Source organism: Rissa tridactyla, chromosome W (genome assembly GCF_028500815.1).
Source record: "Rissa tridactyla isolate bRisTri1 chromosome W, bRisTri1.patW.cur.20221130, whole genome shotgun sequence".
NCBI lineage: Eukaryota > Metazoa > Chordata > Aves > Charadriiformes > Laridae > Rissa > Rissa tridactyla.
In genome coordinates, this window is record NC_071496.1 from 26,083,785 (window position 1) to 26,227,963 (window position 144,179).

The 144,179-nt window shown below is 44.6% G+C and overlaps 1 protein-coding gene across 1 annotated transcript; it reads left to right on the forward strand.

Moving 5' to 3' along the window:
• Positions 1 to 42,809: 42,809 nt before the first annotated feature.
• Positions 42,810 to 106,109, forward strand: LOC128902113 (geranylgeranyl transferase type-1 subunit beta-like). Its single transcript, XM_054184503.1, is given in 10 exon segments — positions 42,810 to 42,942; positions 66,829 to 66,947; positions 85,566 to 85,633; positions 93,823 to 93,974; positions 95,379 to 95,508; positions 96,766 to 96,811; positions 101,226 to 101,410; positions 101,677 to 101,785; positions 105,718 to 105,849; positions 105,852 to 106,109. Coding segments are annotated over 9 exon segments (951 nt in total). The 5' UTR covers positions 42,810 to 42,942; positions 66,829 to 66,865; the 3' UTR covers positions 105,899 to 106,109.
• The last annotated feature ends 38,070 nt before the right edge of the window (positions 106,110 to 144,179 follow it).

A 144,179-nucleotide genomic window follows, 5' to 3' on the forward strand; every position in this document is an offset into this window, starting at 1 on the left:
CGCAGCCGGGGACAATGGGCCTACCTGGAGCCTCTGGCAGAAAGCACCAGGGGAGACTCGAGGTCGACCCCTAGGATTCTGGAGTGGAGGCTATAAAGGCTCTGAGGCCAACTGTACTCCAACTGAGAAAGACATCTTGGCAGCATATGAAGGAGGTAGAGCTGCTTCAGAGGTAATTGGTACTGAAACACAGCTCCTCTTACCATCTTGATTACCATTGTTCAAGGGTAAAGTTCCTTCTACTCATCATGTCACTGATGTTACCTGGAGTAAGTGGGTTGCCTTAATCACGCAGCGAGCTTGAATTGGAAACCCAAATCATCCAGGAATCGTAGAAGTGATCACAAACTGGCCCGAAGGCAAAGACTTCACAATGCCACCTGAGGAGGTGGTAACATGTGCTGAGGAGGCCCCACCATATAATGAACTCTCAGACAATGAGAAACAATATGTTCTGTTCACTGATGGATCTTCTTGTATTGTAGGGAAACACCAAAGGTGGAAAGCTGCTGTATGGAGTCCTAAACAAAGAGTTGGAGAAGCAACTGAAGGACAAGGCGAATAGAGTCATTTTGCAGAGGTAAAAGCTATCCAGCTGGCCTTAGACATTGCTGAATGAGAAAAGTCCATGGGACCGGATGAAATCCATCCACGGGTCCTGAGGGAGCTGGCAGATGAAGTCACCAAGCCGCTTTCCATTATATTTGAAAAGTCGTGGCAGTCCGGTGAAGTTCCAACCAACTGGAAAAGAGGAAACATAACCCCCATTTTCAAAAAGGGAAAAACGGATCACCCAGGGAACTACAGACCGGTCAGTCTCACCTCTGTGCCTGGCAAGATCATGGAGCAGATCCTCCTGGAATCTCTGCTAAGGCACATGGAAAATAAGGAGGTGACTGGTGATAGCCAACATGGCTTCACCAAAGACAAATCGTGCCTGACAAATTTGGTGGCCTTCTATGATGTTGCCACAGCATTGGGAGATAAGGGGAGAGCAACCGATGTCATCTACCTGGACTTATGCGGGACCGTGTCAAACGCTTTGCATGACATCCTTGTCTCTAAATTGGAAAAGCATGGATTTGATGGATGGACCACTCGGTGGATAAGGAACTGGCTAGATGGCCGCACTCAAAGGGTTGCAGTCAATGGTTCAATGTCCACATGGAAACCAGTGACGAGTGGCGTTCCTCAGGGGTCAGTACTGGGACCGATGCTGTTTAACATCTTTGTCGGTGACATGGACAGTGAGATTGAGTGCATCCTCAGCAAGTTTGCCAACGACACCAAGCTGCGTGTCGCGGTTGACACGCTGGAGGGAAGGGATGCCATCCAGAGGGACCTGGACAGGCTTGAGAGGTGGGCCTGCGGGAACCTCATGAAGTTCAACCAGGCCAAGTGCAAGGTCCTGCACCTGGGTCATGGCAATCCCAGGCACAAATAAAGGTTGAGCAGAGAATGGCTTGAGAGCAGCCCTGAGGAGAAGGACTTGGGGGTGCTGGTGGATGAGAAGCTCAACATGAGCTGGCAATGCACACTTGCAGCCCAGAAAGCCAACTGCATCCTGGGCTGCATCAAGAGAAGTGTGGCCAGCAGGTTGAGGGAGGGGATTCTGCCCCTCTACTCTGCTCTGGTGAGACCCCACCTGGAGTACTGTGTCCAGCTCTGGAGTCCTCAGCACAAGAAGGACATGGAGCTGTTGGAACGGGTCCAGCGGAGGGCCACGAAGATGATCAGAGGGCTGGAACACCTATGCTATGAGGACAGGCTGAGAGAGTTGGGATTGTTCAGCCTGGAGAAGAGAAAGCTCTGGGGAGACCTTATAGCAGCCTTCCAGTACCTAAAGGGGGCCTACAGGTAGGATGGGAAGGGACTCTTTGTCAGGGAATGTAATGATAGGATGAGGGGTAACGGCTTCAAACTGAAAGAGGGTAGATTTAGATTGGATATCAGGAAGAAATTCTTTACTGTAAGGGTGGTGAAACACTGGAACAGGTTGCCCAGGGAGGTTGTGGATGCCCCATCCCTGGAAGTGTTCAAGGCCAGGCTGGATGAGGCTTTGAGCAGCCTGGTCTAGTGGGAGGTGTCCCTGGCCATGGCAGGGGGGTTGAAACTAGATGATCTTTAAGGTCCCTTCCAACCAGAACCATTCTGTGATTCTGTGAAAAGTGGCCAATACTCTATCTCTATACTGACTCATGGATGGTGGCAAATGCTCTGTGGGGGTGGTTAAAGCAGTGGAAGCAGAGCAACTGGCAGCACAGAGGTAAACCCATCTGGGCTGCTGAATTATGGCAAGATATTGCTGACCAGCTAGGGAAACTAGTTGTAAAGGTACATCATGTAGATGCCCACATACCCATGGGTCGAGCCACTGAGGAACATCAAAACAATCAGGAAGTGGATAAGGCTGCTAAGATTTTAAAGACAGATTTGGACTGGGAACATAGAGGTGAACTATTTTTAGCTCAGTGGGCCCATGACACTTCAGGTCATTGAGGAAGGGATGCAACATACAAATGGGCTCGTGACTGAGGGGTGGATTTAACCATGGATGCTACTGCACAGGTTATCCACAACTGTGAAACATGTGCCGAAATCAAGCAAGCTAAAAGGTTAAAACCTTTGTGGTATGGGGGACGATGGCTGAAATATAAATATGGGGAGGCCTGGCAAATTGACTGCATCACACTCCCTCAAACCCGCCAGGGTAAGCGCTATGTGCTGACAATGGTGGAAGGAAGCACCGAGTGGTTGGAAACCTATGCCGTACCCCATGCCACTGCCCAGAATTCCATCCTGGGCCTTGAAAGGCAAGTCTTGTGGTGACATGGTACTCCAGAAAGAATTGAGTCAGACAATGGGACTCATTTCAAAAACAGTCTTAAAGTACTTGGGCAAAAGAACATGGTATTGAGTGGGTATATCATATCCCCTATCATGCACCGGCTTCTGGGAAAATTGAGCGATACAATGGACTGTTAAAAACTGCCCTGAAATCAATGGGTGGTGGAACCTTTAAAAATTAGGACAAGCATTTAGCACAAGCTACCTGGTTAGTTAACACCAGGGGATCCATCAATTGAGCTGGTCCAGCTCAATCAGAGCTTTTACATACTGTACAAGGGGATAAAGTCCCTGTGGTGCATGAAAGGAATATGCTGGGGAAAACTGTTTGGGTTTTTCCTACTTCAGGCAAAGGCAAACCCATTTGTGGGACTGTTTTTGCTCAAGGACCTGGATGTACTTGGTGGGTGATGATGGAGAAAGGAGAAATTCAGTATGTACCCCAAGGAAATTTGACCCTGGGTGAGAATACTCAATTCTGAGCTGTCTGATGTTAATTGTTATATAATACCAACAGTGTTTTATATGTGTTTTTCAGGATAACGCAGTGGTGATTAAACCTGAGCTAGCCTGAAGTGGCGCCCAGCAAACTCTTTAAGATGGACATGCTACCCGTGGACATGGACCACAATGAATTTCATATCATCTTTTCTGCCCTGAGAGTCTGCTATGATAGATGAAATCCTTCAATTTATGAACTAAATGAAGTTTGGTGTATAAAGATAAAATCATAAGTGAGAGATCTATGTGTATATATTTGATGGATAAGAAGTGACAGTAATCTGAGCATGATGCAAACGGTATGGAATAAGGGGTGGAATGTCCTGGTTTGAGGTAAAACAGAACCAGCTTTCTGTTTTGTAATTTTACTTTTTAGCTGGGCCTCTTCCAACTGACTAAAGTCTGAAATTAACAGCATATTGTTCAGAAACTGTTCACTCTCAGAGTGATAAGACCTGATTATACCAAGGAATGGTACGCACAGAGGCTCTTGCTTAGACTTATTGCTATAACAACCAAGGTCAGCTAATTTTGTTATTTGCCCCATTGGAGGGTCAGAAGCGGAAAAGTGTAGAGGGGTCACATCTGCAGGGAGGAGCGGACAGGACAGGTGACCCAAAACTGACCAACAGTATAAAAGCCCTGGTTGGCCATGTAGAAATGCATGTATCCTGTGAGATCTAATATCAACAACCTTGCTACCCACCACAATGAGTCCAACTTTAACTCCACTAAAAGGAGAGGAGTTGAACCTACAAGTATCTGAAATAGAGCCTTATGCCATTAAACATACAGGACAACAACAAGTGGTATTTAACCCTTCATGGTCACTAAAACAGGTAGAACTGATGCTACAAATCAATGTTTTTATATAATTAAACTGACCTGCTCACCATTTTTAAGCATGTTTTATGCTGGTTGATTTGCATGGTTACATAAGCGAACCTTTACTATTTCAAGGTGAACAAAAAGAGATGCAACTGGTATCACAGAGACAGGATTGGGAGTCTTAAATAGCATAAATGCTGAAGTGCTTGTAAATGAATTAGAGTGCAACTGCAGATGACTTAAGCAAATTAGAACACCCATTGCACTCCTCCCTATTCGCATTAGGGACTAGCCAGCAACTTGTGTCTGATATACTACCTCAATGGGAAGAACTGATGAAAAAGATCACCAGTTAATTGTAGAAGCTCTTAGAACAGTCCAGGGCAATGTTTCACTGGCACTTAGCTGTATCCAAGCTCAACTGTGGATGCGATCTACAATAGCAGCAATTATAAGAGAAAGTGAGGAAGGCATTTTACCTACAGAAATTCAAAAAGTAATTTGGGACAATGCAACTAAATTCAAAAGAGAGTTCCAAGCCTGGTGGCATTTAGTCAGTTTTACTTATGACCCCTTCATCAATATGGTCACTGCTTTTGTGTTAACAATACGCAATGCTTCAGTGTACACCATATACCAAATCATTGCATTGGGGTGAAACCACACTGGAACTGTACTCTATCTGTTAGAACATAGAGTATGGGCAAATACTCAAATATATGGGCAAATATACAAATTGAGAGTAAGTGGCAAACTGTAGATATAGATGTATGTGTAGCATGAGACCAATGAGGCTTTGTCTGTGAAAGTAACCCCATCAAGGCCCAAGACATTTGTCTCGACACTGAACAAAAAATCTGTCGTTATGAGGTAAGTCCTGATGCAAACCCTGAAACTGTAGTTGTATATACTGGTAAAGGTTGTGTTTGTATGAGAACACTTTGTAGCACTGTATTTGTACATAACTCCATAGTAAATGTAAGTAGTCACTCAAATATTTGTATTTGTAACTTTACCAAGATTATAGAGTGTGACTTTCCTCATCCTCAAAGGATGAGGAGAAGGCTAAGGTATTTAATGCCTTCTTTGCCTCAGTCTTTAGTAGCAGAATCAGTTGTTCCCTGAGTACCTAGACCCCTGAGCTAGTAGATAGGGGCGGGGAGCAGAATGAAGGTGAGTGACCTGCTCCAACACCTGGATGTACACAAGTCTATGGGGCCGGATGGGATCCACCCGAGGGTACCGAGAGAGCTGGTGGAAGTGCTCACCAAGCCACTTTCCATCATTTATCAGCAGTCCTGGTTAACCAGGGAGGTCCCAGTTGACTGGAGGCTAGCAAATGTGATGCCCATCCACAAGATGGGCCAGAAGGAGGATCCAGGGAACTACAGGCCTGTCAGTCTGACCTCAGTGCCTGGGAAGGTTATGGAACAGATCATCCTGAGTGCCATCACGTGGCACATGAAGGACAATCAGGCAATCAGGTCCAGTCAGCATGGGTTCATGAAAGGCAGGTCCTGCTTGACTAACCTGATCTCCTTCTATGACAGTGACCCACTTGGTGGATGAAGGAAAGGCTGTGGATGTTGTTTACCTGGACTTTAGTAAGGCCTTTGTCACCATTTCCCACAGCAACCTCCTGGAGAAACTAGCTGCCCATGGCTTGGACGGGAGTACTCTTCGCTGGATTAAAATCTAGCTGGAGGGCTGGGCCCAGAGAGTAGCGGTGAATGTAGTTAAATCCAGTTGGTGGCCGGTCACAAGTGGTGTTCCCCAGGTGTTGGAGTGGGAGACGGACCCAGAGTAACGACGGAGTCTCAATATGAGTATGATCGTTCTCCCTTTATTCAAGCTTTCACAGCATATTTATAGACAGGCAATAAAAGCACGCGCTAGCAACAGGTATGTGATTGGTTTACAACCTATGTTTACGTGATTAAAGCAATTAATTCATTGGTACACGTCTTGTGTCCACCCATCGCTACGCAACACAACTTCTTCCTCTATTCACGGATGTAGTTCCGCTTATCTTGTTTACCGTCTTGTTACTTCTGCTTCTTGAAGAGTTTCAAGGAGAGTTCACGGTCACATTCGGGCCTGTAGCTAAGGCTTCTCCTCGAGGCTCATGTTAAAGGCTGGATTGTTCATCGCAATCAGATCATGTCCCTTCTCACTCAGTCATTCCTCCACACCCAGGGCTTGGTATTGGGGCCAGTTCTCTTTAATCCCATAGACTTGTGTACATCCAGTGCAAGTAAGTCTGTACTGGGGAAGGGAATCGCGGCAAAAAAGGCCGGCAAAGGGGCTCATTTTTGAGGCTTTTCAAGCCAGGAAAAGCGGACAGCCCGAGCCGGTACCCGGCACTTCCGGGGAGTGGAGACAGCTGAGGAGGAGTGGGGCGGAGCCAGCACCCCCGGCGGCAGGTCTGAACGAGGAGGGGGTGGGACCACTCCCCGGGTGGGACCACTCCCCCCTCATAAAAGAAGCCTTTCAGGAGCGCACTGAGCAAACAAGCGGCGAGTGGGCGTTTCCTGGGTGTCACCCGCGGAACCACCTGGGAGCACCAGAGGAGGGTGTACGTCAGCGAGGCGACGGGCAGCCACCGCAGAGTGCGGCGCGGGACGGGTGACTGCGAGGGGAGGAACGAGAGGAGAGCAGGCAGGCTAGGTCGACTGCGAAGAAAACATGCTCTCCGCTTGGTCTGTAGCCAAAGCCAGAAGGAATAAAGCGACCTAAACGGACCTGACGGAGAGACATGCAGCTGTCCAGGCGACGGGCTGCATGGAATGTCTGTCACTCTGGCAGGAGGACAGCAGAGAGACAGTACCTGTGTGTGCTGTGACCAGATAAATGATCTGCTCAGCCTGGTGGCTCAGCTTAAGGAGGAAGTGGAAAGACTGAGGAGCATTTGGGAGTGTGAAAGGGAGATTGACTGGTGGAGCCACACCCTGCCATCCTTAGGGAAAAAGCAGCAGGAGGAGGTTCCATGAGAGGCAGAGGATCCCCTGCCCTCTTGTCACCAGGCAGAAGGAGGGGAACTAGGAGAGGATGGGGGGGAATGGAAGCAGGTACCTGCTCGCGGCAGCAGGAGAGCCCCCTCCAGACCCCCCAGACCCTCCCAGGTGCCCATACAGAACAGATATGGGCCTCTGGAGACAGATGATGAGGGAACTAAGGATGATGACAAAGCCCCATCCAGGGAGTTGTCAAAGCAGCCAGCTCCACGCATTAAGACTGCTTCTGTGAAGAGCAGGAGGAGGGCAATAGTCATAGGGGGTTCCATTCTGAGGGGAGCTGAGGGTCCCATATGCAGGCCAGACCCTTCCCACAGGGAGGTCTGTTGCCTGCCTAGGGCCCGTGTTAAGGATATAGCCAGGAAGCTTCCTGGCCTGATACGGCCCTCAGATTATTACCCTCTTTTGATCTTACAGGCAGACAGTGAGGAGCTGGAGAGTAAAAGTCTGAGGACAACGAAGAAAGATTTTGGGGCCTTGGGACGGCTTGTCAAGGGTTTGGGAGCACAAATTGTGTTCTCCTCTGCCCTTCCAGCTTTGGGGACTGACGAATGGGTAAACAAGAAAATTGGACAGATCAACACCTGGCTCTGAAACTGGTGCTACGAGCAGGGCTTTGGGTTCTGTGATCATAGTTTGATCTGCAGGACACCAGGCCTGCTTGCTAAGAATGGGGAAACCCTATCCCAAAAGGGGAAAAGGGTACTAGGCCAAGAGTTCGCAAGGCTCATGGACAGGGCTTTAAACTAGTATCGAAGGGGGAAGGGGATAAAACCAGGCCCACTAGTAATGAGCCTAGGGATCAAGGGCCAAGGATGGGGGTGAAATCGGTAGCCCAGCTCAAGTGCATCTACACGAATGCACGCAGCATGGGCAACAAACAGGAGGAGCTGGAAGCCATTGTGCAGCAGAACAGCTATGATGTAGTTGCCATCACAGAAACGTGGTGGGATGACTGTCACGACTGGAATGCTGCGATGAATGGCTATAAGCTCTTCAGAAGGGACAGGCAAGGAAGGAGAGGTGGGGGTGTGGCTCTGTACATTAGGGAATGTTTTGATGTTATAGAGCTAGATTCCAGTGATGATAAAGTCGAGTGTTTATGGGTAAGGATGAAGGGGAAGGCAAATAAGGGAGATCTTGTGCTGGGAGTATGCTATAGACCACCCGACCAGGATGAGGAGACAGATGAAGTATTCTATAAGCGGCTGGTTGAAGTCTCGCAATCGCCAGCCCTTGTTCTGGTTGGGGACTTCAACCTGCCGGGTATCTGCTGGAAATACAACACAGCAGAGAGCAGGCAGGCTAGGAGGTTCCTCGAGTGCATGGAAAATAACTTCCTGACACAACCTACCAGGGGAGGTGCCTCGCTAGACCTACTGTTCACAAATGGTGAAGGACTAGTGGGAGATGTGGTGGTCAGAGGTCGTCTTGGGTTTAGTGATCATGAAATGGTCAAGTTTTCAATTGGTAGTGATGTAAGGAGGGGGGTTAGCAAAACCTCCACCTTGGACTTCCGGAGGGCAGACTTTGGCCTGTTCAGAACACTGGTTGAGAGAGTCCCTTGGGAGATAGTCCTGAAGGGCAAAGGGGTCCAGGAAGGCCAGATGCTCTTCAAGAAGGAAATCTTAAAGGCCCAGGAGCAGGCTGTCCCCAAGTGTCACAAGATTAAAGGGCAGGGAAAATGGCCAGTCTGGATGAATAAGGAGCTCAACTTGGCCACTAACATTAAGGACAACAAAAAAAGCTTTTATAAATACATCAACAAAAAGAAAGCCAGGGAGAATCTCCATCCCTTACTGGATGCGGGGGGGAAAGTTGCAACCAAGGACGAGGAGAAGGCTGAGATACTTAATGCCTTCTTTGCCTCCGTCTTCAACAGTCAGACCAGCTATCCCCAGGGTGTTCAGCCTCCTGAGCTGGAAGATAAGGATGGAGAGCAGAACAACCCGCCCATAATCCAGGAGGAAGTAGTCAATGATCTGCTTCTGCACCTAGATGCACATAAGTCTATGGGGCCAGATGGGATTCACCCAAGAGTACTCGGGGAGCTGGCGGGAGAGCTCACCAAGCCTCTCTCCATCATTTATCAACAGTCTTGGTCAACAGGGGAGGTACCAGATGACTGGAGGGTGGCTAATGTGACACCCATCTACAAGAAGGGTCGGAAAGAGGATCCGGGGAACTACAGGCCTGTCAGCCTGACCTCGGTACCAGGAAAGATCATGGAGAGGATCATCTTGAGTGAGCTCTCACAGCAAGTGCAGGGCAGCCACGGGATCAGGGCCGGCCAGCATGGGTTTAGGAAAGGGAGGTCCCACTTAACCAACCTGATCTCTTTCTACGACCATGTGACCCGCCTTCTGGATGCGGGGAAGGCTGTGGACGTTGTCTATCTGGACTTTGGTGAGGCCTTTGACAGCGTCCCCCACAGCATTCTCCTGGAGAAGCTGGCGAATCATGGCATAGACAAGTGTACTCTTTGCTGGCTTAAAAACTGGCTGGATGGCCATGCCCAGAGAGTTGTGATTAGTGGGGTGAAATCCTCTTGGCGGCCGGTCACCAGTGGTGTCCCTCAGGGCTCAGTTTTGGGGCCAGTTTTGTTTAATATCTTTATCAATGAGCTGGATGAGGGGATTGAGTGCACCCTCAGTAAGTTGGCAGAGGACACCAAACTAGGTGGGAGTGTTGATCTGCTTGAGGGTAGGAAGGCTCTACAGAGGGACCTGGACAGGCTGGATTGATGGGCCAAGGCCAACTGTATGAGGTTTAATAAGGCCAAGTGCCAGGTCCTGCATTTCGGTCACGACAACCCCAAGCAACACTACAGGCTTGGGGAAGAGTGGCTGGAAAGCTGCCCAGCAGAAAAGGACCTGGGGGTGCTGGTGGATGGCCAGCTTAACATGAGCCAGCAGTGTTCCCAGGGGGCCAAGAAGGCCAACAGCATTCTGGCTTGCATCAGGAATAGCGTGGCCAGCAGGAGTAGGGAAGTGATCGTGCCTCTGTACTCAGCACTGGTGAGGCCTCACCTCGAGTGCTGTGTTCAGTTCTGGGCCCCCCTGTACAAGAGGGACATGGAAGTGCTGGAGCATGTCCAGAGGAGAGCTACCAGGCTGGTGAGGGGTCTGGAGACCAAGTCATATGAGGAGAGGCTGAGGGAGCTGGGCATGTTTAGCTTGGAGAAGAGGAGGCTGAGGGGAGACCTCATTGCCCTCTACAACTACCTGAAAGGAGGTTGGAGAGAGGTGGGTGTTGGCCTCTTCTCCCAGGTGAATAATGACAGGACCAGAGGAAATGGTCTGAAGTTGCAGCAGGGGAGGTTTAGGTTAGATATTAGGAGGAATTACTTTACTGAAAGAGTGGTCAGGCACTGGAACAGCCTGCCCAGGGAGGTGGTTGAGTCACCGTCCCTAGAGTTATTTAAGAAACGTCTAGATGTGGCACTTCAGGGCATGCTCTAGTGGCAGAGATTGTAGGTTGTTTGGGTTTTTTGTTCGTTTGTTTGGGGGTTTTTATTGTGTGTGTGTATGGTTGGACTCGATGATCTCAAAGGTCCTTTCCAACCATGAAGATTCTATGATTCTAATGTCTTTATCAATGACCTGGATGAGGGGATTGATTGCACCCTCAGGAAGCTTGCAGATGACACCAAGTTGGGCAGGAGTGTTGATCTGCTTGAGGTTAGAAAGGCTCTGCAGAGGGATCTGGACAGGCTGGATCGATGGGCTGTGGCCGATGGTATGAGGTTTAACAAGGCCAAGTGCCAGGTCCTGCGCTTGAGTCGCAACAACCCCATGCAGCGCTACAGGCTTGGGGAAGAGTGGCTGTAGAGCTGCCCAGCAGAAAAGGACCTGGGGGTGTTGGTCAATAGCCAGCTGAATAGCATCCTGGCCTGTATCAGGAACAGTGTGGTGAGTAGGACTAGGGAAGTGATCGTCCCCCTGTACTCAGCACTGGTGAGGCCCCTCACCACAAAAAACATTGAGGTGCTGGAGTGGGTCCAGAGAAGAGCAACGAAGCTGGTGAGGGGTCTGGAGAACAAGTCTTATGAGGAACAGTTGAGGGACCTGGGGTTGTTTATCCTAGAGAAAAGGAGGCTGAGGGGAGACCTTATCATTCTCTAAAACTACCTGAAAGGAGGTTGTAGTGATGTGGGGGTTGGCCTCTTGTCCTAAGTAACAGGCAATAGGACAAGAGGAAATGGCCTCAAGTTGCACTAGGGGAGGTTTAGACTGGATATAAGGAAAAATTTTTACACTGAAAGGGTTATTAATCATTGGAACAGGCTGCCCATGGAAGTGGTTGAGGCACCATCCCTGGAGGTATTTAAAAGACAGGTAGACGTAGTGCTTAGTTTAGTGATGGTTTTTGTCAGAGCTAGGTTGATGGTTGGACTAGATGATCTGAAAGGTCCCTTCCAACCAAAACAATTCTATGATTCAGCTCTATCACGTCCCATCAATTGCTCCAGTATAATTATACATTATACCAAAATTTGTTGCCTACTCCTTTAGGAATGAATTTGACACTAGTACAAAAACTACTTGTGGAATAAATACTAAATTGGCTAAGGAATACAAAAGTACAGCATTGTTCACACATTAAGGAAAAGTATAAAATCAAGAGGCTTCTGAGGTAGAAAATAGCTGCAGCTGGCATGAAGGACACATCATCTGTGGTTCCCTGATAAGCTACATGAGGTACAGGATGGGATGCAATTATTCCCCGGCTTTACCTTATGATGTATAGCAGATACAGGAATGGGATGATACCATGACACAGATAAGCTGCCAATTAGCTGCCCGCTCGATACTCGGAGCCAACATTTTGTCAAATTTTGATGAAATGCTGTCCTTTGTGCGAACTTTGCTCATTATAATGTCATTATAATACCAAAACACACCTCCATCCCAAAGGCTACCCGCCTCCAAGGTGCAACCACTCCTTCTTGAGTCTGCGCCCTGAATTTCTCGTAAACTATACCTTTAATTGTGAAGCGAGAGAAATTTACACCAATCATGATAAAAGTATGTATGACTAAAGTCACTCAAACTCCACCTTGAAGATAACAAATAGTATAAAATAGCCCGAGAGAGGGGGGATACCCAGGGAAGACACCATCGCAAAGAATTCCATCACTGACTTCTGGGATCAGTCGACGGGCTGAGCCTCTCTTCCCCGCTCCATAGGGACGCCTTTGGGTAAGACTTAGATTATACCAAGTGCTTCCTCGGGAAACTTAGAAATTTCTCTAGAGACTCTCTTTTCTACATTTAGAGCCAGGCTGTATCGTTTATAACTTTGTCGCTCGTTTTGTATATGTAGCAATACTTTCATTTGCACGTGCTTTGCAGACAGTGTATTTATCACCGGCAATCCTAAGAACCTATATATCTGTTGTTTAAATAAACTGCACTTTTTTTAAGTAGCTAGTCGTTTTGGTTTCTCACTGAACGCGACCAAAGACTCGAGGGTGGCCGTGCTAGTTCATGAGCACGACTAGACTGAAGGTGCAGTCCACTATTAGTGAATCCAAATCGTCATAGTTTAATACATATTAAACGCGATTGGACTGATAGTGCTGAATTGGGCATCACTCAGAATTTAAACCTAGCCGCACCTAGCCTCCCACCTTGGTGAGGAGTGTTACAACGCAAGGGGGTTTATTTTCTGCCAAAACCACTTTGCCCCTTTTCACGCAACACTACTGCAGCATGACGAATTACAATGAGTATTAAAACCCATGAGAGATGATGGACAAAGGGTTCTAGTCACTGTATACCACAATGCAGAAGATCCATACCTCTCCAATTTATAGAGAAGGATGTTGTGGGGGACTGTGTCAAAGGCCTTACAGAAGTCCAGCTAGATGACATCCTGTTGCAGATGGAAATATTTGACACGGTTATGATTCAGCAATGATTCAAAATTTATTAATGATTTGAGGTAGATCAAGAGGTTGAATTTTAGCAGCACTTAATCATTAACCAATTTAAAGGTTTACAAAGTGATTTAACAAAATAACTGAACAGTGACTTAATTACGGATTTGAAGATGGCAAGATCCATACTGACTTACTATAAAGTATCCCAAATCAATACATACACATATGAGCAAAAGCATAAATCTCAGATTAATACATATATGCATATAAGCATGTGCACACACACACACGTGGGTCTCCAATTACTTAGGATTGGGAATTTCTTAATAGTGGGTGTCTCTAGTGAGCTGAAAGGTACTGCTTTTAGGTCCTACACGGATGGACAGAAGAACATCCATAAAGCTAATGTGTATCTCCCAACATATAGGTGGAGAGGTGGATAGAAGAGAGGCTAGCCTATAGTTAAAATTTCCCTTTCTTGGATTTAGGGTAAATGCTCACAATGCATTGGCGTTCCTCAACAGGTGTTAGTCAAGGCTTGAGAAGGGTTTTCTCATCCTGGCCTCAAGGTGTCAGCCTGAGAGGTATCTCAACTCAGGGGAGATACTGGCCACAGCCAGCTGTGATCTAGAAGAGCTTAAAGGGTTTTTACTAGAATCACTACTTATAAGATCTGAGATAATTGACTTTCATCAGGTACTTTTCCACTCCGGCCCAGCTCGGACAATGGAATATTCTGGTACTTTCCATCAGTTATGCAAGCCCAAGACTTGTTAGGACTTGGGGTCCTGGTATCCCACCCACTCTGTGGCCACGATCCATATGTTGTCAGGAGTGATCGATTATAGTTATTTTCAAACAGTAGGAGCCATGGGAACCAAGTACACTAAGGGGTTGCTGTAGTGTTCTAGTCCGTTGCTCTCCACCCTTTCTTTCTTTTATGTTAGACCATTATGTATGGTTCTGATCCATTGTATTATTACATGGCCCAGGTGGGGAGGAAATCGCGCCAAGTACCGAGAGGCCTTAAGGGGGGGTGTGTGTGTGTGTGTGTGGTTGCATCACCACACATCCCTTGTCCACTGATGCAGTCACTCCATTGTAGAAAGCCACCAGGCTGGTCAGGCAGGACTTGCCCTCGGTGAAGCCATGCTGGCTGTCTCGAATCACCTCCCTGTCCTCCATGTGCCTTAGCATAGCTTCTTGGAGGATCTGTTCCATGATCTTCCCAGGCACAGAGGTGAGGCTGACAGGTCAGTAGTTCCCAGGATCCTCCTTTCTACCCTTTTTAAAAATGGGTGCAATGTTTCCCTTTTTCCAGTCACCAGGGACTTTACCTCACTGCCATGACTTTTCAGATATCATGGAGAGTGGCTTGGCAACTCCATCAGCCAATTCCCTCAGGACCCTGGGGTGCATCTCATCAGGTCCCATAGCTTTCTGTATCTTCATGTTCCTCAGGTGGTTATGAACCTGATCTTCTCTTACAGTGGGAGGGACTTTGCTCCCCCAGTCCCTGCCTTGTGGTCCATCCACTTGAGAGGTGGGGGGAGAGAGGTTGTCAGTGAAGACCGAGGCAAAAAGACTGTTGAGTACCTCAGCCTTCTCCTTGTCTGTTGTTACCAGTTTGCCAGTCTTGGTCATCAGGGAGGGTACGCTTTCTTTGTCCTTCCTTTTCTGGCTGACACACCTGTAGAAGCCCTTCTTGTTATTCTTTGTGTCTCTTGCCAAGTTCAGCTCCAGCTGTGCCTTGGCCTTCCTGACCTCATCCCTACACAACTGGGCAGCATCCCTATAGTCTTCCCAGGATACCTGTCCCTGCTTCCACTGCCTGTGCATTTCCTTCTTGCCCTTTAGTTGGACCAGCAGGTCTCAACTCACCCATGCTGATCTCTTGCCTTCCTCTCCTGATGTCTTACACCTGGGGATCGAGAGTTCTTGTCCTTTATGGAAAGCATCCTTAAAGATCTGCCAGCTCTGTTCTGCTCCCTTGTCCCTGAGGGCAGTTTCCCAGGGGATCCTATTGACTAACTCCTTGAAGAGCTGGAAGTTTGCTTTCCTAAAATTCAGGGTCCTGACTTCACTCTTCATCTGTCCCATATCCCTCAGGACTGCGAACTCCACCAGTGCATGATCACTGCAGCCCAGGCTGCCTCCAATCTTGATGTCACCAATTAGCTCACTTGTGTTGGTGACCATCAGGTCCAGTATCACATTCCCTCTGGTGGGGCTGTCTATTACCTGGCTTAAGAAGTTCTCTTCGATGCACTCCAGTAGTCTCCTGGATTGCCTACAGCTCACCATGCTACTTTTCCAACAGATGTTGGGGTGGTTGAAGTCCCCCAGCAGGATGAGAGCCTGTGAGCGCAATGCCTCCTGTGGCTGGAGTAAGAAGGCTTCATCAACAGGCTCCCCTTGATGGGGTGGCCTGTAGTAGACACCAACCACAAGGTTCTCTTTGTTGCCTCAGTCTCTGATTCTTACCCATAGGCTTTCAACCTGCTCATGGCTATTCTTCAGAGACAGCTCTTCACACTCTAGCCATTTCTTGATGTAGAAAGCAATGCCTCCATCCCTCCTTCCTCGCCTGTCCCTTCTGAACAGCCTGTGGCCATCGATAGCTGCACTCCAGTCATGGGATTCGTCCCACCAAGTTTCAGTAATGGCAACTAGGTTGTAGCTTTCTAGCAGCATGGTGGTTTCCAACTCCTCCTGTTTGTTGCCCATGCTGTATGCATTGGTGTAGAGGCACTTCAGCTGGGTTGTTGGCCATGTCACCTTCTTAGAGGAATAACCCTTAATTCCTTTGAGGTATTTCACTGGTGTTTCCCTCTTGGCTCCTATGACCTCAGGAGCCCCTGGCTCATCTCTGTAAGACTTCGTGTGCTGCAGTGTACCCAGTACATCTCAGAGCAACAGGCTGCAGGCCCTTGCTAGCACCCTGTCCCTCTAACTGTTGCCTGTCCTGCCACAGCTTGTCACTGGCCAGCCTGATATTGCCCCCCCTCAAGCCTAGTTTAAAGCTCTGTCAATGAGCCCCGCTAGCTTGTGAACAAAGACCCTCTTGCCCCTTTGAGAAAGGTGAATCCCATCTGACACCAGCAAGCTTGGTGCCATGTAGGCCATCTCATTCTTGAAAAACCCAAAATTGTGGCAGTGACACCAGCCACAGAGTCACATATTAATAGACTGGGCCCACTTGTTTCTTCCAACATTGTTGCCCACAACTGGAAGGAGAGAGGAAAAAATAACCTGTGCTCCAGATTCCCTTCCCAGCCCTGAAGTCTCTTTTGATCACCCTTGGGCTATGTGTTACCACTTCATTGCCACCCACATGGAAGAGCAGCAATGGGTAATAGTCCAAGGGCCACACCAGGCTAGGAAGTTTCCTGGTGATGTCCTTAACCCAGGCTGGCAGCATATTTCCCTAAGAGGAGGGTCTGCCTGGCATATTGGACCCTCTGTTCCCCTCAGAAGGGAGCTGCCTACATACATAACCTGTCTTTTCTTCCTCATGGAGGTGGTTGTTAAACAGGGGGTAGGCCTTTACAGTCCTGTCAAATCATCATCCACATCAGCCATTGCCTGGCCTACCTCATCCAGAGCCTCATACCTATTGTACAGAGGCACCTGGGCAGGGAAAGGGGGCAAGGAAGGGGTTCACTTGCTGCCCCTAGTACAGACTTGCCTCCATTCACAGCTCTCCATTTGGCCACTGCCTTCAGCCTGGTAGGGGGAGGATACAGAATCCCTGTGATCTTGTTTGGTTTTTTTTTTCTCTGGTGTCTGTCCCTGTTTCTCTCTCAGAGAGGTCAGAACATGATTCCACCAAGTGCTCCCCAGGCTGCTTTTTATAGGTGGGTGGGGTGGGGTGGGGTGGGGGGAGTGGGTGGGTTGCAGTTGCTCTGGCAACCAGTTGCCCAGTCCAGATTCACCTGTGCCACTTCAATTCTAGCAGCTTGTCAATTCCACCTGCTTGTTTTGATGTTCTTCAGCAGCATGACCCTTGGTTATGCAACCATCTACATGATGTACTTTTACAACCAGATTCTCTACCCAGGCAGCAATATCTTGCCACAGTGGTGCAGCCCAGATGGGTTTCCCTCTGTGCCGCCAGTTGGTCTGCTTCCATTGGTGTAGCTACCCCCACAGAGCATTTGCCACCATCTATGAGTCAGTACAGAGTACTGACTGTTTTTTTCATTCAGCAATATCTAAAGCCAGCTGGATGGCTTTCACCTCTGCAAACTGACTCGATTCATCTCTTCCTTCAGCAGTTTCTGCAACATCACCCACACAGCAGCTTCCCACCTTTGATATTTTCCCACAATATGACAGGATCCATCTGTAAACAGAGCTTATTGCTTCTCATTTTCTGGTAATTTATTATACAGTAGGGTCTCTTCAGCATGAGTCGCCTCCTCTGGCGACACTCTGAAGTTTCTGCCTTCTGGCCAGTCCATGATCACTTCCAGGATTCCTGGGTGGTCAAGGTTTCCTGTTTGAGCCCATTGCGTTATCAGTGCAACCCACTTACTCCATGTAGCATCAGTTGCATGATGTGTGGAGGGGCCCCTCCCTTTGAACATCCAGCCCGGCTGTGGTGGGTTGACCTTGGCTAGCTGCCAGGTGCCAACCAAGCTGCTCTGTCATTCCCCCTTCTCAGCAGGACAGGGAAGAGAAAATATGACTAATGGCTCATGGGTCAAAATAAGGACAGGGAGAACACTCATTACCATCATGGGCAAAACAGACTCAATTTGGGAAAATTTAATTTATTACCAATCAAATCAGAGTAGGATAATGAGAAATAATAACAAATCTTAAAAGGCCTTCCCCCCCACCCCTCCCTTCTTCATGGGCTCAACTTCACTCCTGGCTTCTCTACCTCTTTCCCCCTGAGCGGCACAGGGGGACAGGGAATGGGGTTTGCAGTCAGTTCATTATGCTTCGCTTCTGCCGCTCCTTCCTCCTCATGCTCTTCCCCTGCTCCAGCGTGGTGTCCCACCTACGGGAGACAGTTCTCCACAAACTTCTCCATGAGTCCTTTCCATGGGCTGCAGTCCTTCAGGAACAGACTGCTCCATTGTGAGTCCCCCGCAAAGCCACAGGTCCTGCCAGAAAACCTGCTCCTCTCTATGGGTCCACAGGTCCTGCTAGTAGTCTGCTCCAGCGCAGTCTTCCCATGAGGTCACAACCTCCTTTGGGCACATCCACCTGCTCTGGCATGAGGTCCTCCATGGGCTGCAGGGTGGATATCTGCTCCACTGTGGACCTCCATGAGCTGCAGGAGGACAGCCTGCTTCACCATGGTCTTTACCACAGGCTGCAGAGGAATCTCTCCTCCAGCGCCTGGAGCACCTTCTCCCCCTCCTTCTTCACTGACCTTGGTGTCTACATAGTTGTTGCTCTTAAACATTCTTGCTCCTCTCTCCTGGCTCCAGCATTTTTTTACCCTTTCTTAAATATGTTATCACAGAGGCGCTACCAACGTCTCTGACTGGCTCAGCTTTGGCCAGGGGCTAGTCCATCTTGGAGCTGTCTGAAACCAGCTCCATCTGACATGGGGGCAGCTTCTGGCATCTTCTCACAGAAGCCATCCCTGCAGCCCCTCTGCTACCAAAACCTTGCCATGTAAACCAAATACATTCCACCCCTCACCTCTGTTAATCACATATTTAAGAATTATCATTAAAAATACATGCATTGCACAATCTACAGTCTTCACAAACTTCACTTACATCAACAAAAAGAATTTCCCACACCAAAATCAAAATAGCATCATCACAGCATTGACAAAAGTGGACAATTTACATGTACTCCACCCCTCGTCCCTTCACCTCAACTATAACAATAAAGCTTCCCCACGATTATTCCCCTCTCTAGCAATGTTCAGTCCATGTTTGGCCGTTACCACTCCCAATTACTATCCTTATCTTGAATTCCTCATGCCCCGCTTTGGGCAACAAAAAGGAGTGTGGTGGGTTGACCTTGGCTGAATGCCAGGTGCTCACCAAGCTGCTCTCTTACTCCCCCTCCTCTGCAGGATAGGGGGAGAGAAAATAAGACAAAAAAGAACTTGTGGGTTGAGATAAAGGTAGTTTAATAATGAAAAAGCAAAGGCCGCGTGCAGAAGCGAAGGAAAACAAAAAGATTTATTCTCTACTTCCCATCAGCAGGCAATATCTAGCCACTTCCCAGGAAGTAGGGCCCCAGTATGTGTAGTGGTTGCTCGGGAAGACAAATGCCTTTATAATGAATGCACCTCCCCCCCCCCCCCCCTTTCTCTTAGCTTTTATTGCTGAGTATGACATCCATCATATGGTATGGAATATCCCTTTGGTCAGTTTGGGTCAGCTGTCCTGGCTATGTCCCCTCCCAATCTCTTGCCCACCCCCAGCCTAATGGCCTTTGGGAGCAGGGAGGGTTGGAGAGGCAGCCTTGATGCTGTGGGAGCACTGCTCAGCAGTAGCCAAAACACTGGTGTGTTATCAACACCTTTCTAGCTACAAATAAAAACACAGCATGATGAGGGATGCTAAGGGGAACATTAACTCCATCCCAGCCAGATCAAATACACCAGCACAGGCAAATGAGGTGCCAAGAGGAGCTGTGCTTCAGTACCAACTACTTCTGAAGTGGATTAAACCCCTTCATATGCTGCTAGTATTTCTTTTTCAGTGTGAGTGTAGCGGGCCTCAGATCCTCTATATCCCAGGCTCCAAAACCCTAGAGGTCAAACTTGAGTTTCTCCAGGTGCTTTCTGCCAGAAGCTCCAGGTGAGACCATGGTCCTGTCTGCAGTGTAAAGTATGTTTCACAAATCTTGTCCTCTCTGGACAGGCCCAAGGGCTACCACACAAACTGTCTCCCATTTGATCTGCTCAAAGGCTTGTTGTTGCTCAGGGCCCCATTCAAAACCATTCTTCTTCTCGGTCACTCAATAGAAAGGGCTTACAATCAGACTGTAACCTGGAATATGCATTTTCCAAAAACCCACAACACCTAAGAAAGCTTGTGTTTCTTTTTTGCTAGTTGGTGGAAACATAGCTGTTATATTCATCACATCCATTGGGACATGATGATGCCCATTTTATTCCTAAAAACTGGATCTCCTGTGCAGGTCCTTTGACCTTGCTTCCTTTTATGGCAAAACCAGCTTTCAAAATTCAAAAGAATCTGAACTACTCTTTTTCCCTTCTCCAACCTTTCCCTTCTGCTTTGTTGCCCCATATGATTATGTCATCAATGTATTGCAGGTGTTCTGGAGCTCCACCCTTCTCCAGTGCAGTCTGGATCAGTCCATGGCAAATAGTAGGGCTGTGTTTCCACCCCTGGGGCAGTCGATTCCAGGTGTATTGGACCTCCCTCCAGGGGAAAGCAAACTGTGGCCTGCACTCTGCTGCTAAAGGAATAGAGAAGAATGCATTAGCAATGTCAATTGCAGCACACCACTTGGCTGCCTTGGACTCCAGTTCATACTGCAGTTCTAGCATGTCTGGCACAGCAGCACTCAGTGGTGGTGTGTCACATCCCACTCCCAGTAAAGAGGCAGGGTAAGTGACTTCAGGTTCGTAAATTCTCAACGGTGCAGACTAAGGTGAGATAAATCTCAAGGTCCATATGGAAACATTTATTAGCTTCCCAAAATGGTTAGCATAGGTCTTAACAAGTCCACAATAATTGGTTAGGTATATAACAAATTATGGCAAATGGTGAGGTATGCATTGTGTTACTTAACAGGTATAGGGCAACTTATTGTAAGCAGTACTTAAGGTCATACTTAAGGTCGTTACTTAACAACTCTAACTGTTACTTAACAATTCTAAGAGAAAAGAGAAACCGAGGGATAGAGAAAGGAAAAGACAGAGAAAAAAGACAGAGATAAAGAGATCACCGGTCCTGGTTCCAGCGTCTTTTTCAGGGAATCTTCCCAGGCATAATCTTCTTCTTTCTTGGAAAAATCTTCCCAGGCACAGTCTTCTTTCTTGGGAAGAATCTTCCCAGGCACAATCTTCTTCTATTGTTCCTTCTTTGTTCCCCCCTCCAGGGGCACTTATTTTCCCCTTTTATGTTTGCTGAATTAGCATGGTCCACCCCCCTTGCTGAGGACAGCCTTGTCTCAGGTTTCTCCCTTCTCCCAGGTGATGTGTAGCATGATTTGGGTGGAGAGACGAGTGCCATAGTCATACATGTTTAGCATGATCTCTATAATCTTCATTAGCATATGCAGGGGTGTGCGCTTTCATATGCATTTCCTGGATAATGAAGCAAAGGTCACTCATTGGACACAATGGCCTTGAGAACTGAGAACTAGCAAGCTCACCACACAAGTGGCAGAACTATCCTGTCTTCACAAGACAGTTCTCCCACACTTTCAGGCGCCAGAAGTGTGAGCCTTACCAGTTCTTTGAAGGCCAGGCCTGCATTATTTATTTCCTTGCGAGTGTTTGAGGCATTCCATTGAAGGCTTGGAGGGCCTTCTGCCCCTCATCAGGGAATTTACAGTCCGTCCCTTACATGGTGTGACTTCATTCAGGCCACGAAGGTCTACTGTTAGCCGCCAGTCTCCATCAGACTTTCACACTGGCCATATGGGACTGTTAAAGGGTGAGCGAGTCTTGCTGATCACTCCTTGGGTCTCCAGCCGACGAATCAGGTTCTGGATGGGAATCAGGGAGTCTCGGTTGGTGCGATACTATCATTGATGCACTGTGTCAGAAGCTATTGGCACCTGCTGTTCTTTAACCCTCAGCAGTCCCACCACAGAAGGGTCATCTGAAAGGCCAGGTAAGGTAGACAGCTGTGTAATGTCCTCAGTCTCTACAGCTGCTATACCTAAAGCCCTCTGATACCCTTTTGGGTCTTTGAAATACCCTCTCTTGAGGTAGTCTATGCCAAGGATACATGGAGCATCTGGGCCAGTGACAATGGGGTGCTTCTCCTATTTATTCCCAGTTAGGGTCACTTCAGCCTCCAACACAGTCAGTTCTTGAGACCCACCTGTCACTCCAGAAATACAGACAGATTCTGTCCCTTTATGATTCGATGGCAATAGGGTACACTGTGCACCAGCGTCCACCAGGGCTTTACACTTCTGTGGCTCTAATGTGCCAGGCCATTGAATCCACACAGTCCAATAAACTCTGTTGTCCCTCTCCTCCTCCTGGCTGGAGGCAGGGCACCTCTAATGTTGAAAACAACATCTACAATTAGCAGATGAGTTCCTGCAAGGACTGGAGCATCGCTTACCATGGACTGGAGCAGTCATCCTCCTGCAGAAATTCTTTCTTCCATCTGCTTTACCTTGCAACTCAAGCCTGCAGGGCCAGAGTAGATTTTTTTTATCCCACTTACTCACGTCCTCTCCATTGTTGCAGAGGCAAAGCCATAGGAAATCTGAGAGTGGATCCTGTCTCCCTTGAGTTGTTTTTGTAGGAGGGCATTTTTTCTTAATGACTGCAACCTGCATCTGTTCAGGGGAAGAGTGGGATTCTTTCCCCTTCTTAGACAGGTTTTCAAGCAGCTCATGCAAAAGTTTATCAGTTTTCTCATTTTGCTCAGCTATTGTCTTAGTCATTTTCTCCACTGTCTCAGCAATGGTCTTAGTTTGCTCAGCCATTTTCTCCACAGCTGCTACATGAAGGGGATGGGAGAGACTGTCTTCATACTGTCGCACCTTGTTATCCACCTCATTTACAGTTGTAAAATCATTCAGTATCAGATCCTCCCCAGACCATTGCTGACAATGTGTGGGAATAATTTGATGGTGCACTCTGCACAAACTTTCTCAACAAAGATAATTTGCACGGCATTTCATCAGGGTCTACATTGGCGCCCACATTGGGCGCCAATAAGTCTGTCGTGATTTTGGCCAAATTGGCCAATGGCCAGTGACAGATGCTCCCCCCCCCCAGCCTCTCATGCACAGAGAGGAGGAGGAAAGATAAAGAGAGATTTGCGAGTTTAGAAGAAACTAAACTGCTTTAATGAAATATTAATAATAAGATAAAAAGGAAAATAATGAAATAGATACAGTACCATATTAAGCTCCCAGGATGATGTCACCGTCAGGCACTGGGGAAGTCCCAGACTGGACTCAGTGATGGGTGTGAACCAGGTTCCGGAGTTGGAGTCAGGAACACACGGATCGGGATCAAAGGCAGACGAACAGACAGGGTCCTCCTCGGATGTCAGCCATTGAAGGAAGAATGTTGACCCTTTGATCCCTCAGCTTTTATACTGAGCATGGAGCAGATGGGATGGAATACCACTGTTGATCAATTTTGGGTCACCTGTCCTGTCCACTCCTCCCTGCAGGTGGGACCCCTCCACGCTTTTCCACTTCTGACCCTCCAATGGGGCAAATAAAATTAGCTGACCTTGGTTGTTATAGCAATAAGTATAAGCAAGAGCCTCTCTGCGTACCATTCCTTGGCACAAACTGTCTTATCACTCTGAACAAACCTCTTTAGACACAATATGCTGTTAATTTCAGAGAGTTAGAAGAGGCCTAGCTAAGAAATAAAATTACTGAACAGAAAGTTGGTTCTGTTTTACCTCAAACCAGGATAGTCATGCTGATCACTCCTTAGCTCTCCAAGTGATGAATCAGCTCATAGATGGGAACCAGGTTGGTGCGATATTGCCACCAGTGCACCGTCATGGTAGCAATCGGCACCTGCTATTCTTTGACACACAGAAAGCCTACCGTGAAAGGATCTTCCAAGAGACCAGGCAAGCTAGACAACTGTTTAATCTTCTCCATACTCAAGGCAGCGATTGGTAAAAGCCCATCGGTACCCTTTTGGGTCCTTGAAGTACCTTTTCCTGAGGTAGCATACTGGTTTTGGCTGAGATAGAGTTAAATTTCTTCATAGTAGCTTGTATGGGGCTATGTTTTGGAATTGTTTTAAAAATTGATTGATACCACACTGATGTTTTAGATACTGCTGAGCAGTGCTTCCACAGCATCAAGGCCTTTTCTGCTCCTCACACTGCCCCTTGCCAGCGAATAGGTTGGAGGTGCACAAAAAGTTGGGAGGGGGCACAGGATAGCTGACCCCAACTGACCAAAGGGATATTCCATACCATATGACATTATGCTCAGCAATAAAGCTGGGGGGTAGAGGTTGGCAGGGGGGACGCTGTTTGGGGACTGGCTGGGCATCGGGCGGTTGGTGGTAAGCATTCATTTGCATCGCTTGTTTTTCTTGGGTTTCATTTTCCTCTCTCTCTGTTGTTTTTTTTCTTACAATTTTTTTAAATTTCTTTTTAATTATTAAACTGTCATTATCTCAACCCACGAGTTTTCTCACTTTTACCATTCCGATTCTCCCCCACCACCACCATCCCACTGGCAGAGAGTGAATGAGTGGCTGTGCGATACTTGGTTGCTGGCTGGGGTTAAGCCGCAACAGGTGGTCTATGCCAAGGATACATGGGGCCTCTGGGCTGGTCACAATGGGGTGCTTTTGCCACTTGTCCCCTGTTAAGCTCACCTCCACCTCCAATACAGACAATTCTTGGCATCCCCATGTCACTCCAGAGATCAAGATGGGCTCCATGCCCCTATACTCTGATGGCACCAGCATACACTGTGCACCAGTGTCTACCAAAGCCATATACTTCTGTGGGTCTGATGTGCCAGGTCATTGAATCCACACAGTCCAGTATACCCAGTCATCCATTTCCTCCTCCTCGCCAGAGGCAGGGACCCTCTATTCCTATTCCTGGTTAGAGTATTCACTGTCTGGCCTTTGCAGTGCCAAACCAGAAGTCCCCTAACAAGGATCAAGGGAGGTGATCTTAGTCCTTCTGTGTCTGGGAGATCGCAGATTGCCTTTTACCTTCTCAACAGCAATTGAACTGACAGCCTTTTTGGATGACCCCTTCTTAGCAGCTGTCTTTCCCCTCAGTTGGTGTACATGGGCTTCCAACTTAAAGGTGAGCTCACCATCCCACTTCCTCATATCCTCTCCCTGGTCACACAGGAAGAACCAGTGTCACGTGGCATATGCCTGGGGCTCCCTTTCCCTCTGACCGGGGCAGGAGGGGACTGGCTCCATGGGGCACCCCTGACAGCTGAGGTGCCGGTGCATGGGGAAAAGGAGGGACAGAGATTTTCTTCAAAATTTTGGAGCCAGGAATATGCTCTCTCCACAGTTGCTGTATCCAAGTCTGGACAATACATTGTTGCCAAGCTGCTGGAATATGATTCTGGGGCATTTTGGACCACCTTCCTCCATGTCGCCTGTATACACAGGATGTCATCTGGATCTTTGGAGACCTTGTCGTTGTCTAGGTCACTGTAGATGACTTCCAGCACTGCTAATTCTCTCGAGCACTGGATGCCTTCATCTGTGGTAGTCCACTTCCCTTGGTAGTTCACAAGATCTTCCTTGAATGGATATCTTGCCCTCACACTTGACAGGAGACACCTCCAGATACTGCAAATTGTTATCTCTTTTCCAATTCCTCTCTCAATTCCCTGGTTTCGAGCAAGGGCTCCCAGTTGTTGGGTTTCCTTACCTTCTAATTGCTGACTGTTGGCCCCGCTATCCCCAGCATCGGAGCAGCCAGGCAGCAATTCGCTCACCTGGCTGGCAGCTGTAATCTTTTCGCATGTCTCAAAGTTGTCTTGAGGTCAGGGACTGGGTAGTTTCCACCTCTTGTGTGATTTCTCTCACTTCTTCCTCCCGTTTCTTTGCTGAAGGACCTCCCTTACTAATCAGTGGCATGGACCCATTGACCTCCTCATTCAGTGTTTCTTTTTCGCTACTGGAGTGATTACTGTAGTTAGGGTTTGGGTCCCTATCTCAACCATGGTGTCCTCAGATGTGGTTTGTGTCCCTGTATCAGCTATCATATTCTTAGATGTAGTTTGGATCCCAGCCTCAATGATGGCATTCTCAGAGGTGGTTTGGGTCCCTGTCTTAACCACGGTCCTCTGATAATACTGAATCATGGTTTGATAGGCACAGGCCAAGCCCCAGTACAGTGCTAGGAGCAGCTGGGTGTCATTGGGGTAGGGAAAGCACCCTTCTATCAGGTGGCATATCAGTTTACCAAGATTACTTGCCTGATCAGGTGTAAAATCCCAGGCTATGGGAGGTGATAACCATGTCTGGATGGCTGCCAGGTACCCACCAAGCCACTCTCTCACTCCCCCTCCTCAGCGGGACAGGTGGGTAAAGATAAAGGCAGTTTAGTGAAGAAAAGCAAAGGCTGCATGTGGAAGCAAAGGAAAACAAAAAGATCTATTCTCTACTTCCCATCAGCAGGTGATGTCTGGCCACTTCCTGGGAAGTAGGGCCTCAGTACGTGTAGCAGTTGCTCCAGAAAACAAATGCCTGAATAATGAGTGTCGTGTGTCCCCCCCCCCCCACCTTTCTCTTAGCTTTTATTGCTGAGCATGACATCATATGGTATGGAATAATCCTTTGGTCAGTTTGGGTCAGCTGTCCTACAATCACATTGCAAATTGATGTCCAAATTTCTGTCCATTAACTCTCATGGGTCTTTTCTGAGTTTGTTTCTGTATATTGACACCTGTCCTTTCTGATGCTTGTAGATTTTAGTTATCTTATCTGGGACTGTGTTCACCACTGCATCTCCCTGGATTGGATATCTGAAGCATGAGCAATCACATCAAGTCCAAATCCTGAGAGGTGCAAGACTCCTCATAATGTTTGTCATGACCAAGTCCATAATAAGCCATTTGCAATGTCAAACAGTAAAGATTATGCCAAACAGCGATGTTGTCTAGAGCCAGAGCTTCCTGTATTCTACAAGAATCAGATATTTCTCCCAAAATACGTTTATCAATAAGACAAACCCAGTATTTTTTGATTACTTTAAAGCCATTCAGTACAGTAAAATATACATCTGGAAAATAAAAGATGCATTTCATATGTCACTGATTTCCCAGTTATTGTAGAAATACATGGAAAGAGTTAACTCAGTTTGAAAGTCATGGCCATAACAGTCAAGATGCTGTAGATACTGTGCAGGCTGTAGCTGAAACTCAGTATTTTGTGGTTTTTGACAAAATGTTAAAATAGCCCAACTGAAATGACCTGCACTGAATAGGACTGAAATATTCTACTGAATTATTCAAATGTTTATTTACAATACTGTCAATAGAAAAACAAACACAAGGAGTTGAAATATCAAGTGAAAAGTAAAGAGAAATGTTTGTTTAACAGAGAAAAGCATCAATATGAAGCCTAATCAAGCTGGAAGGAAAATGTCCAGCATAATCATGCATTGACACAGGCTTAGGAAGACAGCTGTCATCACCTGTCACACTAGGAGTGGCACCAGCTGGCCCTTCCCCTGACTCAGCAGAAACCCTAGGACTAAACCTGCAAAGGCAGGTTTGAAATGCCAGTTTGGCTCCTTGTATTGGGAGCCTTGCAGAAGACATTGTATTCAAGGAATCGGTGATCTTGAACAGGCCATGTCTGCTCTATTTGGCTACGTACTTAGGGCCCTATGTTATTAATATCATCTGTAACTTATAATATCTTTGGGAAAGGGAAACTGTTTGTACAAGTTTCACAACTGAATGTAGTGATCCTGACCAGGAGACCGTGGCATGTTTAGGAGTTAGTCATCTACGTAACAGTTAACCTGAGTAAGCCCAGGACCGTGCTGTGCTGCATGTACAACTTGCCCTTCAGGCCTGTGCTGTGTTGCACAAATCCCTTGGCCACAGGACAAACTCAGCCAGCTTATTGTAACAGAGGAGCCCGCAGACAGCTCCACTTGGTACTGGTGATTACGCCACGTGCGTGGCCTTCCCTTTATCTAAAAGTATGCGCAGTATGCTGTGGGAAAATCTATTCGGGCTCTATCCGATGCTGCACAAACGCGGGCTGCCTGGCGTCTGAGGGGATGCAAGATTTACTTATATCTATATTACTCTCCTTATTCTGTCTTATTAAAGTAGTTATCTAATTAAGCCATTTTTTGCCAGCCCTTTCTTACTGAGATCCAGAAAGAATCCTGCACTATTTCTCTCTCACTCACCCCCCTGACGTCAATAGAATATGGTTAAAAAGTTACATAAGCGCTTTGTATTAAATTGTAATAGAACTTTGATGGAACTTTAGCTGAACTCCTAAAATTAAAACTTAATTGGGCCTTTTGCACCTGGACTAGATGTAGAAACTGATGCAGTGAAATGCCGAAGTTAAGACTCAATAGCCTTGGTGACTGTAATAAATAGAATCATGTTTGTTAATCAAATCAGGCTTTCTTAAAGGCTGGTGAAAACTTACACTGTTTCGACTCTTCACATACCTAAATCACAGGCATCCGGTGTGCTGCCTGGGGCACTTTGACACCTCAAGGCCTAAATCACAGGCATCTGGTGTGTTTTAACACTTCAAAGGGAAGAGCTAATTTGTGAGATAAGCTGAAAAGAGTCTCCCCAAGGACACTGATAAAGATGAGGAGCCTTCAGCCTCACGACCACCAGGAGGCGGGACAAGACCGACCCCCTAGCAACACGTCGCTCAGACACAGAATATACCAGGATTGACACATATACGGGAACCAGAAGAGTATATAATCAACTACTTTCGGGGAGTGGGTGTGCGCCGTTGGCGGAGCAAAGACTCCCCGGCCGCCCAGCGCTGTTTTGCTTGCTGCTGCTTGCTTAATAAACTAATTTGATTAATTGGACTGGTTCCTGTCAATTATTGGGCCTCAATCTATAACAGTTTACTTCCTCCACTCCTCTTCATCGTTGTGACCTTCTGGTGAACTGTAGGCCTCTACTCCTTTATTCTTGCTGGGGCATCAGAAGTGTTAATTTTGACTAGTCTCTGCATTCCTCAGTAATCCTGGGCCCCTTGTTTTGAGAGATAAGCTTCTACTACAAGGTTATATTGTCCTAAAGCATTCTGTCTTAAAAAATAGGAGATAAGTTCTGACATTTAGTACTACAACTGTTGCATCTGCTCTTTGTACAGCCTTAAGGCTAGTCTCCTAAATTAAGCTCCTACTCTAATTTACAGTTCTAATATATTAAGCCCCTACTTCAATTAGTTTACAGCTTTAATATATCAAACCCTACTTCAAAACAATTAAACTTAATTATGTCCTTGCACATCCACCTGGACTAGATGTAGAAACAATTAACCAAAACTTAGATCAAAGAAATTGAATTGTTGAAGGATTACTGTATTGAGAGTTTACTGAAGGTGAACAAAGCCCATGGAGGGAGTCTAAGGGAAGAGTGGCTGGAAAGCTGCCCAGCAGAAAAGGACCTGGGGGTGCTGGTGGATGGCCAGCTTAACATGAGCCAGCAGTGTGCCCAGGTGACCAAGAAGGCCAACAGCATTCTGGCTTGTATCAGGAATAGCGTGGCCAGCAGGAGTAGGGAAGTGATCGTGCCTCTGTACTCAGCACTGGTGAGGCCTCACCTCGAGTGCTGTGTTCAGTTCTGGGCCCCCCTGTACAAGAGGGACCTTGAAGTGCTGGAGCGTGTCCAGAGGAGAGCTACCAGGCTGGTGAGGGGTCTGGAGACCAGGTCATATGAGGAGAGGCTGAGGGAGCTGGGCATGTTTAGCTTGGAGAAGAGGAGGCTGAGGGGAGACCTCATTGCCCTCTACAACTACCTGAAAGGAGGTTGTAGAGAGGTGGGTGTTGGCCTCTTCTCCCAGGTGAATAATGACAGGACCAGAGGAAATGGTCTGAAGTTGTGGCAGGGGAGGTTTAGGTTAGATATTAGGAGGAATTACTTTACTGAAAGAGTGGTCAGGCACTGGAACAGCCTGCCCAGGGAGGTGGTTGAGTCACCGTCCCTAGAGGTATTTAAGAAACGTCTAGATGTGGCACTTCAGGGCATGCTCTAGCGGCAGAGATTGTAGGGGCGTTTTTTTGTGTGTGTGTGTATGGTTGGACTCGATGATCTCAAAGGTCCTTTCCAACCATGAAGATTCTATGATTCTAAGTATAGGATGATAAGACATATAGTCCTTGGAATGGAGTCTAGATAAGAGTGTGTCCGAGAGGAGCCTTAGGAGATTATAATACTACAACGCACATCCTCTTGTAAATAATGAGAACGCTAATTAAGGGGATCTCTCAAAATGTTTAAAACATTAACTTGAATGCATATGTATGATGAGGGATGATAAAGGAACTGTAGCTCACCAATCAGCTGTATCTTATCACTATAAATATTGGACTGTCAGAAATGTGTGTGTGCTGGCTGTTGTTGAATACTTAGCACCCGATTATGCCGAATTGAAATAAAGACAAATATCTTGACTGGTTTTTGCACACCGAGTGAAGAACCATTATTTAGGGACAACAATATCCAACATAAGTCAAGAAACTTAAAAGTCAGCAGTCTTGTAGTTCAGGTATTTTTCTTGCATTTCATTTCCATTCAGAAAAAAAAGTGCACTTTTGTACTTGAAAACATTTTATTGGGGGGAAATGAGATTATTTTTACCTTAAACGTTCACTTATGTAGTCTCAAGGGTACAAAAGTAGAATTTTGCAATTGGAATGTTCTATGTTTCTACAGTCAGCGAGGAAGGCAGCAACGACAACGGTAAGTGCTGCAGCTGAGCGCTAGATTGAGGTGGACAGGAGGAGTTCCCGGAGCCAGGGAAACCCGAGGAAGAGCGAAGAGCCCTACCAGGAGCCCTCAGCTCTCATGAGGGAGGCCTGAGCATTACCCGGAGCAACCGTGAGATATTTAAAGGGCCATAGGGAGCACTAGCGGCCAGGGCGTGGTGTGGCAGTTTGTGTGCAGGAAGGGTGCTGAAAGTTCTGCTAGCTTGACCAGGGAGCGATGGTATCCACTCGGCAGAAAGCCATGGCTTCTCTTAAGCTCTGCACCCACCATGACTGATGCATCTTCCCAGACAGAGCTCCGGTGGGAACATGGTGCCACCCAGGTGTCAGGCTGCAAGGTGTGCCCTGCTCTTACACTGGTACAGGATGATAGCAGTGAGCACACCTGTGGGAGGTGCACCCAGGTAGAGGATCTCCTCTGCTTAGTAACAGAGCTCTGGGAGGAGGTGACTAGGTTGAGGAGCATCAGGGAGTCTGAGAGAGAGATCAACCACTGGGATCAGATCCTACCTTCCCTGAGAGAGGCCCAAAAGGAAAACAAGATAGATAATATGGAGGGTTCCCTACCCTCTTTCCACCTGACTGAACATAGCAATCTGAAGGATAGGGGGCAATAGTGACAAGTTTCTGCCCAGTGCAGCAGGTGTGTCTCCTCAGCAATATCACCACCTTCCCAGGTGCCCTTGCATAACAGGTACAAGGCCCTGCAAGGGGAATAGAACAGTAATGAGGACAATGGTTCATCTAGCTTGGAAGTGTTGCTGAGGTTAAGTCAGCCTATGCCCTGCATCAAAACTGCTTCCATAAAGAAAAAGAGATGGGTCATTGTCATAGGTGACTCCCTCCTGAAGGGAACAGAAGGCCCAATATGCAGACCAGACCCACTCCTTAGGGACGTCTGCTGCCTCCCTTGGGTCTGGGTTAAAGATGTGGTGAGAAAACTTCCCACCCTGGTAAGGCCCTCAGATTACTATCCATTATTGATTTTTCAGGTAGGGAGCAATGAAGCTGCAACAAGAAGTCCGAGGGTAATCAAGAGAGACTTCAGAGCCTTGGGATGACTGGTTAAGGGACAAGTAGTGTTCTCCTCAGTCCCTCCAGTTGCAGGGAATGATGAGGGAAGAAACAGGAGGACCCAACAGATGAATACCTGCCTCTGAGCCTGGTGTCACCGGCAGGACTTTGGGTTTTTTGGTCGTGGGTCAGTTTACATGACACCAGGCCTGCATGTGACAGACGGGGTACACCTGTCTCAAAGGGAAAAAGGATCTTTGCACAGGAGTTGACAGGGCTCATTGAAAGGGCTTTAAACTAGATTTGAAGGGGTAAAGGGATAAAACCAGGCTCGCTAGAGACAAGCCTGGGGGCAGCACATCAATGTTTGTGGGATGGTGTGCTAGCGAGGTTGTTCAGTCTGCCAGCCCCAGTGGAGGTAGTGGATGGAGTGCCATGTGATAGCAAAGACACAAGGGATATTGATGGGCTAGAAATCACGGAAGCACCTGGGAATTAGGGCTTCTCCCCCCCAAAAGGTGATGGGATCAGAAGCCCAGCTGAAGTGCATCTACAACAATGCACACAGCATAGGTAACAAACAGGAGGAGCTGGAAGCTATTGTACAGCAGGAAAACTATGATATAGTCACCATCACAGAAACATGGTGGGATGATACACATAAATGGAGCGCTGCAATAGATGGCTATAAGCTCTTCAGAAGGGATAGGCCAGGAACAAGAGGCGGTGGAGTGGCCCTGTATGTTAGGGAGTGTTTTGACTGTCTAGAGCTTGACGATGGTGATGATTGGGTCAAGTGTTTATGGGTAAGAATCAGGGGAAAGGCCAACAAAGCAGATATCATGGTGGGAGTCTGTTATAGACCACCCAACCAGAATCAAGAGGCAGACAAAATACTCTATAAGCAGCTGGGAGAAGTCTCACAATCACTACCACTTGTCCTCATGGGGGACTTCAAGTTACCAGATGTCTGCTGCAAATACAATACAGCAGAGAGGAAAAAGTCTAGGAGGTTCCTGGAGGGTGTGGAAGATAACTTCCTGACACAGCTGGTGAGCGAGCTAACTAGGAAAGGTGCCCTGCTAGACCTGTTGTTTGCAAACAGAGAAGGACTTGTGGGTGATGTGAAGGTTTGAGGCTGTCTTGGGCATAGTGATCACTAAATGATAGACTTTTTGGTTCTTGGAGAAGTAAGGAGGGGGGTTAGTAGAACTGTCACCTTGGACTTCCAGAGGGCCGAAGCTGGTCTGTTTAGGGGCCTGGTTGATAGAGTCCCTTGTGAGGCAGTCCTGAAAGGAAAAGGAGTCCAGGAAGGCTAGACATTCTTCAAGAAGGAAATCGCTAAGGCGTAGGAGCTGGACATCCCCATGTGCCGTAAGATGAGCTGGCGGGAAGAAGACTGGCCTGGCTAAACCGAGAGCTCTGGCTGGAACACAGGAAGAAAAGGAAAGTTTATGGCCTATGGAAGAAGGGGCAGGCCACTCAGGAAGACTACAAAGATTGTGTGAGACTATGCAGGGGGAAAATTAGAAGGGCCGAAGCCCAACTGGAACTTAACCTGGCTAGTGCTGTAAAAGACAATAAACCATGTTCCTATAAATGCATTAGCAACAAAATGAGGGCTAAGGAGAATCTCCATCCTTTATTGCATGCGGGGGAAAACATAGTGACCAAGGATGAGGAAAAGGCCGAGGTACTTAATGCCTTCTTTGCCTGAGTCTTTAACATTAAGATCAATTGTTCTCCGGGTTTCCCAGCCCCCTAAGCTGGAAGACAGGGACGGGGAGCAGAATGAACCCCCCCATAGTCCAAGGGGAAAGGGTTAGCGACCTGCTACACCACTTAGACACACACAAGTCTATGGGGCCAGATGGGATCCACCCAAGGGTACTGAGGGAGTTGGCAGAAGTGCTCACCAAGCCACTTTCCATCATTTATCATCAGTCCTGGTTAACCAGGGAGGTCCCAGTTGACTGGAGGCTAGCAAATGTGATGCCCATCCACAAGATGGGCTGGAAGGAGGATCCAGGGAATTACAGGCCTGTCAGTCTGACCTCGGTGCTGGGGAAGGTTATAGAGCAGATCATCTTGAGTGCCATCACGTGGCATGTACAGGACAACCAGGTGATCAGGCCCAGTGAGCATGGGTTTATGAAAGGCAGGTCCTGCTTGACTAACCTGGTCTCCTTCTATGACAAGGTGACCAGCTTAGTGGCTGAGGGAAAGGCTGTGGATGTTGTTTACCTGGACTTTAGTAAAGCCTTTGACACCATTTCCCACAGCATCCTCCTAGAGAAACTGTCTGCTCATGGCTTGGATGAGCATATACTTTGCTGGGTAAAAACCTGTCTGGATGTCCAGGACCAAAGATTTGTGGTGAATGGAGTTAAATCCAGTTGGCGGCCGGTCACAAGTGGTGTTCCCCAGGGCTCGGTATTGTGGACAGTTCTGTTTAATATCATTATCAACGATCTGGATGAGGGGATCGAGTGCACCCTCAGTAAGTTTGCAGATGACACCAAGTTAGGTGGGAGCATCGACCTGCTTGAGGGTACAATGGTTCCACAGAGGGATCTGGATTGATGGGCCAAGGCCAATGGTATGAGGTTCAACAAGGCCAAGTGCCGGGTCCTGCACTTGGGTCACAACAACCCCATGTAGCGCTACAGGCTTGGGGAAGTGTGGCTGGAAAGCTGCCTGGCAGAGAAGGACCTGGGGGTGTTGGTCGACAGCCGGCTGAATGTGAGCCAGCAGTGTGCCCAGGTGGCCAAGGCAGCCAATAGCATCCTGGCTTCTATTGGAAATAGTGTGGCCAGCAGGACTAGGGAAGTGATCATTCCCCTGTTCGTGGCTCTGGTGAGGCTGCACCTCGAATACTGTGTTTGGTTTTGGGCCCCTCACTACAAGAAAGATATTGAGATGCTAGAGAGTGTTCAGAGAAGGGCAACAAAGCTGGTGAAGGGTCTAGAGCACAAGTCTTATGAGGAGCAGCTGAGGGAACTGGGGTTGTTTAGCCTGGAGAAAAGGAGGCTGAGGGGAGACCTTATTGCTCTCTACAACTACCTGAAAGGAGGTTGTAGCGAGTTGTGTATCAGTCTCTTTTCCCAAGTAACAGGCAATAGGACAAGAGGAAATGGCCTCAAGTTGCACCAAGGGAGGTTTAGATTGGATATAAGGAAAAATTTCTTCACTGAAAGGGTTGTCAAGCATTGGAACAGGCTGCCCAGGGAAATGGTTGAGTCGCCATCCCTGGAGGTATTTAAAAGATGCGTAGATGTAGTGCGGAGGGACATGGTTGAATGGTAACTTGGCAGTGCTAGATTAATGGTTGGACTTGATGATCTTAAAGGTCTCTTCCAACCGAGTCAATGATTCTATATGTTCTTGAAGAGGGCTTTTTTATTTTTGGTTTCTTTTTTTCCTTTTTTTTTTTTTTTTATTTTTCTTTTCTTTCAATAATTCAAAGGCCTATTCCAGAAAAAGCAGTTGGGAGCTTCTGAGGAGAGTTCACCTTTGCTTATGTAAATTTGAAATTTAAAGTTACATTAGAAAAAAAAAAGTCCTTCTTCAAGTGCATATGATAATTTTTTCTATAGTTTGGTTAAAGGAAAGTAATGTTGTTAGATAATTTTGAAAAATATTTTAAATATTAAAAAAAAACAAACCCTCCAAAAACCTAAGCCTTGCTCAAGGTTATCTAGCTCAATACAAGGATGTACATATGTGTAATGGAGCCATTGGTTAGTCTTACTTTAATCACAAAAGACTTTCTCCCATCCATGCAAATTTTGGAAGCATTAGCAACTATATTACAAAACCTTTAAAACTTGTTGTAATCTTTTCCTTTGAGAAAAAACATTTCAGTTCTACTTCGTGGCATAAAATTGTCATGGGATCAGTTTCTACGGATTTGATGACTTCCCATTTAATTTTTTATCTCTTTATATGCAAAAAAAAGTAATTTTTTCTTTTTTTGTCTGGAATGTCTTGTTCTTCTAAATGATGTCCCCTCAAAGAAACCCTGTTATTCGAGTCCAGGTGTGTTAATTGAATTAGTGTATGAAGTATATGTTGTTATGTGATGATTTGTATCATGACAAGCTTGAAATAATTCCATGGAGCCTAGAGCAGACTAGTGAATAGATATAGATATTTAAATATCTAAATATTTCTAAATATATATATTTATCTAAATAAAGTGAATTTTAGTGCACTTAAAATTTGAAGAAATTATATTTGTTTTACATTTAAAAAAAAGCATGTATGATGGTCAAAGATCTGTTAGGCCCTCAAAAACTCCCCAAACCCTAGAGTAATTTTACGTGTGAAACTTCATCTCGACCTTTGTGAATACGCCTTGTAATAATTTGTTTATATGATCTCATACTTGATTCTGAATCTCCCGTATTTAATTTAGTTTTATTTAAATATTTTGTAGTTTGCTAGTAGGGTAGAGCAGAAAGTTTTATACACCTCTGGGGTTGCTGAAATCCTGTATTTGGAAAAACAGTATGCTATGCACACTTATGCACACAAATGTTTGCATGGAAAAGAAAGAGGAGATAAAATTTGTACATTGTCTAGATACTGTAGTGATTGATACTGTTTGTTGGGGGGGCTGTTATTTTGTATCATGAGCATACAGTATATGTGCTTATAACACTTCTGTAATCTGTTTTTATTGCAGCAAATGATAGTGTAAAAGAAATACCTGCATTCACATGAAAAATAAAGACCCAGTTATTTTAATATGTTTGTAGGCTACCAAAGCTTTGCAGACAATATGGATATGTGTGTATATAGAAAAGTACAATTTAGAGAAAGCAGGAATTTTCAGTTACTTTGTGCTGACATGGTGTGAAAAATTGCCACTTAAAGGGGAATATTCTTTTGAGATTTACAGATGCCTTAGAAAATTTACTGAATATCCAAGCACCTTTGTAGTAGTTAAGACACTTGGATAGAATTTCTGTAACCATGGTTTTAAAAACTCAAGCCTGAATTTCCTTAGCGTAATTCTCATTTGCTTAGTAAATATAATCTTCCTCTGGAAACAGAATTTTCAAAATTAAAAATGAACTGTTTCACTATATCTGCTCTGCTCTTGTGAGACCCCACCTGGAGTACTGCATCCAGCTCTGGGAGTCCCCAGAGCATCAAGAAAAAGAAGAAATCTTGAAGGAGAAAGAGAATTCAGAAAAAAATGCTCAAGAAAATGTCTTTGTCATGTAGAAGCTCAGAAGCAAATAGCAGAAGAAAGAAAAAGAACACAAGCAGGAACTGAAGCATGGATAAAATGGAAAGTAGTAGCATTTGTAATGTGATAAGCATCAGGACTAAAAGTAGAATAGGAGGGAGAGAAAGCAACGGAAATGCCAGCACCAATGCCATGTGAAGTTAGTGCAGAAGAAAGAAAAGGAGGAACTTGAAAAGTTTGAAAAGGAGGAGAGAGGATGCTAAAAGGAGGAAAGTATTAAGTTTCAAGAGCAGGTGCATAATTACCTGTCAATTCATGCACGTATTTGTTTTAAATTTACCTGCTTCCTCCTGTAATATAATCTTATAAATATTTTTTAAATCCTTAATAGGATTTACCCACTTAAATCTATTTTGAATTCACTATGAATAACAATATCTGTCTATGTCCAAGAAAGTGTATGAAACTTTATTCTAGACAAAGATGTTGCTTTTCCTCCTTATCTAAATTTTATGGGTTTATTTAAGCCCATATTTCCTTCTAAATACAGAGGTGATTTTGTTTACTTCAGTGTTGTCCTGGTTTGAGTGACACAGGACTAATTTCTCTTCTAATACTTGGGAAAAATCCACTTTTAGAAGACTCTAATGGCTGAATTCATGACAATATTTACTTTATAGCCAGCTAGGCTATGTGGGATTCAAGGTCTCAGTGTTTTTGAGCCTTGCCAAGTGCAGGGATGAGGAGGAGTGAGACCTGGGCACTTGACTCAGGCTGGCCAACAGGATTATTTCATACCATGAATGACACGTTCAATATAAATTAGAAAGTTTGCTGTAGTGCTCTCTCTCTCTGCCTTGATGGCAGCGATCCAGAGAACTCCTTGCCCCAGTGCCAGACCCCTGAGGACTTCCCTTCCTCCCAAAGCTGTAGCACTCACAGTGTCCGACATTTGCTGTCCACTGCTGGGAATGCATAGCTTCATAAAATCATAGAATCTTCATGGTTGGAAAGGACCTTTGAGATCATCGAGTCCAACCATACACACACACACAAAAAAACGCCCCTACAATCTCTGCCGCTAGAGCATGCCCTGAAGTGCCACATCTAGACGTTTCTTAAATACCTCTAGGGACGGTGACTCAACCACCTCCCTGGGCAGGCTGTTCCAGTGCCTGACCACTCTTTCAGTAAAGTAATTCCTCCTAATATCTAACCTAAACCTCCCCTGCCACAACTTCAGACCATTTCCTCTGGTCCTGTCATTATTCACCTGGGAGAAGAGGCCAACACCCACCTCTCTACAACCTCCTTTCAGGTAGTTGTAGAGGGCAATGAGGTCTCCCCTCAGCCTCCTCTTCTCCAAGCTAAACATGCCCAGCTCCCTCAGCCTCTCCTCATATGACCTGGTCTCCAGACCCCTCACCAGCCTGGTAGCTCTCCTCTGGACACGCTCCAGCACTTCAAGGTCCCTCTTGTACAGGGGGGCCCAGAACTGAACACAGCACTCGAGGTGAGGCCTCACCAGTGCTGAGTACAGAGGCACGATCACTTCCCTACTCCTGCTGGCCACACTATTCCTGATACAAGCCAGAATGCTGTTGGCCTTCTTGGCCCCCTGGGCACACTGCTGGCTCATGTTAAGCTGGCCATCCACCAGCACCCCCAGGTCCTTTTCTGCTGGGCAGCTTTCCAGCCACTCTTCCCCAAGCCTGTAGCGTTGCTTGGGGTTGTTGTGACCAAAATGCAGGACCTGGAACTTGGCCTTATTAAACCTCATACAGTTGGCCTTGGCCCATCGATCCAGCCTGTCCAGGTCCCTCTGTAGAGCCTTCCTACCCTCAAGCAGATCAACACTCCCACCTAGTTTGGTGTCGTCTGCAAACTTACTGAGGGTGCACTCAATCCCCTCATCCAGATCATTGATAAAGATATTAAACAAAACTGGCCCCAAAACTGAGCCCTGAGGGACACCACTGGTGACCGGCCGCCAAGAGGATTTCACCCCATTAATCACAACTCTCTGGGCACGGCCATCCAGCCAGTTTTTAAGCCAGCAAAGAGTACACTTGTCTATGCCATGATTCGCCAGCTTCTCCAGGAGAATGCTGTGGGGGACGCTGTCAAAGGCCTCACCAAAGTCCAGATAGACAATGTCCACAGCCTTCCCCACATCCAGAAGGCGGGTCACATGGTCATAGAAAGAGATCAGGTTGGTTAAGTGGGACCTCCCTTTCCTAAACCCATGCTGGCTGGCCCTGATCCCGTGGCTGCCCTGCACTTGCTGTGAGAGCTCACTCAAGATGATCCTCTCCATGATCTTTCCTGGTACCGAGGTCAGGCTGACAGGCCTGTAGTTCCCCGGATCCTCCTTCCGACCCTTCTTGTAGATGGGTGTCACATTAGCCACCCTCCAGTCATCTGGTACCTCCCCTGTTGACCAAGACTGTTGATAAATGATGGAGAGAGGCTTGGTGAGCTCTCCCGCCAGCTCCCCGAGTACTCTTGGGTGAATCCCATCTGGCCCCATAGACTTATGTGCATCTAGGTGCAGAAGCAGATCATTGACTACTTCCTCCTGGATTATGGGTGGGTTGTTCTGCTCTCCATCCTTATCTTCCAGCTCAGGAGGCTGAACACCCTGGGGATAGCTGGTCTGACTATTGAAGACGGAGGCAAAGAAGGCATTAAGTATCTCAGCCTTCTCCTCGTCCTTGGTTGCAACTTTCCCCCCCGCATCCAGTAAGGGATGGAGATTCTCCCTGGCTTTCTTTTTGTTGATGTATTTATAAAAGCTTTTTTTGTTGTCCTTAATGTTAGTGGCCAAGTTGAGCTCCTTATTCATCCAGACTGGCCATTTTCCCCGCCCTTTAATCTTGTGACACTTGGGGACAGCCTGCTCCTGGGCCTTTAAGATTTCCTTCTTGAAGAGCGTCTGGCCTTCCTGGACCCCTTTGCCCTTCAGGACTATCTCCCAAGGGACTCTCTCAACCAGTGTTCTGAACAGGCCAAAGTCCGCCCTCCGGAAGTCCAAGGTGGAGGTTTTGCTAACCCCCCTCCTTACATCACTACCAATTGAAAACTTGACCATTTCATGATCACTAAACCCAAGACGACCTCTGACCACCACATCTCCCACTAGTCCTTCACCGTTTGTGAACTGTAGGTCTAGCGAGGCACCTCCCCTGGTAGGTTGTGTCAGGAAGTTATCTTCCATGCACTCGAGGAACCTCCTAGCCTGCCTGCTCTCTGCTGTGTTGTATTTCCAGCAGATATCCAGCAGGTTGAAGTCCCCAACCAGAACAAGGGCTGGCAATTGCAAGACTTCAGCCAGCCGCTTGTAGAATACTTCATCTGTCTCCTCATCCTGGTCACGTGGTCTATAGCATACTCCCAGCACAAGATCTCCCTTATTTGCCTTCCCCTTCATCCTTACCCATAAACACTCGACTTTATCATCACTGGAATCTAGCTCTATAACATCAAAACATTCCCTAATGTACAGAGCCACACCCCCACCTCTCCTTCCTTGCCTGTCCCTTCTGAAGAGCTTATAGCCATTCATCGCAGCATTCCAGTCGTGACAGTCATCCCACCACGTTTCTGTGATGGCAACTACATCATAGCTGTCCTGCTGCACAATGGCTTCCAGCTCATCCCATTTGTTGCCCATGCTGCGTGCATTCGTGTAGATGCACTTGAGCTGGGCTACCGATTTCACCCCCATCCTTGGCCCTTGATCCCTAGGCTCATTACTAGTGGGCCTGGTTTTAGTGATTCCTACTGATATAACTGGCCGAGTATAATTCTCGTATATTTTACATTGGTATTGGGATCAATATTGGTTCTTTAGTATTATTAATCTTAACTATTTAGTCTTATCCTATTAAATCTATTTATAGTTCAACCCTCATGTTTCCTTGCTTTCCCCAATTCCCCTTCCCGAGTGGGGAGGGGTCATCGGGTGATAGAATAATTGTCTAAATGACAATAAATTGTTATGGGTTTCTCAAAACATAACAAGTGTGAAAACAGTTTGGGAAAAACACCTTAGGATGTATTACTCTTCATGCTAAAAAAAATGTTAAGAGACTTGATTGCTGTATGCAGATATGTAAGTAATAAAAGCAAGCAGTTGCTGCCCGTCTTAATTCCATGGAATAAAACCTTCTGCTATGTTTCCTGTGGTAGTGTGGGCAAAAGTCTCCTTCTCACTATGTAGATTTCTTTTGTTTACTTTGCACTTATATAAACAATAAAGATCTGATGAGCATATATAATTATTTTTGTGACTGATCAAAAAGAACAGATTTCTTTTGTCTGTTTCACTGTAAGGTTGTTTCACTCTGGTTGTAGCCGGAGACCTGTCCAGGTTTTGCAGGCCTATCAAGAGCTGGGAGGAATGCAGAAAAGAGATTGGACCAACACGCTCAGAACCACTTTTACATATTCCTTATAGTTAAGGAGGAGAACAATGGACACATACCATTATAAAAATAGTTATTTATAAACTTTTTTTATAGGCATCTGCCTATTATTTTTACAGGATTTTTCTTGCATATGAAGTGTCCAACTGTCTTCAGGAGTTTTCACAAAATTTGCTCGATCCAATGACATATATTACCTTTCTATTTTGTGAGTGTTGTATTTGAATGTTTTTTGTTATATTATTAGTGTTTTCATTATGACATAGATTTCTGTTTGTATTAAAAGTTCTTCACTAGGATCAGCTTTTTTTTATACTCCTTGAATTTCAGATTGGTATATGAGAAATAGTAACCCTGATTTTATTTGCTCCTATTGTTACCTGAAATAAAACCCCTCGAAACCAAAAGTAGTTTAGAGAGGAGATATTACTTTATTCAATGTCAGGTGCTAGGGGGAAAACCCACAAATCTAGCACACCTTACCGGGGATATTCACCCATTATTTATACACAAAAGATTCTCATAATTCCGCCTACCTAATACATAACGCCACCTAGGCTTACATATTCATTAGGATGACTGAATAGCCTTTTTGCACATGCGTATCAAATCTTGCTGCATCAGCAAAACACTTCTGCGCAGGCGTGAGCGTCTCAGTGGTCATTTGGGTAAGGAGACCCTTCCTCACGTTATCCTTTTAAGGTATTGAGTCATCTCAGGACAGTAAAGGTTCTCTGTAAGTTTGCCAACTTCTTGAGGATGATAAGGATGTTCCTTGAAGTAGCCACAGCTCTATCCTAATTGGTATAGGAGTACATACTTGATGCATAAAAGAACCTTGAAGTGATTAACTACTTCTTGTTATCCCATCCTTGGTGATTAAAAACTTTTGATTGTCTCCTCATTATCACTATCTGTAACATCAGCTCAGTGTCTATTTTCTCACACAGTAAGAAGGTCAGTAATTAGCTATTTTTTCACACGGTAAGAAGGTTAGTAAGAAACAATTATTTTAGAAACAAAGCGGAGGCCTGTCTTTGGTAACACTATTAACCCTTATGAACACTGATGGAAGTCTTGTATGCAATCTGCTACACGGTAACTTATTTCCTGAGACACGAATAATTAGTTCAAGTTACTGGATTTACCTGCAGGATATCACCAGATGTAATAAACCAACACGTAGTCATTTTACCTAATAGTATCTCGGGCACGTATTGAGCTGACTGGGAGCTCTCGCAGGCTGACAACGTGCCGTTACGAAGTAAGCAGTTACTCTCTCCCCCTCCCCGTCCTTCCAGGGTGAGGTGGACCCAGAGAGCTGAGCCACTGAGAGAGGTGCGGCTGTCCAGCCTAGGTCTGTGGGGATAGCTGGCAGACTATACTGGGGTAGTCTGCAAGAGAGCTTCACTCCCAGCAGGTGGAACCAGCAGCTGGTTGTGTCCCGCGGCAGCCGCATATGACACAGGTTGTGCGGGCCGGCCACAGGCGGGAGTAAGATGGCGGTAGCGCGGCTGGCGCTGAACTTGGGGGAGGTGGGGCGGCTGGACTTTCTGAAAGAACGGCATGTGTGTTTTTTCCAGCGTTGTCTCCAGATCCTGCCTGAGCGGTACTCGTTCCTAGAGACCAGCAGGTATGCTCAGCGGCCAGGGCTGATGGGGCTTTGGTGCGCTCCCGCCGCCCTCGGGCCCCACGGTGGAAAGGCGGGACAGACCCTGTTTCCTTTTTCCCGGCGTCCTCTGCTAGTCTCAGAGAGTTGGGGGGAAGTTTTTCCTCTCTTTGGGGCGGTTGCGTTTGACGGGAAATCTTTCCTGGAGAGCTATCTGCCCGCTCGCCTCGACTTCCCTCGAGGTGGTAGCACTGGCGAAGCAGCTGTGGGCAGGATACAGGATCTCACTGCGTCGGTAGTCTTAACAGCCGGCACAGTGGTGGTCAAAAAGAACGTCTTCTCTAGAAAAACTCTACCAGCAAAAATGTTCACAAAAATGTAAGTTTATGTAGAAGTTTAGTCTGTGCTCAGTTAAACTCCCTGATATGCATGAGAAAAAAACCCCACTTGTTAATCCTTCTAATCTATTTTTAGTCCAGTGCTTCATTCTTTTAATCTACCTTGAAAGCCGATTTTAAAATAAGTTACTTAAGTCGTCTGTAGTTCAAAGTCAGCATGCAAAATACTGTTATGTAACAGAAATCGTTTATATCTTCATTAGCTAGTACAAGCATTAAAACATGTTACTGGTAATAGTGAAATATGCCCCTTACTTTAAAGTAGAGGGACACTTGTCCATGTAATGGATTCAGAATGCATTTTTTTCAGATTCTTAATGTCTTCATGTAAGCTAATAAGTTATTTCTGATGCAGCTTGTCAGTTAAATTATTGACTATCTTGCACATTTAATAAAAACTTGGAGATGTGTAAAGGATTCAATATTTTATTAAACCAATAAAGTCATCACATTTTTTTCACTTTGTAATTTCTTGGAAGTCATACGTACTGTGAAGAATGCTCAATGACTTTGATCAAGTCCTCCTGTTAAATGAAGCTTTCCTTCAGTTGAATGTATGGACACCTGACAAAAACCATGTGTTTCTTCAGTTATGAAGATTAGTATGGATATAGTGTTGAAGCAGTGTGTGAAATAACACATAGCTTTATATTAAAAAATTTATACATTTTGATCTTAAGTAATGTATTCATTCATTAAGCCTTAGCCTGTTTCAGTATACTTTGTTATTTTAAACGGTATAAAGAACTCATCTTAGCATGCTATACACTAGCTTTATTTAGGTATTAAAGTTTGTGGAATAAATACTAAATTGGCTAAAGAATACAAAAGTACAGCATTGTTCACACATTAAGGAAAAGTATAAAATCAAGAGGCTTCTGAGGTAGAAAATAGCCGCAGCTGGCATGAAGGACACAACATCTGTGGTTCCCTGATAAGCTACATGAGGTACGGGACGGGATGCAATTATTCCGTGGCTTTACCTTATGATGTATAGCGGATACGGGAATGGGATGATACCATGACACAGATAAGCTGCCAATTAGCTGCCCGCTAGATGCTCAGAGCCAACATTTTGTCAAATTTTGATGAAATGCTGTCCTTTGTGCGAACTTTGCTCATTATAATGTCATTATAATACCAAAACACACCTCCATCCCAAAGGCTACCCGCCTCCAAGGTGCGACCACTCCTTCTTGAGTCTGCGCCCTGAATTTCTCGTAAACTATACCTTTAATTGTGAAGCGAGAGAAATTTACACCAATCATGATAAAAGTATGTATGACTAAAGTCACTCAAACTCCACCTTGAAGATAACAAATAGTATAAAAATAGCCCGAGAGAGGGGGTATACCCAGGGAAGACACCATCGCAAAGAATTCCATCACTGACTTCTGGGATCAGTCGACGGGCTGAGCCTCTCTTCCCCGCTCCATAGGGACGCCTTTGGGTAAGACTTAGATTATACCGAGTGCTTCCTCGGGAAACTTAGAAATTTCTCTAGAGACTCTCTTTTCTACATTTAGAGCCAGGCTGTATCGTTTATAACTTTGTCGCTCGTTTTGTATATGTAGCAATACTTTCATTTGCACGTGCTTTGCAGACAGTGTATTTATCACCGGCAATCCTAAGAACCTATATATCTGTTGTTTAAATAAACTGCACTTTTTTAAGTAGCTAGTCGTTTTGGTTTCTCACTGAACGCAACGAAAGACTCGAGGGTGGCCGTGGTAGTTCAGGAGCACGACTAGACTGAAGGTGCAGTCCACTATTAGTGTATCCAAATCGTCATAGTTTAATACATATTAAACGCGATTGGACTGATAGTGCTGAATTGGGCATCACTCAGAATTTAAACCTAGCCGCACCTAGCCTCCCACCTCGGTGAGGAGTGTTAGAACGCAAGGGGGTTTATTTTCTGCCAAAACCGCTTTGCCCCTTTTCACGCAACAGAATTTTGGCGTAGTCGGCAGGATTGCCATGGATAAACTGCTGCAAAAATATGATTGTGCCCCTTCCCAGGCTGGGAAGGAGTGGGCCCATAAATTTTGGAAGGATGAAGAGAAAGTGGTGGAACGTATTGAAGAGTGTCGGGCTTCACAGAAGCTCAGAGCGGGGAAAGGCAAAGGTGTGATCTGTGCGGTGTTAGGCGCCTGTTTATCTCGTGCACAACAAGAAGCTAGGGAAACCCCTGCTCCTAATCTGATTTCTGCTGTAGAATATGCAACCCTGAAATCGGAGAATGAGGTGTTGAAGTCATCACTAGCCTTTCAAAAGGAGACAGGAGAAAAATTAAGAACTCAAGTCGATAAGCTTGTGAGTGAGAATGAATGTTTAGGAAACCAGAATGCTCAACTTGGGAGTGAAAATCACCAACTTAAAATGTTATTGGAAAGGGTGGCTGGGCTCTTAGATAAAATGCAGCCCTCGACCCAAGTCCAACAAATTCGTAAATTAATGTGTTATCCAAATTCTGGAACCCAGACCGGAGATTTTTTGTCTAATAGTGAAGATGAGGAAGAAGACGAGGAGGGAAGGACTTTTACTGTGAAATCTCGAGTCTTTCCTTTACGACCACTGATTAAAACTGAAACCACAGTTGATGAGGATGATGAGGAAGTCCGCAACACTGTGCGTACTATTCCGTGGACACCAACAGAGTTAGCGAAAATAAGGGAAAAATATTCGAGGCGGCCAGAAGAATCGGCTGTTGAGTATGTGTGGCGAGTTTCTTCTGAAGGAGGAGATAGAATTATGTTGAGTGAGGAAGAAGCAGGAGACTCTTGGGGACCAGGAGTGTTTTTAACTACAATGGACGGGGATCATAATTATTCCCTAACCGCTCGAGCAGCCTTTTGGGCAGGTGGTATGGATCCGCGAGAGAGGGGAGAGCCATTAGAGATTAGAGCTACAGGCTACTCTGAACTGTTTGCGGCGATACGGAAAGCAGCTTGTCTGCAAGCCATGTATGACAGAGAGGAATTTCGGAAATCCCCAATGTCAGCCGCTATCGACCCCGATCGATTAGCCCCTCTCATCCGTGGTCTTCCCGATTGCCTGAAACCATTCATTGTCTGCACTCAAGATCGTATACGAGAGGCTTGGGATGCTCATGGGCAGGGCCGGCGTCGCTACATGCCCACCTGGAATGAATATGTACAGGAAATAGACCAATATGGGCGCCGAATGGGCTGGGCCAGCCTAACTAGTGAAAAATCCTCCGAACACCCCCAAAAGGTTCGCCAAGTCCGAACTCACACTCAAAACCCCAAACCGGTGGAAAGGTTTAAGCCTGATAAGGACCGGAATGAGTTGTGGCGTAAAGCCCTACAATTAGGGGTGCCCCGACAATTCTTGCACGGTGTCCCTACGGGAGATCTCCGTACGCTGGTCCAATCTCTAACTAGAAAGAATAATTCGGCTGGGGAGAAAAGTCTAACCAGAGAATCCCCAAGCTGTGAGAAAATTGTGCCTTCTGCACCGGAGCGTAATTTGATTGATTTGTCAGAGTCCCAGTCAAAAAACTCCTATCCCCGGGGAGGGCAGTGAGCCACCCTGTCCGGCGGGTACTGGCTATTCAATGGCTCTCTCATAAAGATTCTGAACCTATTATCGCCATTCCTGTCGGACCCCGGAGGATGTCAGTAAACTTTATTATTGATACCGGAGCCCAAATGTCTGCCATCACTAATGAAACGGCACAACTTCTAGGTATAAATCCCACCAGACGCAGAGTCAACTTTGCAGGAATTGATGGTGTGGTAAAAACATGCCCCGTTGCAAAAATTAACCTCTGGTTGCCAGGAGAGCAGCGAATGACCAGGGCGGAAGTGTTAGTGGGTGCCTCGCATACTAACCTCCTAGGATTTGACGTGCTGCGTGGGCGAATGTGGAAATTCCCAGATGGAACTGTGTGGAGTTTTGCAGGATGCGAAAAAGTAATAGACACAGTGAAATTGAGTCTATTGGAAACTTCCATGCCTTTACCTCCCTCTAAAATCACTAATGTCCGGCAGTATCCACTGCCTGCAGCTGCGCTTGCAGGAGCAGACGGGGTGGTATCAGATTTAGAAAAAAGAGACATCATTAAGAGGACTCACTCGCCTTATAATTCACCGGTGTGGCCCGTAAAGAAACCAAACGGGCAATGGCGTTTCACAGTAGATTACCGAAAGTTGAATGCCAACACTGCACCCCTCACCGCCGCAGTTCCAAATATCGCGGAAATTGTGACAATGATACAAGGAGCTGCCCATCCTTGGATGGCTGCCTTAGATGTTAAAGACATGTTTTTTATGATTCCCCTCCTTGAGCAGGACAAAGCGCAGTTTGCATTCACGTGGAAAGGAGTCCAATATACCTTTAACCGACTTCCACAAGGATACAAACATTCCCCCACTATTGCCCATAATGCTTTAGCTAAAGTGCTATCAGAGATTCCTGTTTCACAGGGATGTACGGTATACCAATATATTGATGACATCCTAATAGGGGGAGAGAACCAAGAAAGTGTAAAAGACATGATGGAAAACATCCGAAAAACATTACTTGATTTAGGATTGGAAATTCCAGACTCAAAGTGTCAGGGACCTGCACAGGAAGTTAAATTCCTGGGGGTCTGGTGGATTAAAGGAGCTGCTTCTGTCCCTCAGGATACCCTGGAAAAAATAGAGCATGGACAGAATCCATCCAGCGTGAAGGAGTTACAGCAAGTTCTGGGAACTTTAAGTTATTGGCGTAAACACATCCCTGGCTTTTCCATCATTGCTCGCCCCCTTTATAGTTTGCTCAAAAAGGGTAAATCCTGGGAGTGGACTGAACAACACACTAATGCTCTGCAATTACTAATAAAGGAGCTAAGGTTATTCCAACAGCTTGGTCCTATACATCCAACTGACCCTGTCCACGTAGAATGGGGGTTCAGTGAACATGGTTCCCATTGTAATTTATGGCAGAAGGGACCAGCAGGACCGGAGAGACCATTAGAATTTAGCTCTCACTCCTTCAATGATACTGAGAGCAGATATTCAGACCTTGAGAAGGGTTTACTGTCCCTAGTGCGAGCGTTGCAACGAACAGAGCAGATAAGAAGAGAACAGAGTGTGATCATTCGGGGACCTTTCCGCCTCCTAGATGTGGTCCGTAAAGGGACAACACCACCAGCTGGCATTGCCCAGAAACCCACAGTTCAAAAGTGGTATGCTTATTTAGAAGGCATTAATGAAATCATGCCAGTCTCTGAAGGCAGTGTTAAAGTATCCAAGCTCCAAAAGGATATAGATGGTGCCCTATTGTTCCAATCCCCACCAAATAGACCATCTCTGATCCAAGAAGCACCTCCTTTGAAGGAAGGCAGTGATCTTACAGGAGTGTGGTTTACTGATGCATCATCTCACCGTGAAAACAATAAGTGGAAATATAAGGCCGTAGCACTGGAAGTAGCAACGGGAGAAAGAGCGATTGAAACAGGGGAGGGTAGTGCACAAGTAGGGGAACTCAGAGCTGTCCTACTAGCTGCACAACATGGGGCCACCTCCATTTACACTGACTCATATGCTGTTTTTAAAGGAGCCACTGAATGGATAGGACACTGGGCAGCCAATGATTGGCAGGTGAATAGAGTCCCGATTTGGGAGTGTCGTGGTTTAGCCTCAGATGGCAACAAAGAACCACGTGCCGCTCGCTCGTGCCTTCCAAACACAGGAAGAATCGTAAGAAAAGGCAAGACTCTTGGGTTGAGACAAAGGCAGTTTAATAGAACAGCAAAGGGAACAGGCAAACAACAACAACACGGATAGGGGAATATACAAACGCGATTACGGAACCGCCGCTCCCCCGCCGCTCGCCGCTCGCTGGCCAGACCTGGGCCGCCCCAGCCCGCTTTTAAGCAGCAACTTCCTGCCCCCTCCCCCGGCAGCTCAGGGTGGGCGTGGCTCACATGGCATGGAATACCAGGAAAAGTTAACCCTATCCCCACCAGAACCAGGACATTATCCACCCCTTATTCCATACCATCTATGCCATGCCCAGCAGGTTCCAATGAATTGCCACCACTTTCCCCTGTTATATATATATATATACACACATATAATACCCTTAGTTTATGGGTCATCCCTCCAAAGTGTCCGTTGAGTTCTTTTAATCCACGGCTTTGGGCTCCATCTGTTAGAACAGTCTCTCAGGGCAGGTGAGATGCTGGGTGGTGCTGGTCTGTTGCATGCTGTATTTTTCGGAGCTTGTGACTGGTGCACCTGGTGTGGCTCATGCACGCAGTCCGTGGGCTGAAGATGTAGATCTTGAGGAAACTGCTGGGCGCCAGCTGCTGAGATCAGTTCTTATCCCATCATCCCTGTGCCTTACTTGTAGTACAACTGATAGCAATTATAGCAACGAGGACATACAGTGACAGGGTTACTTAGCAATTAACAGCACACAATCTGATTCATTGGCTATTCTCGCCCAAAATCAGATCTCCATGAGGTACACATCGGACTTCCCCATCCTTCCGCATCACCCACCAAGTGCACCCAGGTCCTTGGGCAAAAGCAATCCCACGGATGGGTTTGCCTTTGCCTGAGGCAGGACTAACCCAGACTGTCTTCCCTAGCATATTCTTCATGTGCACTACGGGGACTTTATCCCCTTCTACAGTACGTGGAAATTTTGATTGGGCAGGGCCAGCCCGATTGTTAGATCCCCTGGTGTTAACTAGCCAGGTAGCTTTTGCTAAATGTGTATCCCAGTGTTTGAAAGTCCCACCACCCATTGCTCTCAGTGTAGTTTTTAACAGTCCATTGTATCGTTCTATCTTCCCAGAGGCTGGGGCGTGATAGGGGATGTGATACACCCACTCGATACCATGCTCTTTGGCCCAGGTGTCTATGAGGCTGTTTCGGAAATGAGTCCCGTTGTCCGACTCAATTCTCTCTGGGGTACCATGTCGCCACAGGACTTGCTTTTCAAGGCCCAGGATAGTGTTCCGGGCAGTGGCATGGGGCACAGGGTATGTTTCCAGCCATCAAGTGGTTGCTTCCACCATTGTGAGCACATAGCGCTTGCCTTGACGGGTTTGTGGCAGCGTGATATAATCAATCTGCCAGGCCTCCCCATATTTGTATTTCAGCCATCGCCCTCCATACCAAAGAGGCTTCAAACGCTTGGCTTGTTTGATCGCAGCGCATGTCTCACATTCATGGATGACCTGTGCAATAGTGTCCATGGTCAAGTCCACCCCTCGGTCACGAGCCCATCTATATGTCGCATCTCTTCCTTGATGGCCTGAGGAGTCATGGGCCCACCGAGCTATGAATAGTTCACCCTTATGTTGCCAGTCCAGATCCACCTGAGCCACTTCAATCCTAGCGGCCCGATCCACCTGCTGGTTCTTCTGATGTTCCTCCGTGGCCCGATTCTTCGGTACGTGGGCATCTACATGGCGTACTTTCACAACCAGATTCTCTATCCGGGCAGCAATATCTTGCCATAGGTCAGCAGCCCAGATGGGTTTGCCTCTGCGCTGCCAGTTGCCCTGCTTCCACTGCTGTAACCATCCCCACAGAGCATTTGCCACCATCCATGAGTCAGTGTAGAGATAAAGTACTGGCCATTTTTCTCGCTCAGCAATGTCCAAAGCCAGCTGAATAGCCTTCACCTCTGCAAACTGGCTCGATTCACCCTGTCCCTCACTGGCTTCTGCAACCCGTCGTGTAGGACTCCACACAGCAGCCTTCCACTTTCGATGCTTTCCCACAATACGGCAGGACCCATCAGTGAACAGGGCATATTTCTTCTCATTTTCTGGCAGTTTATTATATGGTGGGGCCTCTTCTGCACGCGTCACCTCCTCCTCTGGTGACATTCCGAAATCCTTGCCTTCTGGCCAGTCCATGATCACTTCCAGAATTCCTGGGCGACTGGGGTTTCCCATTCGAGTTCGCTGCGTGATCAGTGCAATCCACTTACTCCATGTAGCATCGGTTGCATGATGTGTGGTGGGGACCCTTTCTTTGAACATCCAACCCAGCACCGGCAGTCGAGGTGCTAAGAGGAGCTGTGCTTCTGTATCAACTACTTCTGAAGCAGCTCGAACCCCTTCATATGCTGCCAATATCTCTTTTTCTGTTGGAGTGTAGCGGGCTTCGGATCCTCTGTATCCACGACTCCAAAACCCTAGGGGTCGACCTCGAGTCTCCCCTGGTGCTTTCTGCCAGAGGCTCCAGGTAGGGCTGTTCTCCCCGGCTGCAGTGTAGAGCACATTTTTAACATCTTGTCCTGCCCGGACTGGCCCCAGGGCCACTGCATGGACTATTTCCTGTTTGATTTGTTCAAAAGCTTGTCGTTGCTCAGGACCCCATTTAAAATCGTTCTTCTTCCGGGTTACTTGATACAGAGGGCTTACAATTTGACTGTAATCTGGGATATGCATTCTCCAAAAACCCACAATACCTAAGAAAGCCTGTGTTTCCTTTTTACTAGTTGGTGGAGACATAGCTGCTATTTTGTTGATCACATCCATTGGGATCTGACGGCGTCCATCTTGCCATTTTATTCCTAAAAACTGGATCTCCTGCGCAGGTCCCTTGACCTTACTTCGCTTTATAGCAAAACCAGCGTTCAGAAGGATTTGGACTATTTTACTCCCTTTCTCAAAAACTTCTTCTGCTGTGTTTCCCCATACAATGATGTCATCAGTGTACTGCAGATGTTCTGGAGCTTCACCCTGTTCCAGTGCAGTCTGGATCAGTCCATGGCAAATGGTGGGGCTGTGTTTCCACCCCTGGGGCAGTCGATTCCAGGTGTATTGGATGCCCCTCCAAGTGAAAGCAAACTGTGGCCTGCACTCTGCTGCCAAAGGGATTGAGAAGAATGCATTCGCTATATCAATCGTGGCATACCACTTGGCTGCCTTGGACTCCAGTTCGTACTGGAGTTCTAGCATGTCCGGCACAGCAGCACTCAGCGGTGGCATGACTTCATTCAGACCACGATAGTCTACAGTTAGCCTCCACTCTCCATTAGATTTTCGCACTGGCCATATGGGACTGTTAAAGGGTGAGCGAGTCTTGCTGATCACTCCTTGAACCTCTAGTTGACGAATCAGCTCATGGATGGGAATCAGAGAGTCTCGGTTAGTGCGATACTGCCGCCGATGCACCGTTGTGGTAGCAATCGGCACCTGTTGTTCTTTGACCCTCAACAACCCCACAACAGAAGAATCCTCCGAGAGACCAGGCAAGGCAGACAACTGTTTAACTTCCTCTGTCTCCAAAGCAGCTATGCCAAAGGCCCAGCGGTACCCTTTTGGGTCCTTAAAATACCCTCTCCTGAGGTAATCTATACCAAGGATGCATGGAGCCTCTGGGCCAGTCACAATGGGATGCTTTTGCCACTCATTCCCAGTTAGGCTCACTTCTGCCTCCAGTACAGTCAACTCTTGGGATCCCCCTGTCACCCCAGAAATACAAATGGGTTCTGCCCCTCTATAGCTTGATGGTATTAAAGTACACTGCGCACCCGTGTCCACTAGAGCCTTATACTCCTGTGGGTCTGATGTGCCAGGCCATCGAATCCACACCGTCCAATAAACCCGGTTGTCCCTTTCCTCCACCTGGCCGGAGGCAGGGCCCCCCTAATACTGGTCATAGTATCCATTACTCACTTCTTGCATAAATGACTTGGAAGTTCCTTCAAGAGGATCAGAAGCAAGATCAGGCCTTCTGCTTTGTCAGGGGAACGGCCCACTGGAAACTGGGGCGGCACTTTTCCTGGAGGGATCCCCTTTTGTGGTTGTCCTTCCTTGCAACTCCTGTACCCGTGTCCGCAGGATCGAAGTAGGTTGTCCGTCCCACTTCCTCATGTCCTCTCCGTGGTCCCGCAGGTAGAACCACAGGGTGCCTCGTGGTGTGTACCCTCTGTACTCTCTCTCTTGAGTGGGGAAATGCCTGCTTCTAATAGCTGAGATGCTGGCCCGTGCAGGTGGGGAGTAGGACATATTCTCTTCAAGTTGCTGGACCTTCCGCGACAGTTTCTCCACAGCTGAGACAAGGGGGGAAGAGAGACTTTCTTCATATCGCCGGAGCCGGCCAGCTACCTCATCCACCGTTGGTCCCTCTTCACCTTTCCATTCCATTACTGCCAGGGAGTTGGCATATGACGATGGTGCGCTCCGTACAAACTTCCGCCACAGGGGCCTTGTGCATCGCACCTCATCAGGGTCTGTGGGTAAGTCTGCATTGTCCAAGTCATAATAAATCATCTCCCGCACGGCTAATTCTCTCAGGTACTGGATACCTCTTTCCATGGTAGTCCACTTGCTTGGCTGACATACAACATCCTCGCTGAAGGGGTACCTCTCCCTCACGCCTAACAGGAGTCGTTTCCAGAGGCTGAGGGCTTGGGTCTTTTTCCCGATCGCCTTGTCAATGCCCCCTTCCCTAGACAGGGATCCCAGCTGCCTGGCCTCCCTACCCTCTAATTCCAGGCTACTGGCCCCATTATCCCAGCACCGGAGCAGCCAGGTGACAATGCGCTCGCCTGAAAGTCGGCTGAAATCTTTTCGCATATCCCGCAGCTCACTCAAGGATAGGGATCGAGTAATTATCTCTGGTTCTGCCTCTTCCTCCTGCTCTCGTGATGGCCCTGGTTCATCATCATCTCTTACTAAGCGAACTGATTTCTTTGTGTACTTCTTCTTCTGTATGGGGGCAACTGATACTGGCATGGGTTGGTTCCCTGGTTCAGTGGCAGTGGCTACCACGGGGGTTGCAGTAGCCGCAGTGTCTGTCGCAAGGATTGCAGCAGCCGCAGGGGCCGCCGCAGGGGCTGCAGCAGGGGCTTCAGCAGCCGCAGGGGCCGCCGCAGGGGCTGCAGCAGGGGCTGCAGCAGCCGCAGGGGCCGCCGCAGGGGCTGCAGGTCTGGTTTCCATCTCTTCCCCTTGAGGGTGCTGCATAATTCTGAGCAGTGCCTGGTAGATACTGGCCAGGGCCCAGCACAGCGCGGTGAGTTGTGCCTCTCTAGAATAGCCACAGCATTTTCCCTTCAAATATTCTACCACTTTATCAGGGTCCTGTAATTGTTCAGGGGTAAAGTCCCAGACCATTGGAGGTGAGTAGTTCTCTAGGTACCTGCCCATGCTCTCCCACATGCCATGCCACCCCTGACTATCCAGCCTCGGAGCAGATCTCCGGGTGGTAGTCTTAAATAGTCGCTTAACCCTAAACAAGACCTGGAACGTATTCAGGAGACATAGCACTAGGAACACGCTAGTTTGAGTATCCCAAGGATATTCAAAATTCTCAAAAGCTGTCATACCTGACCCGAAGGAGAAAAGGGAGGCAAAAGGGCTGGGGAAATTATTAACAAATTCTGAGAGACGGTGTCCAATGTACGGACAGGACAGCAAAACCACATAAACACCCCAAAATAGCCGTCTGAACAGTGATGTTATCATATCATAAACAGATATCGCACAGGACAGCAGAATGATAATCCTCATCCCTGTTCCAGACATGGTAAACAGCATCGCAGGGAGTACATAAGCCATATAGGAATTTATGTAACACAGCCATGAGAACAAACCAAGCAACATGATGACCAGTGACTACTTACCTAATAAAATAAATGCATACAAAAAAAAAACCAAAACCGTTTTTTCCACGTTCTAGTTGGATTCTGTCGTTATCTCAACCCTTCGAGCCCCACGTTGGGCGCCAAAAAGGACTGTCGTGGTTTAGCCTCAGACGGCAACAAAGAACCACGTGCCGCTCGCTCGTGACTTCCAAACACAGGAAGAATCGTAAGAAAAGGCAAGACTCTTGGGTTGAGACAAAGGCAGTTTAATAGAACAGCAAAGGGAACAGGCAAACAACAACAACACGGATAGGGGAATATACAAACGCGATTACGGAACCGCCGCTCCCCCGCCGCTCGCCGCCGCTCGCCGGCCAGACCCGGGCCGCCCCAGCCCGCTTTTAAGCAGCAACTTCCTGCCCCCTCCCCCGGCAGCTCAGGGTGGGCGTGGCTCACATGGCATGGAATACCAGGAAAAGTTAACCCTATCCCCACCAGAACCAGGACAGGGAGACAGACAGTTGGAAGCAACTGTTAGAAATAGGAGGACAGAGAACATTGCACATTGGTTGGGTAAAAGGCCATGATTGTTCGAACTCGATCACTGCTCAATTCAACCAACAGGTAGATAGCCTCACACGGCTACAGCAAATTGACATTGTAGATGATGGTCGGGAATGGGAACGCTTACTTGAATGGTTACATGTTAAGCGTGGCCACACAGGCCGTGCTGACCTGTATCAGGAAGGTCTAGCCCGGGGGTGGCCTGTGTCGGTTAAGCTGTGCGAACAAATAGTAACTGCCTGTTCACAATGTCGCCTACGACTCAGCAAAGATCATCCGAGTAAGGCGCCTCCCTTACACATTTGGGACAAGAAAACGTTGTGGCATTCATGGCAGATTGATTATATTGGGCCCTTGAGATTATCAGGTGGGAAAAGATATGTCCTGGTAGGAGTGGAGATTATCTCCAGCCTCAGTATGGCCAGCAGTTTCAAATCAGCTACCGGGGACAACACAGTGAAAGGCCTAAAAGGGTGGTTCAGCACACTTCCCCTTCCCGAGGAAATCCAAAGTGATAACGGTTCACACTTTACCGCTTTGGTGGTACAAGATTGGGCCAAAGAAGAAGGGATTCGATGGGTATTTCATACTCCCTATTATTCCCAGGCTAATGGCATTGTTGAACGCACCAATGGATTGGTTAAGCGTTTTGCAAAAACTCATGAACCTGGTTGGCATTTGCGATTGGACGATGCCATCTATCAATTAAATAACAGATGGAGTGGAGACGGCTGTCCTAAAATGAAAGCTTTCTGTGTATGTGCCAATATTATCTCTCCAAAGGCTCCCAATGAACCGGGAAAATACCCCGGAAGATTTCACTCTGGGCAACCTGTGCTAGTGAAAATGCCTCAAATTGGGACGGTACCAATGGTGCTAGCTACTCCCAAAAATCCCTATGCATGGGAAGCCAAGGACTGTTCAGGGAAGATACACCGGATCAGCACCCGGTGGATCTCACCTTCTTTTTAACCCCGTCGGTCGAATAAGACCGAGCAGATTTTCTTTTCCTTTGTGTCTTACAGGAACCTTGGATGAGCTGTACAGACGGATTGGCCTACGCTACCTTTGAGTGTCTCCAGGGAATCCTGACATTGATCCTGGCAATAATACTATTTTTATTATGTGTGGCTACCTGGAGGCCCAAATTCTAAAATGACGAATTGGCAGATGGAATTGATGCTATTCAGTTTTACCTTTTTATTCCCTGTTGTTTGTAGTCAGAGAGACCCAGAGTGGCCATGGTCTCAAGCCTTTGTTAAACACAATGCGATGGCAGGTCCTAGAAAGGGAGAATTGAGTTTGGCCACTGTAGTTCTACAGGAAAATGAGGTGTTACATGAGTGGACCTGGAATAGTTGGTACCCAGTCCTGAAAGGTAAGGCAGGGGTGGAAATCCAAGTAGGGTGTAGAATGATCAACGGCTCAAACCATGAGAAGGCCATGAGAATAGAGATATTTCACCCTCAGAACCCACGCTCAATGACAACAAAGCACTGTGTCACCAACGAGTGGGATTGCTGGTATAATTTTACTCTTGTGGAACCCACTCTTGTAACTTGTCGTTGGCAACAGGATGAAATAGCACTGCTATTTGAATTCAAGATAGACGTAGCACCTGAGCTTTGGGATAATGCATTGTCACGGTACACTGCAAGCACCGGAACACCAGAAAACAAAAGGGGTTTAAATCTCTCCACTCTGGTTATACAAGGAAGTGAAGTATATTCCAGAGATAAATGGAGATGGAATGATTCACTTCAAATGGCTAAAATCGAGGCCACCCTTGGAAAGAGAATACACATTGGTTGCCGATTTATCAATGGGTCTACTCACCACAGGCCAACTGTAATTAAAACCATCTATGTAGACTCTACCAAACCGGACAAATACAACACTGACTGTTACAAAATTATGGAGCCAAATTCAGATTGCTGGCACAATTTCACTTTCATCAAACCTACAGTAGTGTATTGTATTTGGGGCTACAAGGGCACAGAATTGTTATTTGAATTTATGATTGACTCAAATACACCTGAACTTGCTGAAATAAATCCAGAACCTACACCCCCACAAACTCTCAAAGGCGTACCTTCTAAGCCCTCCATTAGTCTAACTCCTTACATTTTCAACATTGGCCCTTATGTTATTAAACACACAGGTCAACAACAGATACTGTTTAATCCCACATATTCCCTCAAACGAGTAGAATTGTCAATGCAGATTAAAATCTCTGCGATCAAACCCACCTGCTTACCATTCCTGAGTACATCTTATGCAGGATGGTCAGCATGGTTACGCAGACGAACTCTTGCCACTTCACAACGACTGAAGAGGGATGTGACTGGTATCTTAGGAACAGGCCTGGGAGTCTTAAATAGTATAGATGCTGAGATACTTGCCAACAAACTAGTCACAACTACTAGTGATCTAGAAAAATTAAGACATCCCCTACAGTCCTCCCTATTAGCATTGGGAAACCACCAATGGCTTTTATCGAATATATTGCCTCAGTGGGAAGAAACGGGTGAAAAAGACCATCAGCTGATCACAGATGCACTTGGTACAACCCAAAACAATGTTTCCTTGGCTCTTAGTTGTATCCAAGCCCAATTGTGGATGCAATCTATGACAGCTGCAATCATAAGGGAAGGTGAAGAAGGCACCTTGCCCACTGAAATTCGAAAAGTAATATGGGATAACGCAATTGAATTTGAGAAAAAATTTCAATCCTGGTGGTATCTGGTTAATTTCACCTATGATCCCATTGAGAGCAAAGCCACAGCTTTTGTCTTAACAATACGCAATGCCTCAGTATACACCATATACCCAATCATTGCGCTGGGGTTGAATCACCAAGGAGCTATACTCTATCCAATAGAGCACAGAGTGTGGGCACAACAAAATGAGAATAAATGGCAAACTGTTGATGTTGACGCACGTGTTTCACGAGACCAACAAGGATTCATTTGTGAGAGTAATACCCTCAAAGCACAAGACATTTGTCTTGACACCAACCAGAATGTTTGTCACTTTGAGATACATCCCGATGAAACCCCAGAAACTGTGCTTGTATATATTGGGAAAGGGTGCGTTTGCATGATGTCCCCCTGTACTACTAACATTATCGGATGTGACTTCAATTATTCAGCTCCTGTTACATCTTTTCAATTGCTACAATCTAATTACACATTGATTCGAGATTTGTTGCCTACCCCTATCGGAATGAATCTCTCACTGGTGAAGAAGTTGCTACAACACGATGAATTGAAGCGACTGTTGAAAGAGGCCCAAGAAAATGGACAGAGAACTTTGATTACCGTCCATCATGATGTTGAAGAAATACACCAAATGCTGGAAAGAGTCAAGAGAGACGGAGGACATGGATGGGGAGATACTCTTTTTGGATGGTCACCGACAGTTACAGGACTTTATAACAAGATGCTCCATCCTGTTGTTGTTTTACTAATACTCATTGTTTTGTGCTTCACTTTGACAATTGTTTTGTATGTTAGACTTTGGATTATGATGAAAAGTTTAACTCGTTTGATCACTCCACGAGATGTATTTGCACTTGATATCCCTCAGCACAAGAACACATGTGATCTTTCCTATCAGTATTGAGTATCATGGAGCTTGAGTGACTGTAGTCACGGGGTGGATTATGTGGCATAAATACTAAATTGGCTAAAGAATACAAAAGTACAGCATTGTTCACACATTAAGGAAAAGTATAAAATCAAGAGGCTTCTGAGGTAGAAAACAGCCGCAGCTGGCATGAAGGATACAACACCTGTGGTTCCCTGATAAGCTACATGAGGTACAGGACGGGATGCAATTATTCCGTGGCTTTACCTTATGATGTATAGCGGATACGGGAATGGGATGATACCATGACACAGATAAGCTGCCAATTAGCTGCCCGCTAGATGCTCAGAGCCAACATTTTGTCAAATTTTGATGAAATGCTGTCCTTTGTGCGAACTTTGCTCATTATAATGTCATTATAATACCAAAACACACCTCCATCCCAAAGGCTACCCGCCTCCAAGGTGCGACCACTCCTTCTTGAGTCTGCGCCCTGAATTTCTCGTAAACTATACCTTTAATTGTGAAGCGAGAGAAATTTACACCAATCATGATAAAAGTATGTATGACTAAAGTCACTCAAACTCCACCTTGAAGATAACAAATAGTATAAAAATAGCCCGAGAGAGGGGGGATACTCAGGGAAGACACCATCATAAAGAATTACATCACTGACTTCTGGGATCAGTCGACGGGCTGAGACGCTCTTCCCCGCTCCATAGGGACGCCTTTGGGTAAGACTTAGATTATACCGAGTGCTTCCTCGGGAAACTTAGAAATTTCTCTAGAGACTCTCTTTTCTACATTTAGAGCCAGGCTGTATCGTTTATAACTTTGTCGCTCGTTTTGTATATGTAGCAATACTTTCATTTGCACGTGCTTTACAGACAGTGTATTTATCACCGGCAATCCTAAGAACCTATATATCTGTTGTTTAAATAAACTGCACTTTTTTAAGTAGCTAGTCGTTTTGGTTTCTCACTGAACGCGACCAAAGACTCGAGGGTGGCCGTGCTAGTTCATGAGCACGACTAGACTGAAGGTGCAGTCCACTATTAGTGTATCCAAATCGTCATAGTTTAATACATATTAAACGCGATTGGACTGATAGTGCTGAATTGGGCATCACTCAGAATTTAAACCTAGCCGCACCTAGCCTCCCACCTCGGTGAGGAGGGTTAGAACGCAAGGGGATTTATTTTCTGCCAAAACCGCTTTGCCCCTTTTCACGCAACAAAGTTATAATAAATTTGATACACAAATCTATTAAAATCATAGCCAGGAGGACTACACATGGCCACGTAATATGAAATGGAGAAAACATTCATAATTCTGGTGCGGATAATCCAAACTAAAACAAGATAAGATAATAAGAAGGCTAAATCCTTCTTGGAATCTTACAGCAGACTATTTTCTCCTCTATTTTTAATAAATATATATAGGTGCCTGACAAATATTTATAAAGACTGACCATAACCATTTTTTTTCAGTGTACTTTCATCAATTTTCAATACCTTGTTAAAGTTTTAGGAGGATTCTTCCAATCCTGTTATTTCACTACAATTATGTTTGTTTAGGTGGTGAATAACGGAGATCCTTTCCAATCTCTAAGATGAAATACCAGACCAGATTACAAGTAAAATATAATTTGATCATCCAAGCTTAACATTTACAGTACTTGAAGTAATGAAGGCAAAACATGCCCTGGGTTATATAGACACAAGATCAAGGGATCTATTTGGTACTTGTTATGTCACACCTGGTATGAGATACTGAAAAATTGGAGGGTCCAGCAGAGGAGGGCTGCCAAGATGACAAGAGGGTTGGAAAAATTGACATATGAATAAAGGCTAAAGAAATGGTATTTGCAAATGGTATTTGCTCAGCCTAGAGAAGAGAGGGCTCAGGGAAGATCTAAATCACAGTCTTCTACTACCTAAAAAGTAGTTGAAGAGAAATAAGGAGGTGCTCTCTTCACAAGGGAATGCAGTGACGGGACAAGAAGCAATAGGGATGAGTTGCTTTCAGGGAAATTCTATCTGGATATAAGAAAAATGTACTTCACCATGAGAGCAGTTAATCACTGGAATATGTTGCCCAGAGAAATGATGGAGTCTCCCTTAAAGACTCGGATGGGTAACCTAATTTAAGGCTCTGCTTTCAACAGAAGATGGGACCAGGTGATCTCCAGAGGTCCCTGCCAGCCTAGACATTTCTATTCCATAATTTCTGTTACCAAGCCGTCACAGTTTGCCACTGAGCTAAAGCAGAGGCTCTAGTTTACATGGCATCTTCCCTAATCTTATTTAATAATGCTAATAATAATGCTAATTGTTTTCGTATCTCTTTTGAAATTAATGACCTATCTGAGCTTAAATTTAATGTGTGGTCATAGTAGTCATGATACATTAAATAATCAGTGCCCAGTGAATTGTATATAATGGTTGTGCAACACTGAAAAAACCTTAAGTTTTCTGAAAATTTGAACCATCAGTTTGAAGCTATTTCAGGACTGCTTAATTTTTGGCTAATTGGCATAGTCAAATTTAAATCTTCAATTAGAATAAAAATCATGGTCATCTAAATTCATGCATTTGTTTAAGTCATGACATTTTTACTCACCTGGAGATTCTTGAGTTCTAATATACTGATTTTTAGATCAATGTTCTGCAGATATACATATGTCTCTGTTAACAAATTCTAAGCAGGTGATTGTGCCCGTAGTTTGACCTTGAGGGCACAAAGTTGGCCTTTTTGACAAGTTCAAGGTCACTGAGGTTAGCAAACCTCCTGACCTGGTATTGCTGCAGAAAGAAATGCTGTCATCCTTTTATTCTTACCTTCTTTGTTCCTCCATTTCTGTGGTTCCATGGTGACCCAGATTGGGGAACTTGACTAAATTACAGAGAAACTTGTAATAACAATAAAAAAAAAATAATAATTTGTCAGTGAGATTGGTTTTGGTTCACTGCACTGCAGTAGAAACAACTGCATTTGCTGTAACAAGGCAAGGTAGCAGAGGAGGAAGTTTTTTCAGCACAGTGCTAGCTGTAGTTTGTCAAAGGCTAAGGGAGTTGGTATAACTATAACAACAGCTGTCCTGGCTGTGTCCCCTCACAACTTCTTACTCACACTACTTGCTGGGGAGGGAAAAAGAGTGAGGAAAAAGAGAAAGCCTTGATGCTGTGCAAGTACTGTTCAGCAACAGCTAAAGCATTGGTGTGTTGTCAACACTCTTTTAGCCACAAACTGAAAACACAGTACCATACAGGTCGCTATGAAGAAAGTTAAGTCCGTCCCAGCCAGACCCGATGCAATCTTTACTGAAATTATTGGTCCAAAGCCCTCATGATTATTTTTATCTGTAGTTACTGCATGCAACTTCAGCAACAGTAGGTTTTCGTTAATCTGGTCTGTAAAATCTCATACACTATCAGTCATACTATGAGGTTTGGCAGGAGAATTCAGTTCTCCTGGTCTCTAAAATCTTTCAGATTGTGATATTTCATGATGCTCTTTGTAGCATGATTATTTAGCTTCTCAAATCAGTCACTTGAAAAGGTTTTTGAATTCTGAAAAACTATAGTCTTTATACTTGGCTGAAGATCAAGAGCTCTGAATCTGTTATCAGAAATGTCTTTATTTGCTTATCTTGGAGGGGACCTTAAGACCCAGGATATCTGTTACGTAAGCTTTCAGTACGTCAATTAAAAAATAAATTTCAGATGTCAAACTTTGATTTTTGACTTCCTAAATTAATACATGTTGTTTTGGGTTAACCCTGGTAGGCAGCTAAGCCCCACAGGGCTGCTCACTTGTTCCCCCCCTCAATGGGATGGGGAAGAGAATCAGAAAGGCAAAAGTGTGAAAACTCATAAAGACAATTTAATAGGGAAAGCAAAAGCTGTGTGCGGAAGCAAAGCAAAACAAGGAATTCATTTACTACTTCCCATTGGCAGGGAGATGTTTAGCTATTTCCAGGAAAGCAGGGCTTCATTGCATGTAACGGTGACTTGAGAAGACAGGTGCCATAACTCCGAACATCCCCCCACTTCCTCCTTCCCCCAGTTTTATTGCTGAGCATGATGTCATATGGTATGGAATATCCCTTTGGTCAGTTGGGGTCAGCTGTCCCAATTGTGTCCCCTCCCAACTTTTTGTGCACCTCCAGCCTACTTGCTGACAGGGCAGCGTGAGGAGCAGAAAAGGCCTTGACTCTGTGTAAGCACCGTTCATCAATAACTAAAACATCCCTGAATTATCAACAGTTTTGGTTCCAAATTCAAAGCACACCACCATACAGGTTGCTATGAAGAAAATGAACTCCCAGCCAGACTTAGTACACACATGCAATAACTATAGTTGTAGAAGGCATGAAGAAAAGGTACAGCAATAGCAATGCTAGACTTGGGGATTGTGTTAAAAAGGACTGCTCTCTCTCTGAGTTGTTCTATATGAAGTTTTTTAATTTCATGCTATGTGTCAGATAAGGTGCTGATAACAGTCTTTGTTAGTCTTAGAACACGTCCGTTAATTCTCTGTGAGGCAAAATAGCATATGAAGTAAATGTATGTAGATGGCTGTATGAGGAGTGCACTGTGTTCAGTGCTGCCTGGATGTTTTTTGCCCATTGTATGTGAATTCCAGTACTCTGTGTACAGTTAGTTTCTTAATTCTGCTGGTACAGTTAACACAGAGAATCAGCTTTGATTAAACTGAAACCATTTTCTACATTCATTTATCTGATGTATGTATTTTTCAGTATAGGTCAGGTATATTGTTTTGTCTTTTGTATGTACAGTCTTGTGGTTTTGGGCCTAGTTTACAGCAGTTCCTGGTGCTGAAATTGGCAAGGTGTTTGCACCCCTTTGGAAGTGGCTTAACTGGGTAACAGTGTGAAAATGCCTTAGTATTTGTGAAAATCGGAATGTATCATATGCAAGGTTTCAAAAATAAATTTACTGTAGCTGAACTATCTTTTAATTTTTTTCTTGTGTTTCTTAAAAAGTAGTGGTTTTGCTCAAAGTAGTGGGTTATTGTCCAGAGTCTGATTTTGGGTTACACATATCTGATCTATGACAAAAGTTGATATAAGCCTTGAAGTGTTAAGCTTACACTTTAAAAAGACAATTTTGCAGCCATCAGATCATGCTTAAATAATATTTTTGGCTTAAATGATATTTTTGTTCCATGTTTCCTGCGCAGCATACTTTTTTAGCTTTCTGTACTCAAAACCTTTATTTCTAATAATAATAAAGAGAGATTTTAGAATTAAGTGATTACAAAATAAGTTTATACTTTTTTTTGACCATGAATACCTGCACTAGTGGAGATGCATGCTATTCTGTGTTTGAAATTTTTGACAAGGACCTTAGAGTTGCATGGCACATTTTTTTGAAGAGGGAATGTTAGCATCAGAATCCATGCAGACTATAGATTAAAGTCTTTTTGTAAGAATGATACAAAGAAGCAATACAAAAACTCGGGGTTGAAGTAAAAGATACCATGAAATCAAGTAACCTCAGTGTAACAAGTTACTATTTTTCAAATGAGTTGTGATCACTGTTTGTGGTATGTAATCCTAGGTGATATCAGCTATGAAATAGAAGTTGGTTTAAAAAACTGCTTGTGACTGGCCACACGATTATTGTAACAGCAGATCAGCCCATTGATAGGGATGTCATGTTTTGTAGGGTGTGACGTTGTGTTTGAGATAAATGTCTGCTGCATCATTGTTTGGCTGCTGTGTTTTAATTAGCAGAATTATTTTAAGGTGTATTTTGGTCTGACTCACATCACCATTTTTTCTTGGCCTTAGCATTTGTGGCTCTGATGCAGAATCACAGGCAGAAATTAGATGACTATAGAGGCTTCTGTCCACATCTGTCCTGAAATTCTTCAGAGGTTCCTATTCCTGATACCTAGGATGAGTCAGGATGCCTGTGAGGTAATTGCAAATTATAACTTAGTCTCCTAAGGAAAGCTGGCATTGACTTTTTATTTTCCTAAGCTGTAGTTTCTGTCTATTTAACATCTCTTTCACAATCAGTTTATCCATTGGTCAAACAGAGCAAGAATTTAGAGCAGAAGGATAGGCAGATACAACTGTGAGAGGCAAAATGTGCATTCAGCTGATTTTCAGTTTGGGTCAGCTGTCCTGGCAGTGTCCCCTCCCAACCTCTTGTCCACCCCAGCCTACTGGCCTTTGGGAAGAGAAGGCTTTGACTGTGCATGCACTTTTCAACAGTAGCTAAAACACTGCTGTGTTATTGTGGAATAAATACTAAATTGGCTAAAAATACAGAAGTACAGCATTGTTCACACATTAAGGAAAAGTATGAAATCAAGAGGCTTCTGAGGTAGAAAATAGCCGCAGCTGGCATGAAGGATACAACACCTGTGGTTCCCTGATAAGCTACATGAGGTACAGGACGGGATGCAATTATTCCGTGGCTTTACCTTATGATGTATAGCGGATATGGGAATAGGGGGATACCCAGGGAAGACACCATCGCAAAGAATTCCATCACTGATTTCCGGGATCAGTCGACGGGCTGAGCCTCTCTTCCCCGCTCCATAGGGATGCCTTTGGGTAAGACTTAGATTATACCGAGTGCTTCCTCGGGAAACTTAGAAATTTCTCTAGAGACTCTCTTTTCTACATTTAGAGCCAGGCTGTATCGTTTATAACTTTGTCGCTCGTTTTGTATATGTAGCAATACTTTCATTTGCACGTGCTTTGCAGACAGTGTATTTATCACCGGCAATCCTAAGAACCTATATATCTGTTGTTTAAATAAACTGCACTTTTTTAAGTAGCTAGTCATTTTGGTTTCTCACTGAACGCGACCAAAGACTCAAGAGTGGCCGTGCTAGTTCATGAGCACGACTAGACTGAAGGTGCAGTCCACTATTAGTGTATCCAAATCGTCATAGTTTAATACATATTAAACGCGACTGGACTGATAGTGCTGAATTGGGCATCACTCAGAATTTAAACCTAGCCGCACCTAGCCTCCCACCTCGGTGAGGAGTGTTAGAACGCAAGGGGGTTTATTTTCTGCCAAAAACTGCTTTGCCTCTTTTCACGCAAGTTATCAACACTGGTTTAGCCACAAATGCAAAACAGCACCACATGGAGTGCTATGAAGAAAGTTGACTTCATAACTTCATTGAAGCCAGACCCAGTACATCATGCTTTCTACTACAGACTTCACTTCCCATGTTGGATACTTAGATTGACTTGCTTTCCTTTGTATCCAATGACAAGAAATAAGTAGTTCTAGATGGTAATTCATCCTGTGTGCCTATTGATACGTTGTTTGGTTATAAAGGAAGCCTAACTTGTAAGCATCTGAAATTGGATTTAGGACACAGTGGGGAGACAGCTTACTTCAGTTCAGGGTTACCTTGCACTTACTGCATGTTGATAAGATTGTTCATGTAAGAATTCATTACAGAACTAGTGTTCCATATGTTAATAACCTAGTTTGCCTTGTACTGACTTTTTCAGGTAAGCAGGATCTTAGGTTAATATCTGAATTGGCATCTCATTACTATATAAAAGAAGGGATTGCTTATATTAAGAGCCTTGTTGAGATGGATAAATCCTTAAAGTATAAAGAATATAATTTTGTCCAGTAGATAAATTTCATGCTTTCTGAGCTAGGCTCAGTATGATGTACCACTCTCAAAGGCTGAGAATTCATAGATATTTCTGTTTCTTCAACCATTTGTTAATCTCCCAATGATATTTATGGTGGGAAGTGTAAGTCTTATCTTTTTCTTTTAGGTTGACAATTGCATTTTTCGCACTCTCTGGTCTGGATATGTTGGATTCCTTAGATGTGGTGAACAAAGACGATATAATAGAATGGATTTATTCCCTGCAGGTCCTTCCCACAGAAGACAGTGAGTGAGTTTTTAATTTGGGGGTTTTTTTGTTTGTTTGTTTGGTTTTTTTTTAATTAATATTAACATCTTTACTTTTGTTTTCTACTTGGGGAATAGTGTATTGCTCTTAGTTTTTATAAAATACAAGCTTGACCTTCCTTAGGTGGTTGTTCTGATAATTTATGATAGCAGTATGTCTAGCAATTCCTAGAAATATACCCCTCTAAAGAAATAAGGCTAGAAGTGATTAGTTTAGCATTTTTTATGTGTTCATGGTGAAGCTATGAAATGAATTTGAAGACAAGACAATATAAAATACTACAGAAGTTCCACCTTTGAGCATATTCTCAGAGAATTTTTTCACCTGTTTCTAAAAGAAATGCATATGTCATATAGATATTACAGGTATATTAATGATTATATTGACTTCTGCTAATTGTAGCTATGCCAGGAGCTATAAGCACAGATGTGACTTTTGGAAAAAGGGTGTAAGGTTAAGAAGCAAAAGGGATAAACACAGTTCCCACTTTATAATGGAAGGATTATTCTTTATATATGTGAAGGTTAAATTTACCTAATGTTTTTAGAAGGAGTAATACTGTTGCTCTGTCCTAGCTGTCCTCAGATTGGAAGGTTCATAGTAGATTCAGGTTAGGGAGGGAGCACACAAGAAGTGGCCCTCTCCAGGTAACTTGACTGAAGTGGAGGGAGGTGCTATTTCTCTGGGCTAGTTGGTATTGGTATTTTTTCTGTGGTGGCTCAGATGAGTGGTTAATAGCAATAGAAGGAGTGGAAGTGAGGGAGATGTGGATGAGACACCGCCATTTTAAGAAGTGAGGTGCTGGCATGTTAAGTGCTGGTGTGGGGATAGCTCCAGGCTTGTCTTTAAAGGGGTAATTCCAGGTGCCTGTCTGTAAAATCATGAACATGTGAAGTACCTCATATGTTAGATGGTTGTAGAAATAAAATTGTGTATTTCCTTATAATATCTAGTCTAATCACATACCACAAATTAGGTGTCTTCCCTAAAGCAGTTTTATGAAATAAATAGTTTTATGAAGTGAACATATGGAAGTCAAGATTGCTGATACTTGATTTTTACAGTAATAAAAAGAACCCATTTCTTTTTCTGGCAACTTACAAACCATCAGATCTGTTCCAGACATTAGCTCTAATAGATTTTGATTTCTTGTGCTGTATTTCAGGACTGATTACAGAAAACTAAGGGGGTTGCATCACATAATTGTTCCTACAGGTCTTTTATTTATGAGAAGGTTCTTGTCACTTAGCATTAAGAAAATTTTCCAGGGTGTACGTGCTTTTTTTTCAGGAGTTGCATACTTTCTGATCTCTATCCCTGTCTTCAGGAGTGTATTCTGAAAGAACAGTCAACTTTGCAAGAAGAGAGATTAGAATAGGCATTTTTTTGTTTGTTTGTCTTTGATAGTATGCTGTAATTCTCAGTAAGCATCCTGTCACCCCACCTCCCAGCCAATTTTTGGGATAGTCACATCATTATCAAGGGCCTTCTAGGGATGACAGTATAAGTCTCAGCATGCAGCAGAGGCTAAAGATCCAGGGCACAGCTAGGATGTGCTGTCTTTTGTTGTTGTTGTTGTTTTTTTCTTGTCTCTCATCCTATCATAAAATTACAGGACAGTAGTTTTAGGGAGGATGCCTATGGCAGTGCATTCTGTGCTTATAAATAATAAATCTCTCATTTCTCCAGCAGACTAACCTTCACTCCAATCCTGTATCTTGACATCACATAATAAGAACTTTGTTTTTGTTAAGCTATCTTGCTTTTGGCATTAACACTACTCTTTATCTGGTCCCTTGACCCCTAAAATTTCAGCATTATTTTATTCCATTTTTACTTCATGTGATGGACAATAGGTTAATTAAAATGTAAATTATACCAACAGCAACAAATTGGATGCTGGATGATTAAATGTTCAGAATGGAGTGCACAACCTCCTTTAATGTCTGCTTTCAGTAAAATGCACTGACTTTCCGTTTGTTAATTCTGGATGTGTGCAATATTTGCTATATGTCAGCCTCCCACCAGTAGAGCTCTGACTCTCTTTTGGCCTGTTTGAAAAAGTAGCTAAACTGTGGTAGGCTACATCACTTGAGGCTTTTGGTTTCAACATGTTTGTACATATCTAGTTAAAGGGAATACTTACTAGCTTGATGCATCAGAATCTTTCCTAGGAAAAATCTGATTTTGCTTTTAAAGAAATATATTATTGAAACTTCCTTGACATGCATGCTGATATATCCCTCTTTCTGGGGAAAACTGATTTTTAAGCATCTAAATTCTAACACATGTATTGTGTACTTTCTAGAATAAGGGAATTCCAATAATCTTGCCTTAAGTAACTGCATTGCACTTGATGTAAGTCTTCATTACTTCTGGTTCTGCCATTGAAAACCAATGGACTTATATTTTAAATTGGAATATGTTTTTAGCTCATCTTGGTTCTTTGGTTTTGATTGCATCACTGAATGAATTCCTAAAAGGAACAAAAAGAGAATTCCTGTAATTCTTATTGGAAAAATTTCTCTGCTGTTCATGTTACTCTCTCCAAAGCTTCCATATCAGTAGTACTTTACTTGATTATTAGGCACTTTTAAAGGTGGCAAGTTCAAATTATTTTGAGAACTGCTGCTACTTTACAATGGGCTTGCAATGGATGGGGGACAGAACAGTCGATACTGTTTCTGTTTACTTTTTAAACTTTAATTTCTGTTTACTTTTACCAATAACTATTATAGTAGGGTATTATAGAAACTGGTAAAAAATTCAGAATTTGAATTTTTAGAATGCTTATTTGTTATAATCTCAAAATATACTGTGATAGTATTAAGTAATATGTTTGTATATACTAAAATGGGAAGACCTTGGTCCAGCTCAGTAAGAAAGTGTGCACACACACTTTGTGAACCTAATTGAAATGCACTCAAGGAAGCTAAAGCTTAAGGTCCATCAGGATAGACTATAGTCTTCTGTGGTTTTACTGTAAATGTGAAATATAGAAGATTCAAAAAAGTAATACCATAATTAATTTCAGCTCAAGTGTTTTAGAGCCTGACTCAATACCTGTTGTATTTTGGAGAGAATGGCATTTCATGCATCAGCTGACTCTCACACAAACCTAACAGTCTTAGCTGGATGCTTGGTTTCCTTGTTGACTTCTACTTATTTGAAAGGACTCTGTCTTCTATAACTTTTGCAAATAGTTTGGTTTTTACTTCCACAGCTTTTGGCCATTGCTACCTTTCCTTCACATTTAGTAAAACCTCTGCCTCATTACATGACTAATAGCATGTGTTTGTTTTTGTAATAAATAGCCAGATCCCTTAAACAGAAATGGCACTTATTTTATTATAGGGACCAAGTCAATAAAGCAAAAGCACAGCGCTGGGTGCATGACTCAAGTCAGAGGCACACCAGCTAACACTTCAACCATGTCTTATATACATTCAATATTGCATACCTATTCACTATTTTAGGCAGAGTAATTGTTTATAATGATTGATTATTATTAGTCCTTTTTCTCTTCTATTTGTGTGTTTCCTTCTGAATTGTTCCTGAGGATCGATGATCTTCAGTTCCCTTTTCCCATGCATCTGTTTCCTTCTGGTAGGATCAGCTCCCTTTTCCCATGCATGTGTTTCCTTCTGGTAGGATCGATTATCATCAACTCCCTTCTCCTATGCATCTGTTTCCTTCTGTTAATCATTTGTGGGGTCTTTTGGAGAAGTTCTCTTTTGTTTCTTCATGATGTTTTTCTTCATAGCTGCTGTTAGTTGTTATCTTTGAGGTTTCTCATGTTTCCTAACTTACTAAAGGTTAGTTATCCTTATAAGTCAAAGATTTATAGCCTTGTTATTATGGCGAAAGCCAACAATACCTTCACTATTTTTCACATTTTGTTTATGTGTTGAAGGGGAAATTCAAATTGTAACTGCTCAGCAGTGGTAATTTGTGACTGAGGAATGATCTGGCATGGAGGGCAAGAAGGCCCAACTACAAGAAGGGGTTAAAATGGCTGGAAGCAGGAATGCCAGAGACAGAATGACTTCCTGTAAGAAGGGAGAAAAGTTTCCCTGGGTGATAAGAAACAGCCACAGCATTGTCTTGTAGCCATCCTGGAATGGGAGTGCTAGTGGCCACCTTTGTCAGCAGACCTGGTGCTGGGGGATGGGTCCACAGCCGCCTGAGGTGCCCCATTGCAACCGCAATTGGTGCTGGTGCAAGTGTATATAAGGAATCTGCTCCTGACTGGTCTTTGCAGACTCTTTGTAGAACCACTTATGGTGGCAGGACCCTGCCCAATGCATTGTTCGTTATTTTTTTCTTTTATATTTAAGCACAAGCATGTTTTTAATTCGCCTTGAGGGGTACCATAAAAATTCTCCAACGGTGTTCATTGTAGTAAGACCAAACTGTATTTCCTTTTAGAAGGACACTGAAATTTTGAAAAAGCCTTCCTTTTTTTTCATTAGGAGGGGGGCTGTGCTCTTTTACAAGTCTTATTAGAAATTATATCTTTAGAATAAGACATATTTCCTAGTGTTAGTGAAATTAGAAAAGGATTGACAAAAGACCCTGTTTCAACTCCTTGTTCTTGAGATTCTTGTCATGTTATAATGTTACTGTTTTCCCTCTCATAAAGCAGCTCCTAGACAGAATTTAAAATTTATTATAAATATCTTGAAGTGCAACTATTAGCAACGTGAGAAAGAGGTATCCCAGTTGTTTCTTGCAGGTCACATGTAAAATCACTTCAGTACTTTAAAAAGATTGTGAATCCAGAGCTCTGGGCCGAAGTAAGGTGATCCAGACCTACAGTGGACGTAGGTTCCTTGGCCATATTCATCTGCCATCCTCCCGTATAGCAACACTGGCACTTGTTTGACCCTGCTGGGAGCTGGTTTAACTTGCTGAAGTGGCAGAAAAGCATGTATATGTGTGTGTGTGTGTGTGTGTGTGTGTATGTATGTATGTATGTATGTATCTATCTATCTATCTATCTATCTATCTATCTATCTATCAGAACGGTTAGCTTTGCGTTGCCTTTGTGAACTGAATTGGCTGGGAATGCTAGTGCCAGTCCACTGGGGAAGAGGGAGCAAGATTACATGCTTTGACAGCTGGATGTTTCACTGGCTTTGCTGTACTAAGAAACTGCACCCTAAGTAAAGCTGAGACATCTTTCACTTTCTGGTCTGAACTCCAAGGATCCATGCATTAGCAGGCTGAAAGCCATTGCTCTAGACCAGAGACCTAAAATGTTTGTGGGTTGTTTTGGGTTTTTTTTTGTTGTTGGGTTTGGGGTTTTTTTTGTGAAGATTGAATTTAGATTTGTATTAATGCCGCACTTTTGTTCTCCATGTGCACTAATAAAAATGGGGAAAATGTCATTGACTGTTTTTGAGATCCTAGTTACATTTGAGCTTTCTGATCATCAATTTCTTGAGCAGAAATATGAATTCTCCCCTAACTTAACCTTTTTTACTGGATGGTTTGAAGTATTTATCTGGATTTGTAGCGGATTGCTGTTTTAGAGAATGTAACTTTACATTTTATGATACATTCCAGTGCTTTGATTTATAAGAATAATCTATTTTTTAGCCCTAGTTCAGTAAGAATTGCTCATGTTTACTTTTATCTGGGTATACGATGTCAGCCTATGTTAAAGTTATGACAACTTCATGTATTTTAAGCTATTGATGGTGTATTTAAAATTACTCCTGTACTTAGCAAAATGAGAAAAGCCTAGGAACCAGGGGAATGCATATGTACCCTGAAGGGGAAGAAGTAGTGGTAGAAGTTACCACTCTTCCCATCAAAGGTTAATCATAAAGGTCACATAACGGAAATGTCCTTTCTCTAACATAAGAGATCCTAGGATAAACCTTCTGTGGTCATCACTGTGAGCTCTGTTACACATCATAAGGACTTTCTGATCTATACTTAAGTAATGTGATTTTCTTCAAGGTAAAGTTTCAACTCTTGATGTAAACATGGAGTCTTTTGACTTGGGAAAAGGGTCACGTTTATTTAGTTCTGTTGTCAAATAAGACAAGTTTTCCCAGGGTTTTTTTTGTTCTGCTTTCAACAGTCGTACAGTGATTGACAAAATGTTCATTACTTTTTGTTGTATGTTAAGCTCTTTCAGAAAGTGGTTAAATATGCTTAACTCTGAAAGCAAATGCTAGGTGGTACCATTTCATAACTGCATGTGATGCTGCAACTGACTATGCAGGTGCTGAACTTATCACTTTATCAATTTTTTTACAAGGGACATCAGTATCCTTTTAATTAGGATTAAATTAATTAATTAGGAATTAATACATTAATTAGTTATTTCTCATTCTGACTAGCTGTTTGCGATTCAAGAAAGTAGGGAAGAGTTGATTAGCACTACTAAGCTGTTATGTGAGATAAGAAGTACAAGTAGCCTGCAATAAAAGAGTAAAACCAACTTCACCAAAAGTGAGATGATGCGCATAAGCTGAAAGATGAAAGATGGGTCTTTTTCATTAAATAAATGTTTCCCCTTTAGATTTGAACTTGTATGTACACAGGAAGCTTTAAAAAAATTAAAAAATAGAGATATGACATCAGTGTGCCAAAATAATCTGTTTAGAAATGAGCTGTTTTCACTTCCCATTTGGGGTTTCAGATGAGCATTCTATTTTTAAATTCAAGAATTGCAGCTATAACTTTAGCAATTCACTTCTAATCCTGAAGCTCTAGGAAGCATTTATTGCATGCACATTAACAACAAAGTTCTTTTATTTGGAAAAGGAGATAAAGCTTTCCTTTGGAGATTATGTAGTAGTGAGGACACTGAAGAATCATGTTGTCCTTTGTGGACCTGAGACTGTGTTTCTCCTAGGAGCCAGTGTGTAAACTCTGGAATTAAAGACCAGAAGTCACTTAAATAAATAGACAAAATAAGTTTTAAATCAATTATAGCAATACAGTTAAAAATCCAGCATTTGAAAATTAACAATGATGAGATTTGGTTGATAACAGTTCAGTAGTACGAGAAAAGTTTTAAAACATTACACAAAAATTGAGCAGCTAAAGGGAATAATAGATTCTGATTTAAGTACTTTATTTTTAATAACACTTTTTAATGGTAGCTGTCATGTAAGAAGGGAATTGAGGTAACCCACTAACAGCATACCTGCACTTGGGTCTCATACTGCCATTTCTACTTCAGTAATGAATTGTAAACTACAGTCTAAAAGGCAGGTGCTGGGTATGAATCCTTCCATCTAGCAATGAGAAGCCAAGTTCTGCTTAACTGAAGAGCTGTCCTCATTATAGCACATTTTTATTTCATAGAATCATAGAATGGTTTAGGTTGGAAGGGACCTTAAAGATCACCTAGTTCCAACCCCCCTGCCATGGGCAGGGATACCTTCCACTAGATCAGGCTGCTCAAAGCCCCATCCAGCCTGGTCTTGAACACCTCCAGGGATGGGGCATCCACAACTTTTCTGGGCAACCTGTTCCAGTGCCTCACCACCCTCACATTAAATAATTTCTTCCTAATATCTAATCTAAATCTCCCCTCTTTCAGTATAAAACAGTTACCCCTCATCCTATCGCTACACTCCCTCATAAAGAGTCCCTCCCCATCTCTGCTGTAGGCCCCCTTAAGTACTGGAAGGCCGCTATAAGGTCTCCCTGGAGCCTTCTCTTCTCCAGGCTGAACAACCCCAACTCTCTCAGCCTGTCCTCATAGCAGAGGTGCTCCAGCCCTCCGATTATCTTCGTGGCCCTCCTTTGGACCCTCTCCAACAGCTCCATGTCCTACTTATGTTGGGGGCCCCAGAGCTGGATACAGTACTCCAGGTTGGGGTCTTATGAGAGCAGTGTAGAGGGGGAGAATAATCCCCCTTGACCTGCTGTTCACGCTTCTTTTGATGCAGCCCAGGATACGGTTGTCCTTCTGGGCTGTGAGTGCACATTGCCGGGTCATGTTGAGCTTCTCGTCCACCAGCACCCCCAAGTCCTTCTCCTCAGGGCTGTTCTCAATCCATTCTCCGACCAGCCTGTATTTGTGCTTGGGATTGTCACGACCCAGGTGCAGGACCTTGCACTTGACCTGGTTGAACTTCATGAGGTTCGCACGTGCCCACCTCTCCAGCCTGTCAAGGTCCCTCTGGATGGCATCCCTTCCCTCCAGTATGTTGACCGTGCCACACAGCTTGGTGTCATTGGCAAACTTGCTGAGGATGCACTCAATCTCACTGTCCATGTCACCGACAAAGATGTTCAACAGCACTGGTCCCAATACGAGCCCCACTCATCACTGGTCTCCACTTGGAGATCGCCACTGACTGCAACTCTTTGAGTGCGGCCACCCAGCCAGTTCCTTATCCACCGAGTGGTCCATCTGTCAAATCCATGTCTTTCCAATTTAGAGACAAGGATGTCATGTGGGACAGTGTCGAATACTTTGCACAAGTCCAGGTAGATGATGTCTATTGCTCTTCCCTTATCCACCAACACTGTAACCCCGTTGTAGAAAGCCACCAAATTTGTCAGGCGTGATTTGCCTTTAGTGAAGCCATGTTGGCTATCACCAATCACCTCCTTATTTTCCATGTGCCTTAGCAGAGTTTCCAGGAGGATCTGCTCCATGATCTTGCCAGGCACAGAGGTGAGACTGACTGGTCTGTAGTTCCCTGGGTCTTCCTTTTTTCCCTTTTTGAAAATGGGGGTAATGTTTCCCCTTTTCCAGTCACTGGGAACTTCACCAGACTGCCACAGCTTTTCAAATATAATGGATAGTGGCTTAGCAAACTTCATCTGCCAGTTCCCTCAGGACCCGCAGATGTATCTCCTCAGGTCCCATGGATTTGTGCACCTTCAGGTTCCTCAGATGGTCTTGAATCTTCTCTTCTCCTACAGTGGGTAGTACCTCATTCTCCCAGTCCCTGCCTTTCACTTCTGTGTCTTGGGCAGTGTGACTAGAGCCCTTGCTGGTGAAGACTGAGGCAAAAAACATCATTGAGTACCTGTTAAAGAATTTCACTAGACGGTGGGTACCTCTAGGTTTGCTTTATTGACAACTCAGAGTTGGGCCATCACCTCAGTGAGTGGCAAAGACTGACAAGGAATAATCTCATATATATACAGTTGAAACAGTTACATAATTGGTATTTTTATCTGAGAGGGTCTGGATGTTCCTTCACGACTTCTCAGTTCTCTCTTCTTTAGTAATTTCAAAAGTCCATACAATTCCTCTGTCTCAGGTGATTCTTTATCATCTCGTTCCAGTTCTCCTTTTGAAGTTGCAGCTCACTGGTGCAGTTTCTGGTCACCACAGTCTCTTGTCTTCTTTAAACAATCTTCACCTGTAGGATTCTCAGGAACTTAAGACATTCTATTAATTATATGCTTTAGTCTATGTCTATTTTTGAATGCTCAACCTTTTCTAAGTTAATCACTTATTTCCTATCTATTATTCTGTTTTACGCCTACTATTTACATTCACCATTCTGTTGATTCAGCTTGACTGGGTTTTAAGCCAGCCATGGTAAAGGCTATACAAAGGACAAATGAGCAGTACTTTTTTTATGGTTGCCTAGTATTTTCTTACCACCTGCATATCATTAATCAATTCTACAATGCTATAATCTATCTACTCATTGATATATAATTATTCTCTATATTAAAAATTAAGCTTGGTCATGGTTCGCTGTTGCCTAAGAGTCTACAAGCCTATTCCTTTTACAGCACCTCAGCCTTCTCCATATCCTAGGTGACCAGGTCTCCTGTTTCCTTCCGGAGAGGGCCCACATTTTCCCTAGTTTTCCTTTTATCACTGACATACCTGTAGAAGCTTTTCTTGTTGCCCTTGATGTCCCTGGCTAGAATTAATTCTATCTGGGCTTTAGCTTGCCTAACCTGGTCCCTGGCTGCTTGGACAATTTCTCTGTATTCCTCACAGGCTACCTGTCCTTGCTTCCACCCTCTGTAGGCCTCCTTTTTGCTTTTGAGTGTGTCCAGGAGCTCCTTGTTCATCCATGCGGGCCTCCTGGCATTTTTGTCTGACTTCCTCTTTGTTGGGATGCATTGCTCCTGAGCTTGGAGGAGGTGATCCTTGAATACTAACCAGCTTCCTAGGGTCCCTCTTCCCTCCAGGGCTTTATCCCATGGTACTCTACCAAGCAGGTCCATCAAGAGGCCAAAGTCTGCTCTCCTGAAGTCCAGGGTAGTGAGCTTGCTGTGCACCCTCCTTGCTGCTCTAAGGATCACCATCTCATGGTCACTGCAGCCAAGGCTGCCCTTGAGCTTGACATTCCCCACCAGCCCCTCCTTGTTGGTGAGAACAAGGTCCAACATGGCACATCTCCTCATTGGCTCTTCTATCACTTGGAGAAGTAAGTTATCATTGACACATTCCAGGAACCTCCTGGATTGCTTATGCCCTGCTGTGTTGTCCCTCCAACAGATATCATGATGGTTGAAGTCCCCCATGAGGGACAGGGCTTGGGAACGTGAGGCTGTTCCTATCTGTCTATAGAGGGCCTCATCCGCTCAGTCTTCCTGGTCGGGTGGCCTGTAGCAGACCCCCGCTGTAACATCACCTGTCCCCGCCCTCCCTTTAATCCTGACCCATAAGCTCTCAGTTGGCTCCTCATCCATCCCCAGGTGGAGCTCCATGCACTCCATTCTGGTCCTTGACATAGATGGCAACACCCCCTCATCATCTTCCCTGCCTGTCCTTCCTGAAGAGCCTGTATCCTTCCATTCCAACACTCCAGTCATAGGAGCCATCCCACCATGTCTCTATGATGCTAATAAGATCATAGCCCTGCAGGCAGACACATGTCTAACTCCTCTTGTTTATTTCCCATGCTATGTACATTTGCATAGAGGCATTTAAGTTCGGCTCCCAATGAAGCTGACTCACTGGCTGGAGTGGTTGGAATTCCTTTGTGCTGCACTCCAGGTGCTCTCCTGCTGACCTGTGATCCTTCTCCAGGCATTTATTACTGGTATTTGCATCAAACTGGTAAGAGTGGGATGGATTGAGGTTCCCCTCCCCCGGCAACTCTTCATGAGCTTGGCAAGCCTATGACCAAAGATGTTCTTCCCCTTCTCTGACAGATGGACTCCATCAGTCCCCAGTAGACCTTGTTTCTCAAAGTGAGTCCCATGGTCTAAGTAGCCGACCCCCTGGCTGTGGCACCAGTCCTGTAAGCATTTGTTGACTTGCCAGATTTGACTGGCCTTTTCAAACCCCTTCCATTTGACCGGGAGGATTGATGAAAATACTACCTGCTCTCCAGAGTCCTTTACTGCCGTTCCCAGGGCTCTATAATCCTTCTTGATACTCCTCAGGCTGCTCTTGGTGGTATCACTGGTGCCCACGTGAAACAACAGCAGTGGATAATAGTCAGTGGACTGTATGAGGATTGGTAGTCTCTTTGTGACTTCCCTGATATGAGCCCCAAGTAAGCAGCACACCTCTCTAGAGAGTGCATCAGGTTGGCGAATGGGTGTCTCCATACCTTTCAGAAGAGAGTTGCCTACTACTATCACCCGTTGCCTTTTCTTAGTTGCCCTGGTTGTTATACGTGGAGCAGATCAGGTTGCCTTACTCAGCTCCAGTGTCTCTCCTGATGTGACTGGTCTTTCCTCTTCAGTCTGCAGAGTGGTGAAGCAGTTCTGCAAGGGCACCTCGGTTTTTGGGGGAAGTCTCTTCCTCCTGCTGGTCCTTGCCTTACAAGCTTCCATTCTTCTGCATTACTGGCCCCCCTCGTGTGCTGGTGGGGGAGTTTTTGGTTGTTTGGCTGTGGAGGCCATAACAGCTATGTACCAGTAGGCTTACAACTCTTTTCTGGGTGAAGGATTTCCACATCTGTGCCTTTCTTTTAAATTTATTTTGTAGTTTGCATAAGCACATTTGACACAGATTAAATTGTGCCCATTGCCTCTTGTCCTGTCACTGGACATGACTGAAAAGAGCCTGGCTCTGTCTTCTTTGCACCCTCCCTTCAGGTATTTGCACATATTGATGAGATTCTCCCTGAGCTTTCTCTTCTCTAGGCTGAACAGTCCCAGCAATCTCAGCCTTCCCTCATAGGAGAGACACTGCAGTCCCTTAATCATCTTTGTAGCCCTGTGCTGGTCTCTCTCCATTATGTCCATGTCTCTCTTGTACCGGGGAGCCCAGAACTGGACACAGGACTCCAGGTGTGGCCTCACCAGTGCTGAGTAGAGGGGAAGGATCACCTCCCTCGACCAGCTGGCAACAAACCCAGGAATGTGAAAGCACAAAAGTATTTGAAATTAGTAAGCGGGATCCAAGACTGAAAAGAAATCTTCAAGAAAAGCCAGAGGGCAAAGAAAGAGGAGAAATACAGAGAAAAAAGACAAAGGGGAACATAAGACATACATTGGTGCCTGGGGTTGTTCTTCCCACAGTGCAGGACTTGGCACTTTCCCTTGTTGAACTGCATGAGGTTCCTGTCAGCCCATTTCTACAGCCTGTTGAGGTCCCTCTGGATGGCAGCACAACCCTCTGGCATATCATCCACTCCTCCCAGTTTTGTGTCATCTGCAAACTTGCTGAGGGTACACTCTGCCCCATCATTCAGATCATTAATGAAGATCTTAAATGGGATTGGATCCAGCATTGACCCCTGGGGTACACCACTAGTTACTGGCCTCCAACTAGACTGCCATGATTTCCAGAATTAGCTACTCCATCACCTTCCCAGGGATTGAGATAAGGCTGACCAACCTGTAGTTCCCTGGGTCCTCTTTCTTGCCTTTCTTGAAGATAGGAGGGACATTTTCTTTCCTCCAGTCTTCAGGCACCTCTCCCAATCACCATGATCGTTCCTAGATTATCGAGAGTGTCCTTGCAGTGACATCTTCCAGCTCCCTCACCACTCGTGGGTGCATCCCCCCATGGACTAATTATGTCCAATTTGCTTAAGTAGCCCCTGACCTGATCCTCTTCCGCCAAGGGTATGTCTTCCTTGCTCCAGCCTTTTCCCCTGCTCTCTGGGACCTGGGATTCCTGAAGGCCAGTCTTGCTAGTAAAGACTGAGGCAAAGACGACATTCAGTACCTCAGCCTTTTCCATGTCCCGTGTCATCAGGCGCCCTGCCTCATTCAGCAGTGGGCCCACATTTTCCCTAGTCTTCCTTTTGTCTCCTATGTACTTATAGAAGCCCTTCTTGTTGCCTTTGACATCACTTGCCAGATTTAACTCCAGGTGGGCTTTGGCTTTCCTAACCTCATCCCTGGATGCTAGGACAATGTTTCTGTATTCCTCCCAGGTTACCTGTCCTTGCACCCACCTTCTGTATGCTTCCTTTTTGTGTTTGAATTTGGCTAGGAGCTCCTTGTTCATCCAATGCAGGCCTCCTGGCATTTTTGCCTGACTTTGTATTTGTTGGGATGGACTGCTCTTGAGCTTGGAGCAGGTGACCCTTCAATATTAACCAGGTTTCTTGGGCCCCCCTTCCCTCCAGGGCCTTATCCCACGGGACTCTTCCAAGCAGATCTTTGAAGAGGCCAAAGTCTGCTCTCCTGAAGTCCAGGGTTGTAAGCTTGCTTTTTGCCCTGTTCCTTCCTCTCAGGATCCTGGACTCTACCATCTCATGGTCACTGCAGCCAAGGCTGCCTTCGACCTTCACTTCACCCTCATTGTTGGTGAGTATGCTCCAGCAGAGCACCTCTCCTCTTTGGCTCCTCTGTCACTTGGGTCAGGAAGTTGTCATCGATGCCTTCCAGGAACCTCCTGGACTCCTTATGTCCTGCTGTGTTGTCCCTCCAGCAAATACTGGGGTGGTTGAAGTCCCCCATGAGGACCAGGGCCCGTGAAAGTGAGGCTGCCCCTATCTGTCTGTAGAGGGCCTCATCCGCTTGTTCTTCCTGGTCAGGTGACCTATAGCAGACGCCCACTACAATGCCACCCATATTGGTCTGCTGTTTAATCCTTACTCATAAGCTCTCAGGTGTCCCCTCATCCATCCCCAGGCAGAGCTCCACACACTCCAACTGCTCTCTTACATAAAGGGCAACTCCCCCTCCTTCATCTTCCCAGCCTGTCCTTCCTAAAGAGCCTATATCCCTCCATTGCAGCACTCCAGTCATGGGAGCCATCCCACCACATCTCCACGAACCCAACAAGATTGTAGCCCTGCAGCTGCACACAGATCTCTAACTCCTTGTGTTTATTCCTCATACTGCGTGCGTTAGTGTACAGGCACTTCAGAGAGGCACCCCAGCACATTGACTTCCTAGAAAGGGTTTTGGGGATTTTTCCATAATGGTGCCTTGTAGGCACTTCTTTGCTTACATGCAAATGCTGGAGGTGACCCTGCTTAAGCCCTGTTTTGTTGATTTTGTGATCCCTTCCTGTCACATCATCCCAGGCCCTTTGCTTGTCAACCCTGTCCATCACTCCCTCTGTTGGTTACTCTCTCCCTCCCCCATCGTTCTTAGTTTAAAGCCCTTCTTATGAGGTCAGCCCTCCTGTTGGCAAAAATACCTTTGCCGTGCTTAGTGAGGTGGATCCTATCTCTCCCAAGCCAATGTTGATCTGCAAACAGGGCCCCATGGTCATAGAACCCAAAACACTGTTGCCAACACCAGCTCCGCAGCCATTTACCTGCATTATCAGTGTCCTGCTCCTCACACCCTTTCCACTCACCAGCAGGATCAAGGAGAACACCACCTGGGCCCCCATGCCCTTGACTACTGCCCCCAGAGCTCTGTAGTCACTTTTGATACTCTCTAGGTTGCCCCTGGCTGTATCATTTGTGCCCACATGGAAGAACAGCAGGGAGTAGCAGTCAGAGGGCAGACGAGCTTCAGCAGTCCCTCCACAACATCCCACATCCAGGGCCCTGGCAGGCAGCAAACCTCTCTAGATGACAGGTCAGGTTGACAGATGGATGCCTATGTCCCCCTCAGCAGGGATGACTCGCTTCTTCCTGATGGTCTCGCATAGTTTGGGATCAGGTGGTCCAGATCCTTTGCTTGAAGGCACATCTGGCTCCTCTTCAATTTTGCAGCCTAGGGCTTGGAGGGACGTATCTGCCATCTGAAGCTCCACCTGCATTGAAGCCTCTACCCTATCAAGGACAGCTGCTCCAACATGTGCTGGGGAAAAACGCCCTGTGGCGTCACCACCATACCTGAGACTGTTTATGCTGGTACGAATTCAGCTGAGGTCCCCTTCTTTGAGCCTTTTTCACTTTGTTGGTATGACTATAAGATAGAAGTTTTTAATACTCACTACAAGAAGGACATTGAGGTGTTGGAGCGTGTCCAGAGAAGGGCTACAAAGCTGGTGAGGGGTCTGGAGGACAAACCTTATGAGGAACGACTGAGGTAGCTGGGGGTGTTTAGCCTGGAGAAGAGGAGGCTAAGGGGAGACCTTATCACCCTCTACAACTACCTGAAAGGAGGTTGTAGAGAGATGGGGGCTGACCTCTTCTCCCTGGTGACAAGTGATAGGACAAGAGGAAACGGGTTCAAGTTATGTCAGGGGAGGTTTAGATTGGATATTAGGAAACATTTTTTCACTGAAAGGGTTATTAAACATTGGAATAGGCTGCCCAGGGAGGTGGTGGATTCACCATCCCTGGAGGTGTTTAAAAAAAGGGTAGATGGGGCACTTAGGGACATGGTTTAGAAGTATTTTTTGTCAGGGTAGGTTAATGGTTGGACTTGATGATCTTAAAGGTCCCTTCCAACCTCAGCAATTCTATGATTCTATGATTCTAATGCACGATGAACTGACTTCATTACACTTGTCATTTAAAAAAAAACTTTTGGTTGAAAGGTGGATGGTGGAGGAAGTGGAGAATTGCAGGTGTTTTCTTATGTTAAATGATAGTTCACTCCATAGAAGTTATATTCAGAGACTTGTCTGATAGAGAAATTGCACACTGTAATTACATAGAAGCTTGTATCAGTTGTAGTACTTCAAATTTAGATGTTGCATATATGCAGAATGTATTTAAAGTTAGAAGTTAATGTGTTGATAAAGTGGACTACAATTGATGTACGACATTGCTTAGTGATCTTTTTTAGGGCTTTCAACATTATAACTATTTTTCTTCACTTAGTCTGGTGCAAATTTCCCGAATTTCCATGAGGATTTTTAGATTTGAGGCTGAAGCTGGGGGGAGAGGGAGAGAATTTAAGAACACCTTGGTGCTGATGAATTAGAGCACTCATTAGGATTTTACCTTTGGATGTTGAGGAGTGAAGCAGTTGAGATTTTGCGGTGCAGAAGCGGATTTGAGCCCTGGAAACCTGTACTTAGCTCTAGACAATATGCGGTACACACTTCTCTGTACTTCATGCTCAGATACCATGTCACATTTAAAACAAGTCACATCTGAATCACTGAAAAATGTTTGATTGGTAAAATGTTTTTGTACCTGAATTTTAGGTGGGAGAGGAATAGCTCCATTAAAAATTTGTCTTTCATATTGTTTTAAGTATTTCATTCTGACTGTATTGAGTTAAATCAGTACTAGCTTAAAACTGTAAATTGTTTGTCCTTGTACATGTTGCAAAGTATTTTAAAACAATTCTATTTAGGAACAGATAGTATAACCAGGCAGGAATGTAGAGCAGAGAAAAAAAATCTGTTAACTCTCCGCACTTTTCCAGGGGAGTAATTTTTTAAAGATTTTTGAGAGCATTTTGTATGCTGGCATGAACAATATATTTCCACCAAAGAAAAAATGTCTTGCTTTGTCATTACAACAGGACCCAGTTTGCTTTTGGTTTTCTTTGTTTTATTTTATTTTGGGGTTTTTTTGTTTTATTTTATTTTGGTTTTTTTTTCCTTTTCATAATGATAACAAGCTGAGTGAAGTGAAGACAAGGTTCATGACCACCTGAGGAACCTGAACATATACAAGTCTATGGGACCTGATGAGATGCACCCCAGAGCCCTGAGGGAATTGGCTGATGTAGTTGCTAAGCCACTCTCCATGATATTTGAAAAGTCATGGCAGTCAGGTGAAGTCCCTGATGACTGGAAAAAGGGACACATTGCACCCATTTTTAAAAAGGTTAGAAAGGAGGATCCTGGGAACTACTGACATGTCAGCCTCACCTCTGTGCCTGGGAAGATCATGGAACAGATCCTCCTAGAAGCTATGCTAAGGCACATGGAGGACAGGGAGGTGATTCGAGACAGCCAGCATGGCTTCACCAGGGGCAAGTCCTGCCTGACCAACCTGGTGGCCTTCTATGATGGAGTGGCTGCATCAGTGGACAAGGGAAGAGCAATGGATGTCGTCTATATGGACTTCTGTAAGGCCTTTGACACGGTCCCCCACAACATCCTTCTCTCTAAGTTGGAGAGATACGGATTTGATGGGTGGACTGTTCGGTGGATAAGGAACTGACTGGATGGTCACACACAGAGGGTAGTGGTCAATGGCTCGATGTCCAGATGGAGAGGGGTGACGAGTGGTGTCCCTCAGGGATCCGTACTGGGACCAGTGCTGTTCAACATCTTCATCAGTGATTTAGACAGTGGGATCAAGTGCACCCTCAGCAAGTTTGCAGATGACACCAAGCTGAGTGGTGCGGTTGACATGTCAGAGGGACGGGATGTCATCCAGAGGGACCAGGACAAGCTAGAGAGGTGGGCCTGTGCAAACCTCATGAAGTTCAACAAGGCCAAAGTGCAAGGTCCTGCACTTGGGTCAGGACACTCCTCCTCATTATCAATACAGGCTGGGGGATGATGTGATAGAGAGCAGCCCTGCAGAAAAGGACTTGGGGGTACTGGTGGATGAAAAGCTGGACATGAGCCAACAATGTGCACTTGCAGCCCAGAAGGCCAATTGCATCCTGGGTTGCATCAAAAGAACTGTGGCCAGCAGGTCGAGGGAGGTGATTCTCCCCCTCTACTCTGCTCTCATGAGACCCCACCTGGAGTACTGTGTCCAGCTCTGGAGTCCTCAGCACAAGAAGGACATGGACCTGTTGGAGAGGGTCCAGAGGAGGGCCACGAAGATGATCAGAGGGCTGGAGCACCTCTCCTATGAGGACAGGCTGAGAGAGTTGGGGTTGTTCAGCCTGGAGAAGAGAAGGCTCCAGGGAGACCTTATAGCGGCCTTCGGTACCTGAAGGGGGCCTACAACAAAGCTGGGGAGGGGCTGTTTGCAAGGGCATGTAGCCATAGGACAAGGGGCAATGGTTTTAAACTAGAGCAGGGTAGGTTTAGATTAGACATTAGGAAGAAGTTCTTTACAATGAGGGTGGTGAGGTACTGGAACAGGCTGCCCAGAGAGGTGGTGGAGGCCCCATCCCTGGAGACGTTCAAGGCCAGGCTTGCTGAGGCTCTGAGCAACCTGATCTAGTTGAAGATGTCCCTGCTTACTGCCGGGGGGTTGGACTAGATGACCTTTAAGGGTCCCTTCCAACCCAGCACATTTTATAATTCTATGAGGTTGGGAATATACTGTAAGGACACATACAGATGCTGGTAATACTGCGAATGGTGTTGAACTAACAGGTTTTGATCTTGACTGGAGAATTATGGTTTATAATGAATGTTTCAGCAAAGCAAATTAGTTGACTCTCTCTTTTTCTTCCTTTTCTAGGCTCAAATTTGAATCGCTGTGGATTCAGAGGCTCTTCATATTTAGGGATGCCATTCAATCCATCCAAGGTTAGTTAAGTGTGGGGGAAAAAGATTTTCAATTAGGCAGTAAATGATCACGGGCAGTTTTTTTTTTAATATTAACTACAGAATTGTGGAAAATCTGGGAAACATGGTTTTTTGCACTGTTAGTATACTGAAGCAATTGCAGAGATTTTAAGAAATGTGCAGTACTCTTAAAAATGGTACTGCTTGTGTTTCCAGGGGCAGTGACATACAAATTGTGGCTTGTCTCAGTTCACTTCTCTGATCTATAACTGGGGAGGGGAAACTTCTCCAGGTCAACAACTGTCTGTGGACCTGGAAGTGAAGGGCAGAACAGCTCTGTATCAGGTGGTACAGCACATGCTGTTCTTCAGTGTTCCTCTTCCTTTGATGAAACATGGGGTGTTTGATTGTACCTGGTATCCATTCAAAAACAGGCAAGGCTTTGCTCATCCCAGTCTGTGGTGGGAGACCATAAGAGAGGATGCTTTTAAGCCCATGGAACTGAGGTTCAAGAGAATTAAGTCTGTATAGGAAAAGAAATTGCCCTTAATACAGGGGAGAAAGGAGGTGAACAGAGGCTGCTAAAGATGATACAGAAGGCCTGATAAGGTTGGAAGATGGAAATAGGGGCCAGCGTGCAGGAAGGACTATGAAAAAGATACAGAAGTTCTGTGCTGCGTTTGAGAATGAAAAGGCAGATCCACTAAAGAGTGGATGAAACATCTGAGAGTCCTAAATTATGAACAAGTATTTGATTTTTCTAGAGGACAGATAAAAAAATTTTAGATATGAGTATGAATACTGGGATACAAAATTGAAAGCGAGGATGGACATCTGATATGGTTATGACTGTAGATGAGTGTAAAACTGCTAGAACTAGCTTGAGTATGAAGCATCTTGTTTTGACCTCATTTTTATTTACTCTGACAGCACAGCTTTACGTTTCTGAGTAGCTTGTGGGAATGTTAATCTACAATAGAGTAATAACCACTTAATGCCTCTTCTTGTCAGCCAAGTATTCATAGTAGTAATATTTAGAAGTTATGCTTTATAACAAGGGAAAAATAATTATAAAGACAATTTTGTATGTCTCTACATCAGGTGCTACAGCAGTGTGTGACAGACAAGGTAATCTCTCTCTTGGTTTGCTTTGGTATTTAGCCCCTTTACACTAGAGATGGTGTCTGCAGTGAGCTTCAATTGTAGTAGTAAGATGAAGTCATCATCTGTTTTAATTGGAATTCACCTCAGTGTCAATCTTACCTCCAACTGAGCTTGAAGGAAAGAAGGAAAATTTCTGCTTAAAACAAAACCTAAAACAATAAAGACATAATTTTTGAAACCAAAATAATAAAAATGTATCGGTCATGTTTTCCCAAAGGTCTGGTGAGTCAATGCCATGCCATGTAGTACATTAAAAAGAGCACATACTTTTGGGAAACTTTTTCAAATCTTCCCCAGTGCATAAAGCTTGAAGAATGAGTTTTGCATATAGTTCTGAGATGTTGTAAAGCCCTTTGAAGATGAAGATTTCAAAAGAACTGGAAAGCGTCATTGTAGTTTGACAGCACTTTCTGGTGTTTTAATTTACTACTCAATTTCCAATAGTACATGCTTCAAGCATAAATATTCTCTTTTCAGGAAATGCACTGCGGCCCATCATGTGTCTCATAACCTGTTAGTTAATCTGTAGAAGAAACAAAGTGTAGAATCATGTAACCTGTGGAAACTAATTACAAGGTTGTTATATATGGAAAACTGTTTGCAGAGGGATGTGCTTTTTATTCAAGCATCATAATACTTTTTATTGCATCTGCATTAAAGGGATCAGATCTGCTGATTTATTGGCATACAAAGGTTTAAAGTATTTCCAGAGTTGTTCCCCTAAAATGTTCTGAAATTACTCAAAGAAAGAAATACTTAAAGTCCACTGTGATAACTTTGAATTATGTTTAGTAGTCTTGTTGTTTTTCTTTATTTGTCATTAAAATATGCTCAATTAAATCTGTGTCTTCAAAAATAAAAGAAACCTGTAAGGTTTTTGGATTTGTGTTGGCAGTTATTTATTTCATGCTGCTACAGTGATTTAATTTTTGGACTCTGAGAAGGTGCAATACTGGAACTAGACAAATATCTTTTATCACTAGAGACACTTTTAGGTAATAGAAAAAAAAAAGCAGGGGATATGTTAGATCCTCCCAACTTTACTAAATGTTACCAGGACAACTCATTTGTTCTCTCTTTTTTTTTTTTTTTTTTTACCATTATCCTTTTAGTGTTTGATTGTAGCGTCTATGCAGCTCTTTGGGATGGTAGCAAAAATGAAGCACAACCATATCCCCTTGACCAGCTCCCCATGCAGTCTTAACAAGCCTTAACATTCTTAACTCTAAATGAAGGCTAAGAGTGCCACTTTTATCAGTGCATTTAAACATGAATTGTTTCAAATTAGAAAATAATAATTTTCTGAAATGCCTCCAGATTCTTTGGTCTCTCATATTTAGTGTTACTTGAGTTTAAAATAGCTTTCAAAATTAGGGGGTAACAGTCTCCTTACAGTTTCAGACAGGCCTAGGTCTTTTCAATCTATTTATAAAGTGTTACAAATCAGTTTTAGGGGCTAGATTTAAATCCAGTGCCTAGAACTTCTTTGTAAGAGTGCGTGAGGTAACATATGTTTTCACTTGTAAAAAAAAAAAATCTGTTTTGTGTTCCCTATACAATGCTGTATTCTCTCAAGGCTGAAACACTCCATGTTTATAACACTGATACCAAGTGAGAAAAAAACTTTTTGAAAGTCTGACTCTGCCTGTGTAGCAGTATGTTTGGGAGCACTCTTTAGTGTTTGGAAAGATCATGCCTACATTTTTGCAGCATAGGTAGCTTTTTAGCTGTCTCTGCAGTGGTCAGCAAAAACTGTTGATAGCTGTGAGTTAAGTTTAAATAGTTGTTCTGGGTAATGTGTTATGGAGCATTATCAGGTCACTGAACTAGATATAAATGTTTGAAAGCTTTCCCTCACCTTGCATCCTTAGTGTTAATTCTTTAAAGGAAGACTCGGGTTGTGAAGACCATGATGGTAGCTTTCATAGAGTAGGACTGGTTTACTCCATTACACGGAATGTCAGAATGGTAGGGGTCGGAAGGGACCTCTGGAGATCATCTAGTCCAACCCCCCTGCCAAAGCAGGATCACCTAGAGCAGGTTGCACAGGAATGCATCCAGGCGGGTTTTGAATATCTCCAGAGAAGGAGACTCCACACCACAACCTCTCTGGGCAGCCTGTTCCCATGCTCTGTTACCCTCAAAGTAAAGAAGATTTTCCTCATGTTGAGATGGAACTTCCTGTGTTCCAGTTTGTGCCCGTTGCCCCTTCTCCTGTCACTGGGCACCACTGAAAAGAGCCTGGCCCCATCCTCCTGACACCCACCCTTTAAGTATTTATAAGTGTTGATAAGATCCCCCCTCAGCCGTCTTTTTTCCAGACTGAAGAGACCCACATCCCTCAACCTTTCTTCATAAGAGAGGTGTTCCAGTCCCCTCATCATCTTGGTAGTCCTTTGCTGCACCCCCTCCAGCAGTTCCCTGTCCTTGAACTGAGGAACCCAGAACTGGACACAGTACTCCAGATGTGGCCTCACCAGGGCAGAGTAGAGGGGGAGGATGACCTCCCCCGACCTGCTGGCCACGCTCTTCTTGATGCAGCCCAGGATGCCATTGGCCTTCTTGGCCACAAGGGCACATTGCTGGCTCATGGTCATCCTGTTGTCCACCAGGACTCCCAGGTCTCTTTCAGCTGAGCTGCTCTCCAGCAGGTCAGCCCCCAACCTGTACTGGTGCATGGGGTTATTCCTCCCCAGGTGCAGCACCCTACACTTGCCCTTATTGAATTTCATAAGGTTTCTCTCCACCCGACTCTCCAGCCTGTCCAGGTCTCTCTGTATGGCAGCACAGCCTTCTCCTGTGTCAGCCACCCCTCCCAGCTTTGTGTCATCAGCAAACCTGCTGAGGGTGCACTCTATCCCTTCATCCAGGTCATTGATGAATACATTGAACAGGACTGGACCCAGTACTGACCCCTGGGGAACACCACTTGTCACTGACCTCCAACTAGACTCTGTGCCCCTAATTACGACCCTCTGAGCTCTGTCTTTCAACCATTTTTCTATCCATCCCACTGTCCGTTCATCTAGCCCACTCTTTCTAAGCTTCCCTATGAGGATGCTGTGGGAGACCGTGTCGAACGCCTTGCTGAAGTCAAGGTAGACAACGTCCACTGCCCTCCCCTCATCTATCCATCCAGTCATGCCATCATAGAAGGCTATCAGATTAGTCAGACGTGATTTCCCCTTGGTGAATCTATGTCGACTACTTCTGATAGCTTTCTTTTCCTCGACATGCCTTGAGATGATGCCCAGAATGAGCTGTTCCATCATCTTTCCAGGGATGGAGGTGAGGCTGACTGGCCTGTAGTTCCCCAGCTCTTCCTTCTTGCCCTTTTTGAAGACTGGAGTGACATTGGCTTTCCTCCAGTCCTCAGGCACCTCGCCTGTTCTCCAGGACCTTTCAAAGATTATGGAGAGCATCCCAGCAATGACTTCCGCCAGCTCCCTCAGCACTCTTGGGTCCATCAGGACCCATGGACTTGTGGATATCCAGTTTACTTAACTGATCTCTCAGTTGATCCTCCTCAACCAAGGGGAAGTCTTCCTTCATCCAGACTTTTCCTGTTACTTCCAAAGTCTGGGACTCCTGAGGGCTGGCCTGAGCAGTAAAGACCAAAGCAAAGAAGGCATTCAGTAACTCTGCCTTCTCCGCATCCTTCATCACCATGGCTCCTGTCTCATTCAGCAGCGGGCCCACATTTTCTCTAGTTTTCCTTTTGCCTCCGATATACTTGAAGAAACCCTTCCTGTTGACCTTGACATCCCTTGCCAGGTTTAATTCCAAGGAGGCTTTGGCTTTCCTCATTTCATCCCTGCATCCTCCGACAGCATTCTTGTAATCTTCCCAAGGGGTCAGTCCCTTCTTCCATGTGCTGTAAACTCCCTTTTTCCACTTGAGCTTTTTCAGAAGCTCCCTGCTCAACCATGCAGGTCTCCCGATTTCTTGCTCTTAGGGATGCACCGATCCTGAGCTTGGAGAAAGTGGTATTTGAATACCAACCAGCTCTCTTGAGTCCCCCTACCTTCCAGAGCCCTAGCCCATGGGATCTCTCCAAGCAGTTTCTTGAAGAGGTCAAAGTTAGCCCTCCTGAAGTCCAAGGCTGCAATCCTACTTGTTGTTTTGTGCATAATACCCATGATCCTGAACTCTCATGATCACTACAGCCAAGGCTGCCCCAACCTTAATGTCCTCCACCAGTCCCTCTGTGTTTGTCAGTACTAGGTCCAGGAGTGCTCCTCGCCTTGTTGGCTCCTGCACCACCTGAGTCAAAAAGTTATCATCAATACACTGGAGGAACCTCCTGGACTGGACATTCCTGGCTGTGTGGCCTTCCCAGCAGGTATCAGGGTGATTGAAGTCCCCCATGAGAACCAAGGCCTGTGATTGTGAGGCTACCTTCAGCTGTCTGTAGGAGGCCTCATCAGCTTCCCCATCCTGATCAGGTGGCCTGTAATAAACACCCACAACAGTGTCCCTCTCATTAGCCTGCCCCTTAATCCTTACCCACAAGCTCTCGACCCTCTCTTCGTCCCGCCCCCCCAGGGAGAGCTCAATACATTCCAGATGCTCTCTCACACAAAGAGCAACTCCACCACCTCGCCTTGCTGGCCTATCTTTCCTGAAAAGGACATAGCCATCCATGACTGCATTCCTGTCATGTGAGCTGTCCCACCATGTCTCAGTAATTGCAGTGAGATCATGGCCCTATGACCACACACTGATCTCCAGTTCTTCCTGTTTATTCCCCGTGCTGCGTGTGTTGGTGTATAAGCATTTCAGAGAGGGAGTTGAATGTGTAGTTTTCACCCTTGAGGGGTGGTAGGCCTTCTGGTTCTCAAAAATATTAGCACGCTGCCCCACAAGTGCTGAGCTACTACACCCAGGCACCTCTCTGGCAAGCCCAGTTGCATCTCCATCCCCCTTTGAATCTAGTTTAAAGCTCTCTCAATGAGCCCTGATAACTCTTGTCCTAGGACCCTTTTTCCCCCTGCGAGATAAGCTATTCCCATCCGTTACCAGCAGGCCTGGTGTCTTGTAAATCAAGCCATGGTCAAAGAACCCAAAGCTCTGCTGGTAGCAGCAGGCTCGGAGCCAGGCATTGATCTGCTGGCTCTTCCTATTTACCCCCTCATCATTTCCCGGAACTGGAGGGATAGAGGAGAACACGACTTGTGCTCCCGATCCCTTGACCAGTCGTCCCAAGATCCTGAAATCTCTCTTCATTGCCCTTGGACTTCTTCTCACTACTTCGTCGCTGCCTACCTGAAAGATCAAAAGGGGGTAATAATCTGAGGGCCGTACCAGGGAAGGAAGCTGCTTCTTTACATCCTTAACCTGGGCCTCAGGGAGGCAGCAGACCTCCCTATGTAGCGGGTCCGGTCTGCATATTGGGCCTTCCGCTCCCTTCAGCAGCAAGTCGCCTATGACAGTGACCCGTCTTTTATTCTTTACTGCAGAGGTTTTGATGTGGGGGGTGGTCTGACTAGACCTCGCTGACACCTCCAAGGTAGGAGAACTATCATGTTTGTCATCATCCAGGTTCCCTTGCAGAGCACTGTACCCGTTATGCAATGACATCTGGGAAGGTGAGGTAGTCGCTGGGCAGACGCGACTGTGTGAAGAAGCTCAGAAGCAAAAAGCAGAAGAAAGGAAAAGACCTTCTTGCGTTCTTTCAATACTTGAAGGGGGCTTATAAGAAAGATGAAGAAAGACTTTTTGCCAGGGCCTGTAGTACAGGACAAGGAGCAACAGTTTTAAATTGACAGAGAGTAGATTTAGTTTGGACATAAGGAGGACATTTTTTACAATGAGGGTGGTGAGACACTGGAACAGGTTGCCCAGAGAAGTTGTGGATGCCCCATCGCTGGAAGTATTCAAGGTCAGGTTGGATGGGGCTTTGAGCAACCTGATCTAGTGATCATCCAGGTTGGACCTAGATAATCTTTAAAGGTCCCTTCTGACCCAAACCATTCTATGATTCTATGTTTGGAAACTTAGTTTTCTTCATAGTTGCCCATGTGACTTTTTCACCTTCTCTGTTGAGTAGCTAAAGCTTTTTCAGTGCTGCTGCAGCCACGTTCACCTTGTTTTGTGCCTGCCTACTGCAATGTGATTCCCTAGTATGAGAACAGTGGGCAATAGGTATTTTTATCCTAGCTTCTTATTTAAAATAACATTTTCTGGCTTGGAAAACAAGCATGATTTGGCCTGAAAAATACTGTGTACCCGCAACATAATCTCATTTAACTTGTTTTTGTACTGCTTTTTGCATGTCTTTTTAATATGAATTGCAAAATAAAAATGGCAATTGACATAATCCTAGTAAAATGTGCTGTAAAAACTTGTCCATCTTTGCTGCTCAGTACAGAAATAGCTCTTTTATCCTGTTTAAAATAAAAAAAACTCATCTTTCAGTTCTTCCAAATTGATCCATCTTAAGTACCATCCTAAGTATCCAAAGTCATCTTGTTACATGTGGTTTGTGTTGTCATGCATCAGTATAGTCCAGGATGTACCTAATAAATATCACAAGGAAAAATAATAATTTTAGGACAGATGTATCAATCTCCCTCCTTTTTGGCTTTGTACCATGTAACTAGTCAACTGACAGAGAGATTACAAATAATCCTTCACACTACTTTCTACTTGTAGATCATTAGGTTCTAAAATCTTTGCAGAAAGAACCTGTAGAGGTATGGCTATTTAACAGAGAGTTCCCCCAACTGCCAGGGAACTAATGCCCAGTAGTGTGTCAGGATAAACTTAGATATGGTTCAGCACATTTGATTCTTTTCGCTTAACTCTTGCGTGAATCAGTGTTGGCGTAGTCCTGTTCCACAGCTTCCTACTGACGAGCTGTTTACAAGGGTAGCAGAGCTGTGCAGTAATTTAGTTTCATCCAGAAAAGTTGAGTGGGATGCGATCAGTCTAACCATAATTAGTGAAGGGAAATGAACTTTACCTCTTTAATAATAAAAAATGAATACATGATTGTAATATCTTATGATGGTTTATTATTTCTTTCTTTTTCTTTTCCCCTTAAGGGTCCTGGTATGCCTCACCCCTATGATAGTGGGCACATAGCAATGACTTACACAGGTCTTTCATGTCTGGTTATTCTTGGAGATGATTTAAGTCGAGTAAATAAAGATGCCTTACTGGCAGGACTGAGAGCTCTCCAGCTGGAGTATGGAAGGTAAAAGATATAAAATATGTTACAACTCTCTGGAAGGTTAATAGAAAACACAAGTGTAGAATTAAACATAATACAGTTTTATGAAAATAGTTGTATAATATTTTCTTTCCATCAGAAAATATTTTGGTGGGGATAAGCAATAGAACAACATTCTAGTTTACAGGACCAAAGAGCTCTTTATGTCCAGAGTTGCTTTCATACTGGAGAATGATGATGTTTGCTCACAGCTGTAGAAACATCCTATTGGAAAGTTAATGGTTTAGCTTGTGTCTTGGGGATAGTTGTTTTGTTTGTTTGTTTATTTCTTATATCTTTCAGATAAGCGAGTTTTTTCTCTATTCGTATTCTCTGGTTTTGCAAGGCCCTGGTGGAGCATGACGTTTGCTCTGCTTTGTGGGAGGGTGAGCTTTATTTAGTTTTGAGAGATTCAGTCCATTAATATAAAGGATTAATTAACCTATAACTTATAATAGGAATATAATATTATTAAAATTCATTGTGAGATTCATCCTTTTTGCATGAATTTTAAAAAAGATGGTATATACCCTTTGAGCTACATCTGTTTGGGTTTTATGTAGGCTGGAGCTGGTAGCTAATGAAAACTTCTGCTAGGTTACATGATCTGTCTGTGTACTTAGATTTTACTGAATATCACTTTTTAAAGAGTTAAGAAATGCATAACTGTAGAAATCTTATTCCTGAAGAAATTATGTTTTACTTCATAATGAAATTGCTGTCCCCATTTACTAGCTACGAAAGCCTTTGTTTTGGTCAAATGGCTTTGTATTGCCTAGAAGTGTCCTATAATTAAAACTTTTTTTAAAATGGAGCATAACTATTAAAATGCAGTGTTACATGTGTAGGTTAAAAAAAACCAAAACCAAACAAACACCTCCCCCCTCTGGAATGTTCTAAATGTAAGTAGTGAATATGAACTAGATGATCTACAATTTCCTGTTACTTATAGCAACAGACTGACCTTAATGGGCTAAATTCTAATGTATGTATATATGGATTTGTTGGTTTACTTCCATTTGCAACATCTTCTAGCGCATGGGGGTACTTCTACCACTGCTATATACATTCCTATTATATGTTGTACCATTTTTGTCGTTAAAGTTTATTCAAGAGGAAGGAGTTAGTGATGAGTTCCTCCAAACCTGCTAGCATCTTGAAGTGGTTGCTTGTCATCATGCCTGATTACAATAATAAACTGCACACAGTTAATCTGTTCTACATGTTTGTATCATGTATGGTTTTAATGTACAGACTGATACCTCTTCTACTATAAATTGAAGTAACTAACTTATTTTAAAAGGAAAAATAATGCAATTCCTAAAATGCTTTTCATATTTTCTAATGTAACGGGATATAAAATGTATATGCAAGAAACCTTTCTTTCAGTTTCTGTGCTGTGCTGGAAGGAAGTAAGAATGATATGAGGTTTGTGTACTGTGCTTTCTGCATCTGCTACATACTTGATAACTGGTCAGGCATGGATACAAAAAAAGCAGTAGACTACATTAGAAGTATGGTGAGTATTCCCAAAGTGTTATTTCTCAATGCATTTTCAAGTTAATAGCTTTAGTTCTTTACTATGACTAAAAATCTATCCATCCAAATAGAAATATTACAGTAATTTTTTTCTTTTCTATTCCTACTTCAATGAGTTGAAAATTAAAAGTACATTCCTTTTTGTATTTATATTTTCATTGTAATGTTTGTACTAGCAAAGTAATCGTATTGGTTGTGTATGTTTGTTGCAAGTTAAATTAAGTCTGATCTTTTTTCTTTAATATTTGATTTAAAATTTAAAGCAAATTTTTAAAAATTGAAGCCTGAAGTTCCTATAACTTTAAAAAATGCATAAGTAAAGCATTGCATCACTAAAATCCTCAAATTTCAACGAGCTCTAGTCCTCCTTTTTAAAATCATATACAGAATCAATGGAAAAACTAATTATTGAGATCAAGTCAAGCTTATTAAATGTTCCCAGTCCAGTACATCCCCTTACAGTACAGCAAGGATGTACATCATCTCTGTAATTGTATTTTTATTACATCTTCTCTGCAAAAAAGATGAAGTATTCTCAGAATACTTTTGATGCTTTGTTTGTCAGTGAAGCTCCTCCTTTTTATTTCACTTTACAAAGCATTTTTTACAGCATTTAAAAAATAATTTTAACAGCAGTTATTTTATAGGGCAGGTAAAGTTCAATGCCAAATAGTATGCTTAGTATGTTGTTGCTTCTGCCCCCCCGCCTCGCCAGTCTTCAGTTTTTGAAAGGCCGATGCTCTTGCTCTATACTAGAGCATTTCTTGTGCTTCAGCATTGTACATACAGTAGTACTGTACATTATGCCTTCATGTACATTAACCATCTTTTGGGTTAGAGACAGATTTTATTTATGCACTTCAATTTTGTTTGGAATTATGTATCCATTTTCCCTTTTTAGAAAGGCCCAAAAATTGTAGGGCTTTTTAAATGGTTATCTACACTGCATGTTTTCCCTTTTTGGCAAAGAAATGTTTACCTAATTCCAGATTTTTAACATATATCACAACTGAAATGAACTCCATGCTCTTTGATTGAAGAAAAAAGTCATAAAACCTGCCTGTATTGAAACAACACTGATTTGTGCCAAGAGCTTTTTGAGACATAGGTTCAGAATTTAACTAGATTAAAATGATGGAATGGTCTGATAATAATTTTGCTAATAAATGGATAAATTGTAATGTCTGTAAAAGTGATTTCACTCTGAAGTAACTGGTTTGTGGATTTTTTTCTTTAGTCTTATGATAATGGCCTGGCACAAGGAGCTGGACTGGAATCTCATGGTAAGAATGTTAACATGTTCTATACCCATTTTTAAGACTGGAATTGAGAAATGCTGCAAGAAGTGCAGGGTATGTCATGCTTTTCCTTCTTTTCTGGTTTTAAGGAAGTGGGAAGAAGAGGAGCAAATCCAAAACGTGCCTCAGAATATGTCGTCTTCTCTTAGTTCCAGCTTAATATCAGACCAGATGGGCTCTTAATATATCATCTCTGTTATTCTACCTCATGAATGTTTTGTTGAAAGGTGTTGGCTGTAGTTCTTGTCTCTTGCTGACAGAGCAACCTATTTCTACATGTACCATTGGTATTCTGTGGATTTATCTGAAGAGATCTTGTACAATGCACTTGATAATTTCCAGTTTCAGCAGATATCAGTAAAGTCTAGAAACATCTACTCTGCTAGATTACAGCATCCATTGGGGACTCAAATCTTGAAGCTGCAGTTAATTTTTCTAAATAGGTGGTAAGGGATTTTAGGAGCAGTCGCCTCCTTGAGTAGCTCCAGCCCAGACTGAGAACAGGGCTGCTACTTTCCTGCCTGCAGGTTCAACCACAGTAGCAAAGATGAGCACCTATCCAAGAGACACACACACATCTTTTATGTAAAACAGATGAAGTGTTCTCAGTCCAGTTAATGCACATCACAGGAAGCTTTCTGGCAGACCACTATATACTGGTTAGGAACATAGTTTTCTTCAAATGTTCTTTTTCATAAAGTCAGTCTGATTCATATGCTGTTCATTAATGACATAAGCCTGCATATTGGAATGAAGAGTATGAACAAAATTTTATACTGTCACACTTGTATTGCTTTTAATGCCTGAGCTAACCTGTTTAATGTTAGCTAATATGTTACTATTCTGCCCTGTGGTATAGCCATACTCTCAGGCCTAAGTTGCTATAGGATATGGTCAGTTTATATATTGTGCAGTTCTAAACAATATTCAGTGTTTAGAATGCCCTAGACATGCAGTGTTGATTGTTAAGGGATGTTAGGAGCGGTTGCCTCCTCCAGCAGCTCTGACCCTGGACTCCTGCCTGCCTGGTTGCTGAAGCCCAGCCTGGGGACCCAGGGTCTCTGCCCAGGCTGAGGGACGCAGCTACCCGCTTTCCTGTTTGCAGGTTCAACCAGTAGCAAAGCTGAGCACATAACCCAGACACACACACACACACACACACAGAGGACACTGACAAGGCCACCTTCTCAGTGGTACCCTATTCCCCTGCACTGCTCGGGGAGGAGGTAAAAGAGTTGGGAATGAAGTTGAGCCTGGGAAGAAGGGAAGGGTAGGGGAAGGTATTTTTAGATTTGTTCTTATATCTTGCTATCCAATTCTGTTTAACTGGCAATAAATTAAATTAATTTCCCTAAGTCGAGTCTGCTTTGCTCATGATGGTAATTGGTGAGTGATCTCCCTGTCCTTATCTGGACCCACGAGCTTTTTGTCTTATTTTCTCCCCTTGTCCTGTTGAGGAGGGGGGTATGATAGAGTGGCTTGGTGGGCACCTGGTGGCTAGCCAAGGTCAACCTACCCCACTTACCAGTTACACAGAATTTCTAGCAATTAGCATAGCTTTCCTATTACCTAAAATTTCAGTTACCTAGACTTTTCACTCACCTGGACCCTCTGCAGATTGGGTCAAATTCTTAATAATCTGCACACAATACAATAATCATAATCTAGACTCTGACTTTAAAAAAGTACACGAGTCATTCACTCAGTCCTCGGAGGAAGAAGAATGATGGAAGCGGTGTCACAGTACTCTGGCCAACAGTGAGGATACTCCCCTTTCCCCCTCCATCATGGTGCAGGCATCCCCTGTATCACACCAGGAAGCATGAAGGCCTCAGCAGACTGTCTGCTGTTGGATCTCCTTCAAAAGCCTTTTGGATAAGCTGATATCTTTATACCTCTCAGTCTGGGGGTTTAGTCATTACCATTTCCATAAGTTAGTGGATTCTGAAGAGGCTGCCAGACAAACAATATGCAATAGTTTTGTCTGCAGGAGACAGCAAGCTGCAGGTGTCAATGGCCGCATAATGATCTTTATCTCTTCCTGTCCATTGTGTTCTGCTTACCCTTTGACCTAATGGTGCTTCTCCCAGCATACATCAGGCCTTAGCATGAGCTGTGTGTTAGACAAAATCTGAGGAAGAGTTGAGTGACCAGTCACAGAAGGCATTCCTGATCACTGGGAGATCATGGGTTTTGCCATCCAGAATATCTCACGTGCTGTTACGCTTCCCTGTTCCATAATGGGTGTCACCATATCCTGGCAACAATGCTGTACCAGGTGTCAGAAGCAGGGGGTACTGGTCCCACCCTGGTAGCACTGCCCAGACCCCCAGGCCCTCTTATTTGCTTCATGGGTCCCCTACTTGCCGGCTTGTCCAGCTTGATGCTTGCTAGCAAACATGCACTCACACGCTTGTCCCGCAGGCACTCCACATTCGCAAGTTCTCCTCGAATACCACCAGCACAGTCCCTCTGGCTGATACCCCTGCCCAGACTCAGGGCTTCCTACTTGCTGGCTAGTCCAGCTTGAAGTTTGCTAGTGAATACACATGCACACCCCATGCACCACCAGATTTGGGGAAATACAGACACTCAGTCTCCCCCCATCAGCCAGCACCAGGCACCAGACTGACCTGCAGTCCTGCTCCAGCCACTCGCCTCACTAATCTGGTCCCTCCCAGTAGCTGCTTTTTTGGGATGCACCTCATTCCTGCCGTAGTGGATGGTGGCCAAGACCCCCCACCCGGTCCAGTAGTTGACACCATAGCCCAGGGGCACCTAGAGCCCTGGTCTGATTCCTCCGGTAAGTGGCACCAAATCCACTCACACAGGTCTCCCTAGTAGCTGACGCTTAGTCCTCACAGCACACATGCACATGGGATACGATACAGTTTATGCAGAGACAGTTAAGAAAGGATTTAATAAGAAGATAGATCAGACTGCAGTGATCAGGTGCAGGGCTCAGTCAGACAACTGTATTGACTGGTGCCATTTTAGACATGACCAGTCCTTTTTATACCCTTTTCTGTCTATTCCCGTTTTGTTCCTCCCTGCTCCCCCTTCCCCTGCATGTTCCCTCATCTGTTTGCATAGTTCCACCGACCTCCCCTCCAACATCCTGGACCCTGAGGTTTGCATCCTTATCAGTTGTAAAGTCCAAGTTGCCTCTGGTTTCTTGATAGCCCATCAATTAGTGTGACTGACCAGGTTTGTTTCCTGTCTTTGTCTCCATTTTGTTTGCTGTCAGGTTTGTGTCTCTATGTTTTGTTTATGGCTTCCTCCTTTTCCTCGTTTGACAAGGTCCTTGCTCATATAATCTTAATGGAATAAATATTCCCACACTCCATATATCCTTACCAATTAGTGTGACTGACCTGGTTCCCTTATTGTTTGTTGGTCAGGTTTGTGTCTCTGTATGTTTTCTTGTTTATGGCTTCCCCCTTTTTCTTAATATCCCCTTTTGCACTGAAAAGGCCCTTGATGAGATACCCTTAAAGGAACAGACTCTCTTTCCTTCCACATACAACGGTATTCACACAGATATGAACAGCACAGACAACTTGATGCTGTTCCTCATCTCCAGTTGATCAAGATAGTCCATCCAGCAGCTGGCCCCTAGACCTCTGGCAAAGTTGAAAAATTTAAATTATACCCCTACATATTTTAAAATGTAATTCAATAAGTTGCTGTAGGATGCTAGCGATAGCAAATATCATTACTTCAGTATCCTTCCTGCATTTCAACATCAGAATGAAAAATAATCCTAGATTTCATGGGGTTTTCTAGTGCCATAATAGCGTAGCAGTGGATCTTGATCCCCATGGCTTGTATCAACAGCTTACTTACAGGCTGTAATTATATAATTACCATGTAATAGACTCAGAATGAGCTTTGATGGGTTTTTAAAAGTGATGGCAAAGATACACAGACAGAGAATATTAATTTCTCTTCTAATTTCAAATTCCTTGACAATAAAAAAAATCTTTAGAAGCATAATTTGTGTCTTTGCTACAACCATGAGAATCCTCCAGTTTTTTCATAGCATTAACCATGTCTTTTGGGTTTTGTGGTTTTGCTTTTGTTTTTTTCTTACTGCTTGTCAGACACGTATCCTTCAGTTTAGTTTTCTTCTCTGGGGAGTTGTGCCTGTGACTGCCTTTGGCATCTCTGCTTCAGTCTGATGGTCTGATTGCTGGTTTCCCATTAGCTTTCTTGTGCAAGTAACATATCAAGAAATGTCTTCTGTTGCATTACCATTTACTCATTCCCATTGTACTGTTTTTAGAAATCCATTGGTTTAATTGATATTACTGTAGTTAAAATTCTGATCGAGATCATACAGGCTTCAGTGAAAATCTGGGTATCTTAAAACGTTGCATAAACAACTGTTTCCTCATAGGTGGCTCTACATTTTGTGGTATTGCATCACTGTGTTTGATGGGTAAACTGGAGGAAGTTTTTTCAGAAAAAGAACTGAACAGGATAAGAAGATGGTGTATAATGAGACAACAGAATGGCTACCATGGTCGACCCAACAAACCTGTAGACACCTGCTATTCCTTTTGGGTGGGAGCAACTTTGAAGGTAGTGTACAGAAAACCTACAGGATATTTATTGACTTATTTTGATTTTTTTAACCATCTTGTTTTACTTGGAAGAGCTACATATTTGGTGCAAGTACAAAGAATATGCAAAGATCACTATAAAGGTTTTTCATCTTGAAAAAAATGCAAGATAAGGATGTTTAACAGATTAGTGCTATATCACATTACTTATCTATGTAAATAGACATTCTATTTGAATACTTAAAAAGTTTTGTATATTACCGTAACATTCTAACTTCTTTTCAGCTCTTGAACATATTCCAATATACAAATTTTGAGAGAAACTGAAATTACATCCTGTCAACTCAAGATCGTCTTGTTGGTGGATTTGCTAAGTGGCCAGATAGACATCCAGGTAAATTTACTTCTCAAAATTATGGTGAGTGTCTTTTAAGCTACAAATATATTCCAGCAGTCAAACATCTGAGAGGTGTAAGAGAGGGATTTTTTCCCCTGTCTTCTTCAAATAATGGAAAAAAAAAAACCTTAAAATATGAGATTTTCCTGATTTAGAGGGAAAGGGATATAGATTTCCTTGTTCAGCATCAGAGCAAGTGAGCTGCTGTTGTTTAGACTATCACCAAAACAATGTCACTCTTTTTTTAGAGGTGGACAAGTTTTTCCATATGTGTTTAACCATTCGAATTAAAAATCATACTGTGCAGTGAGTATCTTTGTAAAGGGTCTGAGTAAAATATTTCAGAAAGTTTATTTCCTTAAGAAATTAATTCTTTGATGTATTTAAAATACTTAACTCAGAGTTTAGATAGTTACATATTATGATTTACAGATTATAATTACACATAGAAATTATACATAGTATATCTGAAATAGTTATTGGTTGCATTTTGGAAGTGGAAACTGATAATTTGAAAAGATGCTAGAATTCAAAGGAGATACTGTAAAGATATGAAAATAAACTTTGTGCCAGTAGTAATGTTCAGTGGCATTTTGTACAAAGAAGATAAACAGTCCATAAACTCACCAAACAAGATAAAAACATAGTTATAATAAAGGAGGAGACAGAATCTGCACAGAGATATTTCAGCATGGCATCATTTCATTTTGAAGAACAGTAGACAATTTGTCAGAGTGGACCCACACTGATAATATAGTGCTCATGACATGCTTTCCCCCTGAAAACCAGTTTAGGATTCCTGAGGACTAGCTATATTTGGCGTACATTATGTAGACCAATCAGTATCACTTAGAGGAAATATTTCTGTTTGTCTTGATGAACTATTTACTTAGGAAGTTAGGAAGAAAAACAGTATGTTTAAAACCCCAGTCATGTAAAAGGTTCCTCAACCTGTCCTTTAAGATTTGAGGAAGGCAAGACCACTAATAAAGCTGTTTGCTTTGATTTGTATGGTGTTCCTGCCTGTACAAACAAGAAGATTGAACTAGAGTACTAAGGATTAACTAGATTGTTGCTTTATGAATCTACAGAAGTTTTGCTGGTATGCCAGATTTTTTCTAGCTACGACAATTTATAGAATATGTCTTATAAGATTGCATATCTTCTGGGAAAAACTTGTTTGGTGTTTCCTTTGGTACTGTTGAATTTTAATGGTATAGGATTTTTACAGAAAAAACTAATCAGTTTATACTTTTGTGATAGGTGAGTTTATTGCAGCATTCTTTCCTCAGGCAGATGGTGATGTAAGTCTGTGTTCATGTTTTGAAGAAAAATAGTAAAACAGTTAATGAAGTTCTAATCTGAAGAATGACTGTAAATGCAGCATCATTTATTTTTTTTTATGGATCTGTAGTTTCAATGCGATATATACTCAGCTGAGCTTCCTACAAGATCTGTCTACTATCTGAAAGCCAAGCTGTCTTTTTGAACACAATAAAGATTTCCCACTTTATTAACGTGAAGTGTCTGTGCAGCTCCATTGTTTTCAGAAGCCTACTGATGGTTAAATGTATACAGTCCTCTTGACATCTGTGTAAATGCAAAATGTGAAAATAACGAGACTGGTATGGGTCATCTCACAAATGAGTTAATAGTTATGTTGAGGTCAAATAAGGACAGAAATGATTAATTCTCCTTGAAGCATTTAGCTTTTGTAAAGCTGAGAATAGTGGCCTCAGTTTGGTTTTGTTGCAAAACTCAGGTGTGACAGAATATGCCAGGGAAAGGTTGCGAAATAAGCATATACAGTTTTTTCATAGGTGCTTTCTAAAATAGATTCAGAAATTGAATTTCTGTAGCTCCTACTTTATGCAAAAAGCTCTGTTTAAATATTACATGGACTACCAAAATTGCACGTAACTTTTCACAACTGATGATTCAGGAAAATATTATTTTGTAGTCCTGATGTCCCCATGCTAACAGATGTTAATACATTGTTGGCTTTAGAGGTAGCAGTGTTTCTTGATTTCTTGATTTGGACCAGTGCGCCTGTTGAGCAGTGATCTTAGAAAACTATTTCTTGCCTTTGAAAATCAATCTACAAGTCTAAAGTCTTTTAAAATGATAGTAATTCTCTGAAATCATGAGCATACCAAAGTGAATCATGAAAAGTTTTTAGTATTCTCTACAGGTAAGCATCCACATAGGGTTGTCAAACGCAGGAAAGGCTATCAGAAGTTTCCTGATAAAAAGCAGTTAGATCTGCTATCTTATGTTAATGCTACTTATTACAAATATTAAAACCCCAAACATTAGGGTTCTACAGAGCTGGGGATTTTGTTAGAACACAACCAAGTCATTCATTTTTTTCTAGATTTGAGCATAAATCATGATAAGATTTAAATAAATCTCTCTTAAGCTACTAGATGTACTGCTGATGCATCTCACTTGATATCTTTAAATGATACAAAAGAATTGGAAATGTGTGAATTACAGGTGACGCAAAAGAAATATTAAAAGATCTAACATGATAAAAAGAGAGGGAGAGAATGAAAATGGGTGTGCACATTTACTAAATGTAAAACACTGAAGTGAGATTTCCACTAGTAGAAGTATAAATCCACCTTGTATTTTTGTTTGGTTTTAAGACAGCTGCTCAGTAGTTGTGAGATTACGTACTGCCATGTATCTGTGAGTTGCTCATGAAACAAAACATTTGGACCTATGTTTTTCAACCTTGAAAAGGTTTTATAGCTTTAAAGAGAGAAGTACACAGGCTGCATAGGTGTGTTATGGCTACAATGGAGTTGTGTATTAAGTTGATATGGATTTGCACAAGTGTAGAACTTCATGGTTAAACTCACCAAATATCCCTATATAGGTAAGTAGGTTTGTATATGGATTTTAGTGAGTATCAATACAGCTTTCCATAGGAGTTAATATACTGTATTTCCTGAAGTTGAGCTTGCCTTGCCTGACATACTTTCTGCAAGGTCAATAGGCACTATACCGAATGTGCATTTGTCTGCATGTTAATGCTGATAAGCAGAAGCCATCTTTCAGAGAAGGTATCTGGCTAGTGAGACTCTAGCCATATAACTTCTTGTAATATCATTTTAGTCAGACATGAAATTAGTGATACCTCCAAAAGATTACCAGGTGTTGAGAATTTGGAAGGGACACATTACGGTCACATCCTCTTTCCATCTTTAGGCTGTGATTTCTTGGGCTGATAATCCAACCTAATGGATTATTGTTGCCCAGAGGGGGCAGGTTCACACATCTTCCTCCCAGCTTCCTTAAGTACAGCTGCATGTCCTTTCCCCTTTTTGCACTAGATTTGGTGCATATCGTGAACGCTTCTGCAAACCAGCTTAATTCTGATTAACTCTGCTGATCAAGCTACTTCATGAATTCATATCTTTAGGGTATTTTCTCTGGAAGGGGGGAGATTAGAGAAAGTAATGATTTTTTTCATACTTCTAAATCTTGCTGTTTGGGTACTGGTGCTAATTTTGGTGTTTCAATAGTCAGCTGTCCACTAAGTAGCCAGCTATCCACCTGACCTTTCATTTGCAAAAAGAAAAAAAACCTTCATGTTGTGGGGGGAGGAAGGATTTACTCTGTTGCAGGAAATGTATTTACAGCTCCTAAAATGATTTTGCTGTTTGGCCTGAGAATTCAGAAGTTAAGTAGCGGGCAAGAATTGTTATAAAATAAAACAGTAAAACAGACTCTAGTCTTAGAGATTGCACACCATCATTTCATGCTGGAGGGTTTGGGCAGAAATTCTTTTCTTGTTTCAAATCCTAAGTTTAAAATGCAGCATCTGGTTGTAATTATTCAGGGGTTTTGGAATCCAGGAACAGTTGGCTGTTACAGCCTGACAGAAACATAATTTTCTTTTTCATTTTCTGTCCTGCTTTCAGATGCTTTACATGCCTACTTTGGGATTTGTGGCTTGTTGTTAATTGGAGAAACTGGTATTTGCAAAGTTCATCCTGCCCTGAATATAAGCACAAGAACCTCAGAGCACCTTCACCACCTCCATCAGATCTGGAAAACAAGGACTCTAAACAGTGTTAAGATGACATGCACATCTCTACATGAATGATTTAGATTTGATTTTAGTTCTGACAGCATAATTGTATCCCAAGGTTAAAAGCAATGTATAACCAGTGTGCTCTTTTAAGTGCTGAAGTCATACAATCAGAACTGTGTTGCTGACATCACTTTGATAGGTAATTGCCTCCAGAGAGTTATTCCCCACTGAGGAAAAAAGGAAATATTTTGGATATATAGAAGTTTGTCACCACAGATGGTAAATAGATCTTGTCGTGGTTTAGCCTCAGACGGCAACAAAGAACCACGTGCCGCTCGCTCGTGCCTTCCTAACACAGGAAGAATCATAAGAAAAGGCAAGACTCTTGGGTTGAGACAAAGGCAGTTTAATAGAACAGCAAAGGGAACAGGCAAACAACAACAACAACAACACGGATAGGGGAATATACAAACGCGATTACGGAACCGCCGCTCCCCCGCCGCTCGCCGCTCGCCGGCCGGACCCGGGCCGCCCCAGCCCACTTTTAAGCAGCAACTTCCTGCCCCCTCCCCCGGCAGCTCAGGGTGGGCGTGGCTCACATGGCATGGAATACCAGGAAAAGTTAACCCTATCCCCACCGGAACCAGGACATTATCCACCCCTTATTCCATACCATCTATGCCATGCCCAGCAGGTTCCAATGAATTGCCACCACTTTCCCCTGTTATATATATATATATATACACACATATAATACCCTTAGTTTATGGGTCATCCCTCCAAAGTGTCCGTTGAGTTCTTTTAATCCACGGCTTTGGGCTCCATCTGTTAGAACAGTCTCTCAGGGCAGGTGAGATGCTGGGTGGTGCTGGTCTGTTGCATGCTGTATTTTTCGGAGCTTGTGACTGGTGCACCTGGTGTGGCTCATGCACGCAGTCTCTAGGCTGAAGATGTAGATCTTGAGGAAACTGCTGGGCGCCAGCTGCTGAGATCAGTTCTTATCCCATCATCCCTGTGCCTTACTTGTAGTACAACTGATAGCAATTATAGCAATGAGGACATACAGTGACAGTGTTACTTAGCAATTAACAGCACACAATCTGATTCATTGGCTATTCTCGCCCAAAATCAGATCTCCATGAGGTACACATCGGACTTCCCCATCCTTCCGCATCACCCACCAAGTGCACCCAGGTCCTTGGGCAAAAGCAATCCCACGGATGGGTTTGCCTTTGCCTGAGGCAGGACTAACCCAGACTGTCTTCCCTAGCATATTCTTCATGTGCACTACGGGGACTTTATCCCCTTCTACAGTACGTGGAAGTTTTGATTGGGCAGGGCCAGCCCAATTGGTAGATCCCCTGGTGTTAACTAGCCAGGTAGCTTTTGCTAAATGTGTATCCCAGTGTTTGAAAGTCCCACCACCCATTGCTCTCAGTGTAGTTTTTAACAGTCCATTGTATCGTTCTATCTTCCCAGAGGCTGGTGCGTGATAGGGGATGTGATACACCCACTCGATACCATGCTCTTTGGCCCAGGTGTCTATGAGGCTGTTTCGGAAATGAGTCCCATTGTCCGACTCAATTCTCTCTGGGGTACCATGTCGCCACAGGACTTGCTTTTCAAGGCCCAGGATAGTGTTCCGGGCAGTGGCATGGGGCACAGGGTATGTTTCCAGCCATCCAGTGGTTGCTTCCACCATTGTGAGCACATAGCGCTTGCCTTGACGGGTTTGTGGCAGCGTGATATAATCAATCTGCCAGGCCTCCCCATATTTGTATTTCAGCCATCGCCCTCCATACCAAAGAGGCTTCAAACGCTTGGCTTGTTTGATCGCAGCGCATGTCTCACATTCATGGATGACCTGTGCAATAGTGTCCATGGTCAAGTCCACCCCTCGGTCACGAGCCCATCTATATGTCGCATCTCTCCCTTGATGGCCTGAGGAGTCATGGGCCCACCGAGCTATGAATAGTTCACCCTTATGTTGCCAGTCCAGATCCACCTGAGCCACTTCAATCCTAGCGGCCCGATCCACCTGCTGGTTGTTCTGATGTTCCTCCGTGGCCCGATTCTTTGGTACGTGGGCATCTACATGGCGTACTTTCACAACCAGATTCTCTATCCGGGCAGCAATATCTTGCCATAGGTCAGCAGCCCAGATGGGTTTGCCTCTGCGCTGCCAGTTGCCCTGCTTCCACTGCTGTAACCACCCCCACAGAGCATTTGCCACCATCCATGAGTCAGTGTAGAGATAAAGTACTGGCCATTTTTCTCGCTCAGCAATGTCCAAAGCCAGCTGAATAGCCTTCACCTCTGCAAACTGGCTCGATTCACCCTGTCCCTCACTGGCTTCTGCAACCCGTCGTGTAGGACTCCACACAGCAGCCTTCCACTTTCGATGCTTTCCCACAATACGGCAGGACCCATCAGTGAACAGGGCATATTTCTTCTCATTTTCTGGCAGTTTATTATATGGTGGGGCCTCTTCTGCACGCGTCACCTCCTCCTCTGGTGACATTCCGAAATCCTTGCCTTCTGGCCAGTCCATGATCACTTCCAGAATTCCTGGGCGACTGGGGTTTCCCATTCGAGTTCGCTGCGTGATCAGTGCAATCCACTTACTCCATGTAGCATCGGTTGCATGATGTGTGGTGGGGACCCTTTCTTTGAACATCCAACCCAGCACCGGCAGTCGAGGTGCTAAGAGGAGCTGTGCTTCTGTACCAACTACTTCCGAAGCAGCTCGAACCCCTTCATATGCTGCCAATATCTCTTTTTCTGTTGGAGTGTAGCGGGCTTCGGATCCTCTGTATCCACGACTCCAAAACCCTAGGGGTCGACCTCGAGTCTCCCCTGGTGCTTTCTGCCAGAGGCTCCAGGTAGGGCCGTTCTCCCCGGCTGCAGTGTAGAGCACATTTTTAACATCTTGTCCTGCCCGGACTGGCCCCAGGGCCACTGCATGGACTATTTCCTGTTTGATTTGTTCAAAAGCTTGTCGTTGCTCAGGACCCCATTTAAAATCATTCTTCTTCCGGGTTACTTGATACAGAGGGCTTACAATTTGACTGTAATCTGGGATATGCATTCTCCAAAAACCCACAATACCTAAGAAAGCCTGTGTTTCCTTTTTACTAGTTGGTGGAGACATAGCTGCTATTTTGTTGATCACATCCATTGGAATCTGACGGCGTCCATCTTGCCATTTTATTCCTAAAAACTGGATCTCCTGCGCAGGTCCCTTGACCTTACTTCGCTTTATAGCAAAACCAGCGTTCAGAAGGATTTGGACTATTTTACTCCCTTTCTCAAAAACTTCTTCTGCTGTGTTTCCCCATACGATGATGTCATCAATGTACTGCAGATGTTCTGGAGCTTCCCCCTGTTCCAGTGCAGTCTGGATCAGTCCATGGCAAATGGTGGGGCTGTGTTTCCACCCCTGGGGCAGTCGATTCCAGGTGTATTGGATGCCCCTCCAAGTGAAAGCAAACTGTGGCCTGCACTCTGCTGCCAAAGGGAATTGAGAAAAATGCATTCGCTATATCAGTCGTGGCATACCACTTGGCTGCCTTGGACTCCAGTTCGTACTGGAGTTCTAGCATGTCCGGCACGGCAGCACTCAGCGGTGGCGTGACATCATTCAGACCACGATAGTCTACAGTTAGCCTCCACTCTCCATTAGATTTTCGCACCGGCCATATGGGACTGTTAAAGGGTGAGCGAGTCTTGCTGATCACTCCTTGAACCTCTAGTTGACGAATCAGCTCATGGATGGGAATCAGAGAGTCTCGGTTAGTGCGATACTGCCGCCGATGCACCGTTGTGGTAGCAATCGGCACCTGTTGTTCTTTGACCCTCAACAACCCCACAACAGAAGAATCCTCCGAGAGACCAGGCAAGGCAGACAACTGTTTAACTTCCTCCGTCTCCAAAGCAGCTATGCCAAAGGCCCAGCGGTACCCTTTTGGGTCCTTAAAATACCCTCTCCTGAGGTAATCTATACCAAGGATGCATGGAGCCTCTGGGCCAGTCACAATGGGATGCTTTTGCCACTCATTCCCAGTTAGGCTCACTTCTGCCTCCAGTACAGTCAACTCTTGGGATCCCCCTGTGGCCCCAGAAATACAAATGGGTTCTGCCCCTCTATAGCTTGATGGTATTAAAGTACACTGCGCACCCGTGTCCACTAGAGCCTTATACTCCTGTGGGTCTGATGTGCCAGGCCATCGAATCCACACCGTCCAATAAACCTGGTTGTCCCTTTCCTCCACCTGGCCGGAGGCAGGGCCCCCCTAATACTGGTCATAGTATCCATTACTCACTTCTTGCATAAATGACTTGGAAGTTCCTTCAAGAGGATCAGAAGCAAGATCAGGCCTTCTGCTTTGTCTGGGGAACGGCCCACTGGAAACTGGGGCGGCACTTTTCCTGGAGGGATCCCCTTTTGTGGTTGTCCTTCCTTGCAACTCCTGTACCCGTGTCCGCAGGATCGAAGTAGGTTGTCCATCCCACTTCCTCATGTCCTCTCCGTGGTCCCGCAGGTAGAACCACAGGGTGCCTCGTGGTGTGTACCCTCTGTACTCTCTCTCTTGAGTGGGGAAATGCCTGCTTCTAATAGCTGAGATGCTGGCCCGTGCAGGTGGGGAGTAGGACATATTCTCTTCAAGTTGCTGGACCTTCCGCGACAGTTTCTCCACAGCTGAGACAAGGGGGGAAGAGAGACTTTCTTCATATCGCCGGAGCCGGCCAGCTACCTCATCCACCGTTGGTCCCTCTTCACCTTTCCATTCCATTACTGCCAGGGAGTTGGCATATGACGATGGTGCGCTCCGTACAAACTTCCGCCACATGGGCCTTGTGCATCGCACCTCATCAGGGTCTGTGGGTAAGTCTGCATTGTCCAAGTCATAATAAATCATCTCCCGCACGGCTAATTCTCTCAGGTACTGGATACCTCTTTCCATGGTAGTCCACTTGCTTGGCTGACATACAACATCCTCGCTGAAGGGGTACCTCTCCCTCACGCCTAACAGGAGTCGTTTCCAGAGGCTGAGGGCTTGGGTCTTTTTCCCGATCGCCTTGTCAATGCCGCCTTCCCTAGACAGGGATCCCAGCTGCCTGGCCTCCCTACCCTCTAATTCCAGGCTACTGGCCCCATTATCCCAGCACCGGAGCAGCCAGGTGACAATGTGCTCGCCTGAAAGTCGGCTAAAATCTTTTCGCATATCCCGCAGCTCACTCAAGGATAGGGATCGAGTAATTATCTCTGGTTCTGCCTCTTCCTCCTGCTCTCGTGATGGCCCTGGTTCATCATCATCTCTTACTAAGCGAACTGATTTCTTTGTGTACTTCTTCTTCTGTATGGGGGCAACTGATACTGGCATGGGTTGGTTCCCTGGTTCAGTGGCAGTGGCTACCACGGGGGTTGCAGTAGCCGCAGTGTCTGTCGCAAGGATTGCAGTAGCCGCAGTGTCCGTCGCAAGGATTGCAGCAGCCGCAGGGGCCGCCGCAGGGGCCGCCGCAGCCGCAGGGGCCGCCGCAGGGGCCGCCGCAGGGGCTGCAGCAGCCGCAGGGGCTGCAGGTCTGGTTTCCATCTCTTCCCCTTGAGGGTGCTGCATAATTCTGAGCAGTGCCTGGTAGATACTGGCCAGGGCCCAGCACAGCGTGGTGAGTTGTGCCTCTCTAGAATAGCCACAGCATTTTCCCTTCAAATGTTCTACCACTTTATCAGGGTCCTGTAATTGTTCAGGGGTAAAGTCCCAGACCATTGGAGGTGAGTAGTTCTCTAGGTACCTGCCCATGCTCTCCCACATGCCATGCCACCCCTGACTATCCAGCCTCGGAGCAGATCTCCGGGTGGTAGTCTTAAATAGTCGCTTAACCCTAAACAAGACCTGGAACGTATTCAGGAGACATAGCACTAGGAACACGCTAGTTTGAGTATCCCAAGGATATTCAAAATTCTCAAAAGCTGTCATACCTGACCCGAAGGAGAAAAGGGAGGCAAAAGGGCTGGGGAAATTATTAACAAATTCTGAGAGACGGTGTCCAATGTACGGACAGGACAGCAAAACCACATAAACACCCCAAAATAGCCGTCTGAACAGTGATGTTATCATATCATAAACAGATATCGCACAGGACAGCAGAATGATAATCCTCATCCCTTTTCCAGACATGGTAAACAGCATCGCAGGGAGTACATAAGCCATATAGGAATTTATGTAACACAGCCATGAGAACAAACCAAGCAACATGATGACCAGTGACTACTTACCTAATAAAATAAATGCATACAAAAAAAAAACAAAACCGTTTTTTCCACGTTCAAGTTGGATTCTGTCGTTATCTCAACCCTTCGAGCCCCACGTTGGGCGCCAAAAAGGACTGTCGTGGTTTAGCCTCAGACGGCAACAAAGAACCACGTGCCGCTCGCTCGTGCCTTCCTAATACAGGAAGAATCATAAGAAAAGGCAAGACTCTTGGGTTGAGACAAAGGCAGTTTAATAGAACAGCAAAGGGAACAGGCAAACAACAACAACAACAACACGGATAGGGGAATATACAAACGCGATTACGGAACCGCCGCTCCCCCGCCGCTCGCTCGCCGCTCGCCGGCCGGACCCGGGACGCCCCAGCCCGCTTTTAAGCAGCAACTTCCTGCCCCCTCCCCCGGCAGCTCAGGGTGGGCGTGGCTCACATGGCATGGAATACCAGGAAAAGTTAACCCTATCCCCACCGGAACCAGGACAGATCTTCAAACGGCTTTTCTTCTAAGAAATACCTTGAGACAATTGAATTTAATTTTTTTTATTTACTTTTAAAATTCATGCATACTGTGTCAAAATATATAATGGCAAAGTATTTTCAAAATCTGTTTACATATCATACAGTGTAGCACAGAACCTTGAAGTTTTTTTATGACCTTGATGTTTGACATATTTTTGGGTAAAGAATCTCCCATATTAAGTCTCAGTTAAAAGTTAGCTTTTATCATCTACTTTCAGATTCCATAAACTTTGTTTGGGTTTTTTTTTTTAAGTAGATACAAATAAAATTATTTTATTCAATATACTGGACTTTTAAAGTTGTATGGCCTTAGTAAACGGATTAGTAAAATTCTGGGGAATTTTTTACTACTTCTTTTTAAATGGGATGGGCTGTTGAAAGACACTGATAAGAATGTATGAAACAGCACAGAGGAAAAACATGACCTCAAGGATCTGAATTTCCCATGCTTTCCTTCTGTGTGGGCAACAGAGGTAGAAAGATAACAGCACAGCCGTCATGAAGACAATATCTGAATGTCTCCCTCCCTGCCTCCATCACCACTCTAGGCTTTCTAACAGGAATGGTTCAATATTCTTTCTGTCTACTACACATATTCTGACTGATTCTTGCCTCCACACAGGTTCCTCTCCTTCCTTTCCACTTCTCTGTACAGACAGACTAAAACTCTGACCCAACCAATGCGGTGCTGTTATCAACTCTTAGGCAACATTTTTAAAATTATATATTTAAAATTAATAATGCTCCTGCTGCCCTCTGCTCTTTCCAGTCCATTAAAAACATGAAGTGAGAATGTATCATTCTCCTGCCTACAGGGTGAACTACTCACTCATCCCTGCATTTCAAAGCCCCATGAATTGGTCTGACTGAAGGTAGTTTACATCCAAGTCAACAGGGAAGAGACAGGTATAGTTCTGATCAACCAGTGGAAATGTAAGGATAAGTCAATGCCCAGACGTAGGGCAGATGACAGTATAAGTGAAAAGTCCTGCTGTTAGCCATTTTAAGGTCAGTCCTTTTTCTCTCCATGTGAATTTGCGATTGAGAACGTGTCAAATCTCACCTTACATCATGCTTTTCAAGCTCATTTATGCTTCGCATAAGGAGAAAGATCCATTGCAGGATCTGAGGCAGGAGTAAACGTAGCAAACTGAAAAATTCAGTCCTAATGAAAAGGAAGGGGCACACAGGTATGGCACCATGCCACAGCAGAAATCAAGGAATTGTACAAAAATTAAATCCTTGGGAGATCCCTTGACAATGCAATGGGACAATCCTATGCCTCTCACTACAAAAAAGCAAGCTTATACAGTGTCAGGCAGATAGTTCTAACTAATAGATAGATGGTTACAATTAACATACATCCCTGGAATAACTCTTTTGCTGCAGTGTAGGAATATTTTCATTCATTATGGATACCAAATGTTATACAATATGTAGTGGGTGTAAGAAGTAGGAAAGTCTAGAACCTGCTAGTGCTGTTTATTTCAACAGGAACACTGTACATAGAAGGAATGGCATAATGTCTTGAGGCTTCAGAGTCCCTGGCTCCACAACATTAGCTTACACATGAATATGTGAGAATGAAAAGAACCAAGAACCAGCCATTCATTTTTATACCTGTTTCAAAAAGCAAAGCAAAGCATTCTAGTTTCATGTATAAGTTTCTATTTCAATAGACACTTCCCAAGTAAATACTTAAAATTATTCTTTCCATACAGGAATAACTCTTATAATCAACAATGAAACTTAACATTTATCACTTCCATTATATTCTACCCTAGAATAGACTGCCAAAACCACAGAAAACATATATTTTTTAAATTGACTCTTAGAGATGGGTTCCTATGATAACAAATGGCAATTCTTGATAGATTCAAGATTCTTCAGATCGGGCATACATATCCTTTTCAAGACGCTTACCCTTTCTCAAGCCACTACTTCATTAAAGTACTATTATTAGCTCTCATCAGATGATGGAATGGAAGCCTGAAACAGGGAGGGAAGCTCCCAGACTCCAGCCTCCCAAGGCAGGCTGTGAAATGGAGACTCTCTGCAATCTCAGCAAACAGCTTCACTGAATGTTGTAAAAATCCAAGGGACGCTAAACATTCCTCTGACCTATCACTACATATATATATTGCAACAAATATAGTATTAAAAACATTCTGAAAAGCTACTCAATATTACACCGACTTTCTAAAGTGACAAACTTCGGTCATTTTTGCCTTCCTCCAGAAAGACTCCATCTGCAAAGACTCTAGATGAGGGGAGGGCAGTGGACGTTGTCTACCTTGACTTCAGCAAGGCTTTCAAAACGGTCTCCCACAGCATCCTCATAGGGAAGCTTGGGAAGTGTGGGTTGGATTGAAAACTAGTTGAAAGATAGAGATCAGAGGGTAGTGATTAGGGGCACAGAGTCTAGTTGGAGGTCAGTGACAAGTGGTGTTCCCCAGGGGTCAGTACTGGGTCCAGTCCTGGTCAATATATTCGTCAATGACCTGGATGAAGGGATAGAGTGCACCCTCGGCAAGTTTGCTGATGACACAAAGCTGGGAGGGGTGGCTGACACAGGAGAAGACTGTGCTGCCATACAGAGAGACCTGGACAGGCTGGAGAGTTGGGCGGAGAGGAACCTTATGAAATTCATCAAGGGCAAGTGTAGGGTGCTGCACCTGGGGAGGAATAACCCCATGCACCAGTACAGGTTGGGGGCTGACCTGCTGGAGAGCAGCTCTGTGGAAAGAGACCTGGGAGTCCTGGTGGACAACAGGATGACCATGAGCCAGCAATGTGCCCTTGTGGCCAAGAAGGCCAATGGCATCCTGGGCTGCATCAAGAAGAGCGTGGCCAGCAGGTCGAGGGAGGTCATCCTCCCCCTCTACTCTGCCTTGGTGAGGCCACACCTGGAGTACTGTGTCCAGTTCTGGGCTCCCTGGTTCAAGAGGGAGAGGGAACTGCTGGAGAGGGTGCAGCAAAGGGCTACCAAGATGATTAGGGGACTGGAACATCTCTCTTATGAAGAAAGACTGAGGGATTTGGAAAAAAGATGACTGAGGGGGGAATCTTATCAACACTTATAAATACTTAAAGGATGGGTGTCAGGAGGATGGGGCCAGGATCTTTTCAGTGGTGCCCGGGGACAGGAGAAAAGGTAATGGGCACAAACCTGAGCATAGGAAGTTCCACCTAAACATGAGGAGGAACTTCTTTCCTTTGAGGGTGGCAGAGCACTGGAACAGGCTGCCCAGAGAGGTGGTGGAGTCTCCTTCTCTGGAGACATTCAAAACCTGCCTGAATGCATTCCTGTGCAACCTGCTCTAGGTGACCCTGCTCTGGCAGGGGGGTTGGACTAGATGATCTCCAGAGGTCCCTTCCAACCCCTGTGATTCTGTGATACACATCTAAATGTATATACGCAAAAAGAAAAGTATAGATGGCTGTATATAAAAAATCATTTTCACAGCAATTTCTCTGACTTCAAACTCCCTGCCCTTGGTTTCAGATAGCTATCACTACTGCACTTTCTGAAGAAGTCATTTTGAGGAATGAGAAGAGCCAAACCTCTTTTTTCTGTATCAAGCAAAATTTCTGTACAAGTGGTTTATGAAACTTTAACCATAAAAATATTTTAAGTGATTTTTCTTCGCTCTACTTCAGGTCCCATTTCAGGCAAGCACTCTATCAAAGAGTGAAAAAGTTATTTTGCTTTAAGCAAATTTTAAAGTATTCTGGTAGGTTTTTTGTGGGTTTTCTTTGTTTGCTTTTTACATTGAGCTCACTTATCAGTCCAAGTTTTAGAGTGAAATTAGACCTTCTGTGGCGGTGTGCTGGACTAGGAAATACAATCAAGCTGCCTCCCTGTTACATCCCGGTCTGACTACATTGGGCCCAGGAGAGGTTCGCAATGATTCCAAGTGTGATATTAAGACACAAACAAGGTCAGATGCTGCTCACTGCAGGTTTATTGTTATTCCCCAGCAATAGTAAAGGCAGAAAAGAGAAGCAGTATTACAGAGCATAGCAAGAGTATAGTCACCACCACAGGCCTGACGACGTCTTGGCGGTCCTCTGGAAGTTCAGCAGCATCCCATTGATCCATGGTTGATGGTGGTGGGGGTCTCAGTCCCGATTCCCAAGTTGTGGTGGGTCGCCACACAAGTTATAGTCCAGGTAGCCCAGGTAGGTCTGTAGCTTGACGGTGGCCTTTGCCAAGCTAATTGTCATTTTACATGGTTGCCATATAAGCTTTTCCTGCCCCCTTGCTGCTTGGGCAGCGCTTGGCTCATCTCCAGCAATTTTGGAGTTAACTGCACAGGCTCATGATCTCTTATCCTGTGTTGGAATGAAGTAATGTGAGAGGACAGAAGTGCTTGAATCATTTGGGATTATCATCCTAGTCCTTGAATGGGAGTTCAATATTGCTATCAAGATCATATAATGAGTTCTGCAGCACTTAAACTTCAAAGATACACCATTAAAACTAGATGATTTTAAGACAAAAGTTCAAAATGCATGGCTCTATTTTACATTTCAGTGTTTAATCAGGAAAGACAGGTTTGTTTTCAAAGAAAGTTCTTAGAGAATCACACCCACTGTTCAGTGTGCACATGCTTTCATATATTTAATAAATTTACAGTAGGCAAAAATACAGTTAAAACAGAGAAGACATCTTCCTGCTTTTACAATACTCTTCATTTAGTGTACTGCACTAGAAAAAACTTGGTCTCACACTTTGCTTGTAAGACTTATGGTTCTAATACTGAAATAAAGTCCTCTGAAAATGAAGAACTTTGTCCAATTCATATTATGGATTTTACATTTAGATATTTAATATTTTAGAACAGAGAAGACATGCATGGCACATTTTGACTAAAAAATGTCCACGTCTTCTGTATCATTTCATTATAGTGTTACTGAAATTATTACTGTAGCATTTTAATACAGTTTTTTTCACTTAACTACAACATACTTATTCTGCTTCCCACCTTACAAAATACAGCTCTCAAGGCCCTGGTTGAATGGAAATATGTTTTAGTTGAGCTATATTTTTTTCAGAAATCAGACCAAAGCTCTCCATTCATCCATACATTAAACAAGAAAAGGTGATTTAAAGAGCTCTACACACATTTCTGTATGAAAGTGACAAAAAAAAAAAAAAAGAACTGCTCACATGTCCAGTCGTAACTGTGCTTATTGAAATGGGAGTCAAACAGACAAGTCTTTGCCACAGCTAAAAGAAAGTACTTCAACAGGAATCTTTCCCCAGTCAGATCTGTGACAGTGTATGCCTAAATATTTATGATCTTAAAGAACTTGTTCAGAGGTCCAAATGCACTCAGGCTTATTCTTAAAAAAATCAAACACAAAGTCCAAGCCCACAACTCATCCAGTCCCTTTACTGTCACCCATAAAGGATTAGAATAGTATCATTTTCATATCCATGACATCTGCAGTCCAATTTTGAATCCATATTACTCCTTCTGTTTAAAGTACCACAGTCATTGCCTGATATGTCAAAGCCAAGCAGCCCTTTCCGGCAAAGATAAGCCGAGAAGCATAATGGATTTGTATTTCTAAGGGCAACTAGATTTAAAAACGTTGTTGGGAAATCTATTTTACAATTCAGTCATGCTGAGACAGCTCTTATCCACCAAACTTTCAGATGTGTGTTCTGAAGGAAGATGATCAAGTCATCATACATAAAACAATGTAAAAGAAGTTGCAAAAAAAAAAAAAAAGGCTGGAATACTTATTTTTAGTAAACATATTTACAGTAAAAGTTCACTCAACATCTGTCACTGGTGGCTCCAAATGTGCAATATTATAACTTTATCAATTATACTACTGTGTAAAACTGTAAAATAACAAAATAATTCACTGTGTTCCAAAAAAAGCTACATACTTGGAAAACTACTGGGAAAGAGAGGAATCACAGGCTGGAATCTACTAAGAAAAGGAGGGTCTCCAGTAAAATTTGTCCCCTATTACTTGCTGACAAATTCTTCTGTTACTAGGTGTTATAGCTTGGGCCCAGTTGGCCAGCGACAAGACAACAAATACAACCCCACATCTCACTCCAAGGAGAAGAAGAAGAGAGATAAAGAGATTTGTGAGTTTAGAAAAAAAACCTAAACTACTTTAATGAAATATTAATAATAAAATAAAAAGGAAATAATGAAATAGATACAATATATACAAACAGATACAAAACCATATCAAGCTCCCAGGGAGATATCATTGGCAGGCACTATGAAAGTTCCAGACTGGACTCAGTGACAAATGGAACACACTGACCAGGATCAAAAGGCAGACAAGCTGAAAGGGTCCTCCTTAGGCATCAGACATCAAAGAAAAAGAACCATTAAGGAAGAGACATCCTAACCCCTTTGATCCCTCAGCTTTTATACTGAGCATGGCAGACAGGATGGAATACCCTGTTGGTCAGTTTGGATCACCTGACCTGTCCACTCCTCCCCACAGGTGCGACCCCTCCATGGGGTAAACAACCAAGACAGCTGACCCTGGTTGCCACAGCAACAAGTGTAAGCAAGAGCCTCTCTCACTGAGCAGAATGTTGTCTGCTTCATCCCAAATCAGGACACTTGACTAAACCTGCTCTGCCGATATCTTCTTTTAAAAAAATTACACACATGAAAGTATCAGATTTGTTCATGTTAATAAAGTGCTCTTCCATCAAAACCTCTAGCAATTCTTAAAGGTGACTATCCTCTCCAGCTCCATCACCACCACAAACCACAAGCCTGTATACAGAAGCTCCACACCTTGCACAGACTAAAATCTCTTGAATGAGCTGACAATTCAGATGCGTAAGGTTATGCCCTTTTGGCTCAAATTGTAAAAAAATATCTCTGTGACTCTCTCATCCACAGCTTGAACCTCAATTTAGTTATCTTCCTAATTACATGAGCTGGTGATACCCTAACAGGAAACATTTTGGAATCCGCTGATCATTTCTGTATACTGATGCAAGATAAACTCTTTTCCCATAGCTGGTCTCACTCACAAAGACAGTGCGGGGATACGGTAGGAAAGGCAATGTGGAAACAGCTATACTGTTCACACATCACCTGGCACATCTCTCATAATGGGTGACAGTTTACATACTTCTCATCTGTATATACTCTGCTAATTCTTTATACTTGGCTCTGAAAGTGACTGGTTGTAGAATCCTTTTCTGAACAGAACTGTAAAACCAGTACTTTCTGGTTCTGCATTTCTCTTGTCACTAATTCACTATACAGTCTGCTAGCTGACGATAACTTTTGTTAACTGCCAGCCTAGGAAATTCAACCTGGTTAGTGAAAGCAGACAAGCTTGGTTTTTTTTATTCTGCTTTAAAAGGGCTCTAGGCCAAAATGCTTTCCTTTATGTGTGTGACATGTAAGAGATGACAATCTCGTGGTTTCCAAAGTATGCTACGCTACTCACTCTTTGTATGCTCAAGGATTTACCTACCGAAGCCAGAGCAAGGTAAAAATCTGAAAAATTGATCAGAGCTGGGGGTGCCTATCAATATTCAGTGGCAGAAAATACATGGGCAAAGGACATTAAAGCATGATTTGTAGCTATATCATATTGAATAAATGTTTGCTCAGCATTTGGAGAATGGGTATAAGACACGGAATCTGGCAAAGAGATCTCACATTCAGAGCTCCGAACTGTCAGTAGGGTATATAAACTTTGGACAGTATGCAAGTTCTGTTAGCATCAAAGCATCAAAGCCAGAAAAAGTCCAGTTTCCTCATTTAACAACAATTTACAAGACTAGAGAAATATAGATGCCGAGGCAGAGTCTGTGCACCTGTCTGAAGTTGAGTACCTAGCACATTAAAACTGTTAGTCACATGATAAATCTGTTATTTTTAGATCTACAAACTGAAATAGAAAACAACTACTATCTTCCATAGCCACCTCACAGTGATAATTTAAAAGACTTGCTGGCTTGCCTGACAAACAGAAAAAAAGCTGTCAGTTTGGAGAAAAAGAAACATTATTTCACGTTTCTTGCTGCATTTCTCAACTGATTAAAAATCAAAATTCAACCAAGCACTAAAAACGTATTGTCAGCAAGTCATCATCCGAAATGTGATAATCATGTAAGGAAAATAAGTTAATGTAAAAAGGTTAACCCTAAAAGGCTACTCAAATTCTAGTTTCCTAAAATTAACCCTGCAATCTCTGCAAGGCTATTCTAAGCAGACAGAAACAGAAGATCGGAGACACCAAAATGTTGGTGCTGTTCTGTCGGAGGATGTCGGAGTGGGAGACGGACCCGGAGTAACGATGGAATCTCAATATGAGTATGATCGTTCTCCCTTTATTCAAGTTTTCACAGAGTATATATAGACAGGCAATAAGAGCACGCGCTAGCGGCAGCTATATGATTGGCTTACAGTCTCTGTTCACGCGCTGTCCATGCAGTTCATTCACAGATCAGGTTGGTTACAAGAATTCACATAGTAAATTACTTAGTCATTAGCACAACATGTTTTCTACCTTCTCAGTTCCCGTTTTTCCCATGTACTAATTCCATCTTCTACCACCTGTTTTGCTCTTAATCTAATCTCTCATAGTAGGGAGGCTGGCTCACGTGACCATTTTCTCTCAGACACATTCCTACAATACCCCCTTTTTCTTCTTGAGCCAGCCAGACCTTATGCATGGCATTTTCTATCATGTCAGTCACTTTGCGGAGAACACACGAGGGTACCATAATCAATAATAATATAACCAACAATAGCATGAGCCCTTGCTTTAGTAAGTCTGATAACCATCCCGTTATACCCCATGAGTTTGACCAATCATCGAAACCATTTTTGACCGCTTTTAATTTGGACATGTTATCCTTGTTGTGACGCTCTTAGCAGGTTATATACTAAACACAATTAAAAACAGAATCAAAAAGAACCCTGCTAAGGCAATAAATACCCAGATTCCTAAATTTAGCCCAGAAAGCCAATTTCTTTGGATTTACCCACGAGAAATCCTTTTGTAATATTTCAAATACATTGTGGTTCATTAAGTCTTGAATCTTTAGTATTTGAGCTTTTAGCTGATCATGTAAAGGACGAATATTTTTTTTTTTTTTTTTTTTTTTTTTGCAACGACATGTCAAATTGTGATAACCAAGGGTCAAGGTCATCCTTTTTGATGGGGACATGTATGTGGCTTGGATCCATTCCAGAAAGCCGGTGACAGCACAAACGACCCTGGAAAAACAATCGTGGTAACATTTCAACCATCGTAGTTACTGGTTTTGAAAAGGTATGTGGCAAAAATACCCACTCTAATGCAGTCAGGCTCTTTGCGAGTGCATCATCCCACTGTCCTATCAGGGCATAAAGTTGAAATTCTTGTAGGAAGGTGTTCAATGCGTCTTGCAGCAGTAGTAGACTATATCTTATCTTGCAACATGCTGTAATGCCTTCTGAGCTGTTGGGGTTAATGAACATAGAACTTATGGGGGGGGCAGGGGCAGACACAGTGCTTCAGGGTATCCCCTGTACCTTCAAAGTGTGCTCATGTCTCTCTCCCCCTCTCTGACCCGAGGCAGCCTCCTTATATCCTGCACTGGATTGAGTGGAGAAGTACAGGCTAGAGTCGCTGCACACGTGGCCAGTGTATGCAGCGAGTCTCACCAAACTCATGATCCAGCTTTGCTAACAGCGGCTGTCTGATACGTGACTACATTGTTGTAATCCCTTCTTGTTATCTTCTTCTGTGAAGGTCAGGTTCTCATGGATACACACATAGTTTTTAGAGCAACATATGCTACAACTCGTACAAGGGTACGATGCAAAGCGGCATCTACAACTGATCGTATAATGCTTATTAAACACGGCAAACAGCATACTAAACATAACAGACAAATTCCTTCCACACAGGCGATGAGTATAATTTGCTTCAACCAACCCCACCCCCAAGTCCATCCAGCAAAGAGATTTCACCCAGTGGTCTCCACAAGTTGCTGGTTCGGTCGGTGCAGTTCCTGCAACTGGGCATGGATGGATTTGGAGTGGTCACTTAGATTCATACAATACAGTCCTTTAAAATCTTGACAACCATGTCTGTGAGCTGAAAGCAAAAAATCAGTAGCAGTTCTGTTTTGCAACATCGTATATCGAATACTATCTACATCTAGCAATAACTCAGAAATAGCGGTACTAGTAGCATTGTTAAACTTATCCTTGGCAGCAAGAGAGTCCTTGTTATCAAGAATCCTTGGCAGCAAAAGAGTCCTCGTTAGCAAGAGAGCATGCGGACTCCCTGTTCTTGCTGGTACTGTGCTTTGATCTTCTTCCACAACAGGCCAAGATTCTCAAACAGCTAGATAAGGTGTCTGTGAGTCCATTACAGGCTTATGTCATCCAAATGTTTTTCTTGCCAGCACCCGAGACTGAATAACAATTGGTGTGATATCTGTGTTTTCCAGCACCCAGGTGCGAGTCCCTTGCGTGTATTTACAGTCCTCCTCGCCGATTTTCCGTTGCTTTCCCATATTCCACCCCCTTGCTCAAGAGACCGCTTCTGCTGGGGTTCATTTTAGTCTCGCAGGGTATAACACAGAGCAATCTACTAAGGCATGCAATAACATATACACATATAGGAAAAAACCAAAAACATATCTCTATGGTACTGCTTTGAATCAGGTGTCCTATTTCTCTTTTTCTGATGCTTTCTCGTAATGCTTATGGCATACTTTTGTGCTAACCTGGCACATTTCCCATCTAATTGTTCCTGTTTGGTTTCTTTTTTTTTTTTTTCCTCTTTTTTTTTTTATTATTTTTCTTTTTTTTTCTCTTTTTTTTTTATTTTTCTTTTTTCTTTTCTCTTTTTTCTTTTTTTTCTTTTTTTTTTTTTTTTCATCACTTACGACTGACATAAAAGTCTGCCTTTGCAACAAGAGCTCAGTTTCTCATTTTTCCTTAAGTTTCTCATTTTCATACAGAGCATCCTATAGATTTTGGCTCAACTCCTTTTCCCAATCAACCATGACCTTATAGACAAACAACAAACAACCAGTGATACGCCCTGCACGGGCGAGCCGTTCCCGAGAGTGTAAACGTGTCGGCTCGTGAAAACTCCCCCAATATTTCAGGACTTCCATCAGTTCTACAGCTCATCCTGGTATACCTACCTGGGGCTCGCCTTACGTCTAAACATTGTGTATACACAAACTTCTTCACTTGACAGAGTGTCAGCCCTAGTTGCATACGAGAACAGTACCACACCGGGCAGAACACCTGCTCAAGTGGAGTCACCTAACGACACTGCACACAACAAAAAGCAAACAGTAGCACAGATGCTGATCAGCAGGTATAAGCTGGCGCCCACACACACTTACACAGCAGACATACAAAAACAGCACTTTTATCTCAGGGAGACGACTGGGGAGGGGAGGGGGCGAGGCGGGCGGGCAATGTCAGGAGCAAACAGCTCCGGCTCTGTCCTTCTCTGCTGGCATTCTGCCTCCTCCCTCGGCCTCAGGTGGAGCAGAGGGGATCAGCAGGGGATTGTCCCAGACCTTCGGACCTGGCCTGTTCGATCCCCCTCCCGTGGGTTGTAACGCTGCAAAAGCCCCGGCTGCTGTGGCTCGCTCCGCCTTCATATCTTGTAAGGTCAATAACACCAACCACCATGTCGTCGCTAACGGTGATGCCTCTTTGTCTCCTTTACTTATCACTTCCCACAGTTTATTCCCAACAGCCTCCCATATTTCTGGTTTAAAAGCTGTCTGGGGCTCTGGTGCGAATCCATTCTCTCTGCACCAGGTTAACAACCTTCGGAGCATACGCTCATCGTATTTCACCCCTCTCTTAGAGAGGATATGCAGGAGAAGTCTTAATATAGCCCCTTCTTCTTTCGTTACTTGTTGCCCCATCTCCTGCCCCGGCTTAATCAGTTTGAGCAACGGTTTCGCTGGTGTTTCAATCCCTCTCTTAGAGAGGATCCCAGCGAGTAGCGTGGCCGCAGCTTCTGTTTCCATAGCTGCGCCTGGGAGGTGAGGAGCGACCTCACGCCGTTGTCTGCTCCCGCTGATGCGCCCAAGCAGCACGTCTCCCAGCCGAAGTTTCCCACTCCCCTCCTCTAGCTGCTTACCGCAGTCTCGGAGAACTCAGTCGCGCTGAACCATCCTCTGCTACCAGATGTCGGAGGATGTCGGAGTGGGAGACGGACCCGGAGTAACGATGGAATCTCAATATGAGTATGATCGTTCTCCCTTTATTCAAGTTTTCACAGAGTATATATAGACAGGCAATAAGAGTACACACTAGCGGCAGCTATATGATTGGCTTACAGTCTCTGTTCACGCGCTGTCCATGCAGTTCATTCACAGATCAGGTTGGTTACAAGAATTCACATAGTAAATTACTTAGTCATTAGCACAACATGTTTTCTACCTTCTCAGTTCCCGTTTTTCCCATGTACTAATTCCATCTTCTACCACCTGTTTTGCTCTTAATCTAATCTCTCATAGTAGGGAGGCTGGCTCACGTGACCATTTTCTCTCAGACACATTCCTACACTGTTCTGGGAAGGAAGAAAGCCAGTGCTGCCACATATGTCACCTTTACCCTCCCAGCCAAAGGGCCAGTCCACAGCCTGCCCCTACGCTGACACTAACTCAACCAACCCAGGTTGCTCTAACTCATTCAGCACTCTCTCATCCAACTGGGGTAATTCTGTATCTACAGTCTCCCATACTGAGGGACATCTCTGACACAGGTAAGATGCTAGCAGGTAAAATTGATGATTTGTAAGGACGCAAAATGTTTTACCTGCTGCATAGCAAGTCAAAATGCCTTTGTTCAACAGGAACAAAATTAAAAATTACTTAGGTTTTCGGGTTGCCCTGTGACATCAGAAATTTCAAGATGTAGATGCTCTGACACAATTTTAAAACCAGATTTTTTTTTTTTAATTAGAATCTCTACCCCCTTCTGTGACTCATGATGAATTAGTGACCCCAGAGCTACAAAATTTATTTCCAGTTTGTAAATGGGCACCAACAAATTTTGGATGGAAAAGTGTAACACCATGAATCCAGAAAAGAATAAAAGCAAAAAAAAACAATCAAAAAAACCCCCTCGGTGTCCTGTTTGCCACTTGCTTTCACTCCTGCCTTTGAGTTTTCCTCCTTTCTGCTTCTGTTCCTAACTGCCTCTTTCTTTATTGCCACTCTTGCCTATCCTGGTGAGTTTTCCCATTCATGTCATGCCAGACATGTCTCACATTGTTCACAAACTTCACCTAGGCTTCATACACAATCTCTTGTTTCATATTCTCTTTCTATTTTGCACAACTTCTGTTATAATTGATTTTATTTTTGGCTGACACTGTTTTTTATGATTGTCTAAGGATAGCAGTTCTTGGGACAAGGGACAACTTTTTGCTTTCTGTAAACCACTGTGAAAATCTGTAGACCATATTAATATCAGAGAATAAATATCAACAATACATGCTGGCAAAGGAAATTGAATTATCTGAGCTTTCCTTCCAGACTGGGTCTAGTTTTTCTATTTCTGATTTCATTGCTTCTTTGTTTTGATATCTGCCCTTTTATTTGGGCTCTGTCTTACAGCCCTACCTCTCTGATTCTATATGGTCACAGCTATTCTTCTATCACAGGAGAAAACCCTTGTCCCTAAGAGGGAACAGAAGTGTTCAGTGCAATTGCTCTCATGTTAAACGCATGATAATCAGTGATGACGATGCAACAGTCTTCATTTCACTGGTGATAGGATTTCAAGTGAATGAAATAAAAGGGTAAGTCTGAACTCAGTTAAGGAATGGCTCAATGCACTAACAGTAGTTAATTCCAACCTGGATTTCCTCCTTGAACTGAAATTTGTCTGCAACTGAATTCCAGGCAGACAACCTGACACAACAGGAGAAGCAAGGAGAGTCTTGAAGAAAAATCTGTCTGATATGTCGAAGCGTAGGAATGAGTGTCCTGGTTCCGGTGGGGATAGGGTTAACTTTTCCTGGTATTCCATGCCATGTGAGCCACGCCCACCCTGAGCTGCCGGGGGAGGGGGCAGGAAGTTGCTGCTTAAAAGCGGGCTGGGGCGGCCTGGGTCCGGCTGGCGAGTGGCGGGGGAGCGGCGGTTCCGTAATCGCGTTTGTATATTCCGTTGTTGTTGTTGTTGTTGGTGTTGTTGTTGTTGTTGGTGTTGGTGTTGGTGTTGGTGTTGGTGTTGGTGTTGGTGTTGGTGGTGTTGTGTTGTTGTTTTGTTGTGTTGTTGTTTTGTTGTGTTGTTGTGTTGTTGTGTTGTTGTTGGCCTGTTCCCTTTGCTGTTCTGTTAAACTGCCTTTGTCTCAACCCAAGAGTCTTGCCTTTTCTTACGATTCTTCCTGTATTAGGAAGGCACGAGCGAGCGGCACGTGGTTCTTTGTTGCCGTCTGAGGCTAAACCACGACAATGAGATAGAACAAATGTGAGAAAAGGGAGATCTGGCAGTGACCAAAAGGAAGCTTTTGATGGGGTAGGAGCAGATAGGTGCCTGAAATCCATAAAAGGAGTTATAAAATGTTACTGCCTGATAGCAAAAAGTATACATTAAATAGAGGTTTTAATCAGCCAACACAGAAAGAACTTGTTACACAAACATTAGTTACTTCTGTGCAGCCACAGAATTTACAAACACCTGATAAATTTTTTAATGGCTCTAACAGGATCATAGATGCTTATGCAGTCATGGCTATGAACAAACCTGCTCTATACCTAAGAATTGTACTGATCCAACTGAAAATCCTGTGTGTCAACGCTCTCAAATGAGCCTGACAGTGCCTTTACAGTACTGTAGTTTATGACCAAGTAAAGTGAGTATTGCTGTCAGGGGTAACAAAAACAGGTTGTGCGGACATAGTTTCTACCATTTCTTACCATTTCAAAGGGTTGTCAGAAGGAATGGAGATGCTAAATTTTTGGCATCTCTTGCTTTACACGCGCACACAAAGTAAGTGATTTTTGCCATAATGAAGCAAAATCTCTGAAAAGGAAGAGGCAATTTCTAACAACAGGAAATATTTTGCTTTTGACTCTAGCTTAACGTATACTATTTTAAATTTCGAATCAAACATTTCCAAAGAAGAGATCAGAAAGGCAGAGAATAAATCAATACTTTTTCTTTCCATTTTGTTCTTCAGGAATAAGCTACAGGAACATATTTTGACTGTCTGCATTTAAAGAGGAAATTGCTTACTCTTTGCTATCCAGGAAAGCATCCTGGAGAACAGTTATCTTTTAACACTGTACAGCAGAAAGATGCTGTCAACTGTGCATGGAAACAAAACCCAAGTTTCTTATTTAACCTCCTGAGAGCAACTCCTTCTGACAAGCACTTCAAAGAAAAAAAAAAAAGGAAAGATAAAAAACCCCAAAACAACAAAAACATGAATACCAAAACACATAAAAAAATGTTAATTAAGTAATGCACATAATATAAAGAGCATAGTCATCAGACAGAACTGTTGAGGGGTTTATCTCAAATTTTTGTAATTTGTATTACCAAAAAAACAAATCTTCCTGCTTAACTTCTATATATTTCTGCAAAACTACGAAACAGTCTTTACTGAGGAACCTTATAAAATATCAAATCTACTGGTAACATTGCTATCCTATACAACACATACAGACCAAGTCTCATGTCTGCTCAGAGTCAGGCCAAAACCAGCAGAGTTGAGATCTCTAACTGCCTCATACAGACTGCCTGCATCCAGAAGACAAGATGTCTTGTGGTTTTTGATGTGAGGAAGAAACAACTGAAGACTGCTTTGAGAGGATTAAGGGAGTGAAACAGACAACTATCCTCAGAAACAGAAGAAATGCAGAGGATCTGAGTGAGAAACTAAAACAGAAAAGAACTGGATTCCTCAGGATGATAGGACAAACAATTCAAGCAAAGCAAAAGGAATCAAAAGGAAGGGGACGTTATCCTCACACAGTACCTGGTTATGAAACACGTTGACTCATACAATCCTCCTTTGGTAGCTTCCATTTGAAAATTGCTCATGATTCTCCTTGCACTGTTCAGTATTCCACTGAAGCAGAACTTTTTCAGAATACTTTATCATACAAGTCCAATGATTTCTGTCCTTTGGTATTTTCTCTTTCCCATTAATGCATACCACTAAAAACAAAGTTATCATTAAAATAATGCATACATGCCCCAAATCCCAATATTTCTTTTTCATGTTTCATGGCATCCTAATATAAGCTGTTGAACTATTGATGTGTCCCCAACTCGGTACTAAGAGGAACTAGTACTCGGTACTAAGAGAAACTAGTAAATGAGTATCTGAACACACAGATTGGAAGCTCTTTTCTTTTCACCAGACAGTATTTTATAGGTAACTGCCCTGACATTCATAAGAATATTTGTGAAATAGAACATAACCAGAAAGAGAAAAATATTCACCATGTACCCCAAGTCACTGTAGTTTGAGGACAAGAACCTACAAACTCCATTTCCTTCTGCCAACCTCTAAGATTTCCTCTTCCTCTCAAATTATAAGGTTTCCTCTCCATTTAACAGCAGTGAAAATACACCCAAGTGTGTTCTGAGGAAGCCACTTCTGAACACACTGAAATCTCATGAACCTGGGACACAAACTGAGTTACTAGCTGGCATTATCTTACACTTAATTTTCCAAAGAGTTTATAAATCCAGCTATACGTTTGCTGGAACAGCCACATTCAATAACACAGCAATGCTAAAAGCATAAATAACACTCTCAAGCAAGCTCTGTCTCTGCCCTGTGAACCTGCAGATGTATCATAAAATGACTCTCTGTTTTCACAGTGCTAGTCTCATTCCTTTGAAGTTCTGTTGGCTTGGAAGGAGGGAACCAAGGTAAACAGAAGCATCAGCTATGATTCTGCTTGAGGTCTCCATTCTCTTAGTAATTAAACTGGTGTTGGATGTAAAGAAATTAAGCAGAATTGTTCTGGCGACAATTAAAAAGCAACTGAGACACTGTGCAAAACCCAAAGAAGACACGGAAGAAACTGTGCAGCGGAGTGTGTCATCTCTCCTTGCAACTTTCAGACACAGGCAAGTGCGCAAGCTGAATGACGCCTTGGGATCTTCCCCTAACAGTTCAGGGCCCTAAGGGCTGCTCCCCTAACAACCAGCTCCACAGCATGCTGCAGCGCTGCAAAGGGTCCCCTCTGCAGCCTCCTTGAGACCACTCTCCTTGGCAGCTGTCTTCAATTTGGGAGCATCGCAAGGTAACAACTCCATAAATACTTTTTGTACAATGGCCTTAATATACATCATCTTCCATCTGTCACAGGTGAGACACCTGTCTGCTCCTGTAAAGGTCCCTTGTGACCTGCCTCCATCCCTCTTACAATTTCCCATCAAGTATGGTATCAAAAGAGTAGTCCTCACATCAGCCCAGAATGCATATCCATCATCCTGTTATCCTCATGTTCTCCAAATGTCTGCTGAACAATGTCAGTTTATTCCTTAAAACAGTAATTTTCCTGGATGTATATAAAGAAAAGGAAGAAAGACCATAAAGCTAGGGGAAGTGCCATCACTTCCACATTTTTTTCTTTTCTTTCAAACAGAAGCCGTGAAGACTAGTCAGATTTTCATCCAGGCCAGAAAATTTTTCAAGAGCTTTCTAAATACAATTACAGCAACTCCACCGAGTGTGTGGAAAGACCATACTAACTGTTTGACAGGGCCTAAGGAGAGTTACAGAAGTGCAGGTGTAAAAGCCCCAATACTGTCAGCAGTAATTAATTATTGATAAATTTTTCTCTAATAACTCTTTACACAGGCAATGGTGAATTTATTATTTTGTAACAGGTAAGATTATTTTGCTACTCATCAGTAAGGTACATGTTATCTGAGCTAAAGTCAGGGAGGTTTCTGGACAAAAATAGGGGAGGAGGTACTGATGCACTGTTTAATTTTGCAACTGTTGCCATGGAAATATCTTTTTTACTGACTGCTGATGATTATCTCATGTCTGAAATGTGATTTATGCACATTCTACATGAGAGCAGAGAAGCATATTTATAGATGGGTAAACCAAACATTAAAATGCAGCATGCTCCATGTACTTTTCAGAAATACATAATTTGTCAAAATAGACTATTAATCATGCAAATATACTGGCCTCCTGCAGTATATAACCCAATTACCAGAGTAAAGCAGAAGCCCTTCCCAGATCTGAAATCAACAGGAACAGGAAACGTAATGCAATTCCAACTTTCTTCCTCTTATCCTCTCACAGGAAAGGAGAGAGACAGAACCAGCTGTCCAGCAGCTGCTATTGTTATGAATTTACAAATGCACAGGCTGCATGAAGACGTATTCAGTCTACTGCTGCAGGATCTTTGTCAGTTTTCTTCATTATCATTTCTTCATTGTCACTTTTTCTTCTTTAACTTTTGTGCCTAAAACTCATTTTTAGAATCAACAGTCCTCCACAAGCTTAAATGCATTGTTTTATCTGCTTTGTCCTGATATTTGCCTGACAATCAATCATCTCTCATTCCACACACATGATCCAGCTACCACAAACAGAGAAACCATACGCTTACTTTGTGTGCATGTGTAAAGCAAGAGATGCCAAAAATTTAGCATCTCCATTCCTTATGACAGCCCCTTGAAACGGTAAGGCCAGAAAGTGAGGTTTTCTTTATCACTTGCAATGAAAGACAATGAATGAAGCCAGCAAGGATGAAAACAAAATGGATGTTGGTGACTAGAGTAGCTTCAAATGCAGGAAAAAAGGTTTCTTACTGCAGACTGATAGAACAAAACACATAGCCCTGTGAGGAAGTCACAGCAGTCAAAAGAAAGGACCTATCTGAGAAATGAGACCTTAATGATAGCTTCAGTGCAAAGCAACTTACACTACTGAGAGGCAGTATGAGCATCTAAGAATCAAGGAAATAAGCATTGTACCTTTATACTTAAATATAGCTTGTTTATATTATCACATACAACTTGCAGTGCAACTCCTGAGTAGCAGGGGTAAGGAGATGTTTCTGTTGCATGGAAGGACATGCATTTGTGGGCAGCAGTAGGTATGATCATCTCTTCTATTAATGAGCTAGTCTAGATGTACTGTAACTTTATACTTATGGCTGACTTTCGTGCTGAATACAAAGGTAGAGGAAGAATAGATTAGAAAGTGCCATCCTGGTCGAGCAACAGATAGAACAATCACAATATGTAACTGCTGGAACTAAGATGCCCACCATTATCAGGTGTATACAATATAGAAATATTTAAATTTACTCAGAATATTCCTCTCTTTTGTAAAATTTGTCTTTGCTATTATCTGTAAAATTATCAAGAGGAAGCCTGATGCTGGAAGGCACACCAGTAGAGACAGATTTCTTTTCTTCAGGAAATAAAGGTACTTAATGTATGTTTTTAACTAGTTCTGGGTATGTCTACATCTAAGAGCTTAGAGATATAAAAATAAAAACTCTTCAGAATTAAGAAGAATTACAGTTATGGAGCAATGGATAACTAGATAAAAAGAAGAGGTATTGAAAATCGCAGCTATAAGGTGCAAAAAGCAACGTATAATTGCAAAGCCTGCCTTAAGTCACAAGAACCCAAAAGTCTCATATTGATCAGCCTGTGTAGCCAGCTGCACAAAAGCAATTTCAAGGTAAAGGAAGGAGGAACTGGATCAGAGAAAGTAAACATAGAACAACAGGTCACACAAATTGAAAAGACTCTATAATTGTACAGAGCCACCCAGAATATGCTCAGTATTTGAAGTAGCAGCAAAAATGCAGAAAATTAAATGCCTGTTCTCCCACACAAATAGCCAAAAATTTAGCCATAAGACACCTACAAATTGCTGAACTCAGATGTGATCAAGTTGTTCTTGTGTATAAGGTATCACAGCTGGAATGGGGGACATATAAGGAAGCTGTCCGAACAGCAGGAGACCTGGTGAGAAAAGCTAAAGCTCAGTTAGAATTAAATCTAGCCAAGGAGATCAAGGGAAACTGCAAAAATTTCTATAGGTACATTAATGGTAAGAAAAAGACTAGGGAGGGTGTGGGCCCCCTCAGAAAGGAAACGGGAGAACTGGTGACAAGTGATATGGAGAAGGCCGAGGTTCTCAATGACTTCTTTTCCTCAGTCTTCACTGGCAAGGGCTCCAGCCACACTCCTGGCATCACAGAAGACAATAGCAGGGGTTGGACAGAACTGCCCATTGTAAGTGAAGATCAGGTTCATGACCATCTGATGAACCTGAAAGTGAACAAGTCCATGGGACCCGATGGGATACACCCACGGGTACTGAAGGAACTGGCGGATGAGGTTGCTAAACCACTCTCTATTATATTCCAAAAGTCATGGCAGTCTGGTGAGGTCCCCACTGACTGGAAAAGGGGAAACATAATCCCCATTTTCAAAAAGGGAAAGAAGGAGGAACCAGGGAACTAGAGGCCAGTCAGTCTCACCTCCGTGCCTGGTAAGATCATGGAGCAGATCCTCCTGGAGGCACTGCTGAGGCAGAAGAATAACAAAGAGGTGATTGGGTACAATCAACACAGCTTCACCAAGGGCAAATCATGCCGGACAAACCTGGTGGCCTTCTACGAGAAGGTCACAACATCAATAGACAAGGGGAGAGCAACTGACATCGTTTACCTGGACCTGAGCAAAGCCTTTGACACTGTCCCGCATGACATCCTGGTCTCCAAGCTGATAAAATATGGGTTTGATGGACTGACAATTCAGGGGATAAAGAACTGGCTTGATGTCTGCAGCCAAAGAGTGGCTGTCAATGGGTCCATGTCCAAGTGGAGGCCAGTGACGAGTGGAGTCCCTCAAGGATCAGTATTGGGACCGGTCTTGTTTAACATCTTCGTCAGCGACATGGACAGTGGCATAGACTGCACCCTCAGCAAGTTTGACGATGACACCAAGCTGTGTGGGGCGGCTGACACGCTGGAGGGAAGGGATGCCATCCAGAGGGACCTGGACAGGCTGGAGAGGTGGGCCCATGCCAACCTCATGAAGTTCAACAAGGCCAAGTGCAAGGTCCTCCATCTGGGTCGGGGCAATCCCAAGCACCGATATAGGCTGGGCAGTGACTGGCTTGAGAGCAGCCCTGAAGAAAAGGACTTGGGGGTGCTGGTGGACGAGAGGCTCAACATGAGCCGTCAGTGTGCACTAGCAGCCCAGAAAGCCAATCTTATCCTGGGCTGCATCAGGAGAAGCATGGCCAGCAGGTTGAGGGAGGTGATTCTGCCCCTCTACTCCACTCTCTTGAGACCCCGCCTGGAGTACTGCATCCAATTCTGGAGCCCCTACTACAAGAGAGGTATGGACGTGCTGGAACGTGTCCAGAGAAGGGCCACGAGGATGATCAGAGGGCTGGAGCACCTCTCCTATGAGGACAGGCTGAGAGAGTTGGGGTTGTTCAGCCTGGAGAAGAGAAGGCTCCAGGGAGACCTTATAGTGGCCTACCAGTATCTTAAGGGGGCCTACCAGAAAGCTGGTGAGGGACTTTTTAGGATGTCAGGTAATGGTAGGACTAGAGGGAATGGATTAAAACTAGAGATAGATCAATTCAGACTGGATGTTAGAAAGAAGTTCTTCACCGTGAGGGTGGTGAGACACTGGACCAGGTTGCCCAGAGAGGTGGTGTAAGCCCCATCCCTGGAAGTTTTTAAGGCCAGGCTGGATGGGGCTCTGAGCAACCTGATCTAGTGGGAGGTGTCCCTGTCCATGGCAGGGGGGTTGGAACTAGATGATCTTTAAGGTCCCTTCCAACCCTAACAATTCTATGATTCTATGATTCTATAATTACACAGTACAGTGGTTTCCAAATTACGATTTAAGAGGGTGTCCTGGTTCCAGTGGGGATAGGGTTAATTTTTCCTGGTATTCCATGCCATGTGAGCCATGCCCACCCTGAGCTGCCGGGGGAGGGGGCAGGAAGTCACCGTTTGGAGCGGGCTGGGGCATCCAGGGTCTGGTCGGTGAGCAGCGGGGAGCGGCGGTTCCGTAATCGTGTTTGTATATCCCTCTATCCGTGTTGTTGTTGTTGTTTGCCTGTTCCCTTTGCTGTTCTGTTAAACTGCCTTTGTCTCAACCCAAGAGTCTTGCCTTTTTTTTCTTCCGATTCTTCCTGTATTGGGAAGGCCCGAGCGAGCGGCACATGGTTCTTTGTTGCCATCTGAGGCTAAACCACGACAGTCCTTTTTGGCGCCCAACGTGGGCCTCGAAGGGTTGAGATAATGACAGAACCCAACTAGAGCTTGGAAAAATGAATTTTTTGTATGTGTTTATTGTATTAGGTAAATAGTCACTGGTCATCATGTTGCTTGCTTTGTTTTCATGGCTGTGTTATGTAAATTCCTATATGGCTTATGTACTCCCTGCAATGCTGTTTATTGTGTCTGGAAGAGGGATGAGGATTATCATTCTGCTGTCCTGGGCGATATCTGTTTATGATAACATCACTGTTCAGAGAGCTATTTTGGGGTGTTTATGTGGTTTTGCTGTCCTGTCCGTACCTTGGGCACCGTCTCTCAGAATTTATTAATAATTACACCCAGTCTGTGGGGGAAACGGGGGGGGACACTTTCCCCAGTCATTTTGCCTCCCTTTTCTCCTTCAGGTCAGGTATGACAGCTTTTGAGAATTTTGAATAACCTTGGGATGCTCAAACCAGCCTGGTCCTAGTGTTATGTCTGCTGAATATGTTCCAGGTCTTGTTTAGGGTTAAACGACTATTTAAGACTACCACCCAGAGATCTGCCCTGAGGCTGGATAGTCAGGGGTGGCGTGGCATGTGGGAGAACATGGGCAGGTACCTGGAGACCTTCTCACCTCCAGTGGTCTGGGACTTCACCCCTGAACAATTACAGGACCCTGATAAAGTGGTAGAACATTTGAAGGGAAAATGCTGTGGCTATTCTAGAGAGGCACAACTCACCGCGCTGTGCTGGGCCCTGGCCAGTATCTACCAGGCACTGCTCAGAATTATGCAGCACCCTCAAGGGGAAGAGATGGAAACCAGACCGGCAGACACTGCGACTACTGCAACTCCTGCGACGGACACTGCGGCTACTACAAGCCCTGCGACAGACACTGCAGCTACTCCAACCCCCATAGCAGCCACTGCCACTGAACCAGGGAACCAACCCGTGCCAGTATCAGTTGCCCCCATACAGAAGAAGAAGTACACAAAGAAATCAGTTCGCTTAGTAAGAGATGATGATGAACCAGGGCCATCACGAGAGCAGGAGGAAGAGGCAGAACCAGAGATAATTACCCGATCCCTATCCTCGAGTGAGCTGCGGGATATGCGAAAAGATTTCAGCCGACTTTCAGGCGAGCACATTGTCACCTGGCTGCTCCGGTGCTGGGATAACGGGGACAGTAGCCTGGAATTAGAGGGTAGGGAAGCCAGGCAGCTGGGATCCCTGTCTAAGGAAGGCGACATTGACAAGGCAATTGGGAAGAAGACCCAAGCCCTCAGCCTCTGGAAACGACTCCTGTTAGGCGTGAGGGAGAGGTACCCCTTCAGCGAGGATGTTGTATGTCAGCCAAGCAAGTGGACTACCATGGAAAGAGGTATCCAGTACCTGAGAGAATTATCCGTGCGGGAGATGATTTATTATGACTTGGACAATGCAGACTTACCCACAGACCCTGATGAGGTGCGATGCACAAGGCCCATGTGGCGGAAGTTTGTACGGAGCGCACCATCGTCATATGCCAACTCCCTGGCAGTAATGGAATGGAAAGGTGAAGAGGGACCAACGGTGGATGAGGTAGCTGGCCGGCTCCGGCGATATGAAGAAAGTCTCTCTTCCCCCCTTGTCTCAGCTGTGGAGAAACTGTCGCGGAAGGTCCAGCAACTTGAAGAGAATATGTCCTACTCCCCACCTGCACGGGCCAGCATCTCAGCTATTAGAAGCAGGCATTTCCCCACTCAAGAGAGAGAGTACAGAGGGTACACACCACGAGGCACCCTGTGGTTCTACCTGCGGGACCACGGAGAGGACATGAGGAAGTGGGATGGACAACCTACTTGGATCCTGCGGACACGGGTACAGGAGTTGCAAGGAAGGACAACCACAAAAGGGGATCCCTCCAGGAAAAGTGCCGCCCCAGTTTCCAGTGGGCCATTCCCCAGACAAAGCAGAAGGCCTGATCTTGCTTCTGATCCTCTTGAAGGAACTTCCAAGTCATTTCTGCAAGAAGTGAGTAATGGATACTCTGACCAGTATTAGGGGGGCCCTGCCTCCGCCCAGGTGGAGGAAAGGGACAACCGGGTTTATTGGACGGTGTGGATTCGATGGCCTGGCACATCAGACCCACAGGAGTATAAGGCTCTAGTGGACACGGGTGCACAGTGCACCCTAATACCATCAAGCTATAGAGGGGCAGAACCCATTTGTATTTCTGGGGCCACAGGGGGATCCCAAGAGTTGACTGTACTGGAGGCTGAAGCGAGCCTAACTGGGAATGAGTGGCAAAAGCATCCCATTGTGACTGGCCCAGAGGCTCCATGCATCCTTGGCATAGATTACCTCAGGAGAGGGTATTTTAAGGACCCAAAAGGGTACCGGTGGGCCTTTGGCATAGCTGCCTTGGAGACGGAGGAAGTTAAACAGTTGTCTACCTTGCCTGGTCTCTCGGAGGACCCTTCTGTTGTGGGGTTGTTGAGGGTCGAAAAACAGCAGGTGCCGATCGCTACCACAACGGTGCATCGGCGGCAATATCGCACTAACCGAGACTCTCTGATTCCCATCCATAAGCTGATTCGTCAACTAGAGGTTCAAGGAGTGATCAGCAAGACTCGCTCACCCTTTAACAGTCCCATATGGCCGGTGCGAAAATCTAATGGAGAGTGGAGGCTAACCGTAGACTATCGTGGCCTGAATGAAGTCACACCACCACTGAGCACTGACGTGCCGGACATGCTAGAACTGCAGTATGAACTGGAGTCCAAGGCAGCCAAGTGGTATGCCACAACTGATATAGCGAATGCATTCTTCTCAATCCCTTTGGCAGCAGGGTGGAGGCCACAGTTTGCTTTCACCTGGAGGGGCGTCCAGTACACCTGGAATCGACTGCCCCAGGGGTGGAAACACAGCCCCACCATTTGCCATGGACTGATCCAGACTGCACTGGAACAGGGTGAAGCTCCAGAACACCTGCAATACATTGATGACATCATTGTATGGGGAAACACAGCAGAAGAAGTTTTTGAGAAAGGGAGTAAAATAGTCCAAATCCTTCTGAACGCTGGTTTTGCTATAAAGCGAAGTAAGGTCAAGGGACCTGCGCAGGAGATCCAGTTTACAGGAATAAAATGGCAAGATGGACGCCGTCAGATTCCAATGGATGTGATCAACAAAATAGCAGCTATGTCTCCACCAACTAGTAAAAAGGAAACACAAGCTTTCTTAGGCATTGTGGGTTTTTGGAGAATGCATATCCCAGATTACAGTCAAATTGTAAGCCCTCTGTATCAAGTAACCCGGAAGAAGAATGATTTTAAATGGGGTCCTGAGCAACGACAAGCTTTTGAACAAATCAAACAGGAAATAGTCCATGCAGTGGCCCTGGGGCCAGTCCGGGCAGGACAAGATGTTAAAAATGTGCTCTACACCGCAGCCGGGGAGAACAGCCCTACCTGGAGCCTCTGGCAGAAAGCACCAGGGGAGGCCCGAGGTCGACCCCTAGGGTTTTGGAGTCGTGGATACAGAGGATCCGAAGCCCGCTACACTCCAACAGAAAAAGAGATATTGGCAGCATATGAAGGGGTTCGAGCTGCTTCGGAAGTGGTTGGTACAGAAGCACAGCTCCTCTTAGCACCTCGACTGCCGGTGCTGGGTTGGATGTTCAAAGAAAGGGTCCCCACCACACATCATACAACTGATGCTACATGGAGCAAGTGGATTGCACTGATCACACAGCAAACTCGAATGGGAAACCCCAGTCGCCCAGGAATTCTGGAAGTGATCATGGACTGGCCAGAAGGCAAGGATTTCGGAATGTCACCAGAGGAGGAGGTGACACGTGCGGAAGAGGCCCCACCATATAATAAACTGCCAGAAAATGGGAAGAAATATGCCCTGTTCACTGATGGGTCCTGCCGGATTGTGGGAAAACATCGAAAGTGGAAGGCTGCTGTGTGGAGTCCTACACGACAAGTTGCAGAAGCCAGTGAAGGACAGGGTGAATCGAGCCAGTTTGCAGAGATGAAAGCCATTCAGCTGGCTTTGGACATTGCTAAGCGAGAAAAATGGCCAGTACTTTATCTCTATACTGACTCATGGATGGTGGCAAATGCTCTGTGGGGGTGATTACAGCAGTGGAAGCAGGGCAACTGGCAGTGCAGAGGCAAACCCATCTGGGCTGCTGACCTATGGCAAGATATTGCTGCCCGGATAGAGAATCTGGTTGTGAAAGTACACCACACAGATGCCCATGTGCCCAAGAATCGGGCCACTGAGGAACATCAGAACAACCAGCAGGTGGATCGGGCTGCTAGGATTGCAGTGGCTCAGGTGGATCTGGACTGGCAACATAAGGGTGAACTAGTCATAGCTCAGTGGGCCCATGACACCTCAGGCCATCAAGGAAGAGACGCGACATATAGATGGGCTCGTGACCGAGGGGTGGACTTGACCATGGACACTATTGCACAGGTCATCCACGAATGTGAGACATGCTCTGCAATCAAGCAAGCCAAGCATTTGAAGCCTCTTTGGTATGGAGGACAATGGCTGAAATACAAATATGGGGAGGCCTGGCAGATTGATTATATCACACTGCCACAGACCCGTCAAGGCAAGCGCTATGTGCTGGCAATGGTGGAAGCAACCACTGGATGGCTGAAAACATACCCTGTGCCCCATGCCACCGCCCGGAACACTATCCTGGGCCTTGGAAAGCAAGTCCTGTGATGACATGGCAGCCCAGAGAGAATTGAGTCGGACAACGGGACTCATTTCTGAAACATAGACACCTGCCTCATAGACACCTGGGCCAAAGAGCATGGTATCGAGTGGGTGTATCACATCCCCTGTCATGCACCAGCCTCTGGGAAGATAGAACGATACAATGGACTGTTAAAAACTACACTGAGAGCAATGGGTGGTGGGACCTTAAAACATTGGGATGCACATCTAGCAAAAGCTACCTGGCTAGTTAACACCAGGGGATCTAACAATCGGGCTGGCCCTGCCCAATCAAAACTTCCATGTACCGTAGAAGGGGTTAACGTCCCCATAGTGCACATGAAGAATATGTTAGGGAAGACAGTCTGGGTTAGTCCTGCCCCAGGCAAAGGCAAACCCATCCGTGGGATTGCTTTTGCCCAAGGACCTGGGTGCACTTGGTGGGTGATGCGGAAGGATGGGGAAGTTCGATGTGTACCTCATGGGGACCTGATTTTGGGCGAGAATAGCCAATGAATCAAATTGTGTGTTGTTGATTGCTAAGTAACACTGTCACTGTATGTCCTCATTGCTATAATTGCTATCAGTTGTACTACGAGTAAGGCACAGGGGTGATGGGATAAGAACTGACCTCAGCAGCTGGTGCCCAGCAACTTCCTCAAGATCTACATCTTCAGCCCACGGACTGTGTGCAGGAGCCACACCGGGTACACCATTCACAAGCTCTGAAAATACAGCATGCAACAGGCCAGCACCACACAGCATCTCACCTGCCCTGAGAGACTGTTCTAACAGAGCCCAAAGCCATGGATTAAAAGAACTCACCAGACACTTTGGAGGGATGGCCCATAAACTAAGGGCATTATATCCGCATGAATATATATGTGTATATATATATGACAGGGGAAAGTGGTGGCAATTCATTGGAACCTGTAAGATCTGGGCATGGCATAGATGGTATGGAATAAGGGATGGATAATGTCCTGGTTCCGGTGGGGATAGGGTTAATTTTTCCTGGTATTCCATGCCATGTGAGCCATGCCCACCCTGAGCTGCCGGGGGAGGGGGCAGGAAGTCACCGTTTGGAGCGGGCTGGGGCATCCAGGGTCTGGTCGGTGAGCAGCGGGGAGCGGCGGTTCCGTAATCGTGTTTGTATATCCCTCTATCCGTGTTGTTGTTGTTGTTTGCCTGTTCCCTTTGCTGTTCTGTTAAACTGCCTTTGTCTCAACCCAAGAGTCTTGCCTTTTTTTTCTTCCGATTCTTCCTGTATTGGGAAGGCCCGAGCGAGCGGCACATGGTTCTTTGTTGCCATCTGAGGCTAAACCACGACAGTCCTTTTTGGCGCCCAACGTGGGCCTCGAAGGGTTGAGATAATGACAGAACCCAACTAGAGCTTGGAAAAATGAATTTTTTGTATGTGTTTATTGTATTAGGTAAATAGTCACTGGTCATCATGTTGCTTGCTTTGTTTTCATGGCTGTGTTATGTAAATTCCTATATGGCTTATGTACTCCCTGCAATGCTGTTTATTGTGTCTGGAAGAGGGATGAGGATTATCATTCTGCTGTCCTGGGCGATATCTGTTTATGATAACATCACTGTTCAGAGAGCTATTTTGGGGTGTTTATGTGGTTTTGCTGTCCTGTCCGTACCTTGGGCACCGTCTCTCAGAATTTATTAATAATTACACCCAGTCTGTGGGGGAAACGGGGGGGGACACTTTCCCCAGTCATTTTGCCTCCCTTTTCTCCTTCAGGTCAGGTATGACAGCTTTTGAGAATTTTGAATAACCTTGGGATGCTCAAACCAGCCTGGTCCTAGTGTTATGTCTGCTGAATATGTTCCAGGTCTTGTTTAGGGTTAAACGACTATTTAAGACTACCACCCAGAGATCTGCCCTGAGGCTGGATAGTCAGGGGTGGCGTGGCATGTGGGAGAACATGGGCAGGTACCTGGAGACCTTCTCACCTCCAGTGGTCTGGGACTTCACCCCTGAACAATTACAGGACCCTGATAAAGTGGTAGAACATTTGAAGGGAAAATGCTGTGGCTATTCTAGAGAGGCACAACTCACCGCGCTGTGCTGGGCCCTGGCCAGTATCTACCAGGCACTGCTCAGAATTATGCAGCACCCTCAGGGGGAAGAGATGGAAACCAGACCGGCAGACACTGCGACTACTGCAACTCCTGCGACGGACACTGCGGCTACTACAAGCCCTGCGACAGACACTGCAGCTACTCCAACCCCCATAGCAGCCACTGCCACTGAACCAGGGAACCAACCCGTGCCAGTATCAGTTGCCCCCATACAGAAGAAGAAGTACACAAAGAAATCAGTTCGCTTAGTAAGAGATGATGATGAACCAGGGCCATCACGAGAGCAGGAGGAAGAGGCAGAACCAGAGATAATTACCCGATCCCTATCCTCGAGTGAGCTGCGGGATATGCGAAAAGATTTCAGCCGACTTTCAGGCGAGCACATTGTCACCTGGCTGCTCCGGTGCTGGGATAACGGGGACAGTAGCCTGGAATTAGAGGGTAGGGAAGCCAGGCAGCTGGGATCCCTGTCTAAGGAAGGCGACATTGACAAGGCAATTGGGAAGAAGACCCAAGCCCTCAGCCTCTGGAAACGACTCCTGTTAGGCGTGAGGGAGAGGTACCCCTTCAGCGAGGATGTTGTATGTCAGCCAAGCAAGTGGACTACCATGGAAAGAGGTATCCAGTACCTGAGAGAATTATCCGTGCGGGAGATGATTTATTATGACTTGGACAATGCAGACTTACCCACAGACCCTGATGAGGTGCGATGCACAAGGCCCATGTGGCGGAAGTTTGTACGGAGCGCACCATCGTCATATGCCAACTCCCTGGCAGTAATGGAATGGAAAGGTGAAGAGGGACCAACGGTGGATGAGGTAGCTGGCCGGCTCCGGCGATATGAAGAAAGTCTCTCTTCCCCCCTTGTCTCAGCTGTGGAGAAACTGTCGCGGAAGGTCCAGCAACTTGAAGAGAATATGTCCTACTCCCCACCTGCACGGGCCAGCATCTCAGCTATTAGAAGCAGGCATTTCCCCACTCAAGAGAGAGAGTACAGAGGGTACACACCACGAGGCACCCTGTGGTTCTACCTGCGGGACCACGGAGAGGACATGAGGAAGTGGGATGGACAACCTACTTGGATCCTGCGGACACGGGTACAGGAGTTGCAAGGAAGGACAACCACAAAAGGGGATCCCTCCAGGAAAAGTGCCGCCCCAGTTTCCAGTGGGCCATTCCCCAGACAAAGCAGAAGGCCTGATCTTGCTTCTGATCCTCTTGAAGGAACTTCCAAGTCATTTCTGCAAGAAGTGAGTAATGGATACTCTGACCAGTATTAGGGGGGCCCTGCCTCCGCCCAGGTGGAGGAAAGGGACAACCGGGTTTATTGGACGGTGTGGATTCGATGGCCTGGCACATCAGACCCACAGGAGTATAAGGCTCTAGTGGACACGGGTGCACAGTGCACCCTAATACCATCAAGCTATAGAGGGGCAGAACCCATTTGTATTTCTGGGGCCACAGGGGGATCCCAAGAGTTGACTGTACTGGAGGCTGAAGCGAGCCTAACTGGGAATGAGTGGCAAAAGCATCCCATTGTGACTGGCCCAGAGGCTCCATGCATCCTTGGCATAGATTACCTCAGGAGAGGGTATTTTAAGGACCCAAAAGGGTACCGGTGGGCCTTTGGCATAGCTGCCTTGGAGACGGAGGAAGTTAAACAGTTGTCTACCTTGCCTGGTCTCTCGGAGGACCCTTCTGTTGTGGGGTTGTTGAGGGTCGAAAAACAGCAGGTGCCGATCGCTACCACAACGGTGCATCGGCGGCAATATCGCACTAACCGAGACTCTCTGATTCCCATCCATAAGCTGATTCGTCAACTAGAGGTTCAAGGAGTGATCAGCAAGACTCACTCACCCTTTAACAGTCCCATATGGCCGGTGCGAAAATCTAATGGAGAGTGGAGGCTAACCGTAGACTATCGTGGCCTGAATGAAGTCACACCACCACTGAGCACTGACGTGCCGGACATGCTAGAACTGCAGTATGAACTGGAGTCCAAGGCAGCCAAGTGGTATGCCACAACTGATATAGCGAATGCATTCTTCTCAATCCCTTTGGCAGCAGGGTGGAGGCCACAGTTTGCTTTCACCTGGAGGGGCGTCCAGTACACCTGGAATCGACTGCCCCAGGGGTGGAAACACAGCCCCACCATTTGCCATGGACTGATCCAGACTGCACTGGAACAGGGTGAAGCTCCAGAACACCTGCAATACATTGATGACATCATTGTATGGGGAAACACAGCAGAAGAAGTTTTTGAGAAAGGGAGTAAAATAGTCCAAATCCTTCTGAAAGCTGGTTTTGCCATAAAGCGAAGAAAGGTCAAGGGACCTGCGCAGGAGATCCAGTTTACAGGAATAAAATGGCAAGATGGACGCCGTCAGATTCCAATGGATGTGATCAACAAAATAGCAGCTATGTCTCCACCAACTAGTAAAAAGGAAACACAAGCTTTCTTAGGCATTGTGGGTTTTTGGAGAATGCATATCCCAGATTACAGTCAAATTGTAAGC